General features: G+C 34.4%; 1 protein-coding gene across 1 annotated transcript; it reads right to left on the bottom strand.

Annotated features, from left to right (window-relative positions):
• Window positions 1-783: 783 nt before the first annotated feature.
• On the bottom strand, window positions 784-82,614 carry LOC122517204 (homeotic protein proboscipedia). Its single transcript, XM_043635641.1, has 3 exons — window positions 81,858-82,614; window positions 80,411-80,584; window positions 784-3,036 (listed from the first exon to the last, which is right to left on the bottom strand). The coding sequence occupies exons 1-3, from the start codon at window positions 82,612-82,614 to the stop codon at window positions 1,133-1,135; spliced, it is 2,835 nt and encodes a 944-aa protein (XP_043491576.1). The 3' UTR covers window positions 784-1,132.
• Window positions 82,615-121,896: the final 39,282 nt, after the last annotated feature.

Below are 121,896 nucleotides of genomic sequence, written 5' to 3'. Positions count from 1 at the left end.
TTTTATTAAATCTTTACATAATATTTCTCATGGTTAGAGGATTAACTTTGAAAACTCCCAATTATGATACAATTTATATAAACATATTTATAAAAACATTGCACTCTTCAAATCTCGCTTCGATTTATTCACGAGAGGTCCAATTTCGTGATTGATTAGGCTTTTTTTTTATTTTTATTTTCATTTATTTTCGTAATAATTATTTTTCGTTTTATTTACACGCTTCTCGTCGATTTTAACGAATTGTTAACGAAAAATTAAGATCATATGTTGTTTGCAATTTTCTATGACTTTGTCTACTCTTTTTTTTTTCATAACTGGCCATTGAACTATTAGCTAATTTTTAAAGAAATTTGCGAAGAACAAATTGGCCAGGATTCATTTGGAAACGCTTAAAAATACAACATATAGTATCTACTATTTACGTATATACAAGCTGCATTTATCAATCATAATCATCATCATCATCATCATATTTTTCTTCTTCTTTTTCTTCTTAATAATAAATAACAGAATTAACGTAACATATTAATCCCTGTATTAAGAACAAATTCTTTGCATGGACGCAATGATTAGATTTATCCATTAAACAGTGCATGACGATAAACACGTATAGTGAATACATTTTAACCTAAACAGTGCATTTTAACGATCAATCATAAACGCGAATTATACTTTAAATTGCATCGTTTCGTTTCATTTTTCTTTTTTTTGTCTTTTTTTCCGTACTAATTGTAAGATATTATACTTATATACGTTCGAAATGATTTTCTCTATTAATTGCGTATTTTTTTTTTTTTATTACACCAAAATTCCAAAGTAGGAGTTTCGAACGATGTGTTTGAAAATAAGTCAACAAGATGTTACGAGTTTAAAATCGTTCATCAAGTTATCATCAATTCCGATGGTTTAGAAATAGTCGAGAAACTTCATGAAATCACGAAGAATTGGTATTTTTCTTGTTAACTTCATATTTATCACTAATATATCACCAACCCTAATCATAAACACAGCACATATCTTTTTTTTCGCCACGATACGTTTAAAATTCACAAGATAGTCAGTATAACACATTGAGGAGTCCCTGCTCATCGCTCCAGTCAAACTGACACGGATTCTCGGTCTCGTGGACTCAGCTGAGCTGATAATATTCGGGTACAAAGTCATTGGCGAGATTGCTGAGAAAATTGAAGTCTGAGGAGCTATTGCTGTTGTCGGCCGACGGTGGTGGTGCAGTCGTGTGAACGGGTTCACCGTAAAAATTACCGTAATTGTTATAATCCGTACTTCCGTCGGCTTGTCCCGTGCTACCGGGTGGCGTGATGACAGCAGCGGTTGCTGCTGCAATCGCAGTCGCTGTGGTGGTCATTCCGGGTGCTGGGAATGGATCTGGAGAGGACACATAACTGTTTGGTATATTAGATGCCTCGCCACCCTGATGAACGTGCATCTGATTGGTTTGTTCATAGTAAGCGTTAGGGTGACATTTATTATTGGTTCTGTAATCACTGGAAGTGGAATGCATTGATGGCGGATGAGCGACGTAACTTTCAGCCTGTTGTTGTTGTTGCTGTGGTTGTGGTTGTTGTTGTTGTTGCTGTTGTTGCTGATGTGGAATTTCGTTATAATAATGTTGTTGTCCGCTTTGCGTAGACACATTGGTATGACCGTGAGATGCAAGATTTTCACTATTGGGATGATAACCGGTGCTCGTATAACCATAATTTCCAGAATTCATATATCCTTCCGTCGGTTGTTCGGCTTGTGGATTGGAATAGCCTTGGGCGGTATTGTAAGCACCTCCGCTTTGCATGTTTCTATGATACGATGCATGATACGTTGCTTCACTTTGAGGATATCCATTATAGTCGGCAGTATTTCCATATTGGTTTTGTTGTTGATGAAATTGCATGTTCGAACCGTACACGTTTCTAGGACCGGTCACTCTCGCGTGGCTCATCCGCGAGACGACTGTCTGATTTTGTCTGTACGGATGAACTTCGTTGGAGTATGGAATTCTAGTATGTTGGTATCTCTGTCTGATACAATAACTGTTCTGAGATTGAGTTTGTTGAACAACCGGAGGAACAGTTTGTCTATTCGTTGGAACACCGTTTCTATAATCAACACCGAGATTTGATTGATAAACGTTTTGTTGTTGAAAATGATTTTGATTCGTTGCCATGGTTATGGCAGCGTGAGGCGACATAGTACCAGGATTCGCCGATCCGTGCATTATAGCTGGAACCGAAGTTGTTGACGACGGAGAGCTTCGTGGTCTTTGCATGTATGCTGTATGCGTTTGTTGCATACTGAGTGGACTTCCTTGTTGAAGCTGAACGGAGGCCGGTGTTCCAGGTGTGGAGGAAGGTGTCAGGCTTCTCGCTGAACTTTGACCTGGCAAGACCGGCGTACTGACAGTAGAATCAGGCATAGCAAGAAGAACACCGTTACTATTTACTGAACATATTTCCTTCGAATTCGCGGACGGTGACTTCTTGCTGATAGAAATTTGTTTCGATACGTTTGGACTCTTGTGTCCACTTTCGACCTTGACCCTTACTTCGTTGTTCGAAAGTTTCTTCGTTGGCACGCTCGGCGAGGTCACTTCACTGCCATCCTGCGACCTTGAGTCATCGTCGGCCATCATCTTTTCTAGAGAACTTGAAACACTATTCGTACTTCCGACACTGCTGGCACCATTACTGTTCGTATTGAATCCTGGATTACTATTGTTGTTGTTGGTAGCAGTCGGAGTATTATTATTATTGTTATTGGTGTTATTGTTATTGCTGTTGCTACTCCGTCGACCAGACGATGCAAGATCGGCTACGTCACCTGGAAGAGTACTACCGACGTCTCCGACCCCAGAAATATCACAGTTGTGACAGCTTTTCTTCTCATCAGCATCGATACTTAAAATCTTATCGTTCTTCGTCTTTTCCATGCCGTCGGACGTCGAACCATCCTTTTCGTCGCCGTCCTCTTTGCTCAAAGTCTGTCGTTTATGTTTCATTCGTCGATTTTGGAACCATACTTTTACCTACGAACACAAACACTGTTATATTTCTATTCGATTGAAATTTTTCTCACTTTAGATGAAAGGCTGACTTAAGAAATCTTTCTTAAAAGATTCTATTTAATAAAATTCACAATTTTAACGATATTCCTAGACGATTAGCAATTTTTCTTACGTCCTTCATATCGTCTATTATAAGACGAACGATGCTTCACATAGTTTTTATCGAAGATTTAAAGAGATAAATAGTTATCTAATTAATGATCAGGGGTACGTGAGGGAGATGAAGGTACGTCATCGCAACAATGAAGGAGCGTAAGCTTCTCGTGTCAATGTACCTGTGGTAGCCACAGTGGGAGGGTCTCTCGACTCCTTAGAAACTTTTGGGCAAGTTCCCAACCGTCGGTATTCCGTGTCGATGCGAAACACCTCCTAATTGTTATCAGGCAAGAAACTTGTCTCGTGATAACAAGGGGAAGCTCTAGCTAGGGTATTCCGCCAATAGGAAGAGGAAGGGTAGGGATAAGAGAAGCAAAGTAGCAAGGAGCAAAAGGGGCCGATGTATTCAAGATACTTGCCAGACCATAGAAAGTAGCCACCAAGTATCCCACGATTACTTGTACTTCGATAGATCGCATGACGTAACGCTAATTTCCGCCAGAAGAGAGACACACAACAATTATTAATAGTCCTCGAGAGCGTAATTACGGAATTTACGGAGTAGCCATTACCATTTAGGATTCGATCGTTTCCCTACCCGAAACGAATGAATTTCTGTCCTGTATTAGCGACACACTGAGTCAGATCTAATACAAGTATAATATTTTATTCCAATTTGCATAACATAAATATTGTCTTACGTAATTTGTACATACAAATATATGGCATCTTTTAAATTATACTATACAATTGTTATAGGTTAAAATATTTATGCTACTGCAAAATAAATTGGAATACTTTTCCTAAAGATCAGACTTGCCTATTACTTTTCTATATTCTGTACCGTTAGAAAAACTTTGATGTATGGCCATGTAATTATTCGACACCTGGACTCTTCTCTCTCTCTTTCTCTCTCTTCGTTAGCTTGTTCCTACGCAGGGTGTTAGATGTTTTTTTCTACAACGCTTTGGCCCGTCCTATGCGGAGTACAAAAAAGTGCGATACGTGGTGCAGGTCTACAGAAGCGTTTTCTGTGTATAAGGGCTGTCTAACGGCGGCCTCCAAAATGCTGAACCACCCCAAGCGGATGTAAGGGTGGCCCCGAAGGGTGCTTCCAAAGAGAGATGAGAGTTGTCGGGAGTTGGAGAAGGTAGAGATGGGTTCGAGCATGGATGAGAAGGGCTCGTGAGTGTGAGCAAGAGAAATAACGAAAGGAAAAAAGAGTGAGACAGACGATATAGAAATAGGAAAAGAAAGAGAGTACATAAAAATAGAGAGAAAGAGTGAGACGGAAAGAGAACGCTGTTGAAGAAAGAAAGAAAATAGAAAATGAGAGAAAAATAGAGAAAGAAGAGTGAGATGGGAAAGAAGAGAGAAAGAAAGATAGACGTCAGGGAGGGAAGGACAAAAAAAAGGGAAGGGTGAGTGGGTGGTTGGTTGGTTGGTTCGTGGAACGAGGCTAACTTCGCACGTGGTATTTCCACTGAACGAGGGTTGAGAGAAACATAGAAGAGAAGGAGAAAGAGAGAGAGAGAAAGGGAGAGAGAGATGAAAGCGTGATTGACGTGGGCCTCATCAGCATTTCGGTCTCGCGATTGGGTGGACGGACCTGTCAATCAGCCAGTATTCCACGCCTATTGAATGCATTTTGCGTTCCCGTTATCTGACACTCTTCGATTTTTAAGGGCTGATCTATATATATATACATATACACGATTTTCTATATAAATGGGTGCGAGGATACACAGTATGTATTTCTATGTACAGAAACATGCATAGCAACATTTCTATAGCGCCAAAACACATGAACTCGGTCGATCCTGGTTGGACGCTTTGAATTTCTCTCTTGGGAACCAATACTACTATACATGGCATTTTAATGTTCGTTTAGCATTCTAATTGCTATCGACATGACTTTAATCCCTTAAATTCCATTCCCGTTCTTTGCTCAGTTATTCCCAACGAAGCGATCAACACACCATGTGTAATATAATAATTATGCTGCATATCCATTCGTACTTGTTTTCATATACGAAAAAGGATATATTCATACTAATTGTTCAATTATCATTAATTTCTGGATAATGATCTAATTTTTTTTACTTAGTCATTGATAAATAAACGATATTTTATTATAATTGAATGTGAATTATATGTGAATTTATGTTACTGTTTTGTAACATTTATGTTGAGCATTTTTTATAAATGTATTATTTATTTACGGAAAACCATGTGTAAATAATAATTATGCTGACAGTTGTTAATCAAGGTATATTCTACTTTGTTCATTCATTTTTCTGAAAGATCTAATTTTTTTTACTTAGTCATTGAAATAAACGATATATTATAATTGAATGTGATTTAGTGAAAGACTGTGTAACATTTATGTTGAGCATTTTTTAATAAAGTATTATTTTATTTTACGGAAAATTTAATCAAGTTGTAAATTCTTTTAACGATAATATAATAGACTGACAGTTGTTAATCAAGGTTTGTGAAAGAAATTGCTACTTTGTAATCATCGCTCGTTTTTCAACGAAAGAACGAAAATATCAGTTAGTATTTCATTCTTCTGCGAACAGGGTTGAGAGATGACATACACTAGCTAGGTGATAGTTGACACGTAGATCGTTGAGTGACAAGATCATGTGCAAGGTGCGATGGATAAGTCTAACCAAAATAGAGTTCACATTTCTTAATGTTGTCACTTCTTTCTTATTTTTTAGCATATAACCAATTATTTAGAGTATTCAAAGAATTTCACTATATCCATTTATGCTAAAAAATTTGTCAATAAATTAATTAATTTTTGCTTATCAATTTTTTCGACAAAAATTATTAGATTTTATTGTTAATATTGTAAGAATTAATAGTTTGGATAAAACTAAAATAGAAAATGTCAAGAATAATAGAAGCTAGGTTGAATATCGACTGTTAGAAAAAAATTTCTTAAAATCACAATCGTGCAATAACACAGTGCGGTTCGTCACTCATCGTCGAAAGTAGCCTAGTCGGGTTTCGCTTTAAGTATTACTTTCAGTACCTCACCATATTTTTCTTTCACGAAACGAAAATATCTGCTGAGTTTATACTCGATAGAAGAGACACGTTTGCGATTGTTCTTGGAACGAAAACAAAATAAAACATAACAGAAATGGACACATTCTAGAAGAGTATTTATTTAAGACTTTCAAGTGGAGGATGAAGAGAAATATGAAGATAATTATGTCACGTTATAGAAGAAATAAGATTTTCCATAGGACGGAACAAATGGGACAATCTAGCGTCGTTGATCTTATTTATCTCATGGTGAAGGGTTCATACAAGGAAAACTTCATTTTGCTTCCGATGTTTAAGGATCAATGCCGAGGCATAATGACCGTCGGCGAAGGGAAAGCAGACGATGAAGCGTGCTGGAATAAGTAGTCCACACGCGACCAGAGAGAGAAAGAAAGAGAAAGAGAGAGAGTCTGAAATCTACCTGTCCTCCCTCAGAGTTCTTTCATTCCCCCTCTTCCTCTTATTCTTCGAGCAAGTTGTGTATAGACAGGTGGGAAGGGTCACATGATGGCCGTCTCGTGTAATTTGTCTTTTGTTTCCCCCGTGTTCGTGCCTTTAGCCGGAGGAAGAAAACTTGCGAAGGAAGAAGAATAAAGGGCGGAAAGAACTGGCTCGATCGAACGTTGTCCAGGAGAGGAACGATTTTTCTTTCTTTCTTTTTCTTTCTCTATCTGTATCTCTATCTTTCTCTTTCTTTCTCTTTTTCTCTCTCTCTTTCTCTCTTTCTTCCTTTACGCGTGTCATTTTTTCTCTTTTTTATCTTTTCTCTTTTTTAATTCCGACATTGAGAACCGAGCGGTAAAGCGGTGATGTAAACGTATGAAAAATGAGTGACGAGAGTTCGAGACGTTGAAAAGGGCAGGCGGTTTCGTTTGTACTTTGGCCGGTTTAGAAACAGGTAGAAAATTTAATGAACCCAGAGTGTGGAGACTCTTTGGGTCTTGGTGATTGATACCACCCACACTACCTCCTTATCATTTTACTTTTCATTAAATTAGCAATTTTTTGAATCTTGTCGCGATAACACATTTTCCACATTTATTATCAGATGACAAACATATTCAAAGACAATTTGATATTTTTTTTAGATTCGTTAGAAATGAGTTCATCGATTTAGGAATATTTAATTGTATACTCTGTCGTTGAAGTCAAAGTCGTTAGATTCTATTAGCTATCAGAGGAAAATTGATAGTAAATTTGATTATAGTGTATTAGGTAATGTCGTTCGATAACGAGCGAAAAATAATTCATCGTGCAATGAGATAATATGTAATTCATGACTATTGGATAATTTGTGGCGGATAGATAGGCGAATGATTAAAGAAAGAAAAATAGTTAAAGAAGAAAAAATAGAAGAGGGAAAAGAAAGGAATCCCCGTAAACTATGGCTCATTACAGATTTATGCAAGGACGTAGACTAGGGCTTGTGGAAAGGTACACTCCATGAACTAAATGCACGGTTTTCAAGTAGGAAAGGGAGTCCAAGTGGAATGCCTGGCTAGCTAGCAAGCTAGCTAGCTGGCTGGTTAGATGGTTGGAAAGGCCTTCGATGCTTTGCTTTTGGTCTGGGGCCTCGTTGGTTTGTACGCTGCTCGGATACGAGCGATAATCAATTAACGGCGAGCAAAACAAGAACCACGAGCTGAGCATCGACCGGAGGCCCGAGCTGCAAAATGTTTCGCACCTCTTCGTTCCACTTTGCCCTGGGAAGCCCATTTTGGCAATTCGAGTAGCTAGCTGCTCTAATCCCCTGATAAATCCATTGTCCGGAATAATTGATTTCTTTGTCATACAGTTTAGTCGATCGATTCGAGATATTAAGCTCTCTCTCTCTCTCTCTACGGGTATGTTACTTAAATATCATTCCAATGTATAGAAAACAAAAAAGTATAAAAAAAGGTTGTAGTATGAATACTATAAATTATTATTGCTATTTTACAATATTTCTTTTTTTATTCTAATATTTGATTATTTTAGAGTCTTAGGTTTAATTTGTCTTGAATAAGATTTTATTTTTTTATCATGTATACTTTAAACGGAGTACACAGTGAAAATAATTACAGATCTATCAAATAATATTTTACAAAGGGTTAATATCACGTCAACTAATTTTGTAAATTTACAAAATAATTTATCTATAATTTGTAAACTCTATTTGAATTATTACAAAATTTACGGCTTATTATACAGTTTGGTCTAATTAAAATAATTTAGTAGCGTTAGTATATAATTCCGTTCTTTTACATTTTTTTCAAGATGGATCTTATGATGAAGTATTATTTATGAGAATATTATTTCACAGAGTGCAGTTTCTATACATACATATGTAACTGTCATAGATTCGATAAGAAGACCGAATTCTTTTATCTGTTTAAGTTATTCATCCACATATATGCTTATCTAAAGAAAGAAAAAAAGAGAGGGAGAGAGACCTAGTAGTCTTTTAAAATGAGACACATCTATAGTTTCTTCGTTCAAAGCCGACGGATCATCGCATCCCTTCGTCCGAAGGGATCGCATAGACAGGATTTAAGCAGAACGACGAGCTTCTCTTCGTGAATACAGCTAGGGATAGATATTCAGCTCTTGGGTAGTGCCTTCGAACCATAATCTGGCATCGATTTTATGCAAAAGCTCTACCACGAAAGGGCCCACTGTGTTATTACGTACTTTCTCTCTCTTTCTTTCTCTTTAGCTTTCTCTTTTTCTTTCTCTTCACTTCCCTCAAGCGTCAGAACCGATCGTCTGCATTTTTTAGCGACTCGTGAAAATCCTCAAGCATGTTGGCTCTATTTGAATTAGCATAGTAAAGTTTTCTTCTTGAAAGAGATACGCATAAAATATCTAAAAATGAATAATCGATAGAATTAATCCAATAATTTTTCATAGTTTCGTTAAAATCGATCGTTTTATTAAATAGGAATATATTTATATACGTATACAATAGGAAAGTAACGTTCGTGTAGACATAACATTGAGATCATTCGATTTGTATACACTTTAACCTCGAAGGTGACCACTATGTATTTCTTTTTATTATACTTTTAGTTATAATCTCGAACTTCGTTTATGTCGGTAGCAGTGTTTGGTAGGTCGTAGCAAAGTATGCATCGTCTAAGATAACGTCGTGTAACATAGAGATTTTTTTTTACTTGTATAATATATTATTTCATTTTATATTTTATTGCTACATATGTATTTCTTTTCGTATACTTTTTTACTGTAGCTTATTTTTTATCGTATCCAGATCGAAACAGAGTATAAATCGTCTATATTGTAACATCTGATATTAAATTAGAACTATACAATTTAATTACTTTTTTTTTAGTAATATACGTTGAATAATATTTTAATGAAAATAAATATTAACCAAGATTAATATTAATAGGATAAAATAGAAATAAATTCAAACGTAAATTTCAGAAAATGGAAAAATAAAATAAAGGTAAAGAAGGTTTCAAGAAACGCCATAGAAGTTGCGGCTGGTATCGGTCTGATGCGATGCGGCGGCCATGTTGGAGTGCATGCAACGATGCAGTAGACTCGCCAACATATGATTATGGTGGGCGCAACGAAGGCTCTTCGTGTAAGAAAATTGGACGAAGGGCACTCTTCTTGCTGGAGAAAGACGAACGGAACACGTCGTAAGTGTATTTGTATGTTTCTATGTATGCGTGTATATGTGTAAGAGAGAAAGATAAAGAGAGAGAGAGAGAGAGAGAGAAAGAGTGTGTGCATGATATGAAGGCAAATGTCTGGCCAGGTAGAAGGCGTGCCGATGCAACCTGCAATCATCGGGGTGGAGCGACCATGCTCGACCCCTTCGCATACGGCCTCGCTGAACCTGCGGCCCTTCCTTTTGCGTATTTCCAACTTCCTGCCTGGCAATCTTTTTACTCACTAATTCTAACTTCTAACCAACGATAAGAAACGAGAGATACTGAGAATATCTTATACTGACCGTATCTTGCTATAAAACACTTGTATATTTTAATGAATCATGATCTCATATCACGTTTAATTAAATTCATAACAACTGTGTATAAATACGGTAGGATATTGAAGTATTCGTAGAGTACAATATGTATTTACATATTCCTATACTAATTGTTAAGTATAGATTAGCAGTCGAAATTATTTTATCACCTAGAGAAATTTCGAAGGGAATTTATTGCCAGTTGTTTATTTTCATGACAAAATTATAAATTCGATTTTATTAGAAGTTTTCCGACAAAATATAGTACGCTTATTAATTATTTAGATCTTTTTTAAATCAAAATAACCACCATTTGCTTTTCATATTTTTTAGTAATAACTTCTGCAATCGTGTGGAAGTTAATTGTTTTAAGAAATAATTAAGACCGAATTATAGACGTAATAAAAACATATTTAATCATTATATTGAAAATATGTTCTGCACGAATGAAGATTTTTGATGGACAACATATTCAGATTGAACGTGATTATTTTTTGAACAAACAATTGATTTTTTATAAAAATATTAAAAATAATTAGATACGGCTCTCAATTAAATGAACTTTCTATCATTTTTTAAAGTAATTAAATAACTTTGAACGGCAATTTAAATTTGATTTATTTTGTTGATTCATGAAAAGATTTAAATTCGATTGTTTTAACAAAAAAAAAGAATTTGATATTTAACGTACGTTTAGTTTAAGTATTAAATTTTAATAAACCAGCCATACGTTGTCATTTCAAGAAGAAAGAAGACTTCTCAGATTATTGTAAAGTGTATTGTGTCATAGTAGAAGTAAAATGTAAAAAGTTCTCGTGTTTCATCGTTGAACACCGTAAAGCACAGTTTAGTTCTTCGTAATTCTCTCTACGTTTATCGCTTTAAGTTTACGCAATGGACACGAGAGCATCAATCATTGTGTATGGTACAGGTAAGCGCGTACGATTCCTTATTCGTATAAATACCTATCTAAAGGAAAATATTCTTTACCCACGTAAGATACGATATTACAATTATACTACCTATCTCAACAGTAAAGTTAGATGAACATCTAAACGTTCGTGTACGTGTCTAACGATTGAATTGGATGATGGATTTCCTTAGCCGAATATAATTCGAATTCGTTGCACGGTAGAAATTATACTCGTATAATTTTATAATTTTTAAATAGGAATTTTAATAATTCAATTATACCTTCAATTATAAATGTATTTTTATTTTAATTAATATAATACCGCTTATAAGTTCATTTGAACGATAAACGAAATAATATTTTAATTTCAACTGGTCCGGTTTGGAAAAATATCATTTCAAAAAATGAGTATTTAAACATATTCTTTCGTTAAAAAGCATTCATTATTTCTTCAGGTTAGAATGGAACTAAGAAACGTAATTAAACGTTACTCCAATCGGACTTATATAAATTACGTAAATTATACGGAGGTAAGGTCCAGCGTACAAGCCGTTCGATATTTTATTGCTTATCGCGGCGCATGTAATTTTTATAGCGACTAAATGTTGCCGGTCGACTTTATCTCGTTACTATAAGACGATAAAAATAGTGTGACGAATGAAAGTAATTAGTCAAATGCCGATCTATTCCCCTCCCACCTTTTTACTAACCTTATTCCACCTATTCATATGCTTACTTATTTATACTTACGAGTTAGCTAGTATATACATATATATATATATGTATACATAAAGTCCTTCCTTTTTTAATAGCAATTCCTTACATTTCGTTCTTGCACGATCTCGAAGTAAAGATAATTCATACAACGAAACTCATTATTTTTCTAGATGTTCGGTAAATAAAACGAAAATAATATAGATTCAATCTTCTTCTATGTATGCATGTATGTATGTGTATATATACATATAAACTATGAAGATAGTACGGAAACATAAAATAGGAAGTTTCAGATCGTTAATTAGGTCTTCTGTAAATCATTTTCATTTTTATCGTATTATCTTTTATTTTACGAAAATGAAGAGAGAAATCACGATTTCTTAAAGTGTTTATTTCAAATTATTGTTTAACGATTAAGTTTACTGCATTTTCAAATGTTCGTTACGGTAAAATTTTATCTTGATACACGAGAGACAGATTAAAACGAATAAGAATCTAGAAAAGAAAATGCTAGTAGTGCTTTGTACTTTGATTATCGTAGAATTATTTTAATCACATTAGTGTTCCAGCTGCGAACTACACATACACACGCACGCGCTTATATGTATATATAAATGTATGTATATATGTGTATATATAGCAAGGTCCTGTTAGGAAAAGGAGCTCTCACAAAATCAATCTTGCGTCTAATGGAAAGGTGGTCCTCCCACGGGACCAACCACCCCCCTTGACTCGCGAACTACCCTCCATCCTTTCTATTGCTTCTGTTTCGTGCTCGCTTTCTTTTTCTTTCTATAAATATAGTTTTATTAACCTAAAACGTTAACGTAAAATTTCATCGATGTTAAAAGACGTCAATTTACAAAGTTATCAACTGTATTCTTAACGACTCTTTTATTCCAAGAAACAAAGAAGAAAAAAGGATAGACTATGATATTTTACAGAAATAAATTATTATGAATTATTTCGAATAATTAGAACTTCGATTATTGTTTTTAAATTTATTATCAGATTGTTCCTGTAAAACGTTTAACAAAGTATTAGAAACAAGTACGTAATTAATATTAGTCACTTTACAAAGTTATTAGGTGTATTTTGAACGACTTTTATTTCTAGCAAAAAAGAAGATGAAGAAACGATATGCAATTATAATCCGCATAAAAATATTAAAAATTATTTATAAAAAATACAGTTTTAATTATTGTATTTAAATTTATTTTCAGATATTTTCAGTCCAACATTTAATGAAGTGTTAGAAACAAGCGCGTAATTAATGATATTACATTTAAATGAAATGAATTAGAAATCGTTTATGACACTTTAAAAATGTACATTAGATTTCAATTCGATTTGATAGTCATCAAAAAGGAAGTTATGTATGTGTATATAACACAAGCAAGGACAGAGGCATATAATAAGACAAAAAGTAAAATAATCGACGTTACGGAGATCGATATCTTGGTAATTAGACATCCGTTTGCCAACTAGACTGGCGACGAGCATAGAAAAAAAAAAAAAATAGAAAAATAAAAAGGAAGATGGTCGTACAAGTGGAGGCTTACTTGCTCGCGAACATCGCGAACTATACATACATATAATATATATCTAACAAGTATTACTATCATCTACATCGACTGTACACCTGTACGCATGTGTCAATTTTCTGCCTGAGTTCATTAATATTGTTTCTTGCTATCCAAGACATTTTCAAGAGTACTTAAGGGTCAAGGACCGTGGGTTAAGGCCGTTCGGTAATCGAATACCATCTTTCAACGAAAGTTTCGATCTCTTTTTAATTTTAATTACATTTCTTCAATCATTTATTAATATTTATAATAATTAATATAGTGAAAGAAGAATTAATAAAAGTACATTTTTTTTTTAGCAAGTTTGGATGAACGTATAATTATCGGTATGCTCAACACTAAACGTACCACATCCTATTTGAAATGTTTAATTAAAATTCTACACTCAATATTATTAATTTTATTTATTATTCAAGCCAGTACCAAGTACAATAATTATTATTCTATTCAATAGTAAGAAATATAACTGTTGTTTAAAACCAGTCACCTGACTAGTTACGATAGAAATAGGTATGCATACACTATCGTATTAGGTTCAGTGTTAAAACGCGATAGTAAAAATATGTACGTGTGTATATGTGTGTCCGTACATATAATTTATATTTATAAGACTTAGGCGTATTTTCTTGTTGGACTTCCCCTAACTCATAGTCGAAGAATATTACATAAAAATCGTGAAGAAAGGAGAGCTCGTAAATCTAAGTCCGCCGTTAGAAGAGGAGAACAGTGGTTGTTGTTGAAAGTAGTAGGGGAAGTACGGCGAGTGTCCTTTATAGCATTGTTAACAACTAATGTATGCGTCCCGGATACTCCAAACCCTCCGCATTTAACATTCTTTAACATTATTATACACATGGCGCCTGTCTGAGTACTCTCCACACGTTTTTCTCCCTTTACTTCCTCCCTCCTTCTTCCTCAACACCATCACCTCCACCACCCATCCACACTCTCTATCTGTCTGTCTCTTTTTCTCTATCTTCTTCACGTCCCTTCGTTCGACCCTTCGCGCCTTCGGGGAAAGATTTTTGTCAGTTTTATTTAACTGCAACCACCGAAGGAATCCTTTTTTCTTTTCTTTCCTTTCCTTTCTTTTTTATCCAACCCCATATATTCCTCGTACCTTTTCCAAACTCAAGATATCGACGGTTACCCATTTTCACCAACTTTTATAATCCGGTCACGTTTTAAGACTTAGCTGAACGCTGTAATTTCGTGAAAGGAACACCTTGCTAACTTGCTTTCGATGCTACTCAAAGAGAAATACTTCTCCAGGACTTTTTTCTTTTCATTTTTCTTGAATTTTTTTTTTAACCTTATCCTACTCGATGTGTCGTAAGAATCAATTACTTTTAAATGTGCACACGCACGCATGTGGATATGTGTGTGCGTGTATGTGTGCGTTGCGGTATTTCTAAGTAACATAGATACATTCGTTGATGTTGCGCGCAAGAATAGATAGGTCTGACTGGACATTGACTACTTACAGTGTCAAGTATCCATGCCTATCAACCATAATATATAATACCTACAATACCTACATATATTATTCGCTCTATTTGTCAATGTTACCAACGTACATGTATAAATAATTAGAGGATAGGTCGTACGTTAAGAAATGTTCATTATGAATTCTTCATGAAGTCAGATACTAGATATCGATATATTTAAAATGTAAAAGAGGCCGCCATGTAGAGAAGTAGGTGGAGAAAGGGGAGTAGCAGTAGTATCGATCGATCGTGGTTGCTTAATTACCGATATGGTGAATTAATAATTAATAATTTTGTTGTTATATTTTTCTTTTTTCTTTGTGTTACTTTAGAAAATCGTAGGTAGGTAGGTAGAGAGAGAGAGAGAGAGTTTATGAAAAAAAATCAGGTGGCTATCGGGGTCTCTTTTGCAATGTCGATTAATTATACTCGTTCGGTTTTAACATACCAACCGACTTCCCGAGACGAGCTTACCTTTCGATAATAATTATTTTGAACGTGTAAGAAGTATAATATTATTTGAGTTTTGCTTGCTTTTTAAGAGATCTAATTAATCAATAATCTTGGAGCACGATCTTGGAGATACATACGGTTGGAAAGAAAAATGCTAACAGGAAGCGTCGAAAGGATCGAGGCTAATTAAAGCAAAGCCAGGATATTAGTTAATTTATCGTCTCGGTGCACTAACCGCGTCACTATTCACTACTGCTTCAGAACCTACTGTTCTGATATACAGCATATACATATATTGTATATAGAATATTCACTATCAACGCCGTCACGTTCGCTTTTCTTGGACACCATTTCCTTTAGATTTCTGTCGATTTATTATGTGCTACTCAATAACTCATGCTAATACGTCCCGATGAAATATTCGAAGAATGTTGCATTCCTGTCAAAGATTGGACGTGATTTACTTTTCAAATGAATCTATAAATAAAAAAGATGATCTTCATTATTAGATGTAGCAATTAATTTGTTGCTTTTTAAACAAACAAAAAATTTAGCATTTACTTATCTAGTAACCATACATCTGTTAATCTTCAAAATAGACTTCATTATTTTTTATAACTTTTCGGTTCATCTTACAGGCAACTGCTTAATTCCTTGATTGAAAAAAGATGGTGATTTTAATGCAATGAATTTAATATCAGGGCACCGAATTAATTGCAACACTTAAAATTTGTGTGTGTGTGTGTATTATGTTGATAATAATTAGGATTTAAAAGAAATAATATATACACCTAATTCTGTTTTTACACGATTTTGATTTAACACGATCGACCCAAATTCTAAGAAGAAAATTTTGCTTTACCATCTGAGTTAAACAAAAATTATTTGTTGATAAATGCAATATATTTTTTTGCACAAAATTTTTTTACCCACACGTATTCAACATATCTATCGTGTAAAAACAGAATTAGGTGTATATATAAATAAAAAGAGTTAAATCTAATCAATATGTGCCGTATTTTAAAGTCGTTTAAGGAGAATAAAGTGTAGGTAATTTGATTGTAATTAAGCATTGGGTCATACCCCAAGTACATAATGCTTACAATTAGAGAAGAGAAAGAGAAAGAGAAGGTGAGAGAACCGTGGACCACCGCTCGAGGTAAACGGGTGGCCAGTGGTCGCTTTAAACAATTATCACGAGGGTCGGACCTTGCGTGAGTCGACAAGGGTGATAAGTTATTGCGCGGAGGGGTAGCTTAGGAAGTGAGACGAGCTTGAGTCTCATCGTTTGACCGGGTACAAAAGGGTAATGGCATTATTAGATATCATTTCGATATATATTTTATAAAGTTAATAAAAAGTTAACTCATTTTTTATATTATCACACCTATGATAAATGTAAAACAAAAACACAAAAAATGTTTGATTTGCGTTCATCAGGATTTCTTGAACAAAACTTTCTTACCATACGAATAATCAAAACGAATAGGTAAGGTTTAACTTGGTAGGCTTGTTTCTGCCATTTAATTCCTAATCGAGCAGAATTGGAGTTCTGGATGAGCTGGCAGTGGTGCCAAACCGAAGCAGTTACACGAGAACGGATCTAACACTATTCCGAAGGACCCTGGCTCACGATGGAGTCCTTCCACCACCAGAACCATTTCCTTTCATTCCAGGCAATATTTCTTTTCGCGAGTCCCCCCACAGGGTCCTTTATCTAACAAGGAGCAAATCATTTCCCTATTATTTGCTCGCTATCGCGCTCTCGCTTCTCCAGACTTCCTCCGGGTTCGTTTTCCTCGCTCGAGTATTCAAGCTCTCTCTTTCTCTCTTTTTTTTTCTTCTCTTACACTCTTTCTATATCTTTCCTTTTCTCGCCAGTATATTTTCTGGAGGCCATCCAAACCCTATCCATTGTGGTGGTTCGAGGACAGAGCTCCGTTCTTTTCCTTTCTTTCATTCTCTCTCTCTCTCTCTTTTTCTTTCTTTTTTCATCCTTCTTTTCTCGTATGCTTTTTTTCCTACGTTTCTTCCCTTACCATTTACCTTAGAATCTTGTATAAATTTTTATAATCTACGAGCACGCTATCCATGGTAAAAATACGACGATATTCTTCCCCCTTTTCTCGTTAATATATAGTTGATAGTATAGTATATGAGTAAATACCAATAGAAACAAAAAATCGGTCACGTAAATCATCGATCGCAAAAGTCATCTTCGACGAACGTCATGCTTTTCGCTCAAACCATTTTCTATCGTTCACTTTTGAACGTTTCCGATGTTATCTATAACGGTATATATATGTGTAGATACGTTACACCCTGGACCATTTCAATTTGATTTTTCAAGCGACCACTACCGATTTCATCGTGCGGCGTAATCCACAGATCGATATAGAACACCATTTGCTTTGTCATCCTTGGGAGGGGTAGGTATAGCCGAGTTAGATATACGAAAAATATGTTTTACTAATAGTTAATATTTTTCATTAATTGTCTTTTCAAAAATATTTGATCTTTATTTGATATTTTATTTACTGCATTGACATAAAATAGTACTTATTAAATACACCATCTGCCCCTTCTATGAGAAGGATATACAGTTATCGATCACTATAGACCGATCAATCAATTTTTTGTCCTATTTGTAATAATACCAACTTACAATTACTGTATTAAAAATGGTCTATTTGTTTTAGGATATATCATATTAGGATTACTTTTATTGTTAATATAATGATAGATAACTGTCGTTTATCCTTGACATAATAAGTTTGAAGAAAATATAAAAGATTAGAAATGAAAAGGGGTAAGAGGGTCGTTGGACTTTAGCAGTAAAGTCCCATTGATTTTTCGAATAGAGGTCGAAAGCATGACTCGCAGATCGTAGCTTTTGGTGGCTCCCACGCAAAACTCTGTACATGAACGTGAACGTGGACATAGACGTGGACGTAGACGTGGACGTGAACGTAGGCAGCTATCCAGCTCTGGTCAGCCAGCTAGCCAGCCAGCCGGCTGGTCGACCAACCGACGGACGGCTGACTGCCTTTCTGATTGATGATCGCTACTGGACTCTCCGGCGCAATGCATACCCTACCAACAAATACATCCTCCACCTCCACGCTTTTATCCAACGAATCCAAGTCCCAACCACCCTCTACTACCCTTTTCGTTCACGCTGAACGCCGCCGATTCATTCTCGTATCGCGCGCCTCCACCCTAATCTCTTTACACGATTCAAACAACACCTTGTTCTACTACAGGACGAACTCGCTCGAGGAACTCCGCACTTTCAAATTTATTGCTATCCACCTACCGCGCGTTGCGTTGCGTTGCGTTGGTTATATGTTTCTTATCTGTATAATCGTTGCTACATTCTACTTACTAATCCCGAATATCGTTTATATTAATAGCCACGTTATTGCGTACGAATTTCGCTAGCTCGATAATACGATAAATTTGTATTAGAATGGTGGTTAACTAAATTTTATCGAAGATTATTAACCTTTTGTATTCCTTTCATTTCAGATTTAAATATTTTACTTTTTTTAGTTTAGAAATAGCGTTGTATATTGTCGAGTCTAGCTCGACATTAGAGTTGGCATAAGAAATGTGATAGAAGTGGTAAGGATTAATTATCACACACACAGTATTTTGATTTATTTTTTAAATAATATTTTTATTTTTCTAATGACATTCGATACTCTATTTTGTGAACATCAATACGAGTAGAAAATATTTTTGTTGGAGAAATGTTTTAATTCTAATTAAAAATATCTCCATTTATTAGGGAGAAGTCAACCTTTCGAAAAAACAGACAAGTTTGAAGGTCATAGAAAAGTCCTTAACATCCGAGATGTAAAGAGGGATCAGTAAAGGTAATTGCATGGCTTAATAATGAACTCGCAAAAGCATCTTCCGTCGGTAGTAACTCGAGGTGTTTGATGTCGCATAGCTTTTTATCGGCTACGTGACATTTTATAAACACAGGCTTTCGGGCGTCGCTGGCTTAGCCCGTCGCAGGAAATCTTTTAGCGCGTCGTGCCACTGCTCCTAACGGCTAATTACCCCCGGACGATCTCACCCTCAATTCTCTTCTTCCTTTCTGTAGAACTATCAACACTAGTAAAATTTCCTTCTTCGAGATAAAAATAATTTTGTCAGTTCATAAATGGATAATAAGCATTGAAGACAAAAATTATTTGTGTAAATCAAAATAATATTTTATGATTTAATAATAATATATATACATATTTCTCATTTTACTATCATAATTTTTTTCTAATTTATTAATAATATACTTCCTATAAAAATATTAATTTTGTGGTAATAATCACAAACACATTGTGTTATATAATTTAAGTAAAATATTTATTCCAAAACAATGTAACTTTTTATCTCGAAACATAAGTACAGTTTATGTAAGTAGATGCAAAAAAACCTTTACATGTGTATGTGTGTGTATATATATATATATGCGTATGTGAATCGAAGTTGAGTCATTACGTTTATTACAGTTTCACGAGTATTGACTTGATTACGTCAAAGAAAAGAAAGGAGAAATAGGTTCATGTCCATTCGCACGATACTTTGGCACGCTTCAGAGAAAATTGAATATTGACCAATATTGCGAGTTACTCGTCCATCTAAAATGTTCGTGAGTTTCTGCCGACTTTATGTATCTCGAACGTGTTGCTTCAAAAAAAAGTGCATCAAACTACCCGAAGTATAAATTTATTTATTAAAATTGCAACACGTTTCTAATCCAATTCTCTCAACTTTGATTCTAAATAATATTGTATAATAATTCCGAAGGTTGTAATTATAGCAGAATTCCAAATTCACGTAATCAATGTCAAGGATTGAAAAAGTTTAACCGTGGAATCTAAAAACGATTACTTCATCGTATTCAATAGTAATTTCAAATAATTATACTTCAAAAGATAAAAAGAGGTTGGCGGTATACAATTATTTAAATAACACGGAAATTATACAGCAGGTATGACGTTATTACTGTCGTCGAATTCATGTGATCGAGGTAGACGAGTTGACTTTTATGAAAAATGAGATTGACCAGTGATTTCACAATTGATGATAACGCCTACGATTGAATTTGGATTTAGCCATATTTTCGAGAAGCTTGTCGTCGCAATTTTAGAGAAAGTTAAGACAAGTTATACCAATTGGTTCTTTAACGCTAGATCTTAAATTCTAGTTTCTGTTTTTTATTTTTAAAATTTTTTATTTGACGTTCATACCAACATCTAACACGCATAGTGTTTCTCGCGTAATCGAGAAACTGGCATTTATTTCTTCTCGCGAGATCCAGTGGACCTGTTGACCATAATGGGCCTCACAGCGAGATATAAAAAGTTTTCAACTCTACAGGAGCAGAAGCCGAGGTTTCTTCCAAGCCGATGGTTTGCCTTCATAATACAAACTCCCTAGTCATTCGATGATCAAAGTGCCGCTCTCTGTCTCTTTCTTTCTCTTTCTCTTTCTCATTCGCTCTTCCTTATTCTCACGTATACTGGCCAGTCCTTTTCAAACGTTCATTCGTATCTTTCTTTTCTTAATCTCGTCGGCAATGGTTGCAAGACGTAATATAGCAGGACATCTTAGCCGGATGGTACCGTTTCGATCGGGAAGTAGGACGCAACCCAGACTCTCTTTCCTCCTGTCGCTGAGTTGCGATGACGTTTCTTCCATCGTTTCTTGACGGTTATTAAAAATCGCATATCTCTCGAATGAGTTAAGAAAAGCTTTCATGCGGACCCTTTTTCGAACTTTACATCAAATCATTCAACGTCACTTGCCATATCCTTAAACTATGACACTAACAGTTGGGCCGTTAATTCGAATCTTTTATCTTCTAATTTAGAACTCGGAACGATATTCCACCTCCGTGTTGCTGATTTTTTTACAAAGACTTTGAAAAATTATTCCTCTTTTGCTTCTCTTCTTTTTTTTTCTCTATATCTTTTATTTTCCTTCGAAATAATTTTAAGATGTTTGTTTTTATTTTATTTTACTTTTTTTGTCTGCATAATTCTTAACGGTTTCCTTCTCATGTTTGAAATATTTGTAATTTTACGTTAGTGAAAGAGCTCATCGTCTTTCACTCCTGAACCCTCTCTTTCTCTTTCTCTCATCGTTCCTTGGCAGCCACCCCCCATAGCATTCTCGTCGTTGATCACCCTTACGATTCGACGTAGCCATGCGGATGGTACCGAGGAGAAAATAATGCATTAGAAATTCAGATGACCGAAAGAGAAGCTCGCTATGCGATTTATCAAATGAAAGCGGTAGTACAGTCAAATACCCGTCCATGTCGACCGTGGAAGCGACAGTTCATTTTTAATATAAAAGAAGCGTCAGCAGAGAGATCGGTTATGTCGCCAAACGACAAAAAGTGTCTCGACTATCGTCGATGTTCTTAGTTTATCTGTCCTATTTTATCGATCGTTTGACAATCAAGTAAACTTTTTTCAAATGTTCATTCGCAATCTATATAAAATGTTTTCAATTTATTTACATTTCAAATCATTTTATTTCAATTTATTTTTAATTATTGACATTATGGTTTAAAAGTTTAGATTTTTTAATAGTTGTTGTATGAGTCAATGTTTATAAATAATATGTCACTTTTGTTTCATATTATCAGAATGTCCGAGTTCCATGATTGTTCCTGTTCATCCATCACCGGTTTCATCCCCTTACTTTCCACAGTTCCAACTCCTCCGGTTTTCTCTCTCTCTTTCTCTCTCTGTTAGTATCTCACTTCTATTTTCCACGTTAAACCTGCCAACGTTTAAACGGTTTATAAACAGTCCTAGTCCGATAATTTATTAGTCTGAGTAGGAAGAGGTTCTTTGAATTGTCGACTCACGACTTGTCGCTGTTATATCTATAAACTATTTATACTTGTTAGAAATAAAATTCGGTAATAAAATTATTCGAATGTTGTATCATAATTGTAAAAAAGACTTCAAAATTATTCATCATTATTTATTTGAAACAATTAATAATTTATATTAATTAAAATCTAACATTTTAATCGTTCAAATGATTTGGTATTAAAATTTGAATATTAAAAGAAAGGATAGAAAAATGTGGAAAAAATAGTTTTTGTTTTTCAAAACACAGTCATGGTAAAACACAATTGAAATAAAAACAGTAGGATAAGAGAGAGAGAGAGAGAGAGAGAGAGAGAGAAAGAATGAAACGGTAAAGGCACAGAGGGGAGTTTGAGACTTTTATAGCGGCCCATTTGGCGCAACAACAAGCGTGGAAAGTTCTTTTAGTGTTGGGTCACAGATTCCGGACGAAAATATGCGTACGATTATGGGGTTCCGGATTATCAATTTGTTATACCGTGTTTATTATTTGAACACGCTACCCGGCTTCCTTCACGGAAAATTTGGCCAGTTGTAAAACACGGATTCGTACATTTTCGGAAATATGTTAGAGTTAGACTACTATGATTTCTCCAGATGTTAGCATCATATAGTGAAAGCAGAACCACAAAGAGTGTTCGTTAAATCGTATGGTAGAAAAGTTCTTTCATTTGGAATAAAATGAATATATTTATTTTCATTATATTTCCTGTACTTTCACTTTTTAATTTGATTTTCTTTTTAAAATCAGATTTCATCGCTTGTATTTGGAACAACAAACCAAGTTTTTTCATGAATTTAATGCTTTCGATCATCACATATTTTGCAAGACAATTTCCTTCTATTAAGCTACGTTTTTTTTGTTATCATAATTATTTAATTTAAAGATAGAAATGAAAATTTTAAGTAAAATCTTTGGATGGTTTAACGAAGGAAAGATTTTGAATAGAAACGCTCATTAGGAGCGTTGATCTTTCGGAAATTTCCCGAGCGAAAATGTCGTCTATTTTAAAACAGCAGACATTGCTTGAAGATTGCGCTTTCAGAGATATCAATCTTGAGACATCCCCTTTTCTGTCTCGTCCTCTCTCTTTCTTTCCTTCTTTTTCCTTTTTCTTTTTCTTTTTTGGCGACGATAGGACGGACGATTCTAGGGTTCGTCTTACTTGGGATTTAGTAGGAGAGTTATCTCTAATTCGGCAAGGATTTATTTACCAATGATTCTTGAAATTAGATGCGATTCTATTTCGAAATCAAACGATACACAGGAATAGTAGGGTAGTTCAATCACACGCATCGCAGAATCGACGAGAGAAAATTGTCGACAATACTTACTTAGATATTTTCGATTATTTTCTAATCCTAATCTTTGTCTCTTAAATTGATTTCATTTACGACATAGAGATTTTCTATCAACATAGATTTTATCTGTTCATTTGCAATTCTACGTAGTATTTGACGTAGATTACAATTTGTAATTATAATAAAGAACAAATCTAATGATCAGATGATTCCCAAAGTAGTTGAAACTTTGTCGATCCTTTTGAAAGTTTGTCAAATCGGATGGAACCGAAAGAGAAGGCAATTGTTAACATTGGCGGTTCACCGTCTGTCATTATTGCGAGATTAATTAGTAAAAGGGGGTGGAGTACGTGGGAGAGCCGCGTAGAAGATGGAAGGGTGTCTACAAGATGGCTCTGTTGAAGAAGAAAGAGGAAGAAGTTGCATGGTGAGAGTTGGGTCTTAAGTAGTATGGTTGAAGTAAAGGGGATGACGATCATCTGGCCTTCTCTCTAGCCTAGTTCTATCCCAAGGGATGCAGGAATTAATTGACACATCGGCTTACTCTTAGAGGAAGCTCTTGGCCAACGATGCTGATGACGACGACGACGACGACGACGACGACGACAACGACAACAACGACGACAATGACGACAACGATGCCGCGACGTGACTGATGAGACGTTTCGAAGGAGATGTCGAGAAAAACACTCGTGGATTCCGTGACTCCCTTTTTTTTTTTAGCTAGAACGTCGACTTTTTTGGCAAGAATTATCGTGGGGAGGATATATAGGAAGAAAGAGGGTGATTTGGGAGGAGAAGGTTTGGTACTCTCCTGGCAAATAACTCGACTAATCAGAGCCATCTCCCATCTCAGTGTTCCAGAACGACGACGACGACGACGACGTTTCAAGTAAAACACCTCCTATAGGGCAACGGCAATGTAACAGATTGGAATTTAATACGAACAGGGTGACACGTTCGCGTGTTTCATCCCTCTCACGCACTACCACACATCCACACACTAGAAACACATTGGTTAGAAACGGACTAAAGCCAACAGGCTTTTAGGAACAGGCGTTACGTTAGTCAATGTTACCACCAAGAAGGATCCATCTCTTATCCTATCCAAGACCACAACTTAGAATTCGTTAGCGGCTTCTCACGGAGGCACTCGTAATAACCCGCTGACGAGTCCAACTCCTGTTGCTTTGACTAATTGAAATTCGGAGATGAATAATCAAGAAGATAGACGGCGAATCCGTCGGCATATTCCTTCATCATTCATCGTAACAGTTGCCACGAGATCTTTCTTAACTTCCTAAGAAATATTTTCGAACGTTTAACGTTACTTTCAATTTGACATTATCATTTGTTTCAAATAGAGGTTTTACCGTGTCATTTCGAATCATTAAAAGTCTCTCTTAACGAATTCATTCAAAATTCTTTCCAAACGGTAGATTTTAAAGGTAAGAAAAGAAATGATTTTCCACTAACTTGTTGGACCTTACGAACCATATCGAGTAGCCATAAATCTGAAAAGATCCGTGGCACGAGCCACATGATGTCCTCGTAACAGAAGGTTGTACGCAACAATGGATTCGAGATACGAAGGGTTGGCGAACTTTATGGGCCACTAGGGTCGCCATTCGACAACAGTATCTTACACCGTTCTCCATTTATCTACCTATTCTCCTTGTCTCTTCATCCCCTTCTCTCTATTTCTATCTCTCTCTCTCTTTCCTTCTCACACTTCTGTCTCTCTTTCTAGCAACCCATCTCTTTCTCTCATTCTCTTGGGTGAGTATAAACACCGACGACACCGATTTAACCGATCCTAAAGTCCTGTGAGTGGTCAGAGTCCATGGCGAAGGACGGTCCACGGTACACGCTGGAAGATTAAGTGTTTGGCACGAAGGTTAACCAGCCGCTGGTCGGCGGTAACACGCGGAATCATCTGTAAATTGAGCCCTGGGTTAACGGGAGAGAGAGCGTCGGGACGGCCATAACTCACACGGGGGTGCCTCCGCCTCCGTCAGCAATGTAGGGGAGGTGGTGCTCCCTACGTTCTATCCTACAACAACCCCCGCCACGTGTTTTCCCTTATCGTATACTACTAGTCCGGTCATCTCCCGTGATTTGTGAGCACTTTTTTTCTTTTCAAATCTTACAACATCTCTAACAACTTACATACAAATATTATCCTGATAAGATCTTTCTAAGAAAAATTATAAATATGTTGTCATTTAATTGGATAAAAGCTAGATCTATTCTTTTGGAATTGTTTTCGAATATTCTTTCGAATAAAATGTTATTTCTAGGACGATTAAATATTGTTTGTAACACTAGAATAATTAGAATTGAATTTACAATATCAATAATGGTATTTTGAAAAAATAAATATAAAAAAGTAAAATGATCACCAAATAAAAATTTAGCTTCAAAAAGAATATACTTTGTAGTATCGGTGATCATGAATAAAAAGGCATCAGCGAGACGATTTATCTCGAAAACAATAATTCATTGGATTGTGAAAGGGTTGTAGGGAAGCGGCATGTGCGTCCGAGGACCGAGAAGCTATTGAGGAATAGAGCGTTCGTTCATGGAACGATACATCATAATTTGTTAGCTCGTGTTTGCAAATGCTGGGGAAACGTGTGGTTTTAGTGTGTGGTGCACACACCAGATGCTTTCGATCTTGGAAAGGTTTCTCGGGTCGAAGAAAAGGAGTGGCTAGGGTTATCATTAGCCGACGGACATTGGACACCCTGTAGAGAGACACAATACAACAGTGGCAGACTAATAGACTCCTACTAAGCTACCTAATGTTGTAACCAGATAAATTGAATTCTATGAAGTACCGCTTAATAAACGTTTCTATGCATTGATAGTTTTTCTTTGCCATTATCCTAGTTGAAGATGTGGTAAAGGTGAATGATGAGAGAATCTTTTTCTTTTCTTTTTATGAGATTATCTATAGTAAAGTTATTAATCCGATTTTATATCCTGATTCAACGATACTATATGTATTAACTTGATAAGATTGCAATAAGGTATTTTAATAGTTTTGTATTTTTTGCTTTATCTCGTATGCAATTAAAATAGTACGTAAGCTTGATATTTAAATAAAGTACGTAAGATTATATAATAAGATAATACTTCAAAATGGAGTATGCAAACTATAAACGAAATTGGCGTTAAAATTTCCAAGAAGCATTAGTCCATGAGAAAAATAATGATGAATTTCTTATGAATCTTTCATATGTTACGGTACATTATACATATCTATAAGTAACAAAAATCTTTCGTTTTAATTGAATCTTATGCAAATGTTGAGAATTATTATCAGTAACAGAAAATCTTCGTTAAGTTATTCAGAGTTTAAATATTCATCCGAGCATTTCTTGCTATCGTAAGTAATCTTAAAATTATCTTATTCTAGGCTAATTAAAATGAAAAACTTCTTGAATATTGTTCCTACGTTATGCTTGTATATGAAAGATATAGATTGATAAGCAAGTAGGCTTACCTTGCTGACTACTCTTTCTAGTGGTTTTCTTTTCCTTCATCCAAGGATATTCAGGTACGTTGACACCAGATGGATCAGTTACTCCGTGATGATCCATCATTCCGTGATAGGGAGGAAGGTGTGCTCCAGGACTTATGGAACCACCGGTACCAGGTGAATGCTGAAGGTTCCCATCGTTAGGCAATTGCGGCAAAGCAGTCATGAATTCGGCCATTGAAGGTTGACTATTAATGAAGCCGGTCTCGGCAGTTACACAAGTTGGGTCCATAGTTGGATGATGCGTTGAGTGCGGGGGCAGCCCGGCTGGGGCACCAACCCCCGCGGCCACCGTGGCCAGCCAGAAGCCGCCCCCTCCGTCGTTCGCCAGGACGGGTGTCGTCGGCCTCGTCTTCAAATTTGTGAACTCTTTGGTCACACAGATTCTTGACCGGTCACCTACCTGCTCAACGATCTCACTATTATGTTGATCCTCAAGTTTATGATGATCTTGTCGTAGTAAAGCTTCTTGCTTACCACGCATGGAACACACTCGATTATACTTTTATTTGATATCCTTCTATAATCCTTTATATTTTTTTCTTATTATGTATACGATACTTACTATAGAATCGTATATGATACAATAGAATACTATAGAAACAAAAATAACAACAACAATAATAATAATAATAATAATAATAATAATAATAATAATGATAATGATAATAATAATAATAATAATAATAATAATAATAATAATAATAATAATAGTAATAATAATAATATTTTTATCTCATAGTATGATGCTTTCTCTGTCACGTTTTGTCTTGTTGCACGGTGATTTTGAATTTGTCAATTTTTCCACACGAACCAAACGAAGATTTTTTAGTCGAAATAATCCCGCATAAAATGCTAAACACACTGCCCATTCACTGTCTTCACTTTGATACGACTTATTAGCGACGTGTCTTGTCTTTATTTTCACCTCACCAACTACACTACCGAGAAAGATGATTCTTTCGAATAAAAGGGTCGTCGCGAAGGTTCTAGATAACAATTCGCCGAGGCTACGATCACAAATCACTTTGGGCCGTATCACGAATATCGTTGGGTATCGTAAACGTATCGTAAACCGTGCGATCGGAATCGAGAGGAGCGAGGAAGCAAGCAAGCAAACAAGCAAGCAAGTACAGGCGGCCAGCGGCGACGGATGGTCGACGAGTGAGGAAGGAAGGAGGAGGTAGAGGTGCTGTATGGTGGAATGGTGATGGAGTGGTAGTAGGAGAAGGTACTAGTGGAGGAAGAGGAGGAGGAGGGATTGGTAGATAGAGGAGGGGCGAGTAGAAAGTCAGTCGAGAAAAGAGAAGAAGGGGCGTGAGGGTGGTGGTGAAGTAGAAGAAGTAGAAGAAGATGAAGAAGTATAGAAGAAGAAGAACAAGAAGAAGAAGAAGAACAAGAACAAGAGGAAGAGGAAGAAAGTATAAAAGGGAGTGGGGACAGGAAGAAGAGATGGTGGTCTTTGAAGAAGATGACGACGACGACGGCGACGACGAAGTAAAAGAGTAGTAGAAGAAGAAGAAGAAGAAGAAGACTAGGTGGAGTAAGAGAAGAGGAGGAGGGGGATAGAATTCCAGTGAGAGGAACTTTTTCTTCGCTCGACGTTCTCCGTTGCGTGTCTCTGTTGTTACTGCTGTCTCTCTTAACTCGCGCGTGACACAAACACACACGCGCGCGCGCACAGCGTAGATATAAATGGAGAAAGAGATATATATATGTGTATAGAGGCGAATGTAGAAAAGAACACATAGAGACATAGGAGGGGGTCCTTTGAGTTCCCGTGCACCGGAGTTTTCTTCTTGCGAGTTAGCTCGGTGCGCGCAACGCCGGTGCGAAAGAGGAAGGACCAATCCGGTGCCGGTATCGGGCCCGTCCAGGCACGGCCCTCTACCGTTTGTAGGCGGGCTACACGTCACACTGAGGACTCGAGTGCGAGAGAGTAAGCAACGTGTTCATGGTGAATAGGACGCGAACGCAGGACCGAGACTCTCTCAGGTCCGTGAGCCTCGGGTGAGTGCGAGGGAACGACTCGAGTGGAAAAGCACGAGGCTAGGCTTCGTTGGTAGGCCACGCTCTCTCCCTCTTTCTCTCGCTTAGTGCTACCGTGGGCGGGACGCCAAGCACCCCCTCTCTATTCCTTCCTGACTAAGGTGGGGGTGGCTTTCTCACGTGCTCGGCCACGAGGTCTCTTAAAAACTCTCTCTCTCTCTCGAAATAATATCCAGGTATATAACTACCATTTCTGAAAAGACAGCATCTCTCTGACAGCATTTCTCTGACAGTAGATAGTTATGTCCTTCTTTTTTTTCATTTTTTTAAGCATATTCATTTCTTACTTTTATTTTTCTACATTTTTCTATGTCACTACTCTCTCTCTCTCTTTCTCTCTCTCGCTCTTTCGTTTCAGTTTTTATTTTACTTCTGTTTATAGCAACCTCTTACAAAAAAAATCAGTATTCTGATTGACAAAAGATAGTTACGTCTATTCTATTCTGTATTGTTTTAAAAATCTACATTTTTTGTTTTTTACGATTTTCCTAAATTTCTCTCTCTTTTTAGTTTTTGAACCTCTTTTTCTCTTTTCCTTTTTCTTTTATATTTGTATTCCGTTTGGCATACTTAAGTAGTAGACCTTTTTCGATTAATTTTTATTCCGTAGAAATATCAGTAAAAACTTTGTTTGGAAATGTTTTTTGTTATTTCGTAAACCCGATGACGTAATTTCAAACCTTTCTTTACTATTTAGGAGATAAATTCTTTTGTAGTTCTTATTTGTTAAAACTAACAATAAGTGAATGAGTCAGTCGGTAAATACCTTTTGATTTGGAAATTGGTTGTATTATACCTTTTTAGAATAAAATTATTTATGGAATTCGAAAAATTCGAAGCTATTAGGAACATCTAAAACCTTTTCTCCTTTTCACTAACAAAAAATGTATTTTCTATCTCTCCAAAATTTGGATCTAATTTTATTTACCAACGAAATAAAAAAGTAACTTTATCTGTCCGTAATATATCTCAAAATTAGAAACGAAAAAAAAAACCTTTTGTTATTCTTTAGATGCTAGAAAAAGGATATCTGATCTTTAAAAAAAAAATCATACAGTCCTCGCAAACGGAAACATTGAAACGTTAGGAAATAAATTCATTAAATTGCTGTCTTTTTTCTCTTCGATTTTTTTTTTTTAAGCGAGACTAATCATTGTCTTCTCTCGCAATACGTCCATACGTTTGAAACGGACTAACAAGAGGAAGATTTTTTTGTCGGAGAACTAGCCGCGATCTCTTCGATCATATTCCCTGTCTAAATGAGAGCTTCTCCACAAAGCGGATCAGGGTAATCTGTCATCAAAACCGTCCTACGGAATCGTCGTGGTAACAACTGACGTATCCTCTTCTCTTCCTCCCCCTTGTCTCCCTTCCATCACCTCTCTCTTCCAACCTGGGCAATTTTAACGGTTACAACGAAGTGACGGCTGCATTCGTTGCACGCGATCCGATTCAATTGCAAATCGTTTTTGTCGAGTTACTCCGGACGTCGAGCTTTCTCTTCTTTTATTTTACTTTTTTTTTATATATAATTTTTTTTTTTCTTTTTCATTAGTTTCTTTTATTTATCATATCACATTCTCTCTTTCTCTCGCAAAACTTTCTGAATTTTATTGAAATCATCGTGGATTAGGTTACGGGAATATATCAATTGAAAATTGATATTATCCGATATGCGATTATATGACATTCTTGAAAATATTGAAAAGAAAGCTTAGAGAAATTTGGTTCAACTTAAAATGTTGAAGTAACAATATAAAAAATATTAATTTAAATTAAGGATAAAACGAGTTACAATGTGTGGCGTTGAAAATGAAAGGAAATAAAATTTGTATATTTGTATTGAAAATATTTATATAGAAGAATATTCATCTTTCATGATAAAATAGAGTGAAATTATTTATTTGCGATAAAAGTAGGCAGAAGATCGGTGCATTCATAACGCTAAAGAGGGGGGATATTCGATCGTGGCAGTGGGTTAGAGCGAAATTTCAGAGAGGCTGCGAACGCGGCACTCACGGTGCGAGGAAAGAGGAGGAAGTTCGAGGGATGGTTTGAGAGAAAGAGAGAAAGAGAAAGAGAAGGAAAAAGGGAGAACACTCGCCACATCTGCCGCCAGATTTAACTATACATTACAGACACACGATATGTCAAAGTCCTATACTTCATATCGACTTCGCCATTTATTAAAAGTTTCATCGCGCGGGCGCGTTGCCACCACGCGCCACCTCGCTTTTGCCTCGCGACGTTTGGATCGACCCCTTCTTTTTAGTCTAACATCAAGGAATATAGAAAGAAAAGATCAGAAATATATGTGTCTATGTCTATATATATGTATATATGCATATATGTAGAAATATAGGGAACAATGAAAATTTATCGGTTAGAGTTAGCTCTTTTACAAATTTTTGATGATATGAAACAATTCTCAAGTTTTTCATATATTTGTCTTTTTTCTATTTTCAGTTCAAGTCTAAAACATATATTTATGTGTATATACATGTTAAGATATAAAGAACAATTAAAATTTATCTGTTAGAGAAAACTTTTTTGCGAATTTTAGGTGATTTGAAATAATTCTCAAATTTTTCGTAAATTTTATTTATCTATTTTCAATTCGAGTATACATATAAAAAGTTCAGTGATATATTAATTTTATATAAATATATGAATATTTTTAAGAACAATGTTTCTCGCGATACGTTTGAGATATACATAGCATTATCGATATTTCACGAATTGTATATAAACTATATTTACGTCGGATATTATTTATAAGAAAGAGAAAAAGAAATAGAGATAAAGAAAAAAAGAGTTTTCAAGGGTTCGAACGAATGAAGCGAGGAGAATTTTCCATTTATAAGAGTGAGGGCACCCTCTCTTCTGACGACACTGGCATTTCTGTCAGTCAGGTCTCTTCCTTCCTCCACCTGCCACCTATTGCGAAATGAAGTTTTATATTAAGCTTCGAGTTTCTTCTCTCCTTTTCTCTTCACCCTTCTCTTTTCTCCTCTCTCTCTCTCTCTCTCTCTCTTTCTTTCTCTTCATCCCTTCTTCGACCCTTCTTGGCTCTCTGTATATTTACGTACCGATAGATCGTTATGTCGGCGTTTGCATATATATTGACATTGCTGGTTTTCTCCCGCGAAGGTGCGTTATTCCTATCTACTCAGTTATCCTTCGAACATGTATAGATAACGTATATGTATACCAATGCCCATCAAATATTTTACAAGAGTATGTACATACATACAAACATACATACTAGTCTTTTCAAATTCTTAACTATCCATCATATACTATCTTGTCTTCCGCATAGATACTAATTCGATTACCGTTATTACTACTATCAACTTTCTTTCTCATGCTTGGTAATTAGTTTTCCTACTACGATAGAAGATAAACATCATCTTATTCAAGATTAACTAATAGATACTTATATACGTATATAGCGTAGTTAACCTGTTATCCCGTACATTACGTATTCGAGTTCATACCTTTTATGGTTTCCATTGATCATACGAATTTTATTATACTTGCTTATATTATTTTAGAATTTTGTGATATTTATTTATTTGCGTATAAAATAGTATTTATTTATGATAATGTATTTAATGTGAAAATTGAACAAATCTATAATATTTAACTCTAGAGTTATGGATCGCATCAATTTGGCGGATTCGGACTTCGTCTACAAAGTTTCAAAGGTAATAGCAATTTTTTCAATAAATTTCTCCTGTCTCTTATAGTCTTTTCAGCTCTCTAATTTTTGTATTTTTCTTTACTCGTCAATTTGACTAGTGTGCGCAGAAGTAAGTATAAAAAAATGTCTATAGATTTACTGTTAATTATATAAGTCGGTTATTTGTTGGATCACCTTTTGTAATCCATACTTTTAACACTAACCTAATCTCTTAAATCATAATGAAATTTTATTCTTAATTTTCTAAATTTAAGCGACCATTGAAAAACTTCTATAAGTAAATTTCTGATTATACAAATAATTGCAAGATAAAAACAATCAGAAAAATGTTTTCAATTTTTGGATTTATTTTAATAATTATCGGCAAATATTTACGCATTATGGTTTCGTTAAAAAGTATTTCAATTTTAATTATATTTTTTCTTCTCGTTAATGGAAAAAAGATGTCGAAAGGAGTAGATTGTGTATATGTGTGTGTGTGTGTATCCGCCATTAAAAATAAAGCATCTTTCGTCGCCATTTTAGTATGGTAAGCAGCGAGACGGCGACGGGTAAGGGCGTCTCGTCAAATTCCGCTTGTCAATCAGCGGATCGTTCAAACGGTTTCTTCGAAGTCGTCCGTCCTTTCGCCATAAGGGTAGAGAGTTTCGTTCTTTCTTCTTCAAAAGTCTTTTAGGCTGAGCTTCCCGTGCCGACCCTTTTTCCAACAACTTTTCTTTTCTTTTTACGTCTACGATGAAATCGAACTCCTTTACTCGTTAGGAGCATCTACGAGGAAAATTCTTCTCTTTCATTTCGATGTCCAATATGCTGCTGGATCTACCAACTTCGCTTTTTTCTTTTTACGCGAGAGAAATGGAAAAATCGATAACCGTATATGGGAAGAAGAAGAAAAACAAATAGATAGAAAGAAAGAAAAATATCGCTTTTTAGATGGTGTCAATAAAAAAAAAAAATCTAACTTTGGTATCGGTTATTTAGAGAAAACAGATGGGACAATAAAAGGTATATTTTGTTAAAGATTTTATCAGCGATAAAGAAACTATACAAAAAATGTAGTTTTCGGTATAATATTTAGATCCTAATCGATTTATTGAAAATACTGAAGACTCTACATGACGACGTTTTCAAACCGACAGTTAATTACCAATAATGCTACGTTGATGTCGCGTTCAAAACTGATCGAACAAATATTAACGTCAGACGAAAGAATTTCGGTTATATGTGCCGGACGTCATAGTGTTAGGACATTAAATTCTGAGGCTTACTATTTTATCTGCGACGAAACAAATAACGAGATCTGAATAGATTTGTTTACAGTGATTCTTAATCTGATTTTTTACAGATTTTGCCCATGATTTTTTTATAAGTTAAAAATATCTTCTTAATCAAATACAATATAACAACACGTAAAACATGTTTACTAGAATGAAGAAAGGAATCTTGCCATAACGTAGGGCCGTAGTTCAATGAGTTAAGACACAACTTTTTCAGATAGAATAAACTTTAACGAAACAATGTTATCTTAGTTGATTAGATAAGTATAAGAATTCTTTTATACCTTTTTTGACATTTACGCCTTATAACACTTTCTATTGATTTTCTTTTTCAGAAATGAGTTTGAATGTGTCTATTGTGAAAGAAAAGACGGGTCGTCTGGCTTGTATTCTCTAGATATTAACACAAACATTTCTGTTTAGGTAAAAATAGAAAGTTTTCTAAGATAAGAAAATGTTATTTTGAAAACGTTTGAAAAGTTTTGACAAAAGAACTTTTATAGTTTTTTTTTTTATTCTTTTTTTAAGCGTCGTTAAGTTTCCACAATAAAAGTCTAGCTAGTGTAGTAGTTTTACGGAAGGAAGAATCAATGGATGCTAATGGAATTTTTCTTACTTTTTGGTAATAAAAGTTAATCCTCTCTGGCCAAACCTATCATCTTAGAATAAATAAAAGTCTTTCTCAATAGAGATCCATTGCTCCCTTTTTTTTTACTTAACAATAAAAATAGTTTGGTCTTGAAAGCATTCAGGTATAGTCATTTTTTGTAATTTAAGGGATAATTTAGAATTATAATAAAAACTTTGACAACATGAATCATTGATTTCCTCGAAGAATTCTAACGCGTTTAGGAAATTTTCTTCTTTTCCTAGTAATATTAAATTTTAATGATTCCAACAATAAATAAATTCGCATTAATTGTAATATTATTGTTACAATTTGTTCAAAGGAATGTTATCGCAATGAAGAATAATAAAAATATTTTATAAAACGTTTGTTCGACAAAAAATAAATAACTTTTGATAATGTCAAATTTTTATAATGAGATTAATCACCCGCAAGAAATCACTTTCCTTTTTAAAGATCAGTTAGGATGAGGTAAAGGAGGTACGAGAGATGTGGTAGATAGAAGGATGTTGAGAAGAGAAGCAAAGTTTGCGATTAGTGTACGACTATAGGGGTGTGAGAGAGATAGAGAGAGTGAGTGGGAGGAACAGGGAGAAAGAGAGTAGCTTGGTAGTACGGAGGCTGAGGTTTTAATTAAGCATTCACTGCGGATGATATCCTATGCCTCTTTATACTTCATAGCGAGCAGATGTTACTCGGGGAGGGCTTTCCTTGCTTCAAGGTCCTCACCAATCCGTACACTCGACCGCACCAACAACGGAACGAACGCCGCTGTTTCGTTTTAATTATGCATGTTTAATTTGCCTATATTCTGCCTCTGATACAGGCCTCGACGTCACTCGGTATGCGTTTCAACTCACTTTCTCAGAAATCTTACGAGTTATCGAACGTCTTCATACTTCTCGATCTTCAAGAACTTTCTTCCATAAGTGTATGATTTGTATTTTTTTCTAATTAGTGAAAGAATCGTTGAAGAAAGAAAGGAGCAAATGCATTGATCTATTATTTTAATGAAAAATAACAAATTTATTTTCATTCGAATTGAGATTCGTTTGATGTTCCAATTTATGCGACGATGTTCCAGTTTATGTTTGAACCTTTTTGACAAGGTCGATTTGTAAGATTAGTCTTAACTCCTCGAACGTGTCTCGTGGGTCCTCCTCGACGTCTATGAGAAGAGGAGAATAGGAAAACGCGGTATAAGGTTTTGGGATATGCGGCGTGTCGGGGGTTAGGAGAAATGCGGCCACCGCAACGCACGCGGTGGCCGAGAGCAAACCAAACCAAAGATTAATGCACTACACTTACTGGGGCAATTTGTGCCAAGTGTCGGCTGTAGGAGCTGGATATACCTCCCAAGTCTAAGGGTAGATTTGTTCCAGAATCATTCGTAGCACCCTCTCTTTACCGGGCAGCCGCTCTCCGAAAACTCTGTGAAAAGACCGTCACTAATCCAACCAATAATGATACCCTCATGGTACGAGAAAAAAAAGAAACAAATACTTTCTTTACCCTACTTTAAAAAAGATACAGAAATTGTTAAATTATGGAGAGATCTGAATATTTTATATCCAAATTTCCTTTCAATGTTAATATCATAAAATTAATTTAACAACGCTTGTATTTTCTCATCATACCTTTGAGATCAGAGAAGAAGCTCAAATAGAATTATAATTTTATTAGTAATTTTATTGCCAAATCCTTTTATCAAAGTCAACAGTTTACTATTGTCTTGAAATAAATGTAAGCAGTTTATTTATTTATTTCTTTCCAACAAGCAGAGTTCAGTTTAGCGACCCTAAATCGGCCACGTTAACCATAAGCTCCGTGAATTTGCTACTGGTCGAGCAAAAGTCCTAACGTCCGGTTCTTGCGTAATGCGAATACCATGTTGCATACCAGGAATTTAGGAGCTCGCTGAAGCACGAGGCGTTCTTTATTCGATTAAATAAATTGGCAACGATTACGTTGGACGCTCTCGTTGATCCTCCGATCTTCAGTCGACGACGAGCTGACATAATTAATGACGTGCTTCATTCGCACCTTACAATTAGATAAATCTAGGAAAATTGGCGATATGATTTCTAACGCGTTAGATAGGAAATTTTGTTTTCTTTATCTCTGTGCCAACTTATTAAAAATTTATTGGCAATAGTGTGGAATAAAGATTTAATTGATTTATTATTATAACATCTGAACTTACATATATCTATTTAGTTTATATCATAATGTTTTTAATGTAGGTAATTAGAAACATCAAAATACATATAGACGGTGAGAAGTTAGTTTATAAGATTCCCATGGTTGGATCATTGCCACGTAGGTAGAAGATTAAATATTCAAAAGATATATCGCAACGTGAGTTTCGATATTTACAGTAGTCATCAGTCCTCTAACGTGTTTTCATGTATTCTCTTGGTTGCGCTATTGTTACAAAGTACGGTTGGTACTTGACATTAGGCGAAATCAGTGGTTGTTGAATCGTTCACACGAGGTACTCGCCAGATTGCAGTATAATGACATCCTAATTCAACGAATATTATCGGTAATCTCTGTCTCGATGAAATATGTTTGCTTGCATTGTTGTTTCTTATTATATTGAATATTTTTTTTTTTCTTACAAGACAGTGTACCTAAATCAATTTAGTCGTTAAAGAAGAGTTAAGTTAGACTTTTGGATAAAAACGAAATGATGCTTCGAGGAAGATAAATAAAGTAACGTTTCCAGATCGATCGGAGAGGATGTAGAGAGTCATGCTTTTCGTATCCGTTTAGATGTATCAAGTTATTCGCGCACACCCCCATAACTGTTCTAAGTTTAGTCGTCTCATCATCCCTTCATGGAGCACGCTGACTTGCACGTTCATGACTCGGCATCTAGGCCAACATCGATGTATCTGTCTGGAATCTATGTACGCTGACTATGCGCATCCAAAACCCCTGTCTTCTTTTTTCAACAGTCCAAATCGCAGGACCACTTATTCGCAGCTCAGAAAATAAGCTTATTCGATGACACTATCGTTGTTTTTATTGTTCCTTTGATCCACTTTCAATACTATCATTTATTTTATTCCTTCCCTTTTTTTATTTTTAAAATTAATAAGCTAAATTTATTAATATTTTCAATTGTTCAATCACACTTTATCATTGTTAGCTTTTTCTAACGAAACTCATATGTGTGTGCGTAATAATAGGAGAAGAATGATATTTAATGGTAATTATTCATTCGAAATCTTTAATGAATTAGAAATTGGTGGTGCATTCAGGGTGAATTCGAAACTTCAATTAACTTTAAGAATCAGATGACATATTTAATTTCCTTAGGATAATGAGAGTGGGTTTCAGGAAGTATGAGGGGAAAAGATACCGGTAGGAGTGCCGGAAGGAGACTCCCGGTCCTCTGCGCCGATGTCAGAAAGGGGATGTTGAGGTTCGAGCTTATCGCAAGGAAGAAGCGTCCTAAGAGATAGCCTTATTTTCAAAATTAAAAACACTCCTTGTGATTGGCGATTATACGTATCGTTTCGATGTATATATATATATAAATCTTAAGTTTATCAAATATATGAAAATGATCACGTGAATATAAGAATTACATTTTTTTGATCATATATATTAAAAACTATTTCATTTATAGATAATCTTAATATATTTTATTATGTATCAAAAGTCTTACAATACTTATTTGTAAATATCATTCTTTATAAATTTTGACAGTACGATGCATTGGAAAAATAATTCGACGTATATGCTAACAATAAGATCTAAATCAAATTTACAATTAGGTTAACAAGATTTGTTCTGATAAAAATTGGAAAAATAGTCCTTCATGCATTCACGTACAAACTAACTCATGAATTTATAAAGATGTTCAATAAAACTATTTTCGATTTGGTGATGCTTAAGAAAAAGAATCTAACAAGTTTACTAACATAAGCCTGTACAAAACTTAGACTAGCAAGCTCGGTTCTGATAAAAATAACAAAAATCATTCAACATGTTTTTATACATATACCTATACATTTATTAGTAAAGATGTTCAATACAAAAAAATGTCGATTTGGTGACGTATCGAGAGTAAATAAATACCAAATATATAAAACTTAGACTAGCCGGGTTTGTTAAGTTAAGAAAAGTTTCGGAAAGGCGTTCTCGATTGCTGGTGACACAGATTACCTCTTTAACGTAGGGCTAGCCGTTTCTCTCGGCAGATTCAGTTCAGGGAGAGGAGATGGAACGGTCCCCGGGGAAAGGAAGATCGTTGAGAAGGGAAGAACGTCCGAGACATCGAAGTGGTCCAGCGACACGACGCCTTACACCCCTTACGTCTCATCCCTTCTACTAAGAAACCACCCTCTCTCTCTTTCTCTTTCTGTCTCTCTTTTTAGACGTCCAGCCACAGGGCGGTACGCTTGACAAATAGATGTACGCGACGACTGCACGATTTACTCTTACGAAGGGATAAAAGCTTCCTGACAAAATCTAGCTACGACAGCGAATCTTCTGATCCTTTGCGTCTCGATCGTGTCACTTCAGGATTAATCGTCTTCCCTGATCGCAACGTATGAATAAAAATCGTACTGAAGTCAAAGAAATGAACCGAAGAAAACAAGCTTTTGTAAATGATAGTATATTTGTTAAAGGGATGATACGAAGCAGATAAACGTGTATACGAGGATTAGAAAGTGTACAAGATAGATCAATTTTAGACGGTTGCATTATTCAAATATCGTAGCATCGAGTAGAATTATCAAGTTGATCTTACAATTAGTCAAGCTTTAAGAGGCTTTAAAAATGATTACTTCACGTTTCATCTTGTACGTGCATAAATTCGATTGGATTACTAATTATTTAGAAGATAAAAATGATTTTTTATCTCTTTGTGCTTTTCTATCGATTGGTATAAAAGATATTTTACTTTACATACTAAATTTCTTTCGTTCTCGCTCCTTGTAAGGACGATAACAGCTCTAATTCGTATTCGAAGTATTGCAAACGGTTTACCGAAAGCAGATTTACTATGTCTCTCTTTGTTTCTCTCTCTATCACTCTCTGTTTTGAAGAAGAGGGGGACGACTTTGGAATAAACTCGAGGTGGAACTAAATCCCTATTTTACTTACCGGTGTTGGTGGGGGTGTGTGGAGGGTTGATATGGCGTAGGGATGAAGAGGTGGCAGGGGGTAGTTGAAGGAAGAGGAGGTAAAGTAGGAGGGAGGTAGAGCGAGTCGGTCGTGTACTAAATTTAAAAGTAAAACCACCGCCTTTGTTGCCGAATCCCTGCGCTGAAAGAGAAGGTTGCCTTGCTTCCTCGAGCCATTCAACAGATTTAAATGGGTCCCGAGCTCCGCTAGCTTCGGATGGCTCCTTTTACTTGTTTTAAAGCACTGAATCTGCGGGTTAAACGATACGAAGCTCGAATTTGCTTTTCTGCTGCATCGATAATTTATTCTCCCTGTCTTACTTGTTCTTTTTTTTCCACGAAATGAACCACCCATCTATGTTTCGTTAAAAAAATACTGTGACATATATATCTGGTCGTTCGTTGAATTTTTTTGTTTACTCAGATTTCATTCTTTCATCTATTTCCGAGCAATACGAGACACGTAACGATAATTATCGTTATAATTCTACGTTGAACGCACGATTTAAGAAAAGTTTTATGTACGTACGTAAACTCGGTAAATTTCGTAATAGGTAGCGCCGTTTCCAGACAGCCGTTTACGATTTGTTAAAGGATTCGTTAAATACGAAGAAAAAAAAGTTTCTCCATTGTCCAGCTAATAGTCCGTTAATCTCTTGGATGTACATTGTGCGTTATTTCGTGGCAGGAGTATTTAACTGGCTACCGGTTTACTGGCACACAGGGGGAGATCGAGCTAAATCAAATCATAAAAGAATCATAATTAACTGCTCTTTTGTCAGCACGAGGCAGTTCGTTCGTTCGTTCATTCGTTTATTCGTTCATTCGCTTGCGAAACCGAACTCTGACGCGTAGAGACGAAGATGAGAAGAAAACGGCCAGATCTCTCTACTGTCTTCATTCGCGAAATTGGGACTTCCGCCTTTCTCTTCGTTAATTTTGAATAATATTCGCGATGGGGTTGAGCCGTGATATTTTCTCGTTTAGGATCCAACCGTACCGATCATTTTCGAGAACTATTTGTCAATCATGTTTATAGGAATATTAATTAATCCTTTAAAACGCATAAATGTTTATGTACGTGTGAACGATTATAAAAATTGTAATTTTTTGTATTTTTTTTTTTTCATTTTCTTTGCTTTCTTTCTTTTTTTCACGTGAGGCAACATATTTTAATTATTTCTTTCGACTAGTCACGTTTTAAAGGTTACGACCGGGCGTAAGATCACCGTACAAAAACTGACCCTTGACCGCAAAGCACCTGCCGACGTCATAAAGGACCGTGATATTTTTATAATTGAAACTAATTGCAACTTGGCGAGCCATTGGGTGTACGTATGTTAACGGGTAGCCACAATAAAAGCTAAAGTATCTCGGAGTAGTACAATGACCAAAGAAAAGACAAAATGTAGGAGCGAATTTATATTTAATTGAATATCAACAGGACTTGGAAATATATTTACTAATGTTTTAATATTTAATAATAAAATCAAATTAAAACTACATCGAGGTATATCTCGACTTTAATTTAAGTAAAACGCACATGTAGATAATACATTAAATAAAAAAGATCTGCACTTGTTCCGTATGGATAAGCAGTTAGGTAGGTAGGTAGGTAGGTAGGTAGGTTGGTAGGTTGGTAAACGCCCATAGCATTTGAGTTGATTACTTTTATTGTAGATCCAAGAATTATTCGATGGTTCGGAACGCAAGATAAGTTTAACCGATGCCTTGAACGACGGGGGCCCCGTTTTCGAATTAGCACGAAATTCATACGCAGTAAACTATACAGAAGAGAAGAAGAAGAAGAAGAAGAAGGAAAAGAAGAAGAAAAAGTAGAAGAAGGAGCCTAGTTTGTTTATGTGTGTGTGTGTGCGTGTGTCGGCTTGGCATGCCTTGCACCCAATCATCAAAGTCGCATTTTCAAGGTAATGGGTGTGTTTAGTCGATGGAAGGAGAGAAAGGTATCGGCTTCCTTTCTCGTATCGTGTAGAAAAGATAAGAAAGAGAGGGAGAGAAAGAGAAAGAATAAGAGAGAGAAAGGCTTACCGATCGTGATCGGTCCCCTCCGCCTTCGATAATCATCGCATAGCTGCAATTACAGTGCCTCAGGCCGACCAATCGGAACTCCTCTCGTTCCGCGCCGCTCTCTTCAAACTCCTGCCTCTTTCTCAGCACTCTATTATTAGGCTGTATTATCGTAATGCGCCGTCCACCATGCCGTCGCTTCCTCGGGAACAACGAAATGGCTTCTATAATAGGGAGAACCAGTCAGATCCAACATTTACCTTCCAGCATCTCTCGGTCACGATGATCGTGGGATTCTATCTTTTGGTATCTATCGAAGTCGCGTCCTTAAACTTCTTTTTCTTCTTTTCATTTTCTCCTTCCTTATTATTATATTTTCTTATTTTTAAAACTTTATAGGTTAAATACCTTTTATATCTTTTAGAAAGTTCATTTAATATGTAACTGAATTTTGTTTCAAAAATGAAAATCTGAAAACAGTCTTACTTATAGATATAATCGATAAATCAATATTTTCAGGTAACAGAATAAAAGTAATTAATTATGAACAAACAATGTTTCAGTAATCAAGTGAACGCTATGGTTTCTCCCAAGAGACCATATAGTAGATCTATCAAATTTGTATTTTTCATATTTTTGAATATCTTTACAAGTATTCAGATACCCATTAAATCGAATAAGATTCCAGAAATATTTGATATTTCTGAGTATTTTTTATATCCGAAGTACCCTGATTGTCAGAAGTAGTAGTTATATTAAATCATAAAATTATTTCATAAGGAAATTAATAGTCAGTAGTAATATCATAACATTGAACGCATGTTAATCTTTGTTTTTCTTATCTTCTTCTATCCACCTATACATGAATGTTCCACTCTCTATCTATGTAACTAGTAATCAAACTTTTGACTCGATAAATTATCGGTGTCATTAATCATATGTAAATTAGCTATTAACACATCGCCGGTAATGTAAGCTTGCAGTTTACTAGGAATACAAGATGATTTTGAATAGTGGCACCTTGAGTAACAGACATTCGTTCCGGTAGCACTGCTTTACGTAAGATTCTTCGAAATGGGATTATTATATCGACGCGATAATAAATATATTTTGATAAAAATTAACGTTCTTGGAAGGATTCAGATATTGCGGTAAAAATTTCGTTTCGAATATACACCGTTCGCGATTTCAAAGAAAAAACAAAAAAAAAAAGAAAAGGAAAGAAAAAAGAAAGGGAGAAAAAAAAATACCGGGAGACACGAATGGAGTCGATTCCCATAAGATCGGAGATAAAAGCAAATCTCATGACTACCTTATGCCCCATTCAAGGACTTTGGACATATCACGAACGTTGTGAGCTGTTTGAAACGCTGTATACTTGCAAGGTATAGTATTCTGCACGTATTTCTGAAAAGAAATGTATGAACGAGCTGCGAGGGGTTGCTCGATTTTTGCTCGATGTCTGTCATGCGAGTGAGAACGAAAGATACACAAAAAGTGAGAGAGAGAAAGAGAGAGAGAGAGAGTAAGAGAATGAGAGAATAAGAAAGAGGAAAAAAGGAGGAGGATGGTCCAGTAAGGGAATGCAGCCCCTTTCGTAAGAGCTACCGAGTGTTCTGGAAAGAGGAGAGGAAAGAGTGCGAAAGAAAGAAAGGAAGAAAGAAAGAAAGAATGAAAGCGAGAGAGAAAAAGAGAGAAAGAGAGAAAGAGTATCGAGGGCGCTAATGTTCCCCAGGCAGGAAACGGCGTCTCCATCCTGCACCCTCTATCTCTCCGTTCACTCGCCTATTTTTATTCGTCTTTATCTGAGACTTGAGTCGGTTCCTCTCCATTTCCTCTTGAGGAGTTCTTCCTCCAGCTCCTCTCAGTCCCACCACCCTCTCTTCCACCCATTTCGTTTCTCCGCGGCGTTCGTACACCCTCTCCTACTGCTCTACCACCCCACTCCCTGCCCCTCCGGCTACCAATGCGGTGACAACAACATGCAAACATTCTGGTATTTGCAATTCGAATGCCACGAAACGAGGACGGGAACTCGCGATCTGAAGAACCTCTTTCTCTCTACTCCTCTCTCTCTCTCTCTCTCCTTCTCTCGCTTTCTCGTTCTTTTTTCTATTTGTGAGAGTAAATGTATGCGTTAAACTATTCCCCAGAGACGCACAACCTTCCTCCCTCCATACTCTTTTTCTCTTTCTCTTTCTATCATTTTCTTTCTTGCTCTACGAACTCGCTATTCTATTAGTCATGGTTTAGATAAGTTACACTTTGAACGAGCAAGCAATCGCGATTTTGTCACGGGAGTAAAAGGGAAGAGAAACCGTATGTTCGCTCGACTATATTTTTTCTCGACAATTCTCTTTTCGGTTGTAAGCTTTCTTCCTTTGGTAAGATTTTTTGTTGATATTTTTGTTTGGTCGATGCTTTTTAACGTGATCTTCATCAAGGCAGATGTCTTTATTTTATCAAATAACTGTTATCTTACGTATCGAATACGCACTCGTGTTTTAAGAAGAATTCTGATAAGTATCTTTTACTTTAGATTTCGCGGATCAAAGCGTTTATATTCTCTTTTTTTTTTCTCTCGACTTGACTCGACTCGATTCGATTCGACTCGAAGATATTCTGAAGATCGTTAACATCTGCTTTTGGAATTATCCGATCTTAGATTAAAATCGTAACGTGTAATTTACAAAAATCATCTCTCGACATCTGCTTGTTGTAATGTTGATTGTTGAACGCGTTTCTTGATCGTTGATTGTATAATAAGATTTTTATTGGCTGGCGTTTTTTGAAATTTTTTGCCAAGAAAAAAATATTTTTTTATTTTATTTTAATTTTTTTTTAGGTTTATACGGATTCAACTTGAACGATTTTTTTTTCTTTTTTTTTTTTTTATTCAAAGTGACTATTCATGTAGTTTTAAGTCTAATTGTAAGTCGAGTTAATTTAGTGAAATTTCTTCATTAAATAACAAAGAGTCGATATCTATCAATCTTAGCTAGTCGATCTGGCTCCGATTCTGCGAGTATAGATAAAGTAAACGTTTGATTAATGGAAAATCGATTTATCAGGCAATCGCATTCGATCAAAAGTTATATCAGTTAATGATATCGAACGGTACATTATAGTCGGCCAACGGAGCAACATCGATGCGCAAGCTTTGCATTCGATTTGCCGCTTGTATATGTCAATCGCACGTGCGAGCTTGGTCCACGATCTTTAACAGACGCATCTCCAAATTGTTAGAACGTCGAAAATACTTACTTTTTCAAAAATAGATTCAATTATCAATTTTAATTACTAAATTTCATTTTATCCAACAATAATAATAATTGTGTATGTACAATTGACATATTTTAATTATAATTTATGCAATATTGTTTTATTTATTTTTAATAAAACAAATAATAAAATTTATTTAATATTGTCGGTTATAATTGTATAAAAAAAATATTTAATCTAACGATTAATTTAATTAATAATAATATTTGTTCATAAAATTTTTTATTTAAAGTATTTCAATATTAATTTATGTAAAATTGGTTAATTTATTTATAATCATAGAACGATATTTTGTGTTATTACTTGAGAAAAAAGATTTAATTTGAACGTATTAAAAAATTCACATTTTCTTTGAACGTAACACGAGAATAATATTGTAGTAGATGATATAACGCGAGTCCTTCTAAGGGTGGGTCTTAAGGGATATATAATTACGCATATATATATATAGGGTTGTTTTCTATTAGCTAGAAAGGATACATATCCTTGGTTATTGGGCAAAAGTTGGCGCCTTGCTTATTATTCGAGTAATTTGAGCCTACCTGAAATAAGGCACCGCCTTCGATCGCGACACGATAATGAACTAACATTCTAGCCTGACCACAACACGTTACTTTTTTTTGTTCACGAACATCTATTAAAACAAAAAAGAAAAAGAGAGAAATAAAGAAAATTCGTACGTTCACGCATACATTTAGAAATCTTTGATTACAATTTTTGCCTCTAGTGTTCTTAAATAACAAAAGAATCAGTAGCATAATATAAATTTTTGCATTTTATAATAGATTACTTACGAATTAGTTGATATTTATCGATCGGTAAATCTTAGGAAGATAAATCGAGTGTTCCGAAAAGCGATAAATTTATTCAACGGCGAAACCGTACGATTTATGTCGGACGAATTTCGAATTCGGCCAGGATGGAAGAATAAAGACGGCTCGCGTGACTCGTAGGCGTGTCATGTGACACGCTACGTCGATCGTACCCTCGACCAATCGGTTTTTAGAATTTACTTACCCTCACCCCCTTAGACGTATTCGTCTAACCACCTTTGTCTTCTATTTTTGTCTCTCTCTTTCTCTCTTTCTCTTTCTCTTTCTTTCTTACTCACCCCTTGTGCATAGAAACCTTTGATGTTTCAGGTCACGTGACAGCCAAGCCAGCTCTGATATCAATTCGTGATGCTAAGTACGGCTTCGCGTGCACGTAGGTATATACCGTTCGTTTCTCGCTACACGACGATAAAGGACAACTCGCGAGCTCGCGAGAAGGAAATTTCGTCTACCACGAGGAAAGTTCAATCTCTGGATCTATTTTGCCACGTGGCGGTGTAACTCTTTAAGATATAACAGCCTGAATGTTAGATCGTATTAAATGTTTCATGGATAAAATGAAACTTGACGTGTCAAAAAACATTTCTTTTTATTCGGAAGATTGACTGTTTATTTTTAATCTTCTCGTTGATCAACACTTTTAATCTTTATTTCGATTCAAGTTGACGAGTATATCTGATTAGTTCGAAAACAAAAAAAAAGAAAAGAAAAATCTTTTCGCATATTTTACTCTGCGTTACGTCGATGTAGAATTTTCGTTAAAAAATGTTACGATTGTTGAAGGGAGAGAAGATAATAGAGCATGAATTTAATTAGAATTTCCGGTTATGATAAGTGGCGAGATAAATCGTACATGTCGATTTAGAAGTGGTAATTCTTTCGATGGTGTCAACAGGAACAAGTTGTTAGTTTGAAAGGGCAATGCGGAGGCAGAGGGGGCCCTTAGGATTCTAGAAGGTTAGTGATGGATGATCGCTGATATACTGAAAAATGGTGATGGATGGAATATCGGTGCCTATAAACATTGACGTGAAATCTGTTCCTCAATCTGAATTCTAATAAGTAATTCAAGACGTACTATATCCAGTCATATGTTTAGAGAGCAAATCTTTTTACAAGACTAATATACAAGAGTAAAAAAGAGTTTCAATTTCTTTAAAAAAAAAATAAAAGAAATTTTAATATTTCAATCAGACGAACCAAAAAATAGTACAAAAAGTAATAAGATCTTGCAATGTTCCATTTCACACGATCTAAGAGAGGAAATATACATTATCGACTAAAAGTTATGAAATTACTTGTCTCTTTTTATAAAAATCGGATATTATATCGATAAATTTTCAAATGACTTATCGTTAAATAATATATTAAAAGCTTCTTAAGATTTACTTATGACCATAATGATCTTGTATATTTTCTACACACAGTTTAATGCAATATTGAAAATTTTCCACAAATCAATTTACCTTGGTTACTTAAAAGACATACATTCATTTGATTCTTATACTATTTCTCTGAATTTACAGAATGATTTGAAACTTTTAGCCTGTAGTGTAGATACAAACGTGATACCCACTTACTTCAATATCTACCACCGTAGATAGTACTTTCTAATCATGATAATTCGAGTATCACGTTCTCTCTGGAGGAGAAGGTAAGCTCACATTGGCGAATGGGTGTTCATCCTTACGCGCATTTCGCGGTGGTCAACGTTGATACTCGAACGCGATGGAATCTCGAGAGTTGTGAAGGTGAGCGATGCAGATGGTTAGAAAAAGTGGACTCGGTGCCGTGAGGGCGGATGGAATTTGATTCCCGGTGACGTATTAAATGCGTCAGTAGCACCCGGTGATGTCAGGGGGATTGCTTTAATCAGTAGATTAATTCGTCATGGCTGCGCCGCGTAGTACCGTCCTTTGTCGGCCACTCGTAAAATATGAGCCAACGTACATAATCAACTATTTGTGGTAATGAATATTATGCGCCGGAGAGCGTGTCATTAATAACACGTCGGAGCCGCGTTACGCGCCTTCATATATATATATTTTTCTTTTTTCTTTCATTCTTTTTTATTTTCTTTTTTTTCCTTCGTTTCGTTTGTTCTTGTCTGTTTTTTCTCTTTTCACCTTTTTTCTCCCCCTTCCTTTACGCGAACGTCATATATTTAACACGTGCATGTAATATACTTCTACTATTTGTAATATGAGCTAAAAGCATATGAGTTTAATGCGTATTTCAAGTTTTATGTAAAGGAGATATTTACGGTTGCTATTGGATTTTAGTCATTTATATTCGTGCAATTTTCTTTATTACTCAATATATGATTTATGAGATTTAGAAATCTTTTAAATATTTATTTTAGACTTAATTTAATTTTGTAATAAGTTTTGAGTTAAGGTAACTCAAAGACGCAAATAATCGTAGAATGAGCGAATGAGGTCAGTTGTAATCTAAAATTACACTTTTACTATAATATGTATAATATGAGCTGAAAGTATATAAGTTTAATGCTTAATTCAAGTTTTATATAAAGAAGAAATTTATAGTTGCTATTAAATTTTAAAAATTTTATATTCAGTAATTTTTATTTATATTTATTACTGAACACAATGTTAGTAAAATTGACAAATAATAGAAATCTACTTATTTTGATTGAATTTCGTAATAATTGTTAAGTAACGCGAAGCCACGAGCCAGGAATAGTCGTAGAATTAGCGAGCGAGGTCAGTTGTGTGCCAAGCTTTGGGTCTTTACAAAGGTTTGAAACGCTTGCTACCCTTTCCCTTCTACTCTTTCTCTCAATTCATCTCTCTTTCTCTCTCTTACTGTTTGCCTCACTTCTCTTCTCTTCTCTTTAGCTAGGTTGTCCTCACCGTGCACCCTCACCTAACGTGCGAGAACCCCTCACGGACAACTCCCGTGGCGAGAAGACAAATGAGCCTGAGGTGAGAACTTGCCCGATAAATACCAAAGGCGACACAGTGTTTGACCAGGGAGCATATAGCCTGCTGGAGGCAAGAAATACTGTGCTGGACGGTCCTTTCGCCCTTTTGAATCTCCCTGCATCGTACTCTCGTTCCGTTTTCCTTACTGTTCCTACTATTTCTGTTACGGTTACTTTGCCCTTATTTCTTCTTTAATCTTGACATCAATCTCTAAGGATCTGTAACCTTTTTACCTTCATGATCTTACGATTAAGATTTTTAACATTATTTTCTATTTATCATAAATAATTGTAGAGATCTCTAAATTCAATATTATACACATTTTTTTAAATGATGAACTTAAAATCATTCAAACGTTTAAATTATACAATGAAAAATTTTAATGTAACATATTGTTAATTAAGCATCGATATCAACATAGGAAATATCTTTTAGGACTTTATGTGTGGTTTTAGGAAAGTTCCTTCTCTCGCACGAGCCGCAAACCCTTATTCGTGGTGTCAGCTACGAAACTCATTTATCCTTTCGTCCGAGATCGGTAAAGGGTATGCGGGTTGTAAGAGAAAACCCCTTTTCTTCTCGGCCAAACCGTGTCCAGAGGCTGCATTAATTTCACGTATTTAATGAATACAATTTAAAGGTCCGTCCGGAAAGGCGAGCCGTTCCTCAACTCTGTCCGCTTCTTTATTATCTTCTTCTTTTCTTTTATTTTTTATCTTTTTTTCCTTATGGCAGAGAATTGTTTGGAAAATTTACTATAGTGTCAGAGATTATCAAAATTTGACTCTTAATTTATTAACCTTTTGAGCTCTAAGTAATTTCTCTATAACATTGAAAATAAGTTAATATGGTAATTCTTTTATACTAAATTAAATAATGGATAAACGTTTTTTTTTTTTTTTTAATATTAATTAATTATTAGAAATGGTAAAATTTACAATACATTTACTTTAATTTGAAAATAAGATTTAAGAACTAAATTCAATAAATATAACAAAAATAATGAGAAAAATTTTAAACTTATATTTTAAAAAATAAAATATTCATTCACGAATTAGGTTTATTTCATGGGGAACAAAATTTGTATTTATATATAGAATAAATAATTACTATAATTAATAAATCATTTATATTATATATGATAAAACTTATAAAAAAAAATGCACATTTATTCATATTGTATAAAGGTAATTGTAATTATACTCCGTTTGAAATTGAAAAAATTGGCAAACGCTTATATGAGTCTATAGTCCATACTGATAACTTTAATCGAACTCATAAATGTGCCCATAATTCACACTAATAGCTTTCGCTTGATGCATATATGCATCCATAGATCTCAAAGGGTTAAAATTTAGTAAGTCGAATGATATTTAAATGATTTTTTAAATCTGTTACTATAACTGAACTTTGAAATATTCTGAACTTTGTATGGATGATTGTTTAGAAAAATGTTAAAACACAAAGTTTGAACCAACACGTTGAGTAAACCCAACTCAATATTCTATCCGGTAAGAGAATTTTGAGGAAAGTCTAAACTTTTCTAGATTTTTTCGTAAATTGTTGGAAAAGCGTGCGGAGTAACTTTTGAGAATCGATGCGAAACGTAGCATCTCTCTAGTCGGGTGTATTCAAAGCCGTTGTCGGTCGGAAGGCGTGTTTTCCACCGAGTGAAAAAGTATTTTATGCCTTTAGTCGAGGCACCGTCGGGCGCATCATTTTTCAACGGCGTCTTGAAAGATAGAGGAGGAAAGAAAGAATGAAAGAAAGAAAGAAGGAGAGAGAAAGGCCGCTGGCGACGTCAAACGTCACCATCCACGGCACATCTCTTCTTCCTGTAATACCTCTTACTTCCTACACCCTCTTCGTACCAAGGGGGTAAACTACATTACGCGTTTTATCCACCGGTTATGCCGGTAACATACTTTTACCTCTTCGCGAAACGTTTTACTTTACGCTCGTGAACACGGAGAAAAATCCGCTTTACGTTGGACTTTATCAACGATGACAGTACGCTTTGTAATTTTTCATCTTGTATACGAAAAAAATAAAAATAAAAAGATATTATCAGAAAATGTTGTATATATATATATATTTTAATCCTTCGTTATTTCTATTTAACAATGCTCTATGAAATCTACTCAAGATTATTCAAAACTAATTTTCATTTACTAAACATCGTTGTTTTTAACATTGGTATTAAGATTAATATTTTCTAACGAGCGCCACACACACACACACACAATGAATATTGTGAGAAGTAAAAATATGCTTAAAAATGTAATATTAAAAAAAAAAAAGAAAAATCGCGAAATAAAATACGGCAGACAAGAAATGAATGATAAAGAATCAAACAAGTATAAAAGAAAATTCGCATAATCCGTAATCATAATTCAAGGTGGTTTCTCTCGTCGTCGCGATGTTACTTTTTGTAACCGATGACTGGCGTCGTCGGTCCGTCACGTTCCCCCGTCCATCTCTTGAAATCACAACGCGCTGTGCGCCGGAATTTTATGTAAAATCCGATGCGCCTGTTAGTTTATGCGGGCAGCATACATTGGCGGTGGTCCGACGAAGAACGTGCTTCACGTACCAAGCCCTCACGTACTTTTCCACCTAAACCTTCCCCCCTTTTTTCAGCCCCTTCCACCCTCTATCTCCCCGTTCTTTCAACCCCTTTTTTCTCTTATTTCTTTCCCTCGATCTTTGGATGGAGGGAAAGCTTTCGTTCCCAACCGAATTGTCCTCGATATTTTCCTGCGTTTTCTTCGATCAAGAAAGGAAAATAGGAGCCACGTTCAAACCTAACTTTTAATGCGTAGGAACAAAGAAACTTGGCTGGAATTTTCTTTTTCTTCTATTTCGATAAGATCATGCAATTCTTTCTCTTAAATGGTGAGCATGATTTCATTTTTATATTGATATCTTTGATATTTGTATATTCGATAAGAAAATAAATATTTATTGTAGTAAATTTCGAAAACACGATGCTTTATATTGACTGAATTTCTTCTAGTATAGTACGTACAATGTGTATCTTGGGACGAGAATGATTCACCGGTATTGTCATCGTTAATTTCTAGTTCTAAGAAAACCCATTTCAAAAGATTTAACTTTCGGAATGTGATACAGTAATTTGTTCCTACTATAAACAAACCCTTGTCTGAGTTATGCAATTTGAATTTTTTCCTTTGTTTTTTTTTTTTTGGTTTTTTGTTTTTCCTTAGTGGGTAATACTTTTTATTCGGTTATTGTATAGCAAGAAAGATTCAATTCTTGTTTAAATAATGGGTAGGCGAATTTCTCATGTGGACTATGTCTAAATATGCTACGCTAATAAAAATAAATTGCTACTTACATTTCTCAATGATTTTCCATCCTTTCTTCTAATTTCATTTTCTCTTAGTTACCCGCATATTCTAACTTCAATTCGATTCACTTTTCTGTCGGATTTGTACTTGCAAACATTAAATAATATTTCATAATATTAATAAATAAAAATAATTATCTAACTTGTTTAATTTAATTATATAATCGTTAGAATAAAAATTATAAATCCATTTGTAGTTTGAGTATTGGGTATTTTAGTTGTTTCTCCTTCCAAAAGTTATAAGAATAATTATTATAATAAAATTATATTAATTATAAGAGTCAAATATTAATTAATTTCGTCCACGTATGTGTATTTATTTATTTGATTTTTCCTAACTTATTAAATAATATTTTGTAAAAAATATGTTATTTCGTTGTCGTAGAATTGTTTCTTTTTCCTTTTTGTTATTTTCATAAAATATTCATTTATATTTTTTCTTTTTATTCAATCTATCGTAAATACCTCGTTATATTGTTTGCAAAGTCTCCGTAGGTTGGTGAATTCGCGAAACGAAAGATAGCTAAAGCTAGCTAGAACTAGCTGGCTCGCTTTCGTACGATTTACGATGTTAAATTGCGCGCGATACGGTACTGTAGCACGAAATCGGCGCTTGGTCTCGAAACGACGATTACGTGACGTCTGATGAGACCAATGTAATTACTCTCGATATCAAGGAAGCTCTTTGCCGTTCTGCATACTTATGATTCGATTCGCTCGGCACGCGCATGAATACTTACGGACTTAACATAAATATTCAAACGTTTTCTCGCGGTAAGTGATATATGGTAAAATAATGATTTTAAGAAGAATAGGAACGGTACCGTGTAAATATTATTTACCAAATTAATGTACATTTTTAATAAAACGATAGGGGAAGAAACGCGACCTTTTTGATAGTATTAAATAAGTGTAGAAAAGCGATAGTAGAGAAGTGACTCGAACCTGTAAAAGGAAAAGTAAAAATACATATATACAGTACGAAGATTTAAACATTATTCTATTGATATTCGTGATTTTGTTAAATCGTGTATATAAAACAATGCTAAAATTTCTATGATATCCAATTTTGGTTACGCGACCTTATATGTGATCGTGATCCATATTTTGAAAAGCCCTCATGAAGATTATAGTAATATAGTTTAAATAAAGTATTCAGAATTTTATGTAAAGAATAAGAGTCCAATACTAATCGTAAGTATAAAAATGACTTTATAGGTATTTACGTCTTATTACTGCTATGAAATTTTCTTTAAATCAATATTACTATAATCTTGATCATTGCGATCTAGATACAAAAAAAAATTGATTTATCTTTTTTTATTATTTGAATTTACCTATATTATCTCACAACATATTGTATCTTTAAAATAAGTTTCGATCGATGATTTCTAACTCTTCCATACCACCTAACGAGTACAACTTTTTCAAGCATGAAAAAGGTAGGTGGTTGGAAAGAAAGAAAGAAAAAAAAAAGCAGATCAATTTTCCCAAGAGCACTTTTGAAGATTATCTACGTCGGTCAGGATGTGGAAAATCACCGCGGCAAATCCATGACGCACAATCATTTTCATGTAGTACCTATCTACCAACCAACCAACCTACCTACGATGTAAATATCTCGCGTAGTCACGGTGTGCATTGAACGCGTTGAAAAAGTTCACGCAAGTGTAGGACTAATCCTTGCTATTACGACTAGCGGTAGTACGGTTAACGTAATTACAAGGTATGCGCGGGCTCGAGAAGAAACGCTTCGAGAAGCGCGAAGGAAGAATGATGATCCGAACTGGTCGTTGGCTGCATTTTCTTTTTTCCTTTTTTTTCTCTTTTTTTTCATCTACAGAAAGAAGTCAAGGGTGTTGGTTCAGAACCTGCTGCTGTGTTGCTGTGTTGCTGTTGTACTCAGAATGGGAGGAGTCACGTTCTAGTATCCTTCGAATACTCAAATTTCTCATCGGTGTATTTGACTAATCGAACGTCAAATGTTAATAAGAGACCACCGATTGCCGGGAACAATTTCTTTCTTTCGATTGTTAAATTACTACTACTACTACTACTACTATTACTACTACTACTACTATAATATTATTCAAGACAGATACGTTTGCGTGATCTATTTTTGTTTGGTTTCTTTTTTATTTTTTACTTGAAAGATTGTATGAGAGTTTTTGTTATTTCGGTCGAATAAAAATGAATATCATTTGTAAACGTATTAATATTTGAAAAGTAAGAAAAATATACTAAGATATGTGGGTGTGTATAATTGTTTTTGTAATGACAGTTGGGAGGAAAAGCGTTAAGTAATCTTTTCGACGATATTTTGGATCTATCATCTTTCCATTTGTTTAACGTTCAAGAGAAATCTTTTTCGTCATTTCTATAAAATCTAATTATAAGATATTTAGAGCGAAATAACGAAGCGAGAGTGGTTTGTTGCTTATATCTCTTAGATAAATCAACGACGCGATTTTGTTCCATTAAAGTGGCAGTGGAAGGAAATTAGATTTGTTAACGCTTATCGTCCTATAGAATATGTGTATGTATTTTTCTGTACGTAGGATACAATTAAAGTTAATTACCGCGTCGTATGTGGACACGCCGCGATGACTTTCGCACGAGCGTTCTACTCGCCTATTTTCCGCTGCATTCTTCTCCTAGGTGCTTCTTCTTTGTGAAACGGACAAATCAACTGTCTGTAACGAAAAGAAAGATCCGATCGTTCATTCTCACCTCAGATTTACAACTTTATTTACAACTACGTATTAAGATTTTCTATTGAATCGAATAGAAATAATTATTGCAATTATTTGTTGTCTGCATTGTGCATAAATGTAAAGTTGAAGAGACACTGTTACATTTCTAGAAATAATTTTTACATAAAACATATGTGTAAAACTATGCTAAAAATCAGATTTAATTATTTATATTAAAATTGCAATATTTATAATATTCGTCTCACATGTATATAGCACAAAAAAAAAATTATTGACCAAAAATGGATGAAATATTTAACACTAAACTTACCATGACCATACAAATAACCGATTGTAAGAATTTTGATAACATTTCTTACAAATTATAGTACTATTTAATGAGTCAAAAATTCTTATTGCATAAATGGTACATCTTGTGCTTTTTATAGGTCATTTAATCCGCTGTGATAGAAATAAGTACTCATAAATTTATTAAAACTATTATTATACATAAGTTTAGCGTTAAGCGAATTTGATGATACGTTTTTTATTTTTGTAACTCGGTATCATAAATTAAAAGTAACCAAATGATCGAAAAATTTCTTCCGTATCTTGAACGCGTAGAAAACGGCAACCACGGCGGCGATCCTACGAAAGGACGAACGATATAGCTAGCGATGAAGAATAAAAAAAGTTTCCCGCGATAACTTTCAACCGTGACTGTTTTTTTTGCCTCTCTCTCTCTCTCTCTTTCTCTCTCGTACCGTTTCCTTCCGCTTGACTTTAACCGGCACGCAATTACGGATCTGTCTCCCCGCGCTCGGTAAAAACTGGGGAGAATATTTCCGTGAGCTTGCTCTAAACCAAAGAAAGAAACAAGAAAAGAGAATGGAATAGAGAAAAGAGGAAAAAAGAAAGGACAGAGAAAGAGAGAAAGAAACAAACAAACAAACAAAAAAATACAAGGAAAAGAAAACGTCAGGTTTTACGTAAAATCCGTCGAAGAGGAAAACAGTTGGCTGGTTTTACCGCCCGTTGTTAATTTTCCTTTATTTTCTTGTTTCTTCTTTTGTTTGCTTCCCGAACTCTGTGATTATCGATAATTACGTAATAGACGTAAAAGTTAGAAAACGGAAAAAGAGAGGGAGAGAAAGAGAGAGAGAGAATGAGAGAAAAAAAAATATATATATATATGTGGGTATATAGGTGATTAGAAAAGGAGAAAAAGAGGAAGGCAGTAGTCTCGATCTTTTTCAGTTCCTTTTTGAGCTCTCCTTGGAGCGAATTACAAAAGACGAGAAAGGTGGCGAATGGTAAGAAGTCTAAGAGAAAGATAGATAGAAAGAAAGAAAGAAAGAAAGAAAGAAAGAAAGAGAAAGATAGACAGGTCCGGCCACTCGCATTTGCAAGTAGATTATCATTCCGAGAAGAGGGGCAGGAACTTCCTCCTCCTCCCCGTCCGAAAACAACTGGGCAACGTCTTTGTGCCTGACGTTTGACAAATAAGAAACGAGGTCCAGCCGTATCATTACCCATCCTTCGCGGTGGATTCGGCCGTGCTCGGACCCAGGGCATCCTTAAAAACTCCTTCGGCGATCTAATAACGTCGAGGACGCGCCGCCTCATTACTCAACTCGAACCTCTTCGTGGGGCAAAGACTGAGAGAGAGTGAGGAAGAGAGTTAGAGAGAAAGAGAGAGAGAGAGAGAAAGAAAGGGAGAGGGAGCCTTCACCCTATTACGACCGGTTGCATGTTACGGCTGCCGCAACGCGACCAAACTACTCCGATTCACGGAAGATCGCGAAACTTGGTTATTTTTATTTATTTCTTTCTTTTTTTTTCCTTTTAAACCCCCTTCCCCACTCTGCCCCCAACTCATTTTTCTCTTATTCTCCTTTTTTTTTTTTAACCATGCATACGCGATCCTTTTAATATTCTCAGACGTTGCAAAAAAGATTCGACCAATTTTCTGAATTATAATACTCGTACTCACACGGGTGCGCGCGCGCTTACATATCCGCGTGCATATGCGCGAGAAGTCATTTGAATGTTTATTTTTGTGTTAGCGAAAAAAAAAAGTAATTCTTTTCAATGTATTATTTATATAGGAAATTATCTTATTAAAAGAATAAATTATTAATTATCTCTTTTTGATCTTTCAGGTTCGTTGGTTATTTTCATTTATTCGTTTTATTTTATCTCGAACACTATAATCGGTATTTTATTTTTGACAGTGTAAATTAAAATATATATTTTAAGATATTATTCGCGATAGGAAGTTTAACCTCGGTTAATTCACTTCTTTTAAAGAGAAGAAACTATTAATATTTCTTTTTTTTTATCTACGTCCATTTTTATTTATTTGTTTATTAATTTTTTTTTCTTTACTTTCTTTTTTTTTTTTAACGTCGAACAAGTTTTTAGGAACAAACTCGAAAGATCCGTTAGAGTTGCACGTAATCTGAAGGAATAGGAAGAGGAGATGGGTATATGGGGACGGAATCGTGTATGGAGACATTAATTTCTTACTTGAAAACTTGAGACATGAATTAATAGCATCGTGGACCTCCTTCCTCCTAGGCATGTCGCCGACAGGATTCCCTGTTATTACCTTGAACATTCTACAAAATAATTTTTTCTCTCATGGATAAGATTAATGGCCCGCCCGGTAAGAACCTCAATAGGGATCTCGCTTTGCAAATTAATCTCGAACATTTCTTTAATATGCGTTTATAACGTTTTGTACTCCCCGAGAGAACAGTTTTACCATCGAGGCCATCGTTATCAATTTTTTTCTTTTCTTTCTTTTTTTTTTTTTTTTTTTTTTTTTTTTAATTATATAAGCTCAAAATCTTTTGATTTTCTTGACGGAATCATCTCGGGGATCGGTGTTTTTGCACGAATCAAAATAAATTTGGTTGTTTTTAACGAGTCAATTTCTTCATCCAGAACGAAGTTCGATAATCCCATAGAAAATGTAATCATAGAGTCGAGAGACGACGTAAACAAATCGAAGTAATAGTAAAATTGACTGTAACGATATTGCGATTCGCTTTAATCATCGTAGTTTCACGTTACTCCGACAATTCTCGTGAGAGCTTCTACGTATTAATGCAATGGTGGTACTTCAACGGCGATGCTGACGTTATCATTTACTTGTGACGTTTAGCGACGGTTAACGAAGCGTAGTTATATACGTATCTCGTAAATTCGAAGTACAGGGAGGAAGAAGAAGAAGAAGAAGAAGAAGAAGAAGCACACAAAGAAGATGTTTTGATTTTTAATATAAAATTAACTTATTTTTGCATATATGGTGATTTAAAGTAAATGTTGATCTATTTTATTTCAAACGTTTGGTGAACCTTTAAAATAATTATCAACAAATGTGATCGATGAACGATAAGAAGGAATACAATACAAAACCGTAGACTTAAAAAAAAAAAAAGAAAAAGAACAAAATAAGACGCAGAAAAAAAAGGTAAAGTTAAAGTCACGAAATCTTCGAGGGTAATGGTAATTCGACTTTAATCGAGGAGCAAACGACGACGATTTATCAGAATCGCACGGTAGCGTGCAGAAGCGTTTAAAAATTCTCCGGAGTCCATCGCGTGGGCTCTACTACAGGGTTGCACCACCTCCTCGCTTCATCCTCCAACGACGCATGCAGCGGTCCCTGTAAATTTCAACGGTGTCGTTTCCACATCCTGTTTCACTGTTTTCCACCAAATAATTTCAGCTTCATTCTTCATTTAGCTTGGCACAAACTGCCGCAAACAACCGCCGTGGTGCACGGTAAAGAGAACGAGGGAGGTGGTAAGGGGTGGTTAAGGGTGGTAAAGGAGGAGAGAAGGTGGGTTGAGAATGGGGATAGCCAAGTCGTCCGGAGTCCGCCCGCACCAGCCGCATTTATATTAAAATACTAAGAAAAACTTCCTCCGCCGTCACCACTCCGCCACCAACTTCCCTCTTTCGACCGTCTCCACCCTCGTTGGAATCGTTAATTTTCTGCTTCCATTCGCTTCTCGTAAATCCCCGTGGCCCGGCGCGCACGCGAAAATAATACGAGAAGGAAATGTTGACCATTATTTTCAGAGTTCGCAACGCCTTCATTAAAAATTATGATTTCGAGTTGAACGAGAACAGCTCTGTCCGCGACATGGATACGTCCGCCCGATTTCATCCCTTCCCTAATTCCTTTTTCTATACCTACATCCGAAATTGAAGAATTATTATTTGCTCGAGCTAGGGCGAATAAAACGGCTTTTTATGCCATATTTTTTTATCACTGATCTACGTTCTTTTTTGTATTGACGCTTAACACTAAATTCTTAGTGTATTCAAATCATTAATCCTTTCAATACCGGATAACTTTCATTTTTCCTGATGATTTTAAAGAAACATTATTACTACGATTTTCAACAAAAATATTGAGATACATTTGTCATTAATTACTTCTCCTTTTATTTCGTAATATGTTCATTTTTAAATTTTATAAATATCATTGTTACTTTTATTCTTATACCTGTTTTCTTAAACCTTACTAAAATACATCAACTTTGGTCGATATTGTTCTCTTAAGTATAATTTTCCTAGTCACCACTAAAATTGATTAATGGCAAATCATTTTATATGCATCGTTCGCGAGAATTGTTTCTTTTTTAATATTTATTTATTTTTTGTTATCCTTTCGAGAAGATATCACAATGGTTAGCCTTTGGTCACCCCAAACGATGAAATCGAGCTTTCGTGGGATTCAACCGGTGCATCATTAAAAGACCCCAACATGCGGAAGTGTTCCTACTGTGTAGACAAAAAGAAAGCATGGACATCTTCTATAACGAGGGTAGTTTTTCCTACATTTATCGATCCAAATAACTTTTTCTTTGTCTTGCATGTCATCATACATACATATCAACTCGAATCATGGTTTAATATCTTCATTTGAACAAAAACAACAATAACAACAACAACAACAACAACAACAACAATAATCAACAATAATAATAGTAATAAATGATTATTCACGTCACAACAATTGATAAATATTTTTCTATTCTAAAGACTTGCCACGTAGGCATAGTTACTTTCTTGACAGCGTATATAATCGATGTGGTAAACCACCGACAAGTTCAGAAGAGGTAGTAGCACGGAGGGATCACGCTACATTACGTTCCATTATCTCACATTCGCTTTTTCAAAGAGGACATAAGCGCGCAGAACCGTATACAAAGCTACGTACCGCCCGAGGAATTAAAACTCGTTCTTTCTTCTTCTACTATCCTTCTCTCTCTTTTCTCTCTCTCTTTCTTTTTCCCTCTTTACTCTCTTCCTCCACCTCCTTCTCTCTCCTCCCCTCAACCCCTCAACCTCCCACGAGCTCTCTCTACGACTTACCTAACCCCGTCGAGTAGAGTCGAGTCGAGTCGAGAGTCCTCTTTCACTCGGCATCGTTCCTTGGACTTTCGTACATTCATCCATGAGCATGAACCACCTACGCGCATCCGTTCGTCCTCGGATCTACCTACCGCCGCGGTTAACCGAGAATAAAGACGCTCCGGTGACAAAAGGAGCGTCTCTTAAGAGACAAACAAAATATGATAAATGATCTGCGAAAAGATAGAGAGAGAGTGCTAGAAAAAAGAAAAATAAAAGATATTAAGAGGGTGGCTAGGAAGAGAAAAGGAAAAGAGAAAGAGAGAGAGAGAGAGAGAGATAGAGAGAGAGAGGAGTCGCTTTTAGTTCCGTGTTTACGACCGACTTTGTATTTGGGTTATACGGAAGATAAGAGAGAGAATTACAATTAAGTGAATTTTCATCATTAATATTGTTAAATAGTAGTAGGTGTAATCATTGTAATGTATAAGAAATCATATTTCAAATCTAAGTTACATTGGATTTATTTGATTTCGATACATCTTTTAATAAAATTTTAGTCTAATCGTTAAATAGTCCTTGAAAAAACGACCACGAACTATAAAAGGAAGGTTATTACTTTTTGAAGTAGAATGAAATGTAAAAGTATATAGATAGCTATGTATATCGAGAAGAAAGAGAGAAGAAGAAGATGAAGAAGGTTTATCATGAAGGTTCATTATGAAGTACGAAGGTTCACGAAGGAATCTCGTCTAGGCGTTCGTTCGTTCGGCTTTCCTGGAAAGTAAGTGCCGAAGGTATCCGTTATCAGAGACGATGAGAAAAATTGAGTAGAACGCTTAAAGGTATTCCCTTCTTCTCCTCACCCCTTTCTATCTATCCAGAGAAAATCCTCTCCCTTTTTGGCTCAACCTCCCTTCTTTCCTACCTCGTGAAAGAAATTCTTACTACCTACGCCAATGGCTCTCTCTCTCTCTCTCTTTCTCACTCACTCTTTCTTACAGCTTTTTATGGGGAACCAATAATGAACTTTTTTTCGGCATAAAACTTGATTTGTAGCTTTCTCTCTTTCTTTCTCTCTCGTTTTCTTTCTCGGTTTTCTCTCGTTCTTTCCTTCTTACTTTCAAGTAAATGCGTAACCATCGTTGTGTCCTCTCATCGTCACGGGGTAGGGCGAAAAATGTCTCGTTTTCGCCTAGCTGATATCACTCGCGGCATTGCTCATTACTCACAACGTCTTATCGCCTTTTACCCCCCATCGAGAGGCATCCTCCTGTCGGTTCCTTTCTCTACGTCCTTCCATCCTCTCCACCGCAAACCCACCTTCTTTACTTCCCTCTGACCTCTCGTACTAGTTCTCGCTCATCTCATTTTTTCCCTACTCTCTCTTTCTCTCTTTTAAACTCTTGTTTAGAGCACTCTCCATCGAGATTACGTGCGACGATCGCGAACGAATTTTATTTCCCTCTGTCGTACCGAATTTCTCGTCCCTTGTCGTCGTGTATCTACTTCAACAAAAAAATAAAAATAAAAAAGATGAAAAAAGAAAACCCGAAGGGAAAAGATGGGTCGAGCAATTCTTCTTACGTAAAAATTCGATGGGAAAATTTTTGGTTTACAAAGTAATAAATACTCTTTTGTATATATATATAGAATAAAAATGAAATAATAATATCGAGTTTCCAAAAGCAAGTTTGAGAACAATGATTAAATATAATATCCAAATACGTCGGAATTCGTTTTACAAGGAGTTAACAATGTCCGATCGTTAAATGTCTCGAAGAAAATTCGATTACGTGACATCGTGGAAATGTACGATCGTGAATTCTTGGGTAATACGATCGCATTAATCATCGCCAGTGCACAATCTCACTTTTAAGTTTTCTTCGAACTATCGAGCTTTCCCTTCCCGTTTTCCTTACTCTCCGACAGTGGAAAGCCGTGTTCACGATAGCATATATAGATTCTTTATCCGTCGTGTCCTTTTTCCTTTTCGAAGATAACCTTCTTCCTTTCGTTCCTTTTTAGTCGAACCCCTCGATCGTGCATGTACTTCTCTTTCCCGCAGATTCTTCTTTGGATTCGCAGCTTCCCTCTTAAACCGCGCGCTACTCATTCAACTCCTATCTCTCCCATTACCAGATTTCGTTAAAGCTCGCTTCGAATCCAGTCGTACTTTCTTTTTCTTGATATTTTTCTCTCTTTACACCTTTATTCTTTCTCATTTCTTTCTCTTTTCTTTTACCATTCTTTCGGTAGATCAATAATTGACAACTTTACCTGAACATTACCAACAGCTATTATGAAATCTCTTTTCCAGAATGTAACTACTGTTTCTTTAATATTCGATGTTTGCAACAATTTTAATAATAACATTTAAGTCTTATATTTATATATCTAAATATAAGTAAAATGTTATAGCAATTAATTATAGAAAATTTGAATTATTGAGAATGGATTTAAAATGTTATATGTTTGGATAAAATTATTCTCGTTGCATTAAATGTTTCCTGCAATTTTGTATAATAGCACGTAAAAATAATTATAAAAATGAATTATCGAATAAATTTTATGAATTTTACTTTGACGACAAAATTCTAATGAACATCGAAATATGAAATATCTTAATACATACGTAAGGATCATTAACGAGATCACAAATTTAATCCTGATCTAGTATGGTGAAAATTTGATTTTTTTGTTTGTTTTTTTTTTTTCTCTTTCGTCGAGATTACCTCTCGCAGTTTATATCTCGTAAAGATGGGTGCGGTAATTCCGGCTTTCTTCGGTAGGCCACACTACCGTCTTCGAGATAGGAACCAATAAGTATCGAGCTAGGGGAAGGAGTAAGAAGAAGAAGGGAGTAGGAAAAGCAAGTTCTCGAGTATTTCTTATCAGGGAATTAACAGCCGTTGCTACCTCATCAGCGATAGCAGTCGTTGGCCTCTTTACTTCATCGAGCAATGATGATGAGCCAACGTCACGGGAAAGTGGCAGGTGTCAATCGCTGTCTGTTTCATTCTCGGAAAATTAGGAATTTATCCTTAAACGATTTCCATGTTATCGTTTATTAATAAAATCTTTTTTAGTGCCTTTAAATTTCAATTGTTCGACCAAACTACTGACTTATTTTTATGAATATCAAAAATATATTTTTAATGTTATTTAATATTAAATATTATCCTCTCCTTCTTAAATTAGTTGACACATTTGTATAAATATTTGCAAAGGCGACAACCAATTTTTGGATGGAAGGAGTTTTACATAATTTAGCATGTTTTCTACATATGGAATATAATTTTTGTACATGACGAATATTTTTTTTTTAATTCATTTGTTATAAAATATTATAACTAACTCGATAAAATATCTGAAGCATTGCAAAAAGTATACTACTAATTTGTTCATTTAATTCGATGCACTTTGTAAATGTAGAAATATTAAAGGACAAAGTACGTAGATTTAATATAAATAACGCGATTGTGTATGCGTTAGTAATTTTCTTTCTCAAGACCTATAACTTCTCTTTTTTAATTAAAGGTACTTTCTATTCATTCCACAGACCGCCACGCCCGCTGTAAAAGTTACGGTAGGTCATTTCGTACTTCCCGAAAATGGTTGCTACCGCGAAGTGGTTTGCCGGAATCTTCCTTTATTGGAAGCTTTTAGTTTACTTTTTTAATCGATTTTAGATAATTATTTATATCTTTTGTTGACAAATGCTAATAATTTGATCTCAGTTAATGTAAATTCTTTAAAATAATTCAGACTAATAATACAAATATTTATTTACATTACTCTTTATTTATAGTTGTTAAACAGTTTTTGCTAATTTTTTAACAACGATAAATAAGATATAATTTGAAACTGTGTCAAAAGTATTTTATCGATCGACATTCTTTTTTTTTCTAACCATCGATATAAAATCTACAAAACTTGATATAAGAGCTATTCAAACAAGATTATGTAAATATACGGCTTAATGCGTATACGATTCATAGTTTGCTTTGTGTGTATATAGCATTTAATCGGGTCTTATTACTCGTTGACTTTTTAACCTCATCAATCGGTGCATATAAATGAACGAGCGTTATGTTCGCAATTATTATACTTTACGATCAGATCTTTTTTATTGACCCTCGAAGAGATCATAGAACAATTCTAATATATCGAATAATAAAATAAATAATTCTTCTCTTAAACGTTTATTTTTATTATAAAATATATGTACACCGAATATAACAATCAACGTATCATATGAATGATATTGAAAATAATTCAAAGCAGTACATAAACGTATAACTATCAAAATTATGATTACTATTAAATAAATTTAAACTTAATTATAAATCCAATAATATATATCGATTCCTATAATTAAATTCATCTTTAGAAATCGAATAACAGAGGTTTAGAGAAAATCGGAATATAAAATTACGCTTGGCAAAAAGCGATACAAAGTGAAACGTAAGCGGAAAGACAACCGCGACGGTGAAACGTCGAAGAAGAAGAAGAAGAAAGGAAAAGGGTAAGAACGTAACAGCAGAGAGAAGGAAAAATCCGTTAACATTAATTCCACCGTTACAATCTCCCTCTCCCTCTCTCTCTCTTTCTCTCTCTTTTTCTTTTACTCCTTGGAATGGGCTAAACCTTGGTCGGTTTTTACGTTGACGTAAAAAACGCGCGTAAAGGACACGGAATTGTAGGAAGCGGAGGAAGAAATGAAAGAGATAGAGAACTATCAAGAGATAGATAGAGAGAGAAATAGAGAGGGGTGGAGTGGGGGAGTGAGAGATGGTCGAAGAGAAGCTAGAGGAGACGGACGCCTCCGCGAGAGTGATGGATGAACGTGGGCCGGTTTCTCGAGACGAGCTTCGCCAGACTGACATGTTTATACGAAGCCTGTTTGTAAAGGTGCCCGTAGCTTTGCTTTCGTGCCCCTCTTTTGTATATACGTCCTGGGCAAAGTGCGTTGCTTACGATTTATCCGCCGTGTACGTATGTATGTACGTCTCCTCTTCGAACTTCCATTTGTATGTACTATACACACATATATACATATATAGATACATACATAGATATACCTACCCCATTCTCAGTACATCTTCAATGAACGTACCTCCAGCAAACACGAATCGAGTTAGAACCAAAAGGAGAAACGGATAAGAGGGACACTATGGTGTCTATAGGGAGGTCGTATAAACGGGAAATAATATAGTTGTGTGATTAATTAAAGTTGACGTTTATCGTGACCACCTACGACGAAAGCTTTCAATACCATAACGCCTTTCTGAGAAAAGGCTTTACAATCTTTTTCCTTTATTGCATCGTCCTTTCCGATGGTCAAATCTTTTGGTTTGTGATCAAAACAATTTTAGTTTTAACATTCGTTCGATAATTTTATTTCGAAGATAATAGATATATTTCATAAATTTTATTCGAAGAAAAGATTAAAAATATTCTCGACAAATGCTATCAAATCTTTTTCGATTAGAATGTATATGTTATAGGGAAATTAAGACCTGCCGAGATTGTGAGCTTTTCCTAATTATTGCCCACAGTAGCAGGCGTTTCTACGCACCGTAGGAAACAGAAGAATTGTTATCTTATCTGGCAACAGACTTATTGAGCAACAGATACACACACACACACACACAAGATATAGCATAGTATAGCGTATAGTATAGCGGCACGACAGTTTCAAAAACCAATGTGTGTCTGTTGCCCGATAAGTCCTTAACAATTTTTCTGTTTCCTATGTTGCCTAAGAACGCCTGTCATTATGAACAATGCCTAGGAAAAGCTCACAATCTCGACAGGTCCCACTTTCCCTATAACATATATACATATAAATGAACAAAAAATTGTTGAATTTTTGTTGAATGAAAAAATAAACGAGTATGTATCAATTGTCAATAGTTGTAGGGTTAATCAAAATCTTAAGTATATCAAATAAGAAGAAATGAAGGCTAGAGAAAGAGATAGAAAAAAAAAGGTGAATGCATTCACGTGATCTCGAATACAGAATGATGCTTCGGTAGGGTGGGATAAGGGACTTACCGTACGGTAGCAACCCTCCCGTGACGTATGGCATGTCGTCACGAAGTGTCACTTAGAGTACTGAATGAGAAAACGTTCGTGTGAGAGAAAGATAGAAAGAAATAGAAAGATAGGAAAAGTTGACGCCTCCTAAGACCGGCGGGAGCTGTCTGACGCCGCTGACGGCGCATTGTTGCCAGGGAAATCAGACGAAAAGACGCGATAACTAACCGCATAATAAATGAAGTGTTCACAGTGGCGCGCGTCGCGATTCTCGCCAACGGCAGAGTGAAACGTCGCCGTCGTCGTTGTAGTGACGGTGATACGCGAAGGATCGTCCTCGCTTTTCGGTTTCTTCTTTCGATCCTACCCAAATCCACCTTCTCTTCCTCCTTTTTCTTCTTATTTCTTTTCATTCTTCTTTCTTCTTCCTTCGCCTTTGCTACGTCTTATCATTTTTTTTATTATTTGTCTGTTCCTCCTATTTCGAAGAAAGTTTTGTCACTAGTCTGTTAGAGAAATCAAACAACTTTCGATGATTAAAAAATGTTTGTGATAAATTTTGAGATTAAAGTGTACGATAATTCACACACACGCACGCGAGCGCACACACACACACAAGAAATTTATAATTCATAAGTTTTGTGTGAAAAAGTAGGTATTCTTATTTACATAGGTGTATTTGTATTAAACAAGCATCTAACAAATTCGCGTTCTATCAATTTAATTAGAAAAACAAAGAAAAACCTGGTCGCGAACGTTCTAATGATTGAACCATTTTATTATTAAATCATTAATAATATATAAAAAGAATATTCTCATAGATCAAGAAAAAAAGGATACTTTGGGAAAAATTTAGGAACTATCGAAGAATCTTTCATAAGTATCACGTGAAAGAATCGCGAACGGGTGAAAGAGGGTTGGGGTTGGGGTTGGAATTTGGAGGGAGGAAGTAAGCGAAACGGTGGAGAGGCGCCAAAAAGAGTTTGAAACTGCGCGGGCGCCCCTATATTATAAATATCAGGCATGAAAGATGGCGCAGACAGCAGCAGGGAGGCCGCGGTACTGGGGACGCCTGGGTAAAGGAGTGGAACAGAACCGGAATTAGCATAATCAGAATAATTTCCACCAGCTGACAGCGCCCTCATTCTTTTTCCTGCGACGCGATTCTTCCGCTGCTTTATTTCCCGTTGTTTTCCGCCTTCCGCTCCTTTCCTCATCCTCCTTATCCTCACTCTCACCCTCTCTCTCTCTCTCTTTCTCTTTCTTTCTTTGTCTCATGTTCTCCACCCCTTTCTTTCGGATTTTCTCGCTTTTCTGAAAGCTCTTTCGTAAACCACATTCGGTACACATTCCATTTCGACTGGAAGAAGAAATACGCATCGTTCGCCATCATCTATTTTATTCAGTGAATTTCTCGGGAATTCTTAGCCCCTTTTGCAGGGTCGCTAAGGGCGATCGGCGTTTCAACGGAAACGAATTATTCGTGCGTGGTTAGACGAATCCGTAAAACGTAGGCTACTTGTTGCTAAACCTGATCGTATCTTTTTACCGTTCTAAACAGAATCTAAATATTTCCTTACAGATATTTGATAAACGTATTTAGAATTGAAATGTAATTTTCTTTATCCCATACGTATAAATCTTCTATTCATTTGGATGATATATTTGAAAATGATACAAACCTTGAAGATTTTTTTTAACGTTGAGATACAATGACTTAGCTGGAAGATAGGTTGCAAATGATTTTCAATTTGTAAAAACGTTAGACGGTCGACATTTGAAAAGATGAGGCACCTAGGCATGTATATATGTATCTATACCCATACTTTGAAAGTAATGCTTGCATAAGATAGCAAGTTGGAAAAGAGAGAAAGAATAAAGATGGGAAATTTCGGGTAGAGGATGTCGTTTTACCGAGTAGAACCGAGTATAGCGAGAATTTAATGCCAGCGATTTGTTAGATCGATTTCGCCGGAAAGATGCTACCAGAAAGTTGCAGGTCACGTATAGTTCGGATACTTGCCGCGGTATGGCGCCTTCTGCTGCCCTCTGCTTCCGCCATTCACCTCTACCGCCTCGAGGCCCCCCCTTCTCGAATATATCAAAGTTCATGCGTTTCTACCTAATATCACTCGCGTGCAGGGACAAGCTGCCCCTTTCCTACTTCTTCTTCTTCTTCTTCTCTCACTCTCGCACACTAACTCTCTTTCTCTCTCTCTTTCTCCCTCTCTCTCCTTTTCTCTCTCCTTTTCTCTCATATATACACACACATAGAAACACACACGAAGCCACGCCAAGGCAACCAAGTTGCCGCTTCACGTGCCGACGACCCTCGCTTCTCTCTTTTCTTCTTCTTCGTCTTCTTCTTCCTCTCTGATCTTTATTCATTCTTTCACCTCGCCCATTTCAATTTTTCTACGTTTTAACTGAAGAAACCCCACCCGTTCACTTCCCGATTCTCCCACACCCTCCTCGTTTTTCCTCACGAGATAAATTCGAATTCGTTATATTGCCGAAATTTCGAAACTTTTCCTATATCTCTTATCTTTTTTTTTCTTTCCTTCGACACAATTGCTTATTATGAAATGAATATAAAACAAGTCAAATATCTACATATTTGATCCTCCAATGATAACTATAATACGTAATATGTATGTAATACAGCTATAAATATAATTCGAAGATACGTTTTTGTAAACTCGCTTATGCGAGTAATGGCCGGGACCTCTTTTAATATTATCCATCCATTATTCATCAGGGATAAAAGTGGAATATCTCTCGGATGTATTCGCGGTAAATCCGAACGGCGAAAAATGTCTGATTCAGATTCAAATGCTCATAGATCCAGGTATAGATCCGCGGCGTCCGTTTCGTGGTCTATTGTATTTATTGGTAGAACAGCCGCAACGTATATCGGGTGAAAGCTGTTTATGCAGTTATACATGTTAACACATACATTGATCTTACAGTCTCATATAATATTATTTTTACACATACACGTAAAATAATTTCTTTCTTCATTCGAAGAAAGCATTCGTGTCAAATTAAACAATCGTAAACAACGATAAACTAATATTTTTATTTCAACCAAATTTTATATTAAATCTAAATCATTTATTGAAATATCATTCTGCTAATTATTTATCATTTGCATTTCCTCAAAACAAATCTATTCAATTCTTATTTCCTAATGTGAATCTGAAACAAGATATCCAAATACAAGGTAAATAGTTACAATTTAATAAAGAAATGTTAACGCATCGAATCATTCTCATGCACTCTCTATCTCTCTCTCTCTCTCTTTTTCAAAAATTTTACCAAAAGAGAAAGCACGGAAGGAACGTGCGACGTTCGCAATGGACGGCAAGAAATTTAAAACGCGATGTTCCAAAGGGAGCTCGCTTTGCTGCATGGAAAACGTATTTTCCACATAGATACAGGGTGCGAGGAGGGTAGATGCTTGCCTCAAAGATATGGCAAGGTACGCGTAACTCACTTAAACTTACACACGGATAGATATATATATATATATAGAAAGAGAGAGAGAGAGTGAGAAGGAGCGCGTATATGTGTGCGTGCTCGCGCGTTCACTTGGACACACATACGCGCATATATATCGTGCAAGACTTGCCACGTCACCGGCACTCGGATCCGCGTCTATCTGTCAGTTTCCAGTCTCAAACAAGATGGATGGCTGGCGAATGGAAATCATGGTTGAAACCCAAGCTCTCCCCTTCCCCTTTGTCCCCTCTCGCCCTTCTTCACCGTTCTTCGGCTCTTCCACTTCCTCGCCCTTCTTTCCTTCCTTCCACCCACCGAGCGTGCCCCACCATTCTGTTTGCTACCACCCTTATACCTAGAGGACCGAACTACCACCACCAACACTAATACTACTACTACCCCCACCACCACTACAATCACCACTACCACCCCCGTTATTCCGTACTTCGTTCTCTCGTATCACCTCTCCCTTCGATGTCGTCTCTTCGCGTTTCAAAATACAAATACGCTTTAAAGGTTCTCAAATATTTCCTCCCTGATCTCTTATGAACGATGAGATGTACTTTGGATAGCTTTTTTCTCGAGTGTTTTTTTTTATATCTTAACATATGTTCTTTATGTATATTATCTCATGAATTTGCAAACGGTTACGTTAAAGATATTATTCAGATGATAATTTAGATGATTTGTATTTTTTTTTTGTTAATATGAATATGTGTGGGCGCGTATGAGTGTATGTGTGTAGATAGAAAATATTGTTATGGTAAAGTAAAGTACAAAATTATACGACATATTATAATTTTGATTAATACGTACCTATTTTATATTTTAATTTAATAATTATACGGATACAAGTAATATTTTTGTTTTTCTGATAACAGTAAGCGAAAATCGATATGGATTATATACTTATTAAAATACGATGCAAATTATCAACGTGTATCCTCGTTTCATGCTTAATCAGAATGCCTATATAAATAGATATACATATCTATAAGTATATTATGTATTATATTATAAATATATATGTACATCAATATACAGAGAGAGTCACGAGAAGCAGGACACCTGAATATCGCTGTTGGATTTAAACATACGAAATGTGGATATATCAAAATAAGAATAGTTTCGAAGAACGCATACGGTAATGATAATATTTTATTTTTTAATGTTTTCAATAACATATTTCAATAACATATTGAATAATGTATTCAATAACGTATTTTTTAATCGAATAGTATATTTTTTTCCTTTGCATAATTGTAGCCGTTATTTAAGCGGATACCACAGTACAATTAAATATATATCATCTTCAAATAACCTTCAACACAAAAGTATGGAATAAATAAAATTCAGCGTGAAACATTTATTTCCGTTATATTTGTATAAATATTCCAGATATATTTCATATAATTTCACATGATATAAAACTAAACGTTTTATATGCATTTTATACTAATTAATCGAATCGATACCCGTCTATGCGTAGAAACGACAACAATAAACTAACTTTATCGTTTCGTCCATTAATTTTCTTCAAACCAATATTTATATCACAGATATTATTTACATATAGATAAAATATTTTACACATTTATCAAACTAATGCATTCTATAGTCGGTGGAAAATGCAACTAGATTTTACGGTACTTTCGTGAGAGAAAGAAAGAGAAAGAAAGAAAGAGTTGAAACGCATGTCATGCATAACTGTAAAACTAAATTTTTATTCTAAGCTTATCATATATTTTTTTTCTTATCTTATTTTTTATCTTTAATGCGATATATTCTTCACAAATTATTCACTCACAGATGTACCAATTGGATAATTAACGATAACGTTTAATTTAACTAATGAATTTGATTGGACTCGAACTAAGAAAGTGTTTCATGCTTTACAGAATTAGAAACAAAGATTTTTTAAAAAGTTTGACGTTATAATTTAAATTAAATTATTTGATTGTATTATTATTTGTATATTTATATATTGTCGGATTGAAAAGTGTTGAACATAACATAGAAATAATTTGTATTTTTCGGTATCACTAATTTTTATTTTTCGACATAGACTCAAAACTTCTGGATAAACAATAAACTAGAAACTTTTCAATCCACTCTTGAATACTTAGTATGAAATTTGATGAGAAAAGGTGATAAAATGTGTTACATACACTTTAAATATAATTTTTTATTTCATTTTATATACTTTTGAAATATAATCAATATTTAAAAACAGAATATTATATACTGTACACAAGTATTATAAATTATATTAAATGCATATATTCTATAAATATAAAATATATGGTATAAAAGCTATTAAGAACTATATAAACATACTCGCATGCATTATTTTTTAAAAAATTTCTAAAGGATTCAAAAGATCTTACATAATGTTGCAAAACATGTATGTGTTGTTAAATCATGTAAGTGTTATAAACATTTACAAATGTGTAAAAATGTTGTAAAATTTATAACTAAATGTAATAACAAGTGAATAATGTTAATGACAATGAAGAATTATTCGATGATTTGTACTTAATGGAAATGTACAATTAGTTATTAAACGAAAGGATGGAAATTGTAATATATTACAATGTAATGAAGGGTACATTACTAAGTGGTTATGAAGTATGTACATATTTTTCTGATTCAGCTAGATTACTGATATAATTAAAATTAGTTAAATTATTCAACAGTTGCTGTTGTATACTATTGTCTATAGAACTAAAAAAATTATTGATTGAAGAAAATGAATTTTCGATACATTGTTGTTGATCAGCACCTGATGGTGGAATGTAAGGATGATTAACTGTCGATTCTTCAATCATGCTTTGCTCCAATTTCTTATTTACATCCGTATATTCCATAGCACTTGAACCGTTCTTCAAATTTTCGTCCTTTTTAAATTTCATACGCCTATTTTGAAACCATATTTTGATTTGTCTTTCAGATAAGCCAAGTATCTCCGCTAATTCTATCCTTCGTGGTCGACAGAGATAACGGTTCCGTTTGAATTCATTTTCTAATTCTTTCAGTTGATGACTCTTGAATGCAGTCCTTTGTCGTTTTCCGGTTTTCTTAGTAGTTACTGTAATATAACAAAAATTCTAATTTTTATCGAATTTCTAGGTATTTATTTCGAAATACTTATTTTCCAATTTTAAGTATTGTGAGAGAGAGAAAATCCAAGAATAAGAAAATATTCTTCTTGCTTTGGGACATTTTCAACTAATCGCTTAACGAGCGATTAGGAAACGCTGACGCATATTCGACATTGTGTCGCTATATTTTTTTTGTTCTTAGCGATAAAAATAAATCTAGGGAAAGTAGATGTTTTAATAAACGTTTATAATATTACATAAACTTGATAAAAACTAAAAAAGAAGTTAAAATTAAACAGTAAGATAAATAAAAATAAAAATACAAATGATCGTCTCAGATTTTTGTCAAATGATACATGCATTTATTGTCGTTCAATTATTTTTAATTCTTATTTTAGTGTAATAATTATTGATTTAAATTATTTATAAAATACAAAATATTTTGAGTTTCGAATTATTTAAGGATAAACATTAATTTCATTAATAATAAAATTAATCATAAAATCAAAAAAAATATATTTTAAATTTTCAAAAAGGAAGGATAAATAATGCAAAAAAGAAAAGAAATCAAAAAGAAAAAAGGCGTTAATTAAATCAATAATAAATTTATATCAATATACCTTCAGAAGAGAGAGATGAAATGTTTTCCTCGTTATTAGTAGGTTGTAGTTCTTGTATTCCGTCTCCCTGATTGATTTTCATTGATCCTTGTTGTAATATTTCGTGCTGCCCGCGAGATTCACATTGATAAGTTTGCAACTCGCATTTGAATTGCTGCGATCCTGCCGGATATTGTTGTGATAGTTTTTGCTTTTGTATTATATCTTCCTGGTTTATTATTAATGGTCCTGGTTGCAACATATCATGCTGCATGTGAAATTCACATTGATTAGTTTGTAATTCACATCCGAATTTCTGCGATTCTGTTAGATATTGTTCTAAATGTTGTTTCTCTTGTAATTCCTTTCCCTGGTCTAATATTAATGGTCCTGTTTGCAATATTTTGTTTTGTTGCCAAGTTTCACATTGATAAGGTTGCGATTCGCATTGGTATTGCTGTGAGTCTATTGGAAACTGTAGCGATAGTTGTTGCGATAATTGCTGCTCTTGTATTTCATTTCCCTGGTTAATTATTAATTGTCTTGATTGCAACATATCACGCTGCTTATTACATTCATCTTGAAAAGTTTGCGATTCCCAACAATATTTCTGTGATTCTGTTGGATATGGTTGTGTTGGTTGTTGCTTCTGTATTTCATCTCCCGAGTTTAATAATAATGGTTCTTGTTGCAACAGATCGTAGAGTTGGTTAAATTCACCTGGATTAATTTCCGATTCCCAAGAGTCTTTCTGCGTTTCTATTGGATTTTGTGATTCTGACAGAAGTAGTTCCTTGTCAAAAGGAAAACAGTCTTCAAGGCAACATAGATGGCAATTCATTTTTGACGTTGTTAGGAAACTTAAGGAAACCAACAGTTAGTTCTAGTAGAACAACTGAAAGAAGACTGACAGTGATTCCTAAGAATTTTATGATATTTATAATTTTGAAGGCAATATATTAGAACAACTTTCGACCAATCAGTTTTAATCACTTCGAAACGTCAACAGTTCATTGGCTTGCTTAAGAATTGAGAAACGTTTACAAACTAGAAAAGGCTAGGTAAGCGCAGTAGGTGACTATGGCTTTTGTTTGCGCATCAGAGAAAGAGGGGATATTCGGTTCTATTCTTTTCTTTCTTACCTATCGTATCAGTAGATTTTGTTGTCGAACAAAAACATAGAGACGTTCTTTGTCTCTCTCTACGTTTTCAGTCATTTACGAAGGATAAACTTATGTTTCTAAAATATATTTATAAGCTAGAAAGATTAAATGTACTTCTATATTATCAGTCTAAAATTTTAAAAATTGTTAAGATTTCTTTTGCCTTACGAATTATAATACATGTAGATACTTCGTAACGTACTTAGATAGAACTTTTCGCAAGACAAATATTATGATTATTTTCTTTGAGTTACTTGCTGTACATGCTCAAGTACGAATGTGTTTATGCGGACAGATCGTGTGTTGTTCTTCACTCGCTTTTATATTTTCTAAAAAAAGTTATTATGTATAAGACACTTGTTTCTATTTGTAAGTCTTATATTACATGTGTGTGTGTGTATAAGAAATTCCAAATATTATATGTAATTCTAAATATGGATAAAAATATATTTATTATCTTTTATTAATAATATACGTATAAACAAAATTATATATTAATATGTATTATACATTTTATTCATATTATAATAATATAAATAAAAATTTAATAGTTTAGTATTTTATTATATTAAAGTAAATATATTTAATTAATTTATAAAAATATTTCTATTCTAAAAAGAAAAAAGGTAAAAAATATTTTGTTCGCTCTACATTTTCCAGGAAATTTTTTCCATTCTCTTTCCTTATACAATCTAAACAAGAAGACTTTCGTGCAACGTTAAACAATAAACCTTGAACTTGAAACGCTTCTTTAAAATTCAAATTTTACTCATGAAACTTATAAATATCAATATTTTACATTGTACAATTTAAAATCCAAGAATATGTATACAATAAAGTATAAAAAAATATGTAATTAAAACTATTTTATCCAGTACACAATGTCGGGTAAGAGTAAAAAAAACGAATGATCGGGTATCATCAAGAAGAAATATAAATTCATGTGCGCTGTTGTGTCCAATCATGCTCGTTTTATAATAGAAGATCTCCCACCTCTTCACTCCTGACAAATCCAAAAATCTTTTTTTTTGTTTTTTCTGTTTCTTCCACTCGATTATTTCCTCTCGTCAAAATCGGCCATTTTTCGATTCGCACGAGTAGTTGTCTGGAGATTCGCACCAACGCTTTTCGCACTTTTGTTCCTCCCTCTCCATCGACAACCAAAAACTCTTACAATCCGAGTCTCTCCATCCATCCCTTAACCCGCTTTCCAAGTTAGTACTGCCAGCAAACTTTCTCTTTTTCTGTGTCGAGTTGCGTTCCGTAGACGAAAATCGTTGCTGCGAGAGATAAGAAAGTCATGAAAAGCTCGGCAAGAATGATCTAACGAAAAATAAATAAAAAAAGAAGAAATAAAAAAACACAAAAAAAAGGAAAAAATTCCTTCTCTTTCTTCCGATATCTCTTCTTTCTTATTTGTACTTTTCTTTCTTTTTTCTTTTTCAGTTAATTATTTCTTCTTTGCAATCAATTTTTTCCCCCGCGATACTTTAAAGCTTTCTTTCGATCGTCACGCTAAACCAGTCTCTTTCTTGATCATTCCATTTTCGATTAGTTGGTTGGAATGTTCTGTTATCGGTAGAAACAAAATAATAACAGAATGATTTCCTTTTGTGACAAATGATTCTTTTGATTATGATATTTTTTTTCGATTCTGATGATATTTTATATTTATTTTTTTTCCCATAACGAATAAAATTTATTGCTTCATATATATGTATAAGTTCAACTTACTTTTTTTTCATCATATCGATAAACTATTTTATTTTTCATGAAAACATTGATAATACGTATATATATATATGTGGGTGGAAGTATTTAATACAATTGAAATACGTTAAAATTATCATAAGAATTATGCAATAACGGAAAGTATATATATAATACCTTTAGTTTAATATTCTTATAAAATCTTTTTTCCTCGCAACAATTTTTCGTAACCTATGATATAATGATTCGTGGAGTCATTGAGTATAATATTTAATTTTATACTGTGTTATATACGTAAATCTAAAGAAAATAATATAAAAGATAGGAGTCATTTAAATCGTAACTCCTCACATTAATGTTAAGAGCGATTGAGCAACTAAATAACAGAGTGGGGTAAGAATGATTCACACTCCTTACAATTATTAGGAGGAAGTCTCCGTAGTGGCGGACACCTAAGGTTTTCAGGAAATAAAATAAAAACTATTTCGAAAAATGTAACTTTATTTATTAATTATGTAAGTCAACAAATCTTAGAATCAATATAAATTAACAAAAATACAACTTTTATATAATCATATTTAAAAGCAGACATTAAACTTAGGTGAAAAAATATACGATTTCTGGAAGTGGCATCTAGTACCGGACAGACTTTACTTTGAACCACTAACACCGGACATTTTTAGCACATTCGGCATCGATCACATATGTAGACCTCAGAACATCTGAATGTCTACACATTCTTCGTGAGCCCACCCATGGCAGCTGAAGCACTGTATCCAGTCTTCATCATAGTCCACTAAGCATACTACGCAAGTAGTTTTTCCAACTATTTCAGTCAGTGGCTGATTTTTCTTATAATTAGTTTTATCTCTACTTTTTTCCTTGGCTTTTACTCCTTTGGTTTGTTTCCCATTTTTTTCACTTGTTCCTTTGGTCTTCACATCTTTGGTCTGTTGCTCGTTCTCTTCTTTTGCTATTTTGAATCTAGTTTTCATTATTTTTTTTTCTTCCTTAGCGTCCTTTTCATTCTCTTTTTCTTCAACAGCAATTTTGTAATGGATGATATTAAAATTCCACTCCTTTCAAATTTTTTTTACGGGCCGTTAATCGTTTTTTGGCAGCATCTGTCAATGGTGACAATATATGAACGATCTCGATAATATCTGGATTCAAGCGTTTTTACGCAACAAGTACAACTATTTACAAAAAAAAAATGTTTTCACTGTCCGGCGTTAAGGGACTACGTTGTGTCCGATACTAGGGGACAAGATAGTACCAAAATTACGTGATCTATACCTAATCCGATTTGAAAATCAATAAAAAGTTTTATAGACAACGAATAATAATGGAATCCTACTTTAATTAACAAATACCATAAAGACTTAAACACAGAAATGTAGCTGTAACACTTACCTGGATCTGACGTGATGCAGTGTTTTCCAGTCGAAAACAGAAATCGACCGCTCCTGATGTTGCCTTGAGTGTCACTGATAAACTTGATCGTATGACCCTGTACCACTACGCCCCCCCCCTCGCACTCCTTTCACCCGTTTTTGAATCGTTCGCATTGTTATTTTTTGAGATAATATGAGTGTCCAGCGCTAGGTGTCGTCCGGCGTAAAGGGACTTCCCCCTATATATGACGGTATATGACGTTTTTTTAATGGAATTGTTTATTTTTGTTGCTTTACTTAATTGTGGGCGATATTTAAACGAGTTCAACAGTATAACTAAATATCTATAATCTTCAAATAACTATCAACACAAAAATATGGAATAAATAAAATTAAGCGTACAAAATTTATTTGCTTAATTTTTGTATAATTATACCAGATATATTCTATATAATTTCACATGATAAAACTAAAAGTTCTTTATGTAATTTATACTAATTAATCTATATGTCGTATAGGTACTATCTATACGTAGTATATGTAGATTGCATTAAACTAATTTTATCGTGTCGTCCATTAATTTTCTCCAAACCGATGTATCATGATATTTATATATATATATTTACATTTATTATATATATTATATATATTATTTACAATCGATGATCATAGATATTATTTACATATAGATAAGAGTATATAATATTTTACATATTTAACAAACAAACGCATTCTATAGTCTGTGGGAAATGCAATTAGATTTTTCTGTATTTGCGTGAGAAAGAGAGAAAGAGAGAGGAAGAGAGAGTTGAAACGCATGTCATGCATAACTGTACAGCCAAATTTTTATTCTAAACTTATCACATCTCCCGTTTTACCTTTAACGCAATTTACCTATCTTCACGAATTATTCACTAACAGATATACCAATTGGATAATTAACAATAACGTATAATTTAACTAATGAATTTGATTGGACTCGAACTAAGAGAGTGTTTCATGCTTCACGGAATTCGAAACAAAGATTTTTTAAAAAGTTTGACGTTATAATTTAAATTAAATTATTTAATTTTATTATTATTTGTATAATTATATATTGTCGGATTGAAAAGTGTTGAACATAACATAGAAATAATTTGTATTTTTCGATTAAATTAATTCGTACTTTTTTTAGACTAGAAATTTTCAATTAACACTTGTATATTCAGTCTGGAATTTGATGAAATATAAAATATTATAAAATATATAAAATATTATTTTTTATTTCTTTTTCTATAGATGTAAATATAATTAATATTTGAAAATAAAATTCTATACTATTCGATAAAGTAACAATATTATATTATGTTGGAGAAAAATAATCTATTACTTTTACGTTTATTTCAAGTTAAAAATAATGGACTTCTTTTCATCAAGAAAAAGAGAAAATTGTGAAATATATATACTTCTCTTATACATGAGAAGATTTTTTGCTTGTATGAGTGTCCTACACGTGATTGTATTTGTTTCTTCATTACCGTCCTCCGAGCGCGTACTGAAGTTCTTAACAAACTTTTCACAATTTTTTCAGTAAAGGTCATCTGGAAGTCAACATATTGCACATCTTTGGATTTGGTTTTTATAAGCTATAAGAATATTGTAGTAAAAATATGCAGTCTCTTTAAAAAAAAATACGATGACCTTGAGATTTCGAAAAAAAATGATTTAAAAAAAAAATTCGGCCCATCACTATATCGGCGTCTTCTAACAGAATACTTTTTTTCTTTGACTTTTTTTTCTATCGTACGAAATAATCGAGATATTTTAGGTGGTCGAGTTAGGCGAAAGACACGGTATATTCTATTCCATAGACTTATTCGGTAAATATAGTAGATAATGTATAACAAATTATTTAAGACATTTCTAAAAGATTCAAAAATCTTTCGTAACGTTAGAAAAATTGTAATGTTAAATGTTAATAATGTTATAAATGTGTACAAATGTGTAAAAGTGTTATAAACATTTAATAACTCTATGTATACTTATAACAAATCGTAAAAACAAGTCAATGATGCCAATGACAATGAAGAATTATTCGATTGATTCTAATTAATGAAAACATGAAATTGCACCTACACGGAAGGACGGAAATTATAATATATTATAATTTAACGAATGGCAAATTACTAAATGGTTACCAAGTTTCTACTAACCTTTGTGATTCAGCTAGATTACTAATATGTTTAAAATTATTTAAATTATCCAACATTTGCAGCTGTATACTATTTTCTATAGAACTAAATACATTATTAATTGAAGGAAGTGAATTTTCAATACATTGTTGTTGATCAACCCCTGATGGTGGCATGTAAGGGTAAAGAACTGTCGATTCTTCAATGTCGCATTTCTTAAATTTTTTCTTGACATCTTTATACTCTGCAGTATTTATCGTGTTCTTCAATTTTTCCATCTTTTTAAATTTCATACGTCTATTTTGAAACCATATTTTAATTTGTCTTTCAGTTAAGCCAAGTGTCCCCGCTAATTCTATCCTTCGTGGTCGACAGAGATAACGGTGCTGTTTAAATTCATTTTCTAAGTCTATCAGTTGACGACTACTGTATGCAGTCCTTTTTCGTTTTCTGGTTTTCTCAACAGTTACTGCAATATGAAAAAAAAATTGTAAGCATGACTCAATACTTCGCACAAAATTAATTTGATAAAATAATTCAAAGATTTCAGGAAACATTGATAAATCTTTTTTTTTCTGTCAGAAGATAAGTTCTTACAATTAAACTTCTTCGGAAGCGGATAACGAATTGAAAAAAAAAAGAAATAAATTCACTTAATTAATAGTAATGAAATAAAATAAATAGAAAGATTGATCTATTATAAATATTTCATTCATTTCACGTCACAAAGAAAAATAATGAAACCGTTTAGTTCAGCAATGAAACCTTTATCGTTTACAAAATACACTAAGGTCGAGTTACTCGAGTTTTACAAGCACAGGATTTTCTAATAGTCCATTAAACACTCCCGTCTCAAGACGAGGACTTTCCACGTGATTCATTATAATCTGACGAAGAGCTTCTTTACCCTTATAACCTAAGCCAACGAATTACTATCCCTCCCAAGTAAAGTCGATGATCTCGGGCGCGATTTTATCGAATTTCTAGGTATTTATTTCGAAATACTTATTTTCCATCTTGAAATATTGAGAAATAGACAATCTATACTACAAAATATATTTTTAGCCTTAGGGCATTTTCTTTCAACTAATCACTTTACGCCGACGCATATTCGACAAAGTTTCGAAATATTTTTTTTATTCTAAGCGATAAAAATATATTTATGGAAAGTTGATAAGCAAACGAAATTTGATAAAACTGAACTTGATAAAAACTATTAAAAGAACATAAGAATAAAAGAAAAGATAACAAAAAATAAAAATATAAATGATCGTCAGATTTTTATTAGATGTTACGTATGCTTAGTGTCGTTCAATTATTCCTTATTCCTTTTTATTAATAATTACTGAATTAAACTAATTGTGAATAAGAATATATTTTTACTAATTCGATATTCAAAAAATTGTTAGCTCGCTTTGAAACGAAACTATGCGTATGAGATATTTCTAATTTTGTTAGTTTTGTAAAAATCTTTCTTTCTTTGACTTTCTACGAAAAGTATCTTGAACAACCGAAGTTCTCAGTATACAAACAATCAACATCGGCATTCAGCATCTCACTAAAATTTTATTGGCGGGTACATGTATTAATATGCGTATATCTTTATACGCGTATGTTGTAATAATTAAAATGAAAAAATTTTTTAAATTTTCAAAAAGGAAGGATAAATAATGCAAAAAAGAAAAGAAATCAAAAAGAAAAAAGGCTTCAACTAAATCAATAATAAATTTATATCAATATACCTTCAGAAGAGAGAGATGAAATTTTTTCCACATTATTAGTAGGTTGTTGTTCTTGTATTTCGTTTCCATGATTGATTTTCATTGATCCTTGTTGTAATATTTCGTGCTGCCCGCGAGATTCACATTGATAAGTTTGCAACTCGCATTTGAATTGCTGCGATTCTGTTGGATATTGTTGTGATAGTTTTTGCTCTTGTATCATGTCTTCCTGGTTTATTATTAATGGTCCTGGTTGCAACATATCATGCAGCATGTGAAATTCACATTGATAAGTTTGCGACTCGCATCCGAATTTCTGCGATTCTGTTAGATATTGTTCTAAATGTTGTTTCTCTTGTAATTCCTTTCCCTGGTCTAATATTAATGGTTCGGTTTGCAATATTTTGTTTTGTTGCCAAGTTTCACATTGATTAGTTTGTGATTCGCATCCGAATTTCTGCGATTCTGTTGGACATTGTTTTGATTGTCCTTGCTCTTGTATTTTATCTCCCGAGTTTAATATTAATGGTTCTTGTTGTAAATTATCATTTTGCTTGCTACATCCACCTAGAAAAGCTTGCGATTCCGAGAAATATTTTTTCGATTCTTTTGGATATTGTTGTGATGGTTGTTGCTCTTGTATTTTATCTTCCAGGTTTACTAATAATGATCCTGGTTGCAATATATCATGTTGCTGGTTTAATTCACCTTGATAAGTGCTTGATTCCCAGCGAGAGAAAGGAAAATTGTTTTGAAGGTAATACGATTGAAAATCCATTTTTAGAGTTTTTAGGAAACTGAAGGGAACCAGCAATTAATTTTAGAGAAAACTATAGACGAACGACTGCAACGACCTTTCAGAATTTTCAGTTATTTATAGCTTTCGAAGCAAAATATTTAACAACCTTTCGACCAATTAGGTTTAATCACTTTCGAAGATTTTGAAAGATCAACTTATCATTGTCTTATTTTTCTCTTTCAAAACGTTTTCGAAAAGGGAAATGCGTGACTAAATATGGTTTTTATTTAGTATATAGGAAGGGAGAAGGGTTATTCAGCATGGCATCTGCATGCTATTCAAATTTTCTAGGAAAGCATTTTATTATATCTCCTTAAGAAATTTAAACAAGAAATTGAGTCATCGTTCAAAGGAAATAAACACAGCCTTGGGCGTTCATGCAACGTTAAACAATAAACCTTGAACTTGAAACGCTTCTTTAAAATTCAAATTTTACTCATGAAACTTATTAATATCAATATTTTACATTGTACAATTTAAAATCCAAGAATATGTATACAATAAAGTATAAAAAAATATGTAATTAAAACTATTTTATTCAGTACACAATGTCGGGTAAGAGTAAAAAAAACGAATGATCGGGTATCATCAAGAAGAAATATAAATTCATGTGCACTGTTGTGTCCAATCATGCTCGGTTCATAATAGAAGATCTCCCACCTCTTCACTCCTGACAAACCCAACAATCTTTTTTTTTGTTTTTTCTGTTTCTTTCACTCGATTATTTCCTCTCGTCGAAATCGGCCATTTTTCGATTCGCACGAGTAGTTGTCTGGAGATTCGCACCAACGCTTTTCGCACTTTTGTTCCTCCCTCTCCATCGACAACCAAAAACTCTTACAATCCGAGTCTCTCCATCCATCCCTCAACCCGCTTTCCAAGTTAGTACTGCCAGCAAACTTTCTCTTTTTCTGTGCCGAGTTGCGTTCCGTAGACAAAAATCGTTGCTGCGAGAGATAAGAAAGTCATGAAAAGCTCGGCAAGAACGATCTAACGAAAAATAAATAAAAAAAGAAGAAATAAAAAAACACAAAAAAAGAAGAAAAAATTCCTTCTCTTTCTTCCGATATCTCTTCTTTCTTATTTGTACTTTTCTTTCTTTTTTCTTTTTCAGTTAATTATTTCTTCTTTGCAATCAATTTTTTCCCCCGCGATACTTTAAAGCTTTCTTTCGATCGTCACGCTAAACCAGTCTCTTTCTTGATCATTCCATTTTCGATTAGTTGGTTGGAATGTTCTGTTATCGGTAGAAACAAAATAATAACAGAATGATTTCTTTTTGTGACAAATGATTCTTTCGATTATGATATTTTTTTTCGATTCTGATGATATTTTATATTTATTTTTTTTCGCATAACGAATAAAATTTATTGCTTCATATATATGTATAAGTTCAACTTACTTTTTTTTTCATCATATCGATAAACTATTTTATTTTTCATGAAAACATTGATAATACGTATATATATATGTGGGTGGAAGTATTTAATACAATTGAAATACGTTAAAATTATCATAAGAATTATGCAATAACGGAAAGTATATATATAATACCTTTAGTTTAATATTCTTATAAAATCTTTTTTCCTCGCAACAATTTTTCGTAACCTATGATATAATGATTCGTGGAGTCATTGAGTACAATATTTAATTTTATACTGTGTTATATACGTAAATCTAAATAAAATAATGTAAAATATAGGAATCATTAAAATCATTACGCTTAACATTAATGTTAAGAGCGATTGAGCTACTAAATAACAGAGTGGGGTGAGAATGAGATAAAAGAGGGGAAAATATAAGGGTACATATGTACGCGTATATCATCAGATTTGAATAAGCGTTAACAGAGAGAGGATCTATATATTACGTAACTAAGGATTCGTTGAAATATTTCTGAAGTTCTATAGTAAAGCCCTTTTTAATTAACAAAATAATGATCAACAGTTGCAGGCAGTAAAGTAGTTAAAATTGTTTAAAAGTTATGTTTCAAAAGCTTAAAATTCTTTAAAAAGTCAAACATTGTTATTAGATTTTTATTCATTTTCAAGTTATGACGTAATAGCAGAATTCCTTACCCACGTTATCCTAATCATTATATATAATATTAAAAAAAGATTCAAAAACATTGCCAGTTACTCCTAAACATTTTTCACTTCGTCTGTTTTAAAATAAAAGAAAATTAAATATTGAAGAAAATACAAATAAAATATAAGAATCTAATAAATACGTTCGAAAATTTTAAAAAAATTATTTGTACGTAACTAATAATATACTCATAAAGTGTAGAGCGTTTCCTATATATTAAACATTTATGTTTTTGTTTTATTTTTGTTAATTAATATTATAATTATTATTATAATATCATCAAAGAAGCGATTTCAAGGTACACCGATAGACAATGGCGTTTTACTTGGAAAACGACGGAAATCCAGGAACGGTATCCTTTACTCGACGGCGTGTAACATATGCTTTTATCTAAATTAAACAGTGTCGGCGCGATTTTCATTTCCTGGCCTGAAGCCGGCGCTGATGTTATCCGTAGGATAGCGCGTCGCGAGAGCGTTGCTAAGGGTTGGGAAAGGTTTACTCGGCTACACCGAACCACCAAGTACCACTTCTCTTTCTCTTTCCCTCTTTCCCTCTTTCCCTCTTTCTGAAGTCTCACTCCACATCTTCGAGTATAGCTCACACCACGTTTCACCCTCTCGAAACCACCTCGCGTCCTTTCTCTTGTCCTTCTTCTTCTTCTTCTTCTTTTTCTTCTTTGAGTTAGTTGCGCCTTACACAAGCATCTCTCTATGCACGTTGCCTTTTATCTCCCCATATTCTAACCAATCCCTTCAACCCCAACCTTTCTTCCTGATGTCGTCCGTCTTACTCTCATACAATCTTTTTCTCTCTCTCTCTTTCTATCTCTTTCTTACAATCTTTCTGTTATTATCCCTCACGTCGTTACCATCTTGTTTTGTTTCACATTTAACTGTTAAAGCACACCGACACCCATTCGATATCCATCAAATTATCTAAACTAGTGTCTTGTCTTTTAAGCGAGGAAACTTATTACGAGTAAATACTTGACTTTTTTTCCAATTTGTAAATCATCATTTATTTAATTATCGACTTCTCCAACACTCAATTTTCAAAAAATCATATGTAGAAAGTATGAAAATAAATTGTTCTGCATCTTTTGTTAACTAAAAAAAATTTGATAAAAAATTAACTAAATTTGTGCAAAATTGATAAAGCATTCTTTTAATGATTAAAAATAACACATATCATTCTTATGTAACATTCAATATCGTAACTTTCTACTTGTCAGGGATATACGTTCGAAATGTGTTTTAAATACATTTTTAAACTTATAATAGAACAAATATCGACGGAGAAGATAAAAACAAAATTTATTAAAAATACAATTTAATTATTAATGATTACATTAGTTGCATGGGCAAACGCTCAAAGTCCTTTCATCTTTCTGCTTCCCCCGTGTCTCTGTTATTCTCTGTGTGTGCGTACCGTCCAATCCTCTCATCTCTTCTCTTCTCTCTCTTCTCCTCTCCTCTCCTCTCTTCTTACCTCTTCCTGACGTCGGGGGCAACCCACAGTCAGACCCCGTCAAACTTTCAGATTACATTATACAAAAGCGGAGATACGGCTCTCCATTTCCAAGCTCCTGTCTCGTCCGTATACGAGCAACGCTATTGGTGTACGTGAAAAGTATGAGTCTTGGGGAAAATCTCTCTTTCTCTCTCTCTTGCCTTTGCTCGCGCTCTCTTTCAATCCCCTCCATATCGAAACTTCTAATTAGAAATGGCTTATCCTTCGAGATACGAGGGTAGATTTCGGAGCGAATCGATCCAAGGATCGGCTTTTCATATTGATTTTGAGCCTATTTAAAAAGTAACTGATATTTCCCCCTCATTACCTTTCCACCCCCCTCCCATCCAACTATCCATACATCCTCAAAATCGATACACGCTATTCAAATTTGCTTAAATTTCTTTCGATTTTCGAAATCTCATAATAATTTACATTTAAGACTCTGCTTGGAATTAATAATCGTTTGGTTGATTCCCGGTATCAATCGTCACGAACTTTTCGAACAACAAAATAGATAGATCAAACTTCTCCCTGATTATTTTTAAATTCAATTTTTAATTTTAATCTAACAGCAAAAATTCGTTCGTTGGATCGTCTATTTGAAAGGATAACAAAAAAAATCTCTCTTTTTGTGCAGTCAACCAGCAAGCCAATCGTTATTCGTGAAAGGTCCGAATCCTGTATCAAGGATGAAAATGAGAGACGATCTCGATCGGAGGACTAAGAAGAAACGATCGAGTATTATAGGTCGTTCGTAGAAGCGATTTTATCCGAGAAAGAATGAAAGAAAGTAAGAAAGAAAGAAAGGGTGAGAGAGAGAGGGAGAGAGAGAGAGAGAGAGATAAAGAGAGAAAAAGAGAATAAAGGCTAAGATCGTTTCTTAGAGAGAAAGATCTAGCCTTCTCCGGTTCGAAGCAAGAAGCAGAACCACGGATATGACGTGTTTTTATCGGCTGAACCTGAGCGAACTCTGTGGAAGAAGGCCGTCAACTTCAAGCCGGATGCCGGAGATCCTCGCGAGCAGATAGAAAAGGCATCCCACTTTTATACTCTGGAGGTTAAAGTTTAGGAAGTTATTTTGACTTTGGGAGCTTCAATGCCCCTACCACTCTCTTTACCCCTTAACCCACCCCAATTTAACGTCACCGAACCAACCCCGTCAGCTCGATTGACGTCCCGCGTCATAGTCACCCTCGCGCTGTGAATCTTACCACCCCCTCCCTCCTTTCTTCTTCTCTTCCTCTACTTTCAGCTATCTTGTTTGTTCTCTTTTTCCTCATTCCCGTCAACCTCGGCATCTTTTTCACTCGACGTTCCATTCCGTAAAATTTTGTTATTCGCTGAAACCCTGTATTATGTTCAACGTGCTATCGATTGATTTTAACTTGTTTTTTTTCCTTTATTGTTTTATTTTCATTGTTTCTTTTAATCAACTTTTTTCAGAATACAATTTTTCATTTCAGTATTGTATTGTGTTATATTATCGTTATTATGTCCCAAAGGTTACAAAACTTCCGTTTCCACTACATTTTACACAGTTTCTTATCCTATTTACACATTTTTTTTCTAATGTCAGTAATAAGAATAAAACCTTTTATATTTTTTATTGTTATTTATAGTAAGAAAAATCAAACATCATTTACATTAAAACAATCGCGAATGATTTTCTTGTCGAGAAATTTGAGAACAATTAAATGAAATGAATTCGATTGAAAAATTTGCTGCTTTGTGTTTATTGTTACCAAAAATGATTGCTTTTAGAGATTGCTTTTGTATATTTTGTTTTTATGGAGGTCAAGAAATTTATTTTCTATTCCTACCTGACTTTACCCGTCCCCCCTTATTCTTGTTTTATTTATTTTAGTCAACTTTATGATCAAAAGTTAGTCGCATATAAAATCGGTGAGCTGTCGTAGTTTACGTAGAAGTTGGGTCATATTCTAATGAAACAAAGAAGAACAAGAAAAAAAAAAGAAAAAGAGGAAGTTTAGAAAAACGTCGACGTATCTATGATCCAAAGCAAGTAGAAAAAGAGTACTTTTATTTTTAATTTCGAATGTATAATATCAAACCAAACATTACTCAATAATAATTTCACATATACCTCAATTCAAAAGTATTCGATACTTATCTGTAATCGTTTAAAATGATGAAACAAAAAATGTAGAGATTAGATAAGCTTATCTAACCAATCGAATGATTCTGACTGGTAGCTGTTTTAACTATTAGACTAATCGATCTTATCTATGTAAATATATAAATGTATGCATAGATAAGTAAAAAAAAAATTATTTACGTAATGGCATTTCTCGTCTCGATTCGTTGCACTTGTCCATCCACGATGTGTACTTTTATAGCGTCTCTTGGCCTCACAGAAGAACGAAGAGAAGGCGAAGGGGGAGGAGAAAGAGGAAGGTGGTGATGGTGGTAGTAGTGGTGAGGGTTGAGGGTTGGAGAGAATCGCTCGCGCAACTGATGATATATTATCGGGCGCTGTTTGCACTTTGACAACATCGCGGGGCATAAAAACGCTGACTCATTTAAAGCGGCCCCCGGGATTGCCGGCGCGTACTTTGGGAGGAAGCACCGCGTGCCACCCCATTCCTCCCACCCTCTCTCCTTCCTTTTTTTCTCATCCCTTTTGCCCTCCTTCTGGCCTTTCTGGTCTCCTCTCTCTCTCTCTCGCCCTCTCTCTCTTCCCCATCCTTCCAGCATCCCGTGACTCTCTTTTCTTCCGCACCAACGGCAACCGGACTCATCCTTTCTTTCTTTCTCTTTTTTCTTTTTATTTTTCTGTTTCTGTCTTTTTCTCTCTCTCTCTCTCTCTTTTTCTCTTTCTCTTTTTCTTTTTCTTTTTTTCTTTCTCATGGTCGATTCTACAGCAACCGTTTCTTTCAAATCTTCTCTTTTCTTTTACTTCGACTACCCCTTCCACACCCTTTCCACTTTCTTTCCTTCTTTCTTTCTTTCCTTCCTTCCTTCCTTCCTTTCTTTCCTTGTTTTTTTTCTCTTTCCCCCTTCCTTCCTTCTTTCTTACCTTCGTTTCTCTCTACTCGATACTCCCAACTATGTGCGGTGGTGGTACGTAACGATCGTTTATAATTGCGATTTCTCGTATAATTTTTATTAAGACTAATTAATTGCAACGGCTTGTATAATTTCATTCGGGCAAACGTTACGCCCACGCAGGCGTTGCCTTCTTCTTATAAATTGGTCGGAATGTTAAAGTCGACCCAATGAAATTCGAATCGTTTTTCTCAAAAAAAAAAAAAAAAGAAGAAAACAAATAATAAAAAGGGGAATTGTACTCTTTGAGGTGATCTTTATACGTTCGGAGTAATTTATTTCTTTTTTACATTGATCGACGACTAATCGTTTGAACTAATTTATTTGAATTTATTGATTAAAATGATTTTAGATCTCTTGAGTTAAAAATATTATGTTGCTTGATTTTATACGTGAAACTATCTGAAATTCAATAATATTTAACAAAAAAATAAATGTCTTCGAATATTAATCAAACGAAATTTGAATATAATAATTTAACAGTAACATAAGAAATTATAAAACCTTCCTAATTACTTCATTTATTTACAGGTACGATAATTACGTGTGTGTTATGGAAAAAGATTTTAAAATTCATACGTTGAAAGTATATCTGACAACTAAAAAAACAAGTTCGCAAAACTGGCCGAACTAGAAAGTTAAGATAAAATAAAAATCAGTAGATAGGAAAGGGGAAGAGCAGTTGAAATGTGGGTCGGGATACTGCTTGGAGTGGATTCGTGGGGTATTCAATAGGGTAAATGAGGTATTGCATATTAAATACACGGATAGGGGAACATAGAAAGAGATAGAAAGAGATAGCGAGAGAAAGGGATGAAGGCAGAATGGCTCCAGGCCGAAACGTGTGGAGCAATGCGTGTAAGCTTGATGCGGTTATTGATTACAGCCCACTGTCATTGACGGCTCGTCACGTGGAAGCTGCGACCGTTTTTTCTCTCTTTCTTTTCTTTACGCATTAAAACCCCTAACAAAATTGCAAGCGATCACCGATTTATGAACAAAGAACCACCTGCCAGGAAAAATAAATTTACTTATGCTTCTCCTACATCCTTAAAGAAGCACGTATTAACACTCTATATATTTTTATCTGTTTTCCTCACTAAGACTTAATGATTGTACATTAAGATTATTAACTAATTACCTTATTGATGTTTATATATACACCAATTGGTTACGATCTTCACCCTGTTTTTTTATCAGACGAATTATCGATAGCGTCGAGTTACCTTAAAAGACATACCATTCATTTAACGATTATACATTAACATTAATAATTAATCACAACTAAGGAGGTTGACACATACTGGTACAATTTTAACGCTCTTTCCTATCGAATACGAATTATTATTAAAATTATTGCTTACTATGAAGATCGCTCGTATAAAGATAAACGAACGTTTGTTTAGGAATTTGTAAGAATCATTAACAGAACGTCTTAAGAGCCGGATGCAAGGTTGAGGAAAGAAAAAATGTATACCCTTTTTGTTGAAGAGATATTTGAAAAGGAACACGAGTCGTTTCCGCCATCGTGGCAGCCAAGTGCGAAAGATAGCATAGACAGGAACAGGAACGGTAACGGTAGCAAGAGTAGAAGCTCGGAAGACAGACGGACAGAAGGAGAGTTCCCGACGATGTGTCCCCAAAAGCCGTGGAGCTCAGCGTTGAGTGATGGCCGCTCAGTCGACCTCGTAACCGGCGCCATACATCATTCAAGATGGCTGGCTGGCTTCTCACGCTGCACGGAGAGAGACAAGGGTGACAACCCTCCCGTCTCTGCTTGCTACTTTTGACTGGCTACGTCCACGCCTTCTCTGATAATCGCGTTAAGGAGATATCCATCTTGGATCGACGCTTCTTCGTCTTCCATAAACTCCATTAGCTTTCAGAAAAAAAGACAAGGAAAAAAACAGAAAGAAAAAAAAATAGAAGTCGCGTGTACTTCAGTTTTCTTTCTTTTAGCTTATTTCTTTTACACTTTAAGGGAAGTTAAATACACGAGTTTGTGTATTATGTAATTTTGATATACCTAATTTGTTTGTTTTTTTTATTTTGTTTCGTTTGAGTTTCTCCATTTTTAAAATTTGTCTTAATTGTTAGAATATTAAAATAACTTCCTTACCTAATTACTATTATTGTTTTAGACGCATAAATTTTAGGATACAAATTAGATATTTATATTTAAAAGATTCTACGTAACTTAACTTGCTAATATTTTTTTAAATAAAATGAGGCACATACGAATAAACACACATACATACACATGCGATATTTAAATTTTGTCTCGAAGATTTTTGTCGATATTATATTTAAGCAACAAAAGCAAAGAAACTTTCTTGCGGTACCATCTATCGCTCAGAAATATTTCTTCAAGAAACACGGGTTGATACGTCGGTAAGGTAAATCTTGTTTACAGGGATCTACTTTTCCCACTTGAGGTCTTCTCGATTTTGAATGACTTTCAATAGATTTATAATTTATAGGAATCACAGAATTTAACTACTAAATCTTTTGATAAATAATACGTAGAAGAATAATAAAGCGAGAAAGATTCGAAATACTCGACGTAAGATCTCTGACTTATAATAAGCAAGGAACGACAAAAGGGATGACAGGATGCGAATACGACAAATGGTATAAAATGCACGAAAATTTAATTAAACTGCCGCGAAAGCGTCCCTCTTCTCAAGGGGGAGAAAAGCACGAGCGTTATTAATATAATACTGGTCCGCGCGTTCATATTTTCGTTCTTAACACCTAACTGTGGTTCCTCTTTCGTAGATATCTTCCACGTTTCATTAGTTTTTCTTTCCTTTTGTACCATCGACCAAAATATTTTTTCTTCCGTCAGGTCGCAATATCCCTTTTTTCAGGAGAAAACACCTTATTTCTCTTAACATATTATGTTTCTAAATAGACATCTATGTATGTATATATGTATGTATGTATTTATGTATGCATGCATGTGTGTAATATGAATTTCTAAAACAAATGGTTATACGTTTATAAAGACAATAACCCTCCATGGCCTATCTATCACACGTCCGAGTAATATTGGCGGATCCGTCGGACGTAATATTGAAATTGTATTTTTTCGGAATATGAGAGTTATTTATGAAACGTAGTAGACAATATAGGAACGATATCGACTTGTGATGCTGAAGAAGCTCGAGATATGATGTAACATGATACGAGGAGGATCGACCTCCTCGAATATATAATATAATAAAAGAGCTTGTGATAGAAAGTTTTTCTAGATATATACAATATATACTTTGCTATTTACTATCAATACTAGTTTGTAGATACTTCCATCTACACGCTCTGAATTTTCGTTCTACGTTTTATTACCAAATTTTGTAGTTTGTGGATAAACTAACATTATCTATTCGATATTATCAAAAATAATATTTCCGTAAAGTATATTAAAAATATAAATAATTATTTTCGTAACATTGAGATGTTTAATTTGTATGGTTTTATTTGAATATGTAAAATATTAGTTAAGTTCTATTCGGCTTATCAGATAATCGAGTACTTGAAAAGAGATGCTGAGAAAAATAATAAATACAAATCTGGATAGATTGTTAATCGTATTTATATTGCACGCATTACCGCAAATGGACCACAGCATTCATAATTTTATTATCCTAAATAAAACTACAAATCATCAAATATATGTTAAGATAACTGAAATAAAACTTATGGAATATTCAAATAAAACATATACAAATATTTTTCATTTATCCAAGTATGTACTGAATACTCAAGTACTCAACTGATCACGTATGTAATAGATCTAGTACATATTCCATTGCAAGTATCGCGTTTCTGGGTTCAGATCTATTAATAAGCAAAGAGAAGAAAAGGTTTGGGCTAATAAGTTTTTGAAGGTGTAACAAACGTGAATTCGTAAACGGTAGCAACGTGTAACATGTACCGTCAGAGAACCGAACGAAGCGACAGCTGTTCACCGGTTGGCTGCGCTATTCGATTGTCTCGCTCTTGATGATTGATGAACCTTCGGGGTTGCTCGTAGTCGTCTCCGTTCGTTGCCTTGACTTCGCCTTCAGTATTTTCCTTCTTTCCCTTCTCTACGCTTTTTTCTTTTCCACGATTTCACCAACGTCCTCGTCGTCCCTTGCCTTTGCCTTCTTTTTCAGACTCCTCGTCGCGAGAAATTATGGAAAGATATATCGGCAACTTACTACTTACGCTTTTCCCTTTTTCTGCTTACTTTTAATCGCGAAGATTACATTTTTCATAACTTTTCAAAGAAATAAAAAGCCAAAGCTAAACGCAAAAAACCAACTACGTTTCTTAGTTTCATGCGATATCTCGTTAATGCGTTTTCAATCGAACGGGCTAAGATAAAAAACGTGGAAATGTTTTACTAGCATGAAAATATGTTCTTCGAACTATTTTCATATCTTTTTTAAAGAAAGTTTAATCATTTAAATTTAAAATAATAATTTAAGAACACATACTGTATCAATCATCAAACTTATAGTTGGTTCAATCTTACCGTGTAAAACGTCGAGATGAAATTTTCTTTAAGAAACCAATTCATTCTTATTGTTTGTTTTACCACTTGAAAAATAAAACATTTTATCACTCCCGAGATAACGTATGTATAATTATTACACATTATTAAACACTTTTAAATAAGTAAAACCCGTGGTAAAAGACGAAACGTTGTATCGTCTCTAGCAAAAATGAGCCAACTAAAAACGCATTGATGTTGCGAGTCAGAATTGTGAGGATGGGAGCAGGATGAGAGGAAGAGTGGAACAGAGTCGTACTGAATGACGCCCTACCTGGTCTCCAAACTCATAAATCATTTCGTTCGTAATACTACCCCTCAGGATTTTCCTACGGCATATTCCCGTTGCTCGGCGAATGGGCAACATCACCTGGAGGTTCGCTTTCAAGAATAGACGATAGAAACAGTTAAGATATAACAAAAAAATATCAGGTACGATTTCTATGTTGTTTAACAATTTCATTTTATCAAATTAAATTTGCTTTACTTACAAATTTTTCCGTTTCATATTTTTTTACATAATTATTATTTGAATTAAAATTATTTTAATAGAAGAATCACACACGTTTACAATACATACACAAGAAGATATGTTTGTTATAATCGTATAAATAGTTTACATATTACAGAAAATGTTGAAACGTTCAAGGTCTTATTTTTGCAACACGTTGGTCAAAGTGAAAATAGTGAGATAGGTTATATATATCTTGAGAAACATAGTTTGAAAAATTGTATTAAATAGCGAGCTGTTACGAGAAGGATGCACGCTTAGTGCGAGAAATCGATGGTCCACGCGCAAAACGTAAAATTAATGACCGGCCTTTCGCAGGGAGTCGGCCCTAGGAGTCGTGGATCCCATTGGTGGGGGCAACCATAAATTTCAACGCACAGATTCGAAATGATCCCCTTTATTGCACGAAACTCTGGGTTAGTTCTGTTACGATCTGCCTCTTGTACGGTCACGACGTCCGAATTGAATCGTCTTGGACTTTCTTCGTCTTCTTTTCTTCCTTTCTTTTCTTTTGTTATGAGAAAAAAGTGATTCTTGTACGATTGTAAACTTTGACCGCAGTGAAAAAAACTACACAAAAAAATGTTCAGTGCGTAGAAATCGTTTTAATTTAATATGAACAATTTATTGTAATTATAATTTGTCATAAATAATCGTGCATTATAAGTTATTTTGATAAAAAATTGTTAATGTGCGGTAATTCGATTTAAAAAAAACATATGGGGGTAAGTGCGTATTTTTAAAATGGCGAACATAATTTTGAATATTAAGCGAAATGCGGAAGTTGTGTTTGGCGTCATCCCTCGAATATTTAGTTAAACTTTTGAGCTTTCCAAATATTCCAAGAGATGACACTGCGTTATTAAATTGTGTTGAGGCTTCTTCCAGTTTGCCGCTAGACGTCGCAGATCGCATGTTTCTTCAAAGTACTCTACACAGAAATGTATAATCTATATATAAACTTATATTTCCCCACTCCGAACATTTCGGTATGGTTTAGGGCAGGGTTCACGTTTGGTCAGCCCTTTCTGATGAATCCTCGTATAGTAAATCTAGAAATAAGTTAGATAGGTAGTAACCAATCGATCATCATCTACACCATCAAACTGCTATATTTTTTTTTTGCAGCTACCAACCGAAGTAACATCACAAAATCGACCAATCTCTGTTTAAGCGTAACATGATATTTCCCTCTCTCTCAAAAACCATTCTATATAAAATTACAATCATCTGCCTTACTCATTAAAATTCATTTGAAGTTCCAAGTAATTTAATTCCTATTTTTATCGATACAAAAATATTTTTCCTTGCGTCATTAAAAAATTTCAAAATTCTTACATATTCATTAAAAAACGATAATAGAAAATATTGGCATTTATCTGAGAGATATGTTTAGTCTGTTTGATGTACAATAGAACTATAGAATTTTCTAGATAATTCTTCAGGTACTCCTTCTTGTCTTGGGATTTCAATAAACCGAAAGTAACATTCTCAATTCGGAATTTGATGAAGAAATAGAAGCAGGTAGTTTTATTCACGACGCCCAGCAAATACTGCAGCCATTTTATATAGATTGCAATGTATTGATCGTCTCCGGCAACAGCCGACATTGTACGTAGTATCAGAATGACAGGCTGGCAGATGGAATCGCGTCCAACCCCCTCCTTTCACTCCATTCTATCAACGATCTATCCCCATGATCCAACCCCCTTTGAATGCTTTGGACTGCCTGCCAACCCCACGTCTCCGCCTATGCTTTCGTTTACGTACGTATACTCTCACATTTTCACATACGCACACATACACACATACATACACATACATATATACATATATTCACAAATACACGAGCATTACGTATATTTTAACCCATAAGACCACGTAGCTACGCTTCCATTCCCATCATTCTACAACAACGTTGTTTTCTCGTACAGAAACATACTTTTTTAATTAATCTTGTGCTCTACCCAACACTAGCTTTACTCTTTATGACCCTTCGACGAGAAACGAAGTTATTGGATCGCGTTGGTCGTTCGGTGAACAACGGTATTAAAGTGAATGTATCGATGAAAAAAGTAAGTGCGATTGGTTTCGAGAATATACAATACCTATATACATATATATGTGTACTTTTTTTTTATTGACAAAATAGTACGAAAATTTATACGTGTAATTTATTTTTTTATAGAACCCCCATAAAAATATTTCATTATACTTTTATATTCGAAATTATTTTTTATTCTAGCGTCAACATTTATTCTAAAATTTCATTTCTATTTGTATTTTTGTTTATCCTATTCTCAAATAATTTATTTTTAAATCTTATAAATCATTTTCTCCAATTGCAATATAAATTATATAATTAAAATAAGTGTTTGCATTTACCACGAATAAGTGGATGCATTTTTACAATTTTATATACGCGTGTATTGTTTTTTTTTTTTTAATTATTATAAAATATATTTCCAGTTGAAAAATTTCCTTTCTCTTTGAATGAAATCCCTTTGGCGTTAAAAGACATGCGATAGATTACTCTGGCAAGACCGCGATAAGGTGTTTGCGTTCGCATCCACTTCGTCTTGACAAATGATCGTTATCTTCCGTTCTCCGTGCGTCGTCGCGTAGAACATGGAACGCGACTCTGTAGCGTTGGCGCTTTAGGAAACGTTCGTTCTTTCCTTGAAATTCAGTAGGACGCTATTAAGCTGTAAACGGGGCTCGACTTGAACATGGTTCCTCTGCAATTTATTAATGGCTTCGCGTTTAAAGCGACGAGTGCTCGGTTAAACGATCCTAGCAAGAAGTCGTGGGGAAAAAATAATGACAAAGTTCGAGTTTCCCATTAAACATTTTATAACCTACCATTATTTATTCTCTTACTTTTCAACAATTTTTACTTACTTTGCGAACATCCCCTTAATTTTTTTGTTCCGTAAAGAAAAATAAAATGTTCGTTAGAAAATATTAGATATGCTGTAAAATATTAAATAATTTGCAACGATCGATCTTGTTTTTGAGGATTAACAGTTGCCTCGTTGTATTTATTAAATGATGTGTCTTGAAACACCCGATATAACATTTAAACATATTATTAACCGATCACGAATATATTTTTGTTTTCACGTTGGAAGCTATTTATTTAATTATTCAATTGTAAAATATTACGAGCTGTTATTTATTTGATTTTAATACTGTTCACTTCAATTTCGATATAACCAAATTTGTCAACATTTTAATTATCTTGATTCAATGATTAATAATAGTATTATAAAACGTAATAGGTAATTGTCTACTACATATCTCTGGTCAATAATGTATTAATTATTTTTATAGATCCGTGAATTACAAAATTTGATCGAATATAAATGTCTACGTGAAACGAACAGCAAAGAAGTTATTATAGCAATCGACGATAAGTTATATTAATGGAACGATAAATCAGCGTGAAAATATGAAGAAGTTTGAATTCAAGTGTCGCTTGGCTAAAAAGCTTTCCGTCGGTGCGATTTTGTTTGAGATGAAATTCGCGAGAGGAGCCAAAAGAACGGTGGTTGAAAGAGGGTGAAGGATAGAGGATGAAGGGCTGTCTACAGAACTCTCATGGGGCAGTTTTGCGGATGAAGGGTCCAGCCTATCTTGAACTCAACACAGTGATTCCTTTTTTCTCTTTCTCTTCTGCTTTCCTCCGTTTTTTTCTTTTATTTTTTCTCTACTTTTTTTTTCTTTCTTTTTCTCCCGTCCCTTTCGATAGCTTTACTCATATCACGCACAGCCCTTACCATTTTCAGATACTGTTACTTTCATCCAACTATTTTTTTTCTTATCCTCTTAATCTTTTGCGATCTACTTTAGTTCTCTCTCTCTCTCTCTCTCCGTTTATTCGTTCCAAATACGCGTATATTTACTTTCCTCTCGAGATTAAGAGAACGTCATTTACTTTTTTCTAAATTTTCCATTCGGTTAAACGTAATTTTTCTGTTTTTACTTCTTTAAAGAAAGAACAAAAAAATACTAAGTTATTCTTACGAAGAACTTTAAACCCTTTCATTTAAAGTCTAACTTATTTTAATATCACGGGCCAGTCGTTTAAGTTTTTATTACACCTACTTCTGTTACCTTACCTTATTTTACGAGCTCTCGTATACGAATTGGAGAAATTTATGCTTTAATTTATTTTATTAATTTTACTTTATAACGTTTACAATTTTTGTTATTGTATGGTAAAATTTATGAAACAAATTTATATAATTATTTTCATATTTTTAATTTCGATGATTAAATCAAAGATCGAAGATGATTAATTTTGTTTGTTAAAATTTTGTATTTGTATGAACTATGTGAGGATAGGATAAAACGGAAGGCAAGAATTTCACGTAAAAGGAAATTGAAAATAAAGAAGAAGGAGAAAAAGAAGAGAGTCTTATTAATAGATAGGATTTAGCATTTGTATTCTTGATGAGTGACGAATGCGGGTCGGTACCGGGACGCTAGTAGTATAAAAAAGGAAATCGACTGGTGACAATATTATTATTCTAGACGCAAGGCCCGGACGTTCCTTCCTTCTGAAGCATTCCACGATAGGATGGATACTGCCAGTCGAAGACCGTGCTTCTTTCAGGTCGTGCGTTTCCACTACATACGATCTAAACGGGATATATCTATCTAGCGGATCGCGTGAATCACAACCATAGGTATGCTCATTTTTATCATTATTCCTAAATCAGCCTTAACTCTTATATCAAACGTTAACACCACTTTGAAAATGATCTAAATAATAATATCATTATTAATTACATTTTAATATTACATTTATCCATTAAAGACAAATTTCTGAATGATTTTTCGATTGTAAAGTGGAGAATGAGAAACAAAATAAACCCCCCAAAAAAACAAGTTTATAATTAATATGTTCGTAAATAATTACATAATTAATTACGTTTTATATTACATTTATCTATTTAAAGAAAAATATCGGATCATTTTTCAATTATAAGATGGAAAATTAAGAAACAAAACGAATCCCTACAAAAAAGTTAATAATTAGTACGTCAAATTTATTTTGATAGTGTCGAAAGAAAAGTTGGTGCTTAAGGGAATTATTATTATATATATATTATTATATATTTTTATTTTAAGGTAGAAATAAATTGTTGAAGAATGAACGTTCGTGGCTCAATTTTAATTGTTGATAAAATTTCGTTGAGATAATCGACTAATTGGTAAAATGAAAATTGGCTATTACCGTGAGAGCTTGCTCTCACGAATTAATCAATAAATGCGAAGCTACTGCGTTTAACGCGTTACCTACGGTATGCTCGTAAACGGCGTCCGTCTGGGAACGCAGACGCGCCGTATCATGGCGGAACATATTTTCACGAGCACCTGTCTATTTGTCGGGCGTAGTCTTGACGTCTACGACAAATAACTTTAACGTGGGATGTCGATGAGACATCTCTTTATACTACGATAATAGAACTAATCTATATTGATTAGGTCCTCTCCGACTAACCATCTTTAACTAAACAAAATTTCTTCATGAATAATTTTATACATCGGAGGAAAATCATTTTTCAAAAATTAACATTAAAAACGAGTAATAATAATAAATAAAATTATAAATACGAAAGGTTCTTTTATATTATTAAGTTGTAGTACTATATAAGAAAATAGATAGAAAAAATGTTAACGTAAGATAGAAAATAATATGTGTTAAAAATAATAATAATAATATAATAGTAATAATAATGGGGATAATTTACATTTGTACTTTTTTTTTATTTGAAAGATTCGTCAAGAACAAAGGAAGAAAAAAGAAAAGGAAAAAAAAAAGAAAGAGAGAGATGTTCGGTAAGAAAAAAAACGAACAGATGATTCGAAGAAGAAAATGCATTTGACTGAGAGTCCTGGTAAACCGAAGGAAGACGTATTGCACGTGAGTAGTAGAGTACGACGAGGAAAAAAGGTCGTTGAGTGGCATACTACGAGGGGATGATGCTATGACGAGATGAATGGAGCATTGGCGATTTATCGGACCGGCTCGTGCGTTCTTTTATCGGTCTACCATTTTCCCACTAAACCGTTATGCTTCGACATCTAATTCTTTTCCGGATTTTTCAAACGCTTTTCTACGTTTGCCTACTATTAGCATAATCCTTTACGTTTACGTTAGTCTTTCTTTCTCTTTTTAATACTAATTTTGAAATTAATGAAATTCCTGTTTTGGGTAAATATTCTTTCGTAGATAAGAACGGGTAATATTTTCAAAATTTTGTTAGGATTAATTTAATTAATTTTTTTATAATATTTAAATGAAAATATTATATTATTAATACTATAAATAATATTCAATTTTCACTTTACGAAAAATCTAACAGAATAAATTAATAATTAAATTAAGGATAGATTTGTTAAACAGATATTTTTAAGACACGGATTTGTTCATTCAGTTGTTGGTAAAATTTTTCGAGATAGATATGCATACGCATACCAAAAAGTATATTTGTCAAAATCTCGTTTAATATTACATATATATATATTACAAATAACATAAAATTGTCTCTCCCCAAAGATGGACGAAAACAAATTAAAAGTTACACCAAAAAGCCGTCAAGAAAAATACTAAATAATATCTTTTTAACAAGGATTTATCCGAACTGTCATTCGCAGCGAAATTCTTTGAAATAGGTAGATAGACGTACACCAAGTCGTATGCTGGTAAAAACTCCAACGGGTATTTTCGACGCGAAACACGAAGTCCAAAGCCCGGTCAAGAATTTCTTTCGGGCGGTGACGCCTATCGTTTACTCTCCCTGTCTTTCTCTCACTCTCTCTTCCATTTTGGAGAAAAATAAGAAGAAGAAAAAGAATATGGCTGCCTATCTCTTGTTCTTTTCTTTATCATATATGATATAAGATCGTGTTTACTCGTTATCTTTTAATTCATCTCTATTGAACATTTCTCTCTCTCTCTCTCTCTTTCCTTCTCTTTCTCTTTCTCTCTCTGTCTCTCTTTCCGTTTTTTTTCTTTTTACCAAGCTTTTGTAACGAACCCTTGGATAGTACAACGAACACGCGAATTCCTTAACATTCTGTCTTCTTTTTTTCCCTGATCTCCCTTTTCTCTCTCTTTTTATCTTTCTCGTGTCGCTTTCCCTCTCAGAGAGGGTTTTCTCAACATTTTCGTCTCCCAACCTCCTCCCGTGTGTCAGCCTCCACCGCTTTCAGGAGCCAAGAGACGATCAATACGTCGCTCGAGAACGGAGAAGGAACGGAAGCTGCGTTATTGGGAGACGTTGAAGACTACGGAAGGTGGTACTGGAGGGTCAGAGGGATACCAAAGTGTTAGAGAGAAAAGAGAGGGAGAGAGAGAGATTGAGAAAGAGAGAAATTTTTTCGTAGTAATCGAAAGAAGAGAGAAAGTTGCTTGAGCATAGATATGCGCCTGGATGTGAACGCGAAAAGATGAGACGAAGGGTGGCCCGAATTTCGTCTCTTTTTTCTTCTCGCTCTTTTTCTCTCTCTTTCTCATACACACACACACATATATATATATAGCAGATACACATAGGCACCCTTCTTCTTCTTCTTCTTCTCCTTCTTTCTCTCTCAATCCTTCCCCTACTTTTGCCTCTGGCGTTTCACGAACTTCTCTTTGCCGAACTTGGCCGAATGCTCACGAACTCAGTGCCGTATCTATTTTATCACCGAAAACAGTGGCCTATCTTTTATTTCTTTTATTTTTGTTACATTTATCTGAAAATTTCAATCAATTCGAAATTCTTGTTTCCATTGAATTTCTTTCATGATTTTAGAATGATTGGGATATACTTTTCGATGGATCTTTTTTAAGTGAGAATAATATATTTTTGTGTAAATGTGTGTATGTATGTATTTTCAATCGTCTGGATAAGAGACAGAGTTGTGAATAATTCATGAATAGATAGGTGACTCGCTTTTCTACAGTTTCTACGAATATTATAAAAATCGATTCCCCGTTCGCTATGGTCTGGAAAAATATAATGATTATATTTTAATTTTATGGGTTACTTTGGATCATTTGTTTTTTAAAAATTTACTTTTGATCACATTGATAAAAAAAAAATATGAAAATTGTGTGTGTGTGTGTGTTACGAGATATTAGAATATAACGAACTCCATTTTCTCTCGTTAAACGTTAATACGTGGAAAGGCTAGATCATTCTAACAAGAGTTCGCGGAGAGTAACAAATGCGTCGAGTCAGCGTTGACAGCAGCCTGTCGGATCGTATCACTATTCTACTACTCCAATCCAGTGTCGACAAGAGTACTCACCGAGATGTCGCTAAGTTTCTACCATATCATTTTGTTTTTATTTTTTTCCTATCGACTATTAAAAATTAAAATAAAAAGACTTCATATATGTCTCTCTTTCTCTCTCTCTCTAATTTTTTTTCCGCTTACTAAGTTAAACTAGTAAACAAAATAATCGCTAACAATATAAAATAATTTAAATTTAATTGAACGAAATGAAATAACAAAATTTATAAAATTATATTCAATTCAATCTAATATCTAATATAATTTCATATAAAATTATTTAATTAAAACTATCCGACCTCCGTGATAAAAAAATAATATATAAAATAAAACATAAATAAATGTGTAAATTAGTAGAAGAATTCTAATCGATTTCGAGTTAAGAAGGATATATTATAGATTAAAATTTCAGTTAGAAATGATTCTTGGTAAAATGTAGTTTTAGATTACGGCCCTGTGCGGTAGCATCCCCATGCCAGTGGTGGAGGGTGCGCGCGGTCCAATCATCGCAGAATCCGGGGGAAGAGGCTGCTTTCACCCGGGCAGCAGCGAGAGAGACGCCCCGCAACTCGAGGATTCGTTCGTCGTCTCGACGAAGCTCGAATGCTCAGGCTGAAAAGGACCTTAGCCATCCGTGCGCGGTCGCGAACTCTTACCATCTCTCTCTCTCACACACACACACACACACACTATTCCACGTTCTCCTACTCTCTTCATCTAACCGTCTTTCTCTCTCTTTCTCACGCATTCTTTACACGATCGCCATCAACGGGATCCTTTTGAGGGGCGTTGGCCCACCTCGAGCGATTTCGAGGAAACTCGCTGCTCGTCTTTTCTCTTATACGAACCGACGACTACGCGAACTCATCTCCGTTCCTCCGGCAAGGATGCGACAGGACAAAACAACAGGACGTCGTGCTAGGATCACTCGGAACTCTTCAACTCTATTATCAAAATGTGTTTGTTCTCTGTCATACTCGCGATACTGTTGTGATACTCGATGATAGCTTACAATTATTCTATCTATAGAAATTATTCGTGTGAGTGTATAGTCATATATCTTATGTATATGTATATATCTAATATCTGTATATATGTATATTGTTTTGTATCCAGTTCTAAGTGGTGTGTAATGTGTGTTACGTAGCGTTTTACTTTTCTCTTTACACGTGGGGGCTTTTCTTTTTTCTTTCCTTCTCTTTTTTTGTTTTTTTATTTGTCGTTTATTTCTTATTCTTTTTAGTACGTACACATGTACCGTTCTGGATGATTTGATCGCGCGTGTACTTTTTTTTGTGTTTCTAATTATTCTTTTACGTTTCATTATTTCGTTTATCTCGAATTTTTTTAATATGATTTATTTTAATAATACGTGATAATATCTAATGTGATTTGTTATTCATTTATTAATCGGAATACAAATTTTTTTAAATAGTTTTCTTTTTTTTTACAAGAAATCATTTCAGAGATAAGTATTTGTTAATTTTTATAAAGCGGTTGAGTTTTTAATTCTTATTAGAAGAATTCATAAATTCTTGTTAGAGTTTTCAAATGTTGAATTCGACTTTTGTGCGCACAATAAATGTTAGATGAAAATTTTGGAAAAATAATTATTTCATTAAGGTTTTAATTATTTTTTTCAATGCGTGTTTTTTTAATTAGAAATAAATACGTTGAATATTTTTTTGATTAATTTTTAAAAAATATCATCCCTAATCGTGTTTTTACGAGGATGCGTAAAACCTTTTGCGCCGCCTGTTGCGTGGCTTTCACGTTCATACTGTCTACGAATGCTGTCTCTTCGTGAGTTTAATTGATCGACTTGTGTTTGCAGTATATCTAACTCGATTAACCATTCATTTGTTTTTAAATTGTTTTTATTAAGAGTCTTTTGATATTGTCATTTATCTCTTTTCAGTTCGGCCTTCACAGTTGGGTGCTGAACGAACGTGCGTGTTTCCGATAATTAAGTATCTAATCAATATAAGATTCAAATCTATTATTTTTTTTCTATCGAGAAACATCGATTAATATTGTTTTCATTTATGTTTTTACATATCATTGATATTTTTATATTTTCCTAGAAGAGGATATAAAATTTGAGACCTCTAAAAAATTTTCAAATTATTATTTTAATCGTATGTTTGTATTAAAAATTTAAAAATAATTTCAGAAATTTGAAAAAATTAATTTTCAATCAACACAAATCATTTTTATAATTACGTAACACATGTAAATCATTACGTATGACGATAATACTTAATTCCCTACAATGTAATTAAAATAATTTTTGTATACGAAGAAAACAATAAGAATATTGAAAAGAAATAAATCGACCTTTAAAATCCAGGGAGCATGATCGCTTTCGATACGCGGACCTCGTAACTCATGACTTCCGTTGACCATATTCCGGATGTGTATGCTCGGTCACGTCCAGTTTAGGAAGGAGCTTACCCAAGACATGCACGGTATAATGTTTGCTATACTATACCTTCCTTTGGTCCTCGTTTACTTTCGAATGCCAATGGTGATTATTCTTTTCATATTTCTTTTCAGTTACAACAATGGACGTTAAACCAATATATCGAAATCAAAATCAATTTGTGATATTGAAAATCGTGAAACGTTGGGTAAAATAAATTAATTCATTAAATGTAAGAGATAAATATGTGTTTCACAATTTAAAAATGTACGTAAGATAAAATTATTATTAAAATAATGAAATTACTTATCTCTTGTAATAATAATAATATTATATAACAAAGGATATAATTTGTTGGATGAAAAAATAATATTTTGTTTTATTACAGACTGTGTCAACAAGGAAAATAGAAGGTGTGAATTAGCATTCAATAGGCACATTCGTGATCTACCCTGTAGATCCGGGCTTTTGTAGATTTGTAAATATCAGAAGCTCGTCTCTACAGGTATCTTACGGATGACATGCCTCGCGACTCGAGATTGCAATCACATTGAGTAGTATGCAGATTAATTAAAGATATGAAAGATCGCGAGAGCTTCTGTACATCAAATATTATTTTAACAGAGAATTAATGGATAACATCAATTTTCATTAATCCTATTATTCTCAAATATTATTTAAGTAGAATAAAATTGTTTGTTATATTAATTGAATAGCCATATATTTATTAGTTATACTAATTTAATATTAACATATCATATTGTAATTTCATTTTAATAAATGTAGTGATAGTATTATCATTAAATTATTTTTCTTTTACCCTTACAATAAATATTTTATTTAAATGGTAATACCAATTTTTCATTAGACCCGAAACGTAAGTTTGTTATGCATATTGTACTTATATTTTTAAGAACGATTATATTAAAACAATATTTACATAATCTTAAAAAAGAGTTAATAAACTTATATACGCATGCTTGCATTTAGTAAAAAAGTAATTAAATAAATTATGAACAACGTCAAATATCCTAATTCTAAGAGATCTAGTTAAGAAACACGAATCTTGCCATAATAATTTTAGTAATACAGTTAAAGTTTTATTGCGTTAGAATTTTATGATTAAAATGATCAAAAATTAAGCAGATTCATTAGAGATATTAGAAAATATAAAATTAGTTAATTTCAAGATTGATGTACTTATATCCAATAACTAGGATCACTGTACACTAGAGATAATTTCGGGACTATTTTGAACTTTCTAGTCAAGCAATTATAATGATCTTACGATATAGTGGAAATCTGTACATCGACAATTTAATAATTTCTATTTTACCATCAGTTGCTCATAAGATTTCTCTCATAGATGTCAGCATAATGTAAAAAGTCTGTGAAATGATAAAAGTAGTTTCCTGCATTTTTCTAAATATAATCAAATATATTACATTTAAAAATTCCTATTCTCTTAAATAATAGTCAGCGCAATTGTTTCTTATTTATAAAAATATTATTCTTAATTATCATCGAAATTATTTTGTTAAATTGATAATTCAATCGATTCAAACTATAAAAATTATCAAATAATTTTGATCTCAGAACAAATGTAATATAAAAATATTTAACGTCTTAACAAATATACAACAATCTATTCGATTAACGATTAAATATGGATTTAGCTTAATTTATGACAATACGACAATTCTCTTTTCAACAGATAGATCTTATTTTGCGATCTAGTCGATCGATTGGAGTTCAGGAGGGCATTGATCAACGCACTACCGACTAACACGTTCACACGTACTTAGCACCTCGGTATGTATTCAGAAAAAGGTATTCAATAGGGATAGGTGTGGATGAAAAGGTCGGTAGGCAGGCAGGATTGGATATATGGAGGCATGATGTTTGATGGTGCGATAGCATGGTGGTACCCGGGGCGACGAGGTATTATATTATTGATCGCCCCTCTCCAACTCTGTCCCCATCTGCTATAGTCATCTCACTCTTTCTCTCACTCACGTTCTCCTGGTACTACTAGCCAGTAGTTTAACGATTTCATTCATAAGCTATCTCATGATGCTGGTCTCACAGTTACAATTTTTTCTTTAGCTTAACAAATATGAATATCATTGTCATTTGCTGTATACAATAGATTTGAAAAAAACTATTTCAGAGATTGGAAAATATTAAAATTATTTATCGTAGAATAGATATCCTTTTGAATAGTTCAAAGAAAGATGGAAACTAGGTAAAAGGAAATAGAGAGAATCCTTGCTTGTCAAGGTTTGAAACCGTCAGAAGGATTTTGGATAGCAGGATATTACCTTCCGGATAATAGCTAAAACGGAAGGAGATGAAGAAGTAGGAGAAGGATGACGAAAAGAGGAGAGGAGAAGAGAGAAGAGGATAGGTTGGTTCCTCAAGGAGAAGACTCTTCGAAATGTCCACGAAGGGAAGATTCGTCCCACCCGTTTTCTCTCTCTCTCTCTCTCTCTCTTATTCGTACTTCGAAGACCCTTTTACTTCGCTTCTGGAGCTGAAATAAATGGTTATCATGGATTACTCAGAATGCTGACAGGTCATAATGGTAGATTCGTCTTAACCTAGTGGCACGTCATTGGAGAACGATATTTCTTCATCTGTCGGTCATTAACGCGCTATTATTACTTACTGAATTTGCCCAACGTTTACGTCCTTTTCGCAAGATTGAAAAACATCTTGTCGTGCATTCTTTTAATTCGATTTATTTAAATTATCTATTAAAACAAATATTTCTAATATCACTTGTTCAAGTTCATTAACAATTTATATATCTATATTATGTATTCATTAAAATTTAAAAAAAAATGTAAAAAATACAAATCTTTATATAAATATCACGATATTTTATCGTCATCAGTATACAAGAACTGTCGTCCTTGACGTTTCTTGCATCAAACACGTGTCTTCAGACGCCATCGATGGAACCATCTAATCAGGTAAGCGTACGCTTTCTCAAGAATCTATCTTGCCAACTTTTCAAAACGACTCGTACATACTTTCGTTCCAATGTCTTCAGAGAATTCTCGTCTTTTTCTTTCATCGCCTCTCTCTTTCTCTCTCTTTCTCTCTCTCTCTCTCTCTTTTTTTTTTTCTCTTTATTTTTGTTTCTTTTTCTGTCTCTCTTTCGTTCGCTTCTCGATTCTCCATCCACTCTTCCGTTGTCTCCCTCCGTAGGATCTGGGCTCAGCTCTTCAACGTGTCACTAATACCGCGAGGATTAATGTTATATGCTGGAGCTTACTCCCACTATTAATTTCATTGGGAGAACAATATCTTACGTGCTAGTGCTCGTATCAAATAAGTGTGTATGTGTTTGTATATGCTATGTATGTATATATATATATAGAGAGAGAGAGAAACATATATATATATGTTTGTGTTTGTGTTTGAGTATCTGCCGCATGCGAGGTACGCTGGCTCGAACTAATCTAAGCAATGATTATCTCGGACAGGCTTTTCATCTCTGTTCGCGCGCCTATCTCCATACAGAGGAACGGATAATTAAAAGTTCGAAACGCGAATACAGAAAGCAGAGCGATAGGTAATTTCTCATGCGCCTGAAAACGACGACAGTGAATCGGCGATCCTCTATCCGGCAAAATACGGATTAGAAAATGCATACGACGTGCTATGATCGTCTAATGTCTTGTCTTGATACGATGTGTTGACGTTTCATTTATTTCCAAGAGGAAAAGAACGTGAGAAGATCCGAATAAGATATCTCCTTAAAAGTTTCTTTCATTTATTTGAAATCAAAATATTTTGCATCTAACTATTACACGTTGGGTGAATTATGTCAAGTTTTATAAGTTATTAATAATAATCAATTTTTTTTAATTATAATAATTTAAGATATTTTATAATTCTTCGATGTAATAATTTTGGTTAATGTAGTCTGTTACCATAATCCTACGTGTACGCATTATATTGTCATAATTAAAGGTATATAATAATATTAATCTTCAGTACAAATTCCTCCTGTAATTGTGAATCTTAAATAATGTATTATTATTGTTGTTGTTGTTGTTGTTATTATTATTATTATTATTATTATTATTATTATTATTATTATTATTATTAAAGAAAGAAGTATATACTCTGTACGTTGAATGATCAGTTTAGCTGTCGGGCAACTCGATTCGTTTTAGCGTGTGGAACCGAACGAGTTCTCCATTTTTTTTCTTCTTTGATAATTTCAGTGCATCATAGGTTCGGAACGACTGTAATACAAAGATTACCATGCTAGCCGATAACATCCAAGCGTAGCTGACACGTTTGACTGACGACCTCTCAGACGGCGCTGCAGGAGCACGCCATCCGCGAGCCACGGAGTGATATTTATCTTCGAGTAATTAGGATTGGGGTTGAAATCACGCACACCATTTTGATCTTTCTTCTTCTTCTTCTTCTTCTTATTTTTCTTATTTTTTTTTACTCTTCTCTGTGTGTTAGCAACCGTCTAATGCCGACAATAATGAGTTACCTTCATTTATTCACTATGTAGATTTTTACATATTGTATACTACCGATGATTAACATGAGAATATGAGTAGCTATATGTGTACGTCTTTGAAAATTCTAGTAATAAGATATAAGCAATTATTTATTTATTGGTACAAAAATAGAAATGATGCAACGTGATAGCTGGTAGATGAATAGTTTTCGATCAAAACTTCTAGTTACGAACTCAATTGTAAGATACCGTGATTGTTCTTTATACTTCAGGGAAGGAAAAAATTCTGATTAACATTATCCGGAAACCAATGTTTTTTGTATAACTTATTTGACGTCGCGTATAATAACACCATCTCAATTATTTCTTTTCCTTTTATCTACCTCAATTACACATAACTGTTACATCTCGTCTAATATAAGATAATTCTTCCTTATTCCAATGAATAGGGATACTTCGTCTGGAAATTTTATCTGAGGGAAGAACCTTGAGAGGATTATTTTTTTACAATAAATTTTCTTGCACGATTCGTCGCGCTAATTATATACTTGCGTTTGAAAATAAATCTTTAAACTAAGCAGGATGTTGAGACAGCAATGCGTTTATGATCATATTCGACCGATATTATTTCGATATCGTTAAAACGCGGAAACAAAGAACCTCAAATAAAAAATAAAAGAAAATTATCACGTATGCGAATAATTATTTAACACGAATTAGAAAATCTTAATACGAAGTTAACGAGTTCAAACTTATCAAATAATCTCCCCCATCTAGCGGATCTAACAATATATGAATAATAATTGAAACGAAAAAAATCATGTTCCGTAATATATGCGTTAAAAATGCATAACAAAACAATTCAAACTAAATTATCGTCTTATTTAAATTTAAATATACAATAAGATTAAACAACAAAATAACTCTATCGATCCTGAAGTAACAACGTTCACCAGAAATCTTTCTTAACCAACGACGTTCACCGGAGAATCCCCAAAATAATTTGATACCCTTGAAGAATAACAAAAAAGAGTAAATTAATAGGGAAGAATATTTTCGATACGCGTAATAAAGAAATTTTTTGAAGAGTCACGTCGAATGGATTATCCATCGAGGTATCAACTACGGAAAAGCTTTAACATTTCGCGGCTGGATCGAACTACCAAAGTGGATTATAGCACTTGCGTGTGCGTTCTTGTCGGTAGGGTTGGCAGAGCGACGGCAATGATGGTAATCGTGGCTGTCTCGGTGTCGGCCACGGAGGCTGCTCTGAGCGTCGTGATCGGGAACGAAAGTAAAGAGAAGAAGAGAGAGAAAGATATATATAGAGAGAGATAGATAGAAAGAGATAGGGAAAAGGAGGGAGAGGGAAAGAGAAAGAGGTAGCCTCCCTCTTGGTAGTCCCGTACCAACGTCCCTATACCCTTAGTAAGGTACCCCTGGCAGCGTAGCGCTAGTCGTGACACGAGAACGTGATTAATGATGGCGACGGAGAGCCATGCACCGCTCTTTCTCCCCTCCGTCTTTTTCCGCTTCCCTCTCTCTCTCTTTTTCTTTCTTTCTCACTCTCTCTTTATCTGCTTCTTTCTTCTCTTTTACTCGCGTTGCCCCCTTTTCTCTTTTACCAACCCCCGGTGTTGCTGCTGCTTCTGCTGCTTCTGCTGCTGCTGCTGTTGCTGTTGCTGTTGGCGTTTCTCGTTTCTGGTACGAAGCAACTAGCACAACGCCTGCAATCCTGCTTCTAGCTGGAACTTTCCTTTCTCTCTCTTTCTCTATTTTCTTCCTCTCTTCTTTCCATCTTTTTCCCGATACGATTCCATTGTGCCCTTAGCGTTCCTGATTATTAGAAATTGTGTTCACCATTCCTTACTATTCTTGATTCTATTTCTTACGCTGTGCTTTTCACAAGAAACTTGGGTTTAACTGATTTTCTATGGGAAGAGGTTTTTTTTGATATTGTATACTTTTGCGGTCAATTTCGTTATTTTCCTTAGATTTTATTTTTTCGATATGTCTTTATGTGCTTGTTAATAAATGTTATTGTTAAAGTGAGATTTTATGTTGGATTAGAATCTTAGGTCTACAAATTTAGAAAGTTTTTATCTGTAAACGTGCAGTAGTTTCTTCGAATGAAGTTATCGGTAAAAGATTTCTCATCAAACAAGGAATAGGAAACATTCTTACGAAGGAATCATGCATCGTTCAACTAGGATGACTTTGACTACGTCAACTTAAATTTGATCGATCGGAATTGCTCGTCTAACATCTTATTCAACTTTCTTCCAAGTGGCAATCTACTTAGTTCCTTCACAATATACCTGTATAAATCATAGTTATCGAATGGTATATCATGTAATTCATAATGATATGTAGGAGCACCATATCGATTTACTAAAAAATTTCTATTAAATTCACCAAAAATATTCGAAACAAAATGTTGATGAAGTAAAATTAAAACCAAATAAACTATTAATTTTTTATCAATTAAATATTTAAACGAAAAAGAACAAAAGTATATTAGAGCCTCAATTATATAAAAATTATTCCTACTACAGTACTGTAAATAAAAATAAACATAAATTGCTATACGCTTGCTATACGCCATACGTTCTAAACGTATGTTCAAACTAAATGAAAAATGTTCTCATATATAAAACTTATCTTTTTCTAATTTAATTTATATAACGAAAATTCTAACTGTAATGGTTGTTAGAAGAAATAAATTAGTAAATCGGGCATTCGGTATTCGCAGGATATCGACAGGAGGGTTTTACTGAAGTCAGCTGCTCCCCGCGGAAATCAACGGGAGAGGAGAGGGAGGGAGGATGTTAGCTCGAAGCAAGCGAACGGTTCGATGAAATTTCCGGCGTATTGTCGGCCGAATCGGGTTCGTTTGGGGGTGGCATGGGTGGGTATATAAGTGGTGGGGGAAAGGTTGAAGGAAAAGAGGAAGCGACAGAGGAACTTGGGAATGAGAACGAGGCTGATGGGATATGGGGATGGTGAGGCGTCCCTGGCGACGCGTCCCTGGCGACGCCGCGACGCTGACAACCTACACCCCAACCATCCACCAACCCACTCCCTTCTTCCTGCTTTCCGTGACCTCTCTGACGCACCCTGGATTAAAAGCTTGTTTTTTGACTCTCTCTCTCTCTCTCACACACTCTCTGTCTTTCTTTGCTATCCTTCCTCTCTCACTCCTTCCAGTGTTCCCGACGAGTCGCGAAGACTTTCTGATGAACGATCGTTTTCTTCGAAACGTTTATAAACGTTATATTTTCGTGCTACTCGCTCAAGAGGAAGAAGAACATCGTGCCGAGGAGTTTACTTCGATCGTACCCTTGTTTGCGAGCACGGTCAACGTTCTCGTGCTACTTTTTAATCTCTAATTTTACTTTTGTCGACATTTAGTTCCTTACGTTTAATAATTAAGTGATTTACTTTGACCAAATTTTTTTCTTGCATAAAATATTTTCTTATTTTTTCCAAATATATATTAACGAACAATATATTTTTTTGACTGTAGATCTGTTATCAAGATTTTGCTAAAAGAAATTTCGTTCGTACCGCTTGGAATTTTACCCGAAAGATTAGTTCAATAAATTATTAAATAATTACTTAATTAAGATTAACACCGAGATAACATTTTTTTGTTTTATATTTATTATAAATGATAAAGGAAATGTGTCGATTTTAAGAATTCTAATAACTTGATTTCCGTGATCGAACGAGATCCTAAAAATTTTGACACGACAGTGAAACATTAGGCGAACGTGCCAAGGCAATTGACACGATAAGGATCGCCGTTCATTTCTTTTACTTCAAACACGATATTCAAGCTCATCCACGGCTTCCGACATTCTCGACGTCCGAAGTAGCCTCCTAATTAATTACGAGCGTGCTAATGGTCGTTTCATGTAAACCAGGAGGTAATGTAGTCAAGGTTCGCCGGTGCGATAATGACTGGATTCCCACCTGTAATTTGAGTCCGGATATTATCTCTATATTTCTTCAAATTTGTCGCAAATAAATATTCTTAATCTTATTTATATTATATTATAATCGATATTTTCTTTCATTTTTTAGTAATTCAAATAATAATACAATTAAATATATGTTATCATTTGTAATGCATCCCAGGCAAATATTTAATCGTTGACAATAAAATAATAAAATATTTTAATTATAAATATGTAATAAATTTTTTCTTTAAATATATAAACAAATTAGAAATGATTCTCAATAGGGAAAATAATTTTTCTGGTTTAATCTTAAGAAGAGAGAGAAACCTTAACGATCGACGAACGTGTTTCGAAAAGTCAGCCGACGGTGTTTTTCCTTATCTTGGCATCTTTTGAAGGAAGTGGGTCATGTTTTGAGGAAAGCGACCCTTTGCAATCTCAATGCCAAGTTTCTTTATACGGCACGCAAAGGTGTTATCGCTGGTTGTCCGTCCATCAGTCCATCCCTTCTGGCAATATTAGAGCCGCCACTCGGTACCAGCTCGAGCCGCCTGCTTTTAGTCGTGGGGGATGAAATACTTGATGATATTAAACATGAATAATGTAACGCCTCTAGTACGGAGCCACGGAAAAGCAGTAACAGCATCTAAGATAAGCCCTTATAGAATTTTGCATACGCAAGATGGTAACACGATGGCGACATCGTTACTATGTCGATCAAAAAGATTTTCGTTAATTCATATTTAGCATTATAACGATGAATAATTTACAATTAGAAACTATAAAAATGTATTTTTACAAATAATATAAATTTGTTCGTACAAATTATTATAAAAATTGTTAGAATAAGCTATGAAGTACTGGTGAAATTAAATTTTTGAACAGATACATAATTAGAAAGTTTATCTATCCAAAGTAAAAGTAGTGATACGGAAGTAAATTGGTCGAAACAAGTGGGTATAGGAACCGGAGAAAAATCAGTTTCGGATGACTTGCTCTTTTGTAAAGGATACGGAGTGACTAAGTGTGAATTCAATTAAGGGTTTGTTTTAAGCATCTATCAGACCTCGTTTACCGGTGCGTTTGCTATTCGGATAACACGATGAAATTGGCAATTCAACGTTGCTTGATTAATGTAACAAGGTCCTCTCGATATCGACAAATTGAGAGCTTGGCATTAAACTATAAGTGTATGAAACTTTTTATATATTTTAATATGTAAATAATTTATCAAAACTGGAATAAAATTTGTTTCATCAAAATTCAAAAAGAATGTTTTGAATTTTTCAATTATTTTTAATTTTTTAAATTCATTATGATTTATCTTATTGCACGTAATTTTAATATAATTGCAGTATATTTTTGAAAAATAATTTGAAAAGCACGATGAAAGATGTTGATTACTAAGTTTGGTACTAAGATAAAAGGTAAATCCGAATACTCTGGTACACGCGAAACAGAGGATAACAGGATTATAGGATTAATTACATGAAGGGCGTTAATATCCAATTCGGTCAGCGTTGAAGGGGATACTCCAGACGGGATAAGGGTGTCGCGCTACCGGTCAGCCTTTCCGCAAATTCTCACCCGTCTACGTTCGCCGATGATTTACGACGGTGTTGGCGAGAAAAACGAATCGTAGTCTATTCGAATAAAAACCGTAGAAATATGAAAGAAGGACGAGAAACGAAAAGAGAAAAAAAGAACATGAATTCAACAAAAATATACAAATAAATTTTACGATCAATTATTTAATTCACTTACATTTTAATTTTTAAAGAAATGAACGACTCTAACGAATTATTTTTAATCGTCAGACCGATTGATATCATCTTTTCATTCAAAAAAAAAAAGTCTGTCTCCCTAGAAAAAAAAAGGGATTCTTTTCCAGGCAGATTAGTTATAAGACAGGAAGTTAAGGCAGACAGTTCAGCCAGTGGCAGACCGAAAGACTCATTGCTATTCCGCGACTACTCCACGACGGGGTGTTATAGTATTCGCTGTCGGGGCTCTACCAAATTGAAAACAGGATCCATCACGTTTTCAGGGAAGCAAAAAGAATTTTAATGAATTATAAGGAGAGCTAGAGGGCCGGACAACGGATTGGCAGGCAATCCGGCTGAAATTAAGGCCGACTGACTAACCTCAACAACGACTTTGGCGTCGCCATTGTAATCGCTTTACGTGCTCATCTTTTTTCTTTTCCAATACCTACACGTGTTCAAATTCTTAATTATCTAATTCTGTAATATGATTCTTCTATTTACAAAAACATCTTGTAAATTAAATAAAATAATTCATTTTTCGTTTTTTTGTCTAACATTCATATTCATTTAATATAGTATTTTCTTTCCATTCAAATAATATCCAAAAACACGTAACAGACATTAGAAAACTATACCATAAACACTGTATAGATCAAATTCGAATGAATGCAACCATTAACAATGACGTTTGCTATCAAAGAATTCACGGTTATATTCGAGTCGAGCTTTTTCTATAAAGCCGGTATAGAAACAAAGAGAGGATTAAGTTGGAAAAAGTGTGCGGCGTATCGAAGGAGAAGTGAGAAGGGGGAGGTGGAGGTGGAGGATGGAAGGGAGAGAAGTTGGTATCGAGGTAAAACAAAAGGAATTTTAATGAATCATACAGTCGAGATCGGTAGGATGAGGGAAGTTGGGTGGTAGCGAGGAAACAGGGTGGGTGCAGAGGAAAGGAGGAGGGGCAGGGTGGATTGGGATGGGTTAGGGCGAGGGGAGGAAAGTGGGTTGGGACGGGTGGACGGATTGGCAGGCAATCCGAGCGGAATTAAGGTGGCCGGCCATCCTCGACGTCGTTGGCAGTGTGGTGTCGAGCCGAACTAGGGGATTTTCTTTGGTCCGACCTTCGGATGAAACGAAACGCGAGGAGAGGTTCCTGCAGGAAAGATGGAAAGAGTTGCTGAAGCGAACGGGAGAGAAAAAGGAGGCGAAGGTGGTGGCGAAGTTGAAGGAGGAGGAGGTGGTGGAGAAGAAGGAGGAAGGGGGAAGAAGAGGTGGAGGAGATGGAGGCGATGGTACTAGGGGACTTGATGAGAAGGGGCAGCGGGAGAGGGTTTCCGAAACAGCTCGCCGCTATCTCGACTGATCCGATCAAGATTAATGAACGTGCGGCTTGCGAGCCGAAGCCTTTGCGCCGCCTAGCCATTCTCTTTTTCTCTCTTTCTCTTTCCTCTCTTTCTCTCTCTTTCAGTTTCTCTCAGCTTCGCTCTTTTCTCTTCTCTCTTCTCTCTATGTCTCTTTCTTTCTCTCTTTCTTTTTTTTTCTTCACTATCTGTCTTTCTCTGTGCACAGGGGCAGCGACCAGCGACAGGTACCGTCGACGGGTCTTCGTAATAGCGCAGTTGTTGCTGCCGCGGCACTCCGAGTTGACTCCGTCACTGAGAGAGACCAGATAAAAATGCACTCCCGCGTCCTTTCCCTTCCAAAGGTTTTCGTGATTTCGAAATATCGCCTCGCTTGTCTTTCTCGTCCTTTTTTTCTCTCTCTTTCTTTTTCTCTCTTTGAACTGCCAGCATCACAGAAACGGGAGAAGGGCTTAAATTTAAGCAAATATTTGATATATGATGTTGATGAAGAATGATATAGTTCTTATAGGGAGTAGTCAGAATGATAGTTATACATTTGAACGAAGACTGGCATGTTTCCTGCATGAATTTCGTATGCATTGAAAAATCTGCAAGACTTGACGGATGCATGCTGCAAGAAGATTACCCAAATATTTCCTTGTTCATCTCTCTCAACAAAGTAACATTGAACAGCTTCCAAACGATCATTTTTTGATAAATATTTATATTTAACTCGAAGTATTATGTATATATTATTGATTCTTTTTTTTTTCAAATGAACCATATTAACATACATACCTGTTTATATGATCTTTACAATTAAAATATTATTTAATGATTTACATCGATTAATGTATCAAATATCTTCAAATTAAAGATAAAAAAAATATTTCATGGAAATGTTGATCTAACCGTACCCGTACGTTTATTTTGATTCTTGACAGTATAGATAATGAGAGGAAAGAGTCACGCGACATTGGTAATACCGGTAGCAGAAGCAACAACGTTCCCTCTTCATTTGGTTTCTCCGGATACGCTACTGTCACTGAGACCAAGAACAGATAAGGCTACACCACTCCCGTGCGTCGATGTTTCTAATTAATTCTGAAGATCGAAAGGACGTTCCATGTCAAGCATTGGAACCCACAGTTGCATCTTCAACTCTTATCGCTACCTATTAGCGTAACTCCACTACTGTACCTTCTGATTTGCTTACGCATATATCGATACTTAGTATTATAATATATTGCTTCTCAATTCTTGTGAAACATTCTCATTACTATTTTCGATACAATAACGTCTTTTAATTATTTAATAGTAACTGGTATATATTTTTTTTTCAAAGAATATTATTATTATCAAATTTGTAATTATAATTATATTATTAAAAATATCATAGAAATATTTGAGCAAAGAAAAAGTGATTTTATTTAAATGTAAAATTAATCGAAATTTCATTTCGGATATCTCTCGTTCTCCCCATTTCTTGACGACACGAAATGCTCTGTTATCTTTAGTTACAACCCAACGTATTCGAGATGCGAAACTGTCTTTGGGGGATGTCAGTCAGTCGACGAAGCGAGCACGGCGCGTAAAGCATCGCGATGAATGCAAGGGAGTAAGGCTGATGTGGAGGAGGTGCGAGTGAAATAGTTGAAAGCGCGAGTGAAAGAGAGAGAGAGAGAGAGAGGGAAAGAGAGAGAAAGAGAGAGGGAAAGAGTGAGAGAGAAAGAGTGAGAGAGAAAGAGTGAGGGAGATGCTTTGTAATTACGCTACTTGATAAATGGAACCATGACTCGTTAATCCCTTCCAATTACATCTAATGAGGATCGTTCACACCAGATCTATCATTATTTTCTGAATTTACAATTTCGTTCAACAATCGCCATTATTTTCGATTTTATGTTTTGAAACCGATATACACGCATGTGTGATTTAATATATGAAATATCAACAATCATATATCGTATAATAAGAAATTTTGCACTCTTTTCAATATTATTTTTAAATTCTCTCTCGCTCTCTTTCTCTCTCTCTCTCTCTCTCTCTCTCTAATATTATTATTAAATTTAAATTATTTTGATAAATTCAAATCCTCCTTGACGTAACCATCTCATTTTCTCAGTAATCTTCTTTGAGATACCCAGAGACTTTTTATTACCAAACTCCTTTACTTTTTCTTAGAATTTCACGTGGTTTACGTGGCTCGGAAATTGCGTTTGAATTTTTTTCTATTATTTTCTTCTGAACTATTTAATGGTTCGAGATAAATTCTATTTAACTTTTAGGATATCCTAAATATAAACGTCTTTGACAACTATTTTAATTGATGTTAAAATAATATTTTAAAAAAATTATCTTTTCTACAATAATATGATTTCCTACGACCTATTTATGTATTACGCGTGAAAAATGTTAGATAGGAAAGATATTCTAAAGTAAAAAAGAGAAACGATCTTAGCGTCCGGTTTAGCCCCATTCCGATCTAGGTGTTCGTAAAACAATCTGGAAGCGACCACCCGCTTCACGACTTCGCATCGAGCCACGCACGGTATGTAGATGGGGCGATTGTGGAACGGATATGTAGAAAATGAGCAGACCGCACGGATCATTTGTCATATTGCTGTTTGGAAAGTAAGGTCACAGAGAATGCAACTACGCGGAATAGCGAAAATCCGTGTACCGTAGGGTCCGAAGCTTTGAACGATGGCGTACATTCGTTTTCAAATCTGCATGAACATATACATAGATACATATATCATCTATCTATTGTATTAACGACCATGTAAAAAACAATGAATGGTAAAAAAGGATATCCTCTCTTTATCGTTTCTATAATCTCGACAAAATCTACCCTTTCAATTTATCTATGCAATTTAACTTCTTTTAACCATTTTATCATATACCATTAAATTCAATGAAATGTTACATTATATTTGATTAAAAATGTTATGTGAGGTATAATATTTAAATTAAAGTCAAAAGATTTTTTAATGAAATTAATAGTTTTAATATTAATAAATGGATGTTTCTATGTTCCATTTAATAAAATACCAAACACAAAATTAAGTTAAAATTTAGTGTCTGTGTGTGTGTGTGTGTGTGTGTGTAGCATTGAATAATTATTAAATTATATTATATAATTTCGTTTAAAATGGCAAAAGAACGTATGTTACATCAGCTGTTTCTTTTACTAAAACAGCGTGCAATGAATTGTTTTCATATTTTCTAGAAAAATATTTTATTAAATAGAACATACGTATTATTCTCGACAACCATTTAAACAAATTTTATTTTACAAATTGATTAAACCTATATAAATCATATTTATTATAGGTATACTTATCTTGTGTATATATTATATATAACTATATAACTATGTTTTGAATTAACGTATAAACTCCAAGATAGTTTCTAAGAACAATGCTTTGTCCAAGTTATAACGACGTGTTTAATCTAACCCACATATTGTAGAATGGCTTGCGAGGGCTCTCATTCCCGGAAGTCAGTGTTCTTGGTCCATGCACGTCGCGTGGATAGTCCTAGACAGTCTATTGAGATTGCAATTAATGATCCTTGTACGCTTCCTTCCTTCTTGTCTGAAGAGAAAGAGAGAGAGAGAGAGAGAGAGAACCTTGATTAAAGCTATCCGTTAAGATGCTTTAGAAACAAGTTATTTTACAATAATTACATACAGAATAATATAATCAGTAAAAGGGTTTAATAAAAAAAAATTAATTAAAGGTTTAACGTAATTAATAAAGTAACGTATTGTTTTGAAAATATCATTGGAAAATATGTTACTAGAGTTTATTATAAAATTATATCGTTAACATAAGATATATTATATTTTACAAGAAAGAAAATAATTTCTCTGCGGTATCGAACTATTCATGTCTAAAATCCTCAACTATGCCGGTCGCATTTTTCTAAGTAATTGTATGAAATACCAGGAGAAATAACTTAGGGTACGATAGTTCGTTGCTCTGCTTACTAATCATGAAACTTCTTTCAATCTATTTTCGATGTATTCATAAATGTAATTCCTAAATTAATAAAATCCTATTAATTTTATATGAAATGTGTAATTAACTTTTTTTTATTGCGATCATAAAAAATATGGTTAAATATTTATGAAAGAAAATAGGAGAACAATCGATTGAAAATTTGACTGGACAGTGAACGTTTTCATAAACGTCAATAACAGTGTAGGTAATATAATTAATTATAATAAAACATTTGAAAAGCGTGAAATAAAAAGTCATGCTTCTGATAAAAGAACAAAGAATGTTATTACGAGCAAATTCGATATTATTTCTCGATACATTTATAGGAATTTAACGTGCTCAAATTTAATATTAAATAAATATTGAGTGTACGTATAATATGCATAAAAAGATATTTATTTCTAACGAAAATTGTAAAAAAGCTTTTCTACTTTTTTTCTATTTCTATTTCTTTCTATCGAAAAATAAAAGAAGAAGAGAGAAAAGAAAAATAGGGAGAGAGAGAGAGAGAGAGAGAGACGGTAGAAGTTGGAAGCTAAATAAAAAATTATGCTTCCAATAAAAAAACCAAAGAATAATTACCAAACACGATCAATAATATTTAACGTGTTAAAAGTAAGCAGTAAATAAACATCGAATGATTGCCATTTTAGATAAGAAATGGAAAAAAAAGACTATTGCCTTTCTTTTCCGCCATGTTTTTCTTTTTTTTTAAAAAAAGAGAGAAAGAGAGAGGGAGAAAGAGATAGAGAACGGAGAAACGTTTTCAATATTTTCTAGGAGAGACGATTGAAGTCGGAAGAGCAAGTAAGGGACGTAAAAAGGGGCATGCCGGACTTTGGAGTCCGGTTGCGGCTTATCTTGGCCGTATGGGCGGAGGCAGAGCCTCGATCCTTTACCCCCACTTTTCTTCACAGGTACCACCCCTCCGGTCTCCGGTCGTAGCCACGTTACTCGCCTTGGGATATCCCCCGGGCCGAGCTTCCAACGCACGTGCTCGCGCATGCGTATCAACTTGCCTGCCTCTTCTCAATCTCATCCTCCAAACCACACACACCACACACACACACATATATATATGTAGTGTACTGTCATAGTATTATATTATACTATATCTACCCACACATCTTTTCTATGTACACATACGCACACGTATTTCTATGTATACACATCCTGCCTTTTCATAAAGGGAAGAAGAGTGGGAAGCGAAAGCAGACGATTCGAGAGAGAGAAATTCTGCTTCAAGAAATGGGGAAC

The sequence above is a fragment of the Polistes fuscatus genome, unplaced genomic scaffold (assembly GCF_010416935.1).
Source record: "Polistes fuscatus isolate 324 unplaced genomic scaffold, CU_Pfus_HIC Scaffold2, whole genome shotgun sequence".
Taxonomy (NCBI): Eukaryota; Metazoa; Arthropoda; class Insecta; order Hymenoptera; family Vespidae; genus Polistes; species Polistes fuscatus.
The sequence above is the reverse complement of the archived record's forward strand: the minus strand, read 5'-3'. Positions and strand labels throughout refer to the sequence as shown.

Bases quoted from the DNA above. Each gene is read 5' to 3' on its own strand.
- LOC122517204 (XM_043635641.1), bottom strand. From the start codon at position 82,614: ATGGATTTTCAATCGTATTACCTTCAAAACAATTTTCCTTTCTCTCGC. The intron at 80,585-81,857 runs GTATATTGATAT...TTCATATTGCAG, and splicing joins TTCATCTCTCTCTTCTGAAG to TAACTGTTGAGAAAACCAGA. The intron at 3,037-80,410 runs GTATGAAATTTA...CGTAGGTAAAAG, and splicing joins AATATGGTTTCAAAATAGAC to TATGGTTCCAAAATCGACGA.